Below are 144,179 nucleotides of genomic sequence, written 5' to 3' on the forward strand. Positions count from 1 at the left end.
ACAAGGACAATGCAGGGAATCCAGAGTATTTCATATGGACGCAAATTGTGTGTTAATTCGTCAATGTCAGGGAGCGAGGGATGCAGTAAAGGAGGAATAATGCATCGGAAAAGAGATACTCGGAACCCCTAAGAAACTCCTATCGTTTCCGTAGAAACGTATCTCGATTTAGAAGGAAAATGCAGGGAATACAGAGTATTTCATATGGACGCCAATTGTGTGTTAATTCGTCAATGTGAGGAAGCGAGGGATGCAGTAAAGGAGGAATAATGCATCGGAAAAGAGATACGCGGAACCCCAAAGAAAATCCTATCGTTTCCGTAAAATCGTATCTCGATTTAGGACAATGCAGGGAATCCAGAGTATTTCATATGGACGCAAATTGTGTGTTAATTCGTCAATGTGAGGGAGCGAGGGATGCAGTAAAGGAGGAATAATGCATCGGAAATGAGATACTCGACTGCCAAAAGAAAATCCTATCGTTTCCGTAGAAACGTATCTCGATTTACAAGGACAATGCAGGGAATCCAAAGTATTTCATATGGACGCAAATTGTGTGTTAATTCGTCAATGTGAGGGAGCGAGGGATGCAGTAAAGGAGGAATAATGCATCGGAAAAGAGATACTCGGAACCCCAAAGAAAATCCTATCGTTTCCGTAGAAACGAATCCCGATTTAGAAGGACAATGCAGGGAATCCAGAGTATTTCATATGGACGCAAATTGTGTGTTAATTCGTGAATGTGAGGGAAGGAGGGATGCAGTAGAGGAGGAATAATGAATCGGAAAAGAGATACTCGGAACCCCAAAGAAAATACAATCGTTTCCGTAGAAACGTATCTCGATTTAGAAGGACAATGCAGGGAATCCAGAGTATTTCATATGGACGCAAATTGTGTGTTAATTCGTCAATGTGAGTTAGCGAGGGATGCAGTAAAGGAGGAATAATGCATCGGAAAAGAGATACTCGACTGCCAAAAGAAAATCCTATCGTTTCCGTAGAAACGTATCTCGTTTTAGAAAGATAATGCAGGGAACCCAGAGTATTTCATATGGACGCAAATTGTGTGTTAATTCGGCAATGTGAGGGAGCAACGGATGCAGTAAAGGAGGAATAATGCATCGGAAAAGAGATACTCGGAACCCCAAAGAAAATCCTATCGTTTCCGTGGAAACGTATCTCGATTTAGAAGGACAATGCAAGGAATCCTGAGTATTTCATATGGACGCAAATTGTGTGTTGATTCGTCAATGTGAGTGAGCGAGGGATGCAGTGAAGGAGGAATAATGCATCGGAAAAGAGATACTCGGAACCCCAAAGAAAATCCTATCGTTTCCGTAGAAACGTATCTCGATTTAGAAAGACAATGCAGGGAATCCAGAGTATTTCATATGCACGCAAATTGTGTGTTAATTCGTCAATGTGAGGAAGCGAGGGATGCAGTAAAGGAGGAATAATGCATCAGATAAGAGATACGCAGAACCCCAAAGAAAATCCTATCGTTTCCGTAGAAACGTATCTCGATTTAGAAGGACAATGCAGGGAATACAGAGCATTTCATATGGACGCAAATTGTGTGTTAATTCCTCAATGTGAGGGAGTGAGGGATGCAGTAAAGGAGGAATAATGCATCGGAAAAGAGATACTCGGAGCCTCAAAGAAAGTCCTATCGTTTCCGTAGAAACGTATCTCGATTTAGAAGGACAATGCAGGGAATCCAGAGTATTTCATATGGACGCAAATTGTGTGTTAATTCGTCAATGTGAGGGAGCGAGGGATGCAGTAAAGGAGGAATAATGCATCGGAAAAGAGATACTCGGAACCCCAAAGAAAATCCTATCGTTTCCGTAGAAACGTATCTCGATTTACAAGGACAATGCAGGGAATCCAGAGTATTTCATATGGACGCAAATTGTGTGTTAATTCGTCAATGTCAGGGAGCGAGGGATGCAGTAAAGGAGGAATAATGCATCGGAAAAGAGATACTCGGAACCCCTAAGAATATCCTATCGTTTCCGTAGAAACGTATCTCGATTTAGAAGGAAAATGCAGGGAATCCTGAGTATTTCATATGGACGCAAATTGTGTGTTAATTCGCCAATGTGAGGAAGCGAGGGATGCAGTAAAGGAGGAATAATGCATCGGAAAAGAGATACGCGGAACCCCAAAGAAAATCCTATCGTTTCCGTAGAAACGTATCTCGATTTACAAGGACAATGCAGGGAATCCAGAGTATTTCATATGGACGCAAATTGTGTGTTAATTCGTCAATGTGAGGGAGCGAGGGATGCAGTAAAGGAGGAATAATGCGTCGGATAAGAGATACTCGACTCCCAAAAGAAAATCCTATCGTTTCCGTAGAAACGTATCTCGTTTTAGAAACATAATGCAGGGAACCCAGAGTATTTCATATGGACGAAATTTGTGTGTTAATTCGGCAATGTGAGGGAGCGAGGGATGCAGTAAAGGAGGAATAATGCGTCGGAAAAGACATACTCGGAACCAAAAGAAAATCCTATCGTTTCCGTAGAAACGAGTCCCGATTTAGAAGGACAATGCAGGGAATCCAGAGTATTTCATATGGACGCAAATTGGGTGTTAATTCGTCAATGTGAGGGAACGAGGGATGGAGTAAAGGAGGAATAATGCATCGGAAAAGAGATACTCGGAACCCGAAAGAAAATCCTATCGTTTCCGTAGAAACGTATCTCGATTTAGAACGACAATGCAGGGAATCCAGAGTATTTCATATGGACGCAAATTGTGTGTTAAATCGTCAATGTGAGTTAGCGAGGGATGCAGTAAAGGAGGAATAATGCATCGGAAAAGAGATACTCCACTCCCAAAAGAAAATCCTATCGTTTCCGTAGAAACGTATCTCGTTTTAGAAAGATAATGCAGGGAACCCAGAGTATTTCATATGGACGCAAATTGTGTGTTAATTCGGCAATGTGAGGGAGCGACGGATGCAGTAAAGGAGGAATAATGCATCGGAAAAGAGATACTCGGAACCCCAAAGAAAATCCTATCGTTTCCGTAGAAACGTATCTCGATTTGGAAGGACAATGCAAGGAATCCAGAGTATTTCATATGGACGCAAATTGTGTGTTAATTCGTCAATGTGAGTGAGCGAGGGATGCAGTGAAGGAGGAATAATGCATCGGAAAAGAGATACTCGGAACCCCTAAGAAAATCCTATCGTTTCCATAGAAACGTATCTCGATTTAGAAGGACAATGCAGGGAATCCAGAGTATTTCATATGGACGCAAATTGTGTGTTAATTCGTCAATGTGAGGAAGCGAGGGATGCAGTAAAGGAGGAATAATGGATCGGAAAAGAGATACGCGGAACCCCAAAGAAAATCCTATCGTTTCCGTAGAAACGTATCTCGATTTAGAAGGACAATGCAGGGAATCCAGAGTATTTCATATGGACGCAAATTGTGTGTTAATTCGTCAATGTGAGTGAGCGAGGGATGCAGTGAAGGAGGAATAATGCATCGGAAAAGAGATACTCGGAACCCCAAAGAAAATCCTATCGTTTCCGTAGAAACGTATCTCGATTTAGAAGGACAATGCAGGGAATCCAGAGTATTTCATATGGACGCAAATTGTGTGTTAATTCGTCAATGTGAGGGAGCGAGGGATGCAGTAAAGGAGGAATAATGCATCGGAAAAGAGATACTCGACTCCCAAAAGAAAATCCTATCGTTTCCGTAGAAACGTAGCTCGATTTAGAAATATAATGCAGGGAACCCAGAGTATTTCATATGGACGCAATTTGTGTGTTAATTCGGCAATGTGAGGGAGCGAGGGATGCAGTAAAGGAGGAATAATGCATCGGAAAAGAGATACTCGGAACGCCAAAGAAAATTCTGTCGTTTCCGTAGAAACGAATCCCGATTTAGAAGGACAATGCAGGGAATCCAGAGTATTTCATATGGACGCAAATTGTGTGTTAATTCGTTAATGTGAGGGAGCGAGGGATGCAGTAAAGGAGGAATAATGCATCGGAAAAGAGATACTCGGAACCCCAAAGAAAATCCTATCGTTTCCGTAGAAACGTATCTCGATTTAGAAGGACAATGCAGGGAATCCAGAGTATTTCATATGGACGCTAATTGTGTGTTAATTTGTCAATGTGAGGGAGCGAGGAATGCAGTGAAGGAGGAATAATGCATCGGAAAAGAGATACTCGGAACCCCAAAGTAAATCCTATCGTTTCCGTAGAAACGTATCTCGATTTAGAAGGACAATGCAGGGAATCCAGAGTATTTCATATGGACGCAAATTGTGTGTTAATTCGTCAATGTGAGGGAGCGAGGGATGCAGTAGAGGAGGAATAATGCATCGGAAAAGAGATACACGGAACCCCAAAGAAAGTCCTTTCGTTTCCGTAGAAACGTATCTCGATTTAGAAGGACAATGCAGGGAATCCAGAGTATATCATATGGACGCAAATTGTGTGTTAATTCGTCAATGTGAGGGAGCGAGGGATGCAGTAAAGGAGGAATAATGCATCGGAAAAGAGATACTAGAAACCCCAAAGAAAATCCTATCGGTTCCGTAGAAACGAATCTCGATTTACAAGGACAATGCAGGGAATCCAGAGTATTTCATATGGACGCAAATTGTGTGTTAATTCGTCAATGTGAGGGAGCGAGGGATGCAGTAAAGGAGGAATAATGCATCGGAAAAGAGATACTCGGAACCCCAAAGAAAATCCTATCGTTTCCGTAGAAACGAATCCCGATTTAGAAGGACAATGCAGGGAATCCAGAGTATTTCATATGGACGCAAATTGTGTGTTAATTCGTCAATGTGAGGGAACGAGGGATGCAGTAAAGGAGGAATAATGCATCGGAAAAGAGATACTCGGAACCCCAAAGAAAATCCTATCGTTTCCGTAGAAACGTATCTCGATTTAGAAGGACAATGCAGGGAATCCAGAGCATTTCATATGGACGCAAATTGTGTGTTAATTCGTCAATGTGAGGGAGCGAGGGATGCAGTAAAGGAGGAATAATGCATCGGAAAAGAGATACTCGGAACCCCAAAGAAAATCCTATCGTTTCCGTAGAAACGTATCTTGATTTAGAAAGACAATGCAGGGAATCCAGAGTATTTCATATGGACGCAAATTGTGTGTTAATTCTTCAATATGAGGGAGCGAGGGATGCAGTAAAGGAGGAATAATGCATCGGAAAAGAGATACTCGGAACCCCAAAGAAAATCCTATCGTTTCCGTGGAAACGTATCTCGATTTAGAAGGACAATGCAGGGAAACCTGAGTATTTCATATGGACGCAAATTGTGTGTTAATTCGTCAATGTGAGGGAGCGAGGGATGCAGTAAAGGAGGAATAATGCATCGGAAAAGAGATACTCAACTCCCAAAAGAAAATCCTATTTTTTCCGTAGAAACGTATCTCGATTTAGAAAGATAATGCAGGGAGCCCAGAGTATTTCATATGGACGCAATTAGTGTGTTAATTCGGCAATGTGAGGGGGCGAGGGATGCAGTAAAGGAGGAATAATGCATCGGAAAAGAAATACTCGGACCCCAAAGAAAATCCTATTGTTTCCGTAGAAACGTATCTCGATTAAGAAGGACAATGCAGGGAATCCAGAGTATTTCATATGGACGCAAATTGTGTGTTAATTCGTCAATGTGAGGAAGCGAGGGATGCAGTAAAGGAGGAATAATGCATCGGAAAAGAGATACTCGGAACCCCAATGAAAATCCTATCGTTTCCGTAGAAACGTATCTCGATTTAGAAGGACAATGCAGGGAATCCAGAGTATTTCATATGGACGCAAATTGTGTGTTAATTCGTCAATGTGAGGGAGCGAGGGATGCAGCAAAGGAGGAATAATGCATCGGAAAAGAGATACTCGGAACCCCAAAGAAAATCCTATCGTTTCCGTAGAAACGTATCTTGATTTAGAAGGACAATGCAGGGAATCCAGAGTATTTCATATGGACGCAAATTGTGTGTTAATTCGTCAATGTGAGGGAGCGAGGGATGCAGTAAAGGAGGAATAATGTGTCGGAAAAGAGATACTCGACTCCCAAAAGAAAATCCTATCGTTTCCGTAGAAACTTATCTCGATTTAGAAGGACAATGCAGGGAATCCAGAGTATTTCATATGGACGCAAATTGTGTTTTAATTCGTCAATGATAGGGAGCGAGGGATGTAGTAAAGGTGGAATAATGCATCGGAAAAGAGATACTCGACTCCCAAAAGAAAATCCTATCGTTTCCGTAGAAACGTATCTCGATTTAGAAGGACAATGCAGGGAATCCAGAGTATTTCATATGGACGCAAATTGTGTGTTAATTCGTCAATGTGAGGGAACGATGGATGCAGTAAAGGTGGAATAATGCATCGGAAAAGAGATACTCGGAACCCGAAAGAAAATCCTATCGTTTCCGTAGAAACGTATCTCGATTTAGAAGGACAATGCAGGGAATCCAGAGTATTTGATATGGACGCAAATTGTGTGTTAATTCGTCAATGTGAGTTAGCGAGGGATGCAGTAAAGGAGGAATAATGCATCGGAAAAGAGATACTCGACTCCCAAAAGAAAATCCTATCGTTTCCGTAGAAACGTATCTCGTTTTAGAAAGATAATGCAGGGAACCCAGAGTATTTCATATGGACGCAAATTGTGTGTTAATTCGTCAATGTGAGTGAGCGAGGGATGCAGTGAAGGAGGAATAATGCATCGGACAAGAGATACTCGGAACCCCAAAGAAAATCCTATCGTTTCCGTAGAAACGTATCTCGATTTAGAAGGACGATGCAGGTAATCCAGAGTATTTCATATGGACGCAAATTGTGTGTTAATTCGTCAATGTGAGGAAGCGAAGGATGCAGTAAAGGAGGAATAATGGATCGGAAAAGAGATACGCGGAACCCCAAAGAAAATCCTATCGTTTCCGTAGAAACATATCTCGATTTAGAAGGACAATGCAGGGAATCCAGAGTATTTCATATGGACGCAAATTGTGTGTTAATTCGCAATGTGAGGGAGCGAGGGATGCAGTAAAGAAGGAATAATGCATCGGAAAAGAGATACTCGGAACCCCAAAGAAAATTCCTATCGTTTCCGTAGAAACGTATCTCGATTTAGAAGGACAATGCAGGGAATCCAGAGTATTTCATATGGACGCAAATTGTGTGTTAATTCGTCAATGTGAGGGAGCGAGGGATGCAGTAAAGGAGGAATAATGCATCGGAAAAGAGATACTCGACTCCCAAAAGAAAATCCTATCGTTTCCGTAGAAACGTAGCTCGATTTAGAAATATAATGCAGGGAACCCAGAGTATTTCATATGGACGCAATTTGTGTGTTAATTCGGCAATGTGAGGGAGCGAGGGATGCAGTAAAGGAGGAATAATGCATCGGAAAAGAGATACTCGGAACCCCAAAGAAAATCCTGTCGTTTCCGTACAAACGAATCCCGATTTAGAAGGACAATGCAGGGAATCCAGAGTATTTCATATGGACGCAAATTGTGTGTTAATTCATTAATGTGAGGGAGCGAGGGATGCAGTAAAGGAGGAGTAATGCATCGGAAAAGAGATACTCGGAACCCCAAAGAAAATCCTATCGTTTCCGTAGAAACGTATCTCGATTTAGAAGGACAATGCAGGGAATCCAGAGTAATTCATATGGACGCTAATTGTGTGTTAATTCGTCAATGTGAGGGAGCGAGGAATGCAGTGAAGGAGGAATAATGCATCGGAAAAGAGATACTCGGAACCCCAAAGTAAATCCTATCGTTTCCGTAGAAACGTATCTCGATTTAGAAGGACAATGCAGGGAATCCAGAGTATTTCATATGGACGCAAATTGTGTGTTAATTCGTCAATTTGAGGGAGCGAGGGATGCAGTAAAGGAGGAATAATGCATCGGAAAAGAGATACACGGAACCCCAAAGAAAGTCCTATCGTTTCCGTAGAAACGTATCTCGATTTAGAAGGACAATGCAGGGAATCCAGAGTATATCATATGGACGCAAATTGTGTGTTAATTCGTCAATGTGAGGGAGCGAGGGATGCAGTAAAGGAGGAATAATGCATCGGAAAAGAGATACTCGGAACCCAAAAGAAAATCCTATCGTTTCCGTAGAAACGTATCTCGATTTACAAGGACAATGCAGGGAATCCAGAGTATTTCATATGGACGCAAATTGTGTGTTAATTCGTCAATGTCAGGGAGCGAGGGATGCAGTAAAGGAGGAATAATGCATCGGAAAAGAGATACTCGGAACCCCTAAGAAACTCCTATCGTTTCCGTAGAAACGTATCTCGATTTAGAAGGAAAATGCAGGGAATCCAGAGTATTTCATATGGACGCAAATTGTGTGTTAATTCGTCAATGTGAGGAAGCGAGGGATGCAGTAAAGGAGGAATAATGCATCGGAAAAGAGATACGCAGAACCCCAAAGAAAATCCTATCGTTTCCGTAGAAACGTATCTCGATTTAGAAGGACAATGCAGGGAATCCAGAGTATTTCATATGGACGCAAATTGTGTGTTAATTCGTCAATGTGAGGGAGCGAGGGATGCAGTAAAGGAGGAATAATGCATCGGAAAAGAGATACTCGACTCCCAAAAGAAAATCCTATCGTTTCCGTAGAAACGTATCTCGTTTTAGAAACATAATGCAGGGAACCCAGAGTATTTCATATGGACGAAATTTGTGTGTTAATTCGGCAATGTGAGGGTGCGAGGGATGCAGTAAAGGAGGAATAATGCATCGGAAAAGAGATACTCGGAACCCCAAAGAAAATCCTATCGTTGCCGTAGAAACGAATCCCGATTTAGAAGGACAATGCAGGGAATCCAGAGTATTTCATATGGACGCAAATTGTGTGTTAATTCGTCAATGTGAGGGAACGAGGGATGCAGTAAAGGAGGAATAATGCATCGGAAAAGAGATACTCGGAACCCCAAAGAAAATCCTATCGTTTCCGTAGAAACGTATCTCGATTTAGAAGGACAATGCAGGGAATCCAGAGCATTTCATATGGACGCAAATTGTGTGTTAATTCGTCAATGTGAGGGAGCGAGGGATGCAGTAAAGGAGGAATAATGCATCGGAAAAGAGATACTCGGAACCCCAAAGAAAATCCTATCGTTTCCGTAGAAACGTATCTTGATTTAGAAAGACAATGCAGGGAATCCAGAGTATTTCATATGGACGCAAATTGTGTGTTAATTCTTCAATATGAGGGAGCGAGGGATGCACTAAAGGAGGAATAATGCATCGGAAAAGAGATACTCGGAACCCCAAAGAAAATCCTATCGTTTCCGTGGAAACGTATCTCGATTTAGAAGGACAATGCAGGGAATCCTGAGTATTTCATATGGACGAAATTTGTGTGTTAATTCGGCAATGTGAGGGTGCGAGGGATGCAGTAAAGGAGGAATAATGCATCGGAAAAGAGATACTGGACTCCCAAAAGAAAATCCAGTCGTTTCCGTAGAAACGTATCTCGTTCTAGAAAGATAATGCAGGGAACCCAGAGTATTTCATATGGACGCAAATTGTGTGTTAATTCGGCAAGGTAAGGGAGCGACGGATGCAGTAAAGGAGGAATAATGCATCGGAAAAGAGATACTCGGAACCCCAAAGAAAATCCTATCGTTTCCGTAGAAACGTATCTCGATTTACAAGGACAATGCAGGGAATCCAGAGTATTTCATATGGACGCAAATTGTGTGTTGATTCGTCAATGTGAGTGAGCGAGGGATGCAGTGAAGGAGGAATAATGCATCGGAAAAGAGATACTCGGAACCCCAAAGAAAATCCTATCGTTCCCTCAGAAACATATCTCGATTTAGAAAGACAATGCAGGAAATCCAGAGTATTTCATATGGACGCAAATTGTGTGTTAATTCGTCAATGTGAGGAAGCGAGGGATGCAGTAAAGGAGGAATAATGCATCGGAAAAGAGATACTCGACTCCCAAAAGAAAATCCTATCGTTTCCGTAGAAACGTATCTCGTTCTAGAAAGATAATGCAGGGAACCCAGAGTATTTCATATGGACGCAAATTGTGTGTTAATTCGGCAATGTGAGGGAGCGACGGATGCAGTAAAGGAGGAATAATGCATCGGAAAAGAGATACTCGGAACCCCAAAGAAAATCCTATCGTTTCCGTAGAAACGTATCTCGATTTACAAGGACAATGCAGGGAATCCAGAGTATTTCATATGGACGCCAATTGTGTGTTAATTCGTCAATGTCAGGGAGCGAGGGATGCAGTAAAGGAGGAATAATGCATCGGAAAAGAGATACTCGGAACCCCTAAGAGACTCCTATCGTTTCCGTAGAAACGTATCTCGATTTAGAAGGAAAATGCAGGGAATCCAGAGTATTTCATATGGACGCAAATTGTGTGTTAATTCGTCAATGTGAGCAAGCGACGGATGCAGTAAAGGAGGAATAATGCATCGGAAAAGAGATACGCGGAACCCCAAAGAAAATCCTATCGTTTCCGTAGAAACGTATCTCGATTTAGAAGGACAATGCAGGGAATCCAGAGTATTTCATATGGATGCAAATTGTGTGTTAATTCGTCAATGTGAGGGAGCGAGGGATGCAGTAAAGGAGGAATAATGCATCGGAAAAGAGATACTCGACTCCCAAAAGAAAATCCTATCGTTTCCGTAGAAACGTATCTCGTTTTAGAAAGATAATGCAGGGAACCCAGAGTATTTCATATGGACGCAAATTGTGTGTTGATTCGTCAATGTGAGTGAGCGAGGGATGCAGTGAAGGAGGAATAATGCATCGGAAAAGAGATACACGGAACCCCAAAGAAAATCCTATCGTTTCCGTAGAAACGTATCTTGATTTAGAAGGACAATGCAGGGAATCCAGAGTATTTCATATGGACGCAAATTGTGTGTTAATTCGTCAATGTGAGGGAGCGAGGGATGCAGTAAAGGAGGAATAATGCATCGGAAAAGAGATACTCGGAACCCCAAAGAAAATCCTATCGTTTCCGTAGAAACGTATCTCGATTTAGAAGGACAATGCAGGGAATCCAGAGTATTTCATATGGACGCAAATTGTGTGTTAATTCGTCAATGTGAGGGAGCGAGGGATGCAGTAAAGGAGGAATAATGCATCCGAAAAGAAATACTCAACTCCCAAAAGAAAATCCTATTTTTTCCGTAGAAACGTATCTCAATTTAGAAAGATAATGCAGGGAGCCCAGAGTATTTCATATGGACGCAATTAGTGTGTTAATTCGGCAATGTGAGGGAGCGAGGGACGCAGTAAAGGAGGAATAATGCATCGGAAACGAGATACTCGGAACCCCAAAGAATATCCTATCGTTTCCGTAGAAACGTATCTCGATTTAGAAGGACAATGCAGGGAATCCAGAGTATTTCATATGGACGCAAATTGTTTGTTAATTCGTCAATGTGAGTTAGCGAGGGATGCAGTAAAGGAGGAATAATGCATCGGAAAAGAGATACTCGACTCCCAAAAGAAAATCCTATCATTTCCGTAGAAACGTATCTCCTTTTAGAAAGATAATGCAGGGAACCCAGAGTATTTCATATGGACGCAAATTGTGTGTTAATTCGGCAATGTGAGGGAGCGACGGATGCAGTAAAGGAGGAATAATGCATCGGAAAAGAGATACTCGGAACCCCAAAGAAAATCCTATCGTTTCCGTAGAAACGTATCTCGATTTAGAAGGACAATGCAAGGAATCCAGAGTATTTCATATGGACGCAAATTGTGTGTTGATTCGTCAATGTGAGTGAGCGAGGGATGCAGTGAAGGAGGAATAATGCATCGGAAAAGAGATACTCGGAACCCCAAAGAAAATCCTATCGTTTCCGTAGAAACGTATCTCGATTTAGAAAGACAATGCAGGGAATCCAGAGTATTTCATATGGACGCAAATTGTGTGTTAATTCGTCAATGTGAGGAAGCGAGGGATGCAGTAAAGGAAGAATAATGCATCGGAAAAGAGATACGCGGAACCCCAAAGTAAATCCTATCGTTTCCGTAGAAACGTGTCTCGATTTAGAAGGACAATGCAGGGATTCCAGAGCATTTCATATGGACGCAAATTGTGTGTTAATTCGTCAATGTGAGTTAACGAGGGATGCAGTAAAGGAGGAATAATGCATCGGAAAAGAGATACTCGGAACCCCAAAGAAAATCCTATCGTTTCCGTAGAAACGTATCTTGATTTAGAAGGACAATGCAGGGAATCCAGAGTATTTCATATGGACGCAAATTGTGTGTTAATTCGTCAATGTGAGGGAGCGAGGGATGCAGTAAAGGAGGAATAATGCATCGGAAAAGAGATACTCGGAACCCCAAAGAAAATCCTATCGTTTCCGTAGAAACGTATCTCGATTTAGAAGGACAATGCAGGGAATCCAGAGTATTTCATATGGACGCAAATTGTGTGTTAATTCGTCAATGTGAGGGAGCGAGGGATGCAGTAAAGGAGGAATAATGCATCGGAAAAGAGATACTCAACTCCCAAAAGAAAATCCTATTTTTTCCGTAGAAACGTATCTCGATTTAGAAGGACAATGCAGGGAATCCAGAGTATTTCATATGGACGCAAATTGTGTGTTAAATCGGCAATGTGAGGGAGCGACGGATGCAGTAAAGGAGGAATAATGCATCGGAAAAGAGATACTCGGAACCCCAAAGAAAATCCTATCGTTGCCGTAGAAACGTATCTCGATTTAGAAGGACAATGCAGGGAATCCAGAGTATTTCATATGGACGCAAATTTTGTGTTAATTCGTCAATGTGAGGGAGCGAGGGATGCAGTAAAGGAGGAATAATGCATCGGAAAAGAGATACTCAACTCCCAAAAGAAAATCCTATCTTTTCCGTAGAAACGTATCTCGATTTAGAAGGACAATGCAGGGAATCCAGAGTATATCATATGGACGCAAATTGTGTGTTAATTCGTCAATGTGAGGGAGCGAGGGATGCAGTAAAGGAGGAATAATGCATCGGAAAAGAGATACTCGGAACCCCAAAGAAAATCCTATCGTTTCCGTAGAAACGTATCTCGATTTACATGGACAATGCAGGGAATCCAGAGTATTTCATATGGACGCAAATTATGTGTTAATTCGTCAATGTCAGGGAGCGAGGGATGCAGTAAAGGAGGAATAATGCATCGGAAAAGAGATACTCGGAACCCCTAAGAAACTCCTATCGTTTCCGTAGAAACGTATCTCGATTTAGAAGGAAAATGCAGGGAATCCAGAGTATTTCATATGGACGCAAATTGTGTGTTAATTCGTCAATGTGAGGAAGCGAGGGATGCAGTAAAGGAGGAATAATGCATCGGAAAAGAGATACGCAGACCCCAAAGAAAATCCTATCGTTTCCGTAGAAACGTATCTCGATTTAGAAGGACAATGCAGGGAATCCAGAGTATTTCATATGGACGCAAATTGTGTGTTGATTCGTCAATGTGAGTGAGCGAGGGATGCAGTGAAGGAGGAATAATGCATCGGAAAAGAGATACTCGGAACCCCAAAGAAAATCCTATCGTTTCCGTAGAAACGTATCTCGATTTAGAAAGACAATGCAGGAAATCCAAAGTATTTCATATGGACGCAAATTGTGTGTTAATTCGTCAATGTGAGGAAGCGACGGATGCAGTAAAGGAGGAATAATGCATCGGAAAAGAGATACGCGGAACCCCAAAGAAAATCCTATCGTTTCCGTAGAAACGTATCTCGATTTAGAAGGACAATGCAGGGAATCCAGAGCATTTCATATGGACGCAAATTGTGTGTTAATTCGTCAATGTGAGGGAGCGAGGGATGCAGTAAAGGAGGAATAATGCATCGGAAAAGTGATACACGGAACCCCAAAGAAAATCCTATCGTTTCCGTAGAAACGTATCTTGATTTAGAAGGACAATGCAGGGAATCCAGAGTATTTCATATGGACGCAAATTGTGTGTTAATTCGTCAATGTGAGGGAGCGAGGGATGCAGTAAAGGAGGAATAATGCATCGGAAAAGAGATACTCGGAACCCCAAAGAAAATCCTATCGTTTCCGTAGAAACGTATCTCGATTTAGAAGGACAATGCAGGGAAACCAGAGTATTTCATATGGACGCAAATTGTGTGTTAATTCGTCAATGTGAGGGAGCGAGGGATGCAGTAAAGGAGGAATAATGCATCGGAAAAGAAATACTCACCTCCCAAAAGAAAATCCTATTTTTTCCGTAGAAACGTATCTCGATTTAGAAAGATAATGCAGGGAGCCCAGAGTATTTCATATGGACGCAATTAGTGTGTTAATTCGGCAATGTTAGGGAGCGAGGGATGCAGTAAAGGAGGAATAATGCATCGGAAAAGAGATACTCGGAACCCCAAAGAAAATCCTATCGTTTCCGTAGAAACGTATCTCGATTTAGAAGGACAATGCAGGGAATCCAGAGTATTTCATATGGACGCAAATTGTGTGTTAATTCGTCAATGTGAGTTAGCGAGGGATGCAGTAAAGGAGGAATAATGCATCGGAAAAGAGATACTCGACTCCCAAAAGAAAATCCTATCATTTCCGTAGAAACGTATCTCCTTTTAGAAAGATAATGCAGGGAACCCAGAGTATTTCATATGGACGCAAATTGTGTGTTAATTCGGCAATGTGAGGGAGCGACGGATGCAGTAAAGGAGGAATAATGCATCGGAAAAGAGATACTCGGAACCCCAAAGAAAATCCTATCGTTTCCGTAGAAACGTATCTCGATTTAGAAGGACAATGCAAGGAATCCAGAGTATTTCATATGGACGCAAATTGTGTGTTGATTCGTCAATGTGAGTGAGCGAGGGATGCAGTGAAGGAGGAATAATGCATCGGAAAAGAGATACTCGGAACCCCAAAGAAAATCCTATCGTTTCCGTAGAAACGTATCTCGATTTAGAAAGACAATGCAGGGAATCCAGAGTATTTCATATGGACGCAAATTGTGTGTTAATTCGTCAATGTGAGGAAGCGAGGGATGCAGTAAAAGAGGAATAATGCATCGGAAAAGAGATACGCGGAGCCCCAAAGTAAATCCTATCGTTTCCGTAGAAACGTGTCTCGATTTAGAAGGACAATGCAGGGAATACAGAGCATTTCATATGGACGCAAATTGTGTGTTAATTCGTCAATGTGAGGGAGCGAGGGATGCAGTAAAGGAGGAATAATGCATCGGAAAAGAGATACTCGGAACCCCAAAGAAAATCCTATCGTTTCCGTAGAAACGTATCTTGATTTAGAAGGACAATGCAGGGAGTCCAGAGTATTTCATTTGGACGCAAATTGTGTGTTAATTCGTCAATGTGAGGGAGCGAGGGATGCAGTAAAGGAGGAATAATGCATCGGAAAAGAGATACTCGGAACCCCAAAGAAAATCCTATCGTTTCCGTAGAAACGTATCTCGATTTAGAAAGACAATGCAGGAAATCCAGAGTATTTCATATGGACGCAAATTGTGTGTTAATTCGTCAATGTGAGTTAGCGAGGGATGCAGTAAAGGAGGAATAACGCATCGGAAAAGAGATACTCGACTCCCAAAAGAAAATCCTATCATTTCCGTAGAAACGTATCTCCTTTTAGAAAGATAATGCAGGGAACCCAGAGTATTTCATATGGACGCAAATTGTGTGTTAATTCGGCAATGTGAGGGAGCGAGGGATGCAGTAAAGGAGGAATAATGCATCGGAAAAGAGATACTCGGAACCCCAAAGAAAATCCTATCGTTTCCGTAGAAACGTATCTTGATTTAGAAGGACAATGCAGGGAATTCAGAGTATTTCATATGGACGCAAATTGTGTGTTAATTCGTCAATGTGAGGGAGCGAGGGATGCAGTAAAGGAGGAATAATGCATCGGAAAAGAGATACTCGGAACCCCAAAGAAAATCCTATCGTTTCCGTAGAAACGTATCTTGATTTAGAAGGACAATGCAGGGAATCCAGAGTATTTCATATGGACGCAAATTGTGTGTTAATTCGTCAATGTGAGGGAGCGAGGGATGCAGTAAAGGAGGAATAATGCATCGGAAAAGAGATACTCGGAACCCCAAAGAAAATCCCATCGTTTCCGTAGAAACGTTTCTCGATTTAGAAGGACAATGCAGGGAATCCAGAGTATTTCATATGGACGCAAATTGTGTGTTAATTCGTCAATGTGAGGGAGCGAGGGATGCAGTAAAGGAGGAATAATGCATCGGAAAAGAAATACTCAACTCCCAAAAGAAAATCCTATTTTTTCCGTAGAAACGTATCTCGATTTAGAAAGATAATGCAGGGAGCCCAGTGTATTTCATATGGACGCAATTAGTGTGTTAATTCGGCAATGTGAGGGAGCGAGGGATGCAGTAAAGGAGGAATAATGCATCGGAAAAGAGATACTCGGAACCCCAAAGAAAATCCTATCGTTTCCGTAGAAACGTATCTCGATTTAGAAGGACAATGCAGGGAATCCAGAGTATTTCATATGGACGCAAATTGTGTGTTAATTCGTCAATGTGAGTTAGCGAGGGATGCAGTAAAGGAGGAATAATAAATCGGAAAAGAGATACGCGGAACCCCAAAGTAAATCCTATCGTTTCCGTAGAAACGTGTCTCGATTTAGAAGGACAATGCAGGGAATCCAGAGCATTTCATATGGACGCAAATTGTGTGTTAATTCGTCAATGTGAGGGAGCGAGGGATGCAGTAAAGGAGGAATAATGCATCGGAAAAGAGATACTCGGAACCCCAAAGAAAATCCTATCGTTTCCGTAGAAACGTATCTTGATTTAGAAGGACAATGCAGGGAATCCAGAGTATTTCATATGGACGCAAATTGTGTGTTAATTCGTCAATGTGAGGGAGCGAGGGATGCTGTAAAGGAGGAATAATGTATCGGAAAAGAGGTACTCGGAACCCCAAAGAAAATCCTATCGTTTCCGTAGAAACGTATCTCGATTTAGAAGGACAATGCAGGGAATCCAGAGTATTTCATATGGTCGCAAATTGTGTGTTAATTCGTCAATGTGGGGGAGCGAGGGATGCAGTAAAGGAGGAATAATGCATCGGAAAAGAGATACTCATCTCCCAAAAGAAAATCCCATTTTTTCCGTAGAAACGTATCTCGATTTAGAAGGACAATGCAGGGAATCCAGAGTATTTCATATGGACGCAAATTGTGTGTTAATTCGTCAATGTGAGGGAGCGAGGGATGCAGTAAAGGAGGAATAATGCATCGGAAAAGAGATACTCAACTCCCAAAAGAAAATCCTATTTTTTCCGTAGAAACGTATCTCGATTTAGAAAGATAATGCAGGGAGCCCAGAGTATATCATATGTACGCAATTAGTGTGTTAATTCGGCAATGTGGGGGAGCGAGGGATGCAGTAAAGGAGGAATAATGCATCGGAAAAGAGATACTCGGAACCCCAAAGAAAATCCTATCGTTTCCGTAGAAACGTATCTCGATTCAGAAGGACAAAGCAGGGAATCCAGAGTATTTCATATGGACGCAAATTGTGTGTTAATTCGTCAATGTGAGTTAGCGAGGGATGCAGTAAAGGAGGAATAATGCATCGGAAAAGAGATACTCGACTCCCAAAAGAAAATCCTATCGTTTCCGTAGAAACGTATCTACTTTTAGAAAGATAATGCAGGGAACCCAGAGTATTTCATATGGACGCAAATTGTGTGTTAATTCGGCAATGTGAGGGAGCGAGGGATGCAGTAAAGGAGGAATAATGCATCGGAAAAGAGATACTCGGAACCCCAAAGAAAATCCTATCGTTTCCGTAGAAACGTATCTCGATTTAGAAGGACAATGCAAGGAATCCAGAGTATTTCATATGGACGCAAATTGTGTGTTGATTCGTCAATGTGAGTGAGCGAGGGATGCAGTGAAGGAGGAATAATGCATCGGAAAAGAGATACTCGGAACCCCAAAGAAAATCCTATCGTTTCCGTAGAAACGTATCTCGATTTAGAAAGACAATGCAGGAAATCCAGAGTATTTCATATGGACGCAAATTGTGTGTTAATTCGTCAATGTGAGGAAGCGAGGGATGCAGTAAAGGAGGAATAATGCATCGGAAAAGAGATACGCGGAACCCCAAAGAAAATCCTATCGTTTCCGTAGAAACGTATCTCGATTTAGAAGGACAATGCAGGGAATCCAGAGCATTTCATATGGACGCAAATTGTGTGTTAATTCGTCAATGTGAGGGAGCGAGGGATGCAGTAAAGGAGGAAAAATGCATCGGAAAAGAGATACTCGGAACCCCAAAGAAAATCCTATCGTTCCCGTAGAAACGTATCTTGATTTAGAAGGACAATGCAGGGAATCTAGAGTATTTCATATGGACGCAAATTGTGTGTTAATTCGTCAATGTGAGGGAGCGAGGGATGCAGTAAAGGAGGAATAATGCATCGGAAAAGAGATACTCGGAACCCCAAAGAAAATCCTATCGTTTCCGTAGAAACGTGTCTCGATTTAGAAGGACAATGCAGGGAATCCAGAGTATTTCATATGGACGCAAATTGTGTGTTAATTCGTCAATGTGAGGGAGCGAGGGATGCAGTAAAGGAGGAATAATGCATCGGAAAAGAAATACTCAACTCCCAAAAGAAAATCCTATTTTTTCCGTAGAAACGTATCTCGATTTAGAAAGATAATGCAGGGAGCAAAGAGTATTTCATATGGACGCAATTAGTGTGTTAATTCGGCAATGTGAGGGAGCGAGGGATGCAGTAAAGGAGGAATAATGCATCGGAAAAGAGATACTCGGAACCCCAAAGAGAATCCTATCGTTTCCGTAGAAACGTATCTCGATTTAGAAGGACAATGCAGGGAATCCAGAGTATTTCATATGGACGCAAATTGTGTGTTAATTCGTCAATGTGAGTTAGCGAGGGATGCAGTAAAGGAGGAATAATGCATCGGAAAAGAGATACTCGACTCCCAAAAGAAAATCCTATCATTTCCGTAGAAACGTATCTCCTTTTAGAAAGATAATGCAGGGAACCCAGAGTATTTCATATGGACGCAAATTGTGTGTTAATTCGGCAATGTGAGGGAGCGACGGATGCAGTAAAGGAGGAATAATGCATCGGAAAAGAGATACTCGGAACCCCCAAAGAAAATCCTTTCGTATCCGTAGAAACGTATCTCGATTTAGAAGGACAATGCAAGGAATCCAGAGTATTTCATATGGACGCAAATTGTGTGTTGATTCGTCAATGTGAGTGAGCGAGGGATGCAGTGAAGGAGGAATAATGCATCGGAAAAGAGATACTCGGAACCCCAAAGAAAATCCTATCGTTTCCGTAGAAACGTATCTCGATTTAGAAAGACAATGCAGGGAATCCAGAGTATTTCATATGGACGCAAATCGTGTGTTAATTCGTCAATGTGAGGAAGCGAGGGATGCAGTAAAGGAGGAATAATTCATCGGAAAAGAGATACTCGGAACCCCAAAGAAAATCCTATCGTTTCCGTAGAAACGTATCTCGATTTAGAAGGACAATGCAGGGAATCCAGAGTATTTCATATGGACGCAAATTGTGTGTTAATTCGTCAATGTGAGTTAGCGAGGGATGCAGTAAAGGAGGAATAATGCATCGGAAAAGAGATACTCGACTCCCAAAAGAAAATCCTATCATTTCCGTAGAAACGTATCTCGTTTTAGAAAGATAATGCAGGGAACCCAGAGTATTTCATATGGACGCAAATTGTGTGTTAATTCGGCAATGTGAGGGAGCGACGGATGCAGTAAAGGAGGAATAATGCATCGGAAAAGAGATACTCGGAACCCCAAAGAAAATCCTATCGTATCCGTAGAAACGTATCTCGATTTAGAAGGACAATGCAAGGAATCCAGAGTATTTCATATGGACGCAAATTGTGTGTTGATTCGTCAATGTGAGTGAGCGAGGGATGCAGTGAAGGAGGAATAATGCATCGGAAAAGAGATACTCGGAACCCCAAAGAAAATCCTATCGTTTCCGTAGAAACGTATCTCGATTGAGAAAGACAATGCAGGGAATCCAGAGTATTTCATATGGACGCAAATTGTGTGTTAATTCGTCAATGTGAGGAAGCGAGGGATGCAGTAAAGGAGGAATAATGCATCGGAAAAGAGATACGCGGAACCCCAAAGAAAATCCTATCGTTTCCGTAGAAACGTATCTCGATTTAGAAGGACAATGCAGGGAATCCAGAGCATTTCATATGGACGCAAATTGTGTGTTAATTCGTCAATGTGAGGGAGCGAGGGATGCAGTAATGGAGGAATAATGCATCGGAAAAGAGATACTCGGAACCCCAAAGAAAATCCTATCGTTTCCGTAGAAACGTATCTTGATTTAGAAGGACAATGCAGGGAATCCAGAGTATTTCATATGGACGCAAATTGTGTGTTAATTCGTCAATGTGAGGGAGCGAGGGATGCAGTAAAGGAGGAATAATGCATCGGAAAAGAGATACTCGGAACCCCAAAGAAAATCCTATCGTTTCCGTAGAAACGTATCTCGATTTAGAAGGACAATGCAGGGAATCCAGAGTATTACATATGGACGCAAATTGTGTGTTAATTCGTCAATGTGAGGGAGCGAGGGATGCAGTAAAGGAGGAATAATGCATCGGAAAAGAGATACTCAACTCCCAAAAGAAAATCCTATTTTTTCCGTAGAAACGTATCTCGATTTAGAAGGACAATGCAGGGAATCCAGAGTATTTCATATGGACGCAAATTGTGTGTTAATTCGTCAATGTGAGGGAGCGAGGGATGCAGTAAAGGAGGAATAATGCATCGGAAAAGAGATACTCAACTCCCAAAAGAAAATCCTATTTTTTCCGTAGAAACGTATCTCGATTTGGAAAGATAATGCAGGGAGCCCAGAGTATTTCATATGGACGCAATTAGTGTGTTAATTCGGCAATGTGAGGGAGCGAGGGATGCAGTAAAGGAGGAATAATGCATCGGAAAAGAGATACTCGGAACCCCAAAGAAAATCCTATCGTTTCCGTAGAAACGTATCTCGATTTAGAAGGACAATGCAGGGAATCCAGAGTATTTCATATGGACGCAAATTGTGTGTTAATTCGTCAATGTGAGTTAGCGAGGGATGCAGTAAAGGAGGAATAATGCATCGGAAAAGAGATACTCGACTCCCAAAAGAAAATCCTATCATTTCCGTAGAAACGTATCTCCTTTTAGAAAGATAATGCAGGGAACCCAGAGTATTTCATATGGACGCAAATTGTGTGTTAATTCGTCAATGTGAGGGAGCGACGGATGCAGTAAAGGAGGGATAATGCATCGGAAAAGAGATACTCGGAACCCCAAAGAAAATCCTATCGTTTCCGTAGAAACGTATCTCGATTTAGAAGGACAATGCAAGGAATCCAGAGTATTTCATATGGACGCAAATTGTGTGTTGATTCGTCAATGTGAGTGAGCGAGGGATGCAGTGAAGGAGGAATAATGCATCGGAAAAGAGATACTCGGAACCCCAAAGAAAATCCTATCGTTTCCGTAGAAACGTATCTCGATTTAGAAAGACAATGCAGGGAATCCAGAGTATTTCATATGGACGCAAATTGTGTGTTAATTCGTCAATGTGAGGAAGCGAGGGATGCAGTAAAGGAGGAATAATGCATCGGAAAAGAGATACGCGGAACCCCAAAGAAAATCCTATCGTTTCCGTAGAAACGTATCTCGATTTAGAAGGACAATGCAGGGAATCCAGAGCATTTCATATGGACGCAAATTGTGTGTTAATTCGTCAATGTGAGGAAGCGAGGGATGCAGTAAAGGAGGAATAATGCATCGGAAAAGAGATACGCGGAACCCCAAAGAAAATCCTATCGTTTCCGTAGAAACGTATCTCGATTTAGAAGGACAATGCAGGGAATCCAGAGCATTTCATATGGACGCAAATTGTGTGTTAATTCGTCAATGTGAGGGAGCGAGGGATGCAGTAAAGGAGGAATAATGCATCGGAAAAGAGATACTCGGAACCCCAAAGAAAATCCTATCGTTCCCGTAGAAACGTATCTTGATTTAGAAGGACAATGCAGGGAATCTAGAGTATTTCATATGGACGCAAATTGTGTGTTAATTCGTCAATGTGAGGGAGCGAGGGATGCAGTAAAGGAGGAATAATGCATCGGAAAAGAGATACTCGGAACCCCAAAGAAAATCCTATCGTTTCCGTAGAAACGTGTCTCGATTTAGAAGGACAATGCAGGGAATCCAGAGTATTTCATATGGACGCAAATTGTGTGTTAATTCGTCAATGTGAGGGAGCGAGGGATGCAGTAAAGGAGGAATAATGCATCGGAAAAGAAATACTCAACTCCCAAAAGAAAATCCTATTTTTTCCGTAGAAACGTATCTCGATTTAGAAAGATAATGCAGGGAGCCCAGAGTATTTCATATGGACGCAATTAGTGTGTTAATTCGGCAATGTGAGGGAGCGAGGGATGCAGTAAAGGAGGAATAATGCATCGGAAAAGAGATACTCGGAACCCCAAAGAGAATCCTATCGTTTCCGTAGAAACGTATCTCGATTTAGAAGGACAATGCAGGGAATCCAGAGTATTTCATATGGACGCAAATTGTGTGTTAATTCGTCAATGTGAGTTAGCGAGGGATGCAGTAAAGGAGGAATAATGCATCGGAAAAGAGATACTCGACTCCCAAAAGAAAATCCTATCATTTCCGTAGAAACGTATCTCCTTTTAGAAAGATAATGCAGGGAACCCAGAGTATTTCATATGGACGCAAATTGTGTGTTAATTCGGCAATGTGAGGGAGCGACGGATGCAGTAAAGGAGGAATAATGCATCGGAAAAGAGATACTCGGAACCCCCAAAGAAAATCCTTTCGTATCCGTAGAAACGTATCTCGATTTAGAAGGACAATGCAAGGAATCCAGAGTATTTCATATGGACGCAAATTGTGTGTTGATTCGTCAATGTGAGTGAGCGAGGGATGCAGTGAAGGAGGAATAATGCATCGGAAAAGAGATACTCGGAACCCCAAAGAAAATCCTATCGTTTCCGTAGAAACGTATCTCGATTTAGAAAGACAATGCAGGGAATCCAGAGTATTTCATATGGACGCAAATCGTGTGTTAATTCGTCAATGTGAGGAAGCGAGGGATGCAGTAAAGGAGGAATAATTCATCGGAAAAGAGATACTCGGAACCCCAAAGAAAATCCTATCGTTTCCGTAGAAACGTATCTCGATTTAGAAGGACAATGCAGGGAATCCAGAGTATTTCATATGGACGCAAATTGTGTGTTAATTCGTCAATGTGAGTTAGCGAGGGATGCAGTAAAGGAGGAATAATGCATCGGAAAAGAGATACTCGACTCCCAAAAGAAAATCCTATCATTTCCGTAGAAACGTATCTCGTTTTAGAAAGATAATGCAGGGAACCCAGAGTATTTCATATGGACGCAAATTGTGTGTTAATTCGGCAATGTGAGGGAGCGACGGATGCAGTAAAGGAGGAATAATGCATCGGAAAAGAGATACTCGGAACCCCAAAGAAAATCCTATCGTATCCGTAGAAACGTATCTCGATTTAGAAGGACAATGCAAGGAATCCAGAGTATTTCATATGGACGCAAATTGTGTGTTGATTCGTCAATGTGAGTGAGCGAGGGATGCAGTGAAGGAGGAATAATGCATCGGAAAAGAGATACTCGGAACCCCAAAGAAAATCCTATCGTTTCCGTAGAAACGTATCTCGATTGAGAAAGACAATGCAGGGAATCCAGAGTATTTCATATGGACGCAAATTGTGTGTTAATTCGTCAATGTGAGGAAGCGAGGGATGCAGTAAAGGAGGAATAATGCATCGGAAAAGAGATACGCGGAACCCCAAAGAAAATGCTATCGTTTCCGTAGAAACGTATCTCGATTTAGAAGGACAATGCAGGGAATCCAGAGCATTTCATATGGACGCAAATTGTGTGTTAATTCGTCAATGTGAGGGAGCGAGGGATGCAGTAAAGGAGGAATAATGCATCGGAAAAGAGATACTCGGAACCCCAAAGAAAATCCTATCGTTTCCGTAGAAACGTATCTTGATTTAGAAGGACAATGCAGGGAATCCAGAGTATTTCATATGGACGCAAATTGTGTGTTAATTCGTCAATGTGAGGGAGCGAGGGATGCAGTAAAGGAGGAATAATGCATCGGAAAAGAGATACTCGGAACCCCAAAGAAAATCCTATCGTTTCCGTAGAAACGTATCTCGATTTAGAAGGACAATGCAGGGAATCCAGAGTATTACATATGGACGCAAATTGTGTGTTAATTCGTCAATGTGAGGAAGCGAGGGATGCAGTAAAGGAGGAATAATGCATCGGAAAAGAGATACTCAACTCCCAAAAGAAAATCCTATTTTTTCCGTAGAAACGTATCTCGATTTAGAAGGACAATGCAGGGAATCCAGAGTATTTCATATGGACGCAAATTGTGTGTTAATTCGTCAATGTGAGGGAGCGAGGGATGCAGTAAAGGAGGAATAATGCATCGGAAAAGAGATACTCAACTCCCAAAAGAAAATCCTATTTTTTCCGTAGAAACGTATCTCGATTTGGAAAGATAATGCAGGGAGCCCAGAGTATTTCATATGGACGCAATTAGTGTGTTAATTCGGCAATGTGAGGGAGCGAGGGATGCAGTAAAGGAGGAATAATGCATCGGAAAAGAGATACTCGGAACCCCAAAGAAAATCCTATCGTTTCCGTAGAAACGTATCTCGATTTAGAAGGACAATGCAGGGAATCCAGAGTATTTCATATGGACGCAAATTGTGTGTTAATTCGTCAATGTGAGTTAGCGAGGGATGCAGTAAAGGAGGAATAATGCATCGGAAAAGAGATACTCGACTCCCAAAAGAAAATCCTATCATTTCCGTAGAAACGTATCTCCTTTTAGAAAGATAATGCAGGGAACCCAGAGTATTTCATATGGACGCAAATTGTGTGTTAATTCGTCAATGTGAGGGAGCGACGGATGCAGTAAAGGAGGGATAATGCATCGGAAAAGAGATACTCGGAACCCCAAAGAAAATCCTATCGTTTCCGTAGAAACGTATCTCGATTTAGAAGGACAATGCAAGGAATCCAGAGTATTTCATATGGACGCAAATTGTGTGTTGATTCGTCAATGTGAGTGAGCGAGGGATGCAGTGAAGGAGGAATAATGCATCGGAAAAGAGATACTCGGAACCCCAAAGAAAATCCTATCGTTTCCGTAGAAACGTATCTCGATTTAGAAAGACAATGCAGGGAATCCAGAGTATTTCATATGGACGCAAATTGTGTGTTAATTCGTCAATGTGAGGAAGCGAGGGATGCAGTAAAGGAGGAATAATGCATCGGAAAAGAGATACGCGGAACCCCAAAGAAAATCCTATCGTTTCCGTAGAAACGTATCTCGATTTAGAAGGACAATGCAGGGAATCCAGAGCATTTCATATGGACGCAAATTGTGTGTTAATTCGTCAATGTGAGGGAGCGAGGGATGCAGTAAAGGAGGAATAATGCATCGGAAAAGAGATACTCGGAACCCCAAAGAAAATCCTATCGTTTCCGTAGAAACGTATCTTGATTTAGAAGGACAATGCAGGGAATCCAGAGTATTTCATATGGACGCAAATTGTGTGTTAATTCGTCAATGTGAGGGAGCGAGGGATGCAGTAAAGGATGAATAATGCATCGGAAAAGAGATACTCGGAACCCCAAAGAAAATCCTATCATTTCCGTAGAAACGTATCTCGATTTAGAAAGACAATGCAGGGAATCCACAGTATTTCATATGGACGCAAATTTTGTGTTAATTCGTCAATGTGAGGAAGCGAGGGATGCAGTAAAGGAGGAATAATGCATCGGAAAAGAGATACGCGGAACCCCAAAGAAAATCCTATCGTTTCCGTAGAAACGTATCTCGATTTAGAAGGACAATGCAGGGAATCCAAAGCATTTCATATGGACGCAAATTGTGTGTTAATTCGTCAATGTGAGGGAGCGAGGGATGCAGTAAAGGAGGAATAATGCATCGGAAAAGAGAAACTCGGAACCCCAAAGAAAATCCTATCGTTTCCGTAGAAACGTATCTTGATTTAGAAGGACAATGCAGGGAATCCAGAGTATTTCATATGGACGCAAATTGTGTGTTAATTCGTCAATGTGAGGGAGCGAGGGATGCAGTAAAGGAGGAATAATGCATCGGAAAAGGGATACTCGGAACCCCAAAGAAAATCCTATCGTTTCCGTAGAAACGTATCTCGATTTAGAAGGACAATGCAGGGAATCCAGAGTATTACATATGGACGCAAATTGAGTGTTAATTCGTCAATGTGAGGGAGCGAGGGATGCAGTAAAGGAGGAATAATGCATCGGAAAAGAGATACTCAACTCCCAAAAGAAAATCCTATTTTTTCCGTAGAAACGTATCTCGATTTAGAAAGATAATGCAGGGAGCCCAGAGTATTTCATATGGACGCAATTAGTATGTTAATTCGGCAATGTGAGGGAGCGAGGGATGCAGTAAAGGAGGAATAATGCATCGGAAAAGAGATACTCGGAACCCCAAAGAAAATCCTATCGTTTCCGTAGAAACGTATCTCGATTTGGAAGGACAATGCAGGGAATCCAGAGTATTTCATATGGACGCAAATTGTGTGTTAATTCGTCAATGTGAGTTAGCGAGGGATGCAGTAAAGGAGGAATAATGCATCGGAAAAGAGATACTCGACTCCCAAAAGAAAATCCTATCGTTTCCGTAGAAACGTATCTCCTTTTAGAAAGATAATGCAGGGAACCCAGAGTATTTCATATGGACGCAAATTGTGTGTTAATTCGTCAATGTGAGGGAGCGACGGATGCAGTAAAGGAGGAATAATGCATCGGAAAAGAGATACTCGGAACCCCAAAGAAAATCCTATCGTTTCCGTAGAAACGTATCTCGATTTAGAAGGACAATGCAGGGAATCCAGAGTATTTCATATGGACGCAAATTGTGTGTTGATTCGTCAATGTGAGTGAGCGAGGGATGCAGTGAAGGAGGAATAATGCATCGGAAAAGAGATACTCGGAACCCCAAAGAAAATCCTATCGTTTCCGTAGAAACGTATCTCGATTTAGAAAGACAATGCAGGGAATCCAGAGTATTTCATATGGACGCAAATTGTGTGTTAATTCGTCAATGTGAGGAAGCGAGGGATGCAGTAAAGGAGGAATAATGCATCGGAAAAGAGATACGCGGAACCCCAAAGAAAATTCTATCGTTTCCGTAGAAACGTTTCTCGATTTAGAAGGACAATGCAGGGAATCCAGAGTATTTCATATGGACGCAAATTGTGTGTTAATTCGTCAATGTGAGGGAGCGAGGGATGCAGTAAAGGAGGAATAATGCATCGGAAAAGAGATACTCGGAACCCCAAAGAAAATCCTATCGTTTCCGTAGAAACGTATCTCGATTTAGAAGGACAATGCAGGGAATCCAGAGTATTACATATGGACGCAAATTGTGTGTTAATTCGTCAATGTGAGTTAGCGAGGGATGCAGTAAAGGAGGAATAATGCATCGGAAAAGAGATACTCAACTCCCAAAAGAAAATCCTATTTTTTCCGTAGAAACGTATCTCGATTTAGAAGGACAATGCAGGGAATCCAGAGTATTTCATATGGACGCAAATTGTGTGTTAATTCGTCAATGTGAGGGAGCGAGGGATGCAGTAAAGGAGGAATAATGCATCGGAAAAGAGATACTCAACTCCCAAAAGAAAATCCTATTTTTTCCGTAGAAACGTATCTCGATTTGGAAAGATAATGCAGGGAGCCCAGAGTATTTCATATGGACGCAATTAGTGTGTTAATTCGGCAATGTGAGGGAGCGAGGGATGCAGTAAAGGAGGAATAATGCATCGGAAAAGAGATACTCGGAACCCCAAAGAATATCCTATCGTTTCCGTAGAAACGTATCTCGATTTAGATGGACAATGCAGGGAATCCAGAGTATTTCATATGGACGCAAATTGTGTGTTAATTCGTCAATGTGAGTTAGCGAGGGATGCAGTAAAGGAGGAATAATGCATCGGAAAAGAGATACTCGACTCCCAAAAGAAAATCCTATCATTTCCGTAGAAACGTATCTCCTTTTAGAAAGATAATGCAGGGAACCCAGAGTATTTCATATGGACGCAAATTGTGTGTTAATTCGTCAATGTGAGGGAGCGACGGATGCAGTAAAGGAGGGATAATGCATCGGAAAAGAGATACTCGGAACCCCAAAGAAAATCCTATCGTTTCCGTAGAAACGTATCTCGATTTAGAAGGACAATGCAAGGAATCCAGAGTATTTCATATGGACGCAAATTGTGTGTTGATTCGTCAATGTGAGTGAGCGAGGGATGCAGTGAAGGAGGAATAATGCATCGGAAAAGAGATACTGGGAACCCCAAAGAAAATCCTATCGTTTCCGTAGAAACGTATCTCTATTTAGAAAGACAATGCAGGGAATCCAGAGTATTTCATATGGACGCAAATTGTGTGTTAATTCGTCAATGTGAGGAAGCGAGGGATGCAGTAAAGGAGGAATAATGCATCGGAAAAGAGATACTCGGAACCCCAAAGAAAATCCTATCATTTCCGTAGAAACGTATCTCGATTTAGAAAGACAATGCAGGGAATCCACAGTATTTCATATGGACGCAAATTGTGTGTTAATTCGTCAATGTGAGGAAGCGAGGGATGCAGTAAAGGAGGAATAATGCATCGGAAAAGAGATACGCGGAACCCCAAAGAAAATCCTATCGTTTCCGTAGAAACGTATCTCGATTTAGAAGGACAATGCAGGGAATCCAGAGCATTTCATATGGACGCAAATTGTGTGTTAATTCGTCAATGTGAGGGAGCGAGGGATGCAGTAAAGGAGGAATAATGCATCGGAAAAGAGAAACTCGGAACCCCAAAGAAAATCCTATCGTTTCCGTAGAAACGTATCTTGATTTAGAAGGACAATGCAGGGAATCCAGAGTATTTCATATGGACGCAAATTGTGTGTTAATTCGTCAATGTGAGGGAGCGAGGGATGCAGTAAAGGAGGAATAATGCATCGGAAAAGGGATACTCGGAACCCCAAAGAAAATCCTATCGTTTCCGTAGAAACGTATCTCGATTTAGAAGGACAATGCAGGGAATCCAGAGTATTACATATGGACGCAAATTGAGTGTTAATTCGTCAATGTGAGGGAGCGAGGGATGCAGTAAAGGAGGAATAATGCATCGGAAAAGAGATACTCAATTCCCAAAAGAAAATCCTATTTTTTCCGTAGAAACGTATCTCGATTTAGAAAGATAATGCAGGGAGCCCAGAGTATTTAATATGGACGCAATTAGTATGTTAATTCGGCAATGTGAGGGAGCGAGGGATGCAGTAAAGGAGGAATAATGCATCGGAAAAGAGATACTCGGAACCCCAAAGAAAATCCTATCGTTTCCGTAGAAACGTATCTCGATTTGGAAGGACAATGCAGGGAATCCAGAGTATTTCATATGGACGCAAATTGTGTGTTAATTCGTCAATGTGAGTTGGCGAGGGATGCAGTAAAGGAGGAATAATGCATCTGAAAAGAGATACTCGACTCCCAAAAGAAAATCCTATCGTTTCCGTAGAAACGTATCTCCTTTTAGAAAGATAATGCAGGGAACCCAGAGTATTTCATATGGACGCAAATTGTGTGTTAATTCGGCAATGTGAGGGAGCGACGGATGCAGTAAAGGAGGAATAATGCATCGGAAAAGAGATACTCGGAACCCCAAAGAAAATCCTATCGTTTCCGTAGAAACGTATCTCGATTTAGAAGGACAATGCAGGGAATCCAGAGTATTTCATATGGACGCAAATTGTGTGTTGATTCGTCAATGTGAGTGAGCGAGGGATGCAGTGAAGGAGGAATAATGCATCGGAAAAGAGATACTCGGAACCCCAAAGAAAATCCTATCGTTTCCGTAGAAACGTATCTCGATTTAGAAAGACAATGCAGGGAATCCAGAGTATTTCATATGGACGCAAATTGTGTGTTAATTCGTCAATGTGAGGAAGCGAGGGATGCAGTAAAGGAGGAATAATGCATCGGAAAAGAGATACGCGGAACCCCAAAGAAAATTCTATCGTTTCCGTAGAAACGTTTCTCGATTTAGAAGGACAATGCAGGGAATCCAGAGTATTTCATATGGACGCAAATTGTGTGTTAATTCGTCAATGTGAGGGAGCGAGGGATGCAGTAAAGGAGGAATAATGCATCGGAAAAGAGATACTCAACTCCCAAAAGAAAATCCTATTTTTTCCGTAGAAACGTATCTCGATTTAGAAAGATAATGCAGGGAGCCCAGAGTATTTCATATGGACGCAATTAGTGTGTTAATTCGGCAATGTGAGGGAGCGAGGGATGCAGTAAAGGAGGAATAATGCATCGGAAAAGAGATACTCGGAACCCCAAAGAAAATCCTATCGTTTCCGTAGAAACGTATCTCGATTTAGAAGGACAATGCAGGGAATCCAGAGTATTTCATATGGACGCAAATTGTGTGCTAATTCGTCAATGTGAGTTAGCGAGGGATGCAGTAAAGGAGGAATAATGCATCGGAAAAGAGATACTCGACTCCCAAAAGAAAATCCTATCGTTTCCGTAGAAACGTATCTCGTTTTAGAAAGATAATGCAGGGAACCCAGAGTATTTCATATGGACGCAAATTGTGTGTTAATTCGGCAATGTGAGGGAGCGACGGATGCAGTAAAGGAGGAATAATGCATCGGAAAAGAGATACTCGGAACCCCAAAGAAAATCCTATCGTTTCCGTAGAAACGTATCTCGATTTAGAAGGACAATGCAAGGAATCCAGAGTATTTCATATGGACGCAAATTGTGTGTTGATTAGTCAATGTGAGTGAGCGAGGGATGCAGTGAAGGAGGAATAATGCATCGGAAAAGAGATACTCGGAACCCCAAAGAAAATCCTATCGTTTCCGTAGAAACGTATCTCGATTTAGAAAGACAATGCAGGGAATCCAGAGTATTTCATATGGACGCAAATTGTGTGTTAATTCGTCAATGTGAGGAAGCGAGGGACGCAGTAAAGGAGGAATAATGCATCGGAAAAGAGATACGCGGAACCCCAAAGAAAATCCTATCGTTTCCGTAGAAACGTATCTCGATTTAGAAGGACAATGCAAGGAATCCAGAGCATTTCATATGGACGCAAATTGTGTGTTAATTCGTCAATGTGAGGGAGCGAGGGATGCAGTAAAGGAGGAATAATGCATCGGAAAAGAGATACTCGGAACCCCAAAGAAAATCCTATCGTTTCCGTAGAAACGTATCTTGATTTAGAAGGACAATGCAGGGAATCCAGAGTATTTCATATGGACGCAAAATTTGTGTTAATTCGTCAATGTGAGGGAGCGAGGGATGCAGTAAAGGAGGAATAATGCATCGGAAAAGAGATACTCGGAACCCCAAAGAAAATCCTATCGTTTCCGTAGAAACGTATCTCGATTTGGAAGGACAATGCAGGGAATCCAGAGTATTTCATATGGACGCAAATTGTGTGTTAATTCGTCAATGTGAGTTAGCGAGGGATGCAGTAAAGGAGGAATAATGCATCTGAAAAGAGATACTCGACTCCCAAAAGAAAATCCTATCGTTTCCGTAGAAACGTATCTCCTTTTAGAAAGATAATGCAGGGAACCCAGAGTATTTCATATGGACGCAAATTGTGTGTTAATTCGGCAATGTGAGGGAGCGACGGATGCAGTAAAGGAGGAATAATGCATCGGAAAAGAGATACTCGGAACCCCAAAGAAAATCCTATCGTTTCCGTAGAAACGTATCTCGATTTAGAAGGACAATGCAGGGAATCCAGAGTATTTCATATGGACGCAAATTGTGTGTTGATTCGTCAATGTGAGTGAGCGAGGGATGCAGTGAAGGAGGAATAATGCATCGGAAAAGAGATACTCGGAACCCCAAAGAAAATCCTATCGTTTCCGTAGAAACGTATCTCGATTTAGAAAGACAATGCAGGGAATCCAGAGTATTTCATATGGACGCAAATTGTGTGTTAATTCGTCAATGTGAGGAAGCGAGGGATGCAGTAAAGGAGGAATAATGCATCGGAAAAGAGATACGCGGAACCCCAAAGAAAATTCTATCGTTTCCGTAGAAACGTTTCTCGATTTAGAAGGACAATGCAGGGAATCCAGAGTATTTCATATGGACGCAAATTGTGTGTTAATTCGTCAATGTGAGGGAGCGAGGGATGCAGTAAAGGAGGAATAATGCATCGGAAAAGAGATACTCAACTCCCAAAAGAAAATCCTATTTTTTCCGTAGAAACGTATCTCGATTTAGAAAGATAATGCAGGGAGCCCAGAGTATTTCATATGGACGCAATTAGTGTGTTAATTCGGCAATGTGAGGGAGCGAGGGATGCAGTAAAGGAGGAATAATGCATCGGAAAAGAGATACTCGGAACCCCAAAGAAAATCCTATCGTTTCCGTAGAAACGTATCTCGATTTAGAAGGACAATGCAGGGAATCCAGAGTATTTCATATGGACGCAAATTGTGTGCTAATTCGTCAATGTGAGTTAGCGAGGGATGCAGTAAAGGAGGAATAATGCATCGGAAAAGAGATACTCGACTCCCAAAAGAAAATCCTATCGTTTCCGTAGAAACGTATCTCGTTTTAGAAAGATAATGCAGGGAACCCAGAGTATTTCATATGGACGCAAATTGTGTGTTAATTCGGCAATGTGAGGGAGCGAGGGATGCAGTAAAGGAGGAATAATGCATCGGAAAAGAGATACTCGGAACCCCAAAGAAAATCCTATCGTTTCCGTAGAAACGTATCTCGATTTAGAAAGACAATGCAGGGAATCCAGAGTATTTCATATGGACGCAAATTGTGTGTTAATTCGTCAATGTGAGGAAGCGAGGGACGCAGTAAAGGAGGAATAATGCATCGGAAAAGAGATACGCGGAACCCCAAAGAAAATCCTATCGTTTCCGTAGAAACGTATCTCGATTTAGAAGGACAATGCAAGGAATCCAGAGCATTTCATATGGACGCAAATTGTGTGTTAATTCGTCAATGTGAGGGAGCGAGGGATGCAGTAAAGGAGGAATAATGCATCGGAAAAGAGATACTCGGAACCCCAAAGAAAATCCTATCGTTTCCGTAGAAACGTATCTTGATTTAGAAGGACAATGCAGGGAATCCAGAGTATTTCATATGGACGCAAAATTTGTGTTAATTCGTCAATGTGAGGGAGCGAGGGATGCAGTAAAGGAGGAATAATGCATCGGAAAAGAGATACTCGGAACCCCAAAGAAAATCCTATCGTTTCCGTAGAAACGTATCTCGATTTAGAAGGACAATGCAGGGAATCCAGAGTATATCATATGGACGCAAATTGTGTGTTAATTCGTCAATGTGAGTGAGCGAGGGATGCAGTAAAGGAATAATAATGCATCGGAAAAGAGATACTCGGAACCCCAAAGAAAATCCTATCGTTTCCGTAGAAACGTATCTCGATTTACAAGGACAATGCAGGGAATCCAGAGTATTTCATATGGACGCAAATTGTGTGTTAATTCGTCAATGTCAGGGAGCGAGGGATGCAGTAAAGGAGGTATAATGCATCGGAAAAGAGATACTCGGAACCCCTAAGAAACTCCTATCGTTTCCGTAGAAACGTATCTCGATTTAGAAGGAAAATGCATGGAATCCAGAGTATTTCATATGGACGCAAATTGTGTGTTAATTCGTCAATGTGAGGAAGCGAGGGATGCAGTAAAGGAGGAATAATGCATCGGAAAAGAGAAACGCAGAACCCCAAAGAAAATCCTATCGTTTCCGTAGAAACGTATCTCGATTTAGAAGGACAATGCAGGGAATCTAGAGTATTTCATATGGACGCAAATTGTGTGTTAATTCGTCAATGTGAGGGAGCGAGGGATGCAGTAAAGGAGGAATAATGCATCGGAAAAGAGATACTCGACTCCCAAAAGAAAATCCTATCGTTTCCGTAGAAACGTATCTCGGTTTAGAAACATAATGCAGGGAACCCAGAGTATTTCATATGGACGAAATTTGTGTGTTAATTCGGCAATGTGAGGGAGCGAGGGATGCAGTAAAGGAGGAATAATGCATCGGAAAAGAGATACTCGGAACCCCAAAGAAAATCCTATGGTTTCCGTAGAAACGTATCTCGATTTAGAAGGACCATGCAGGGAATCCAGAGTATTTCATATGGACGCAAATTTTGTGTTAATTCGTCAATGTGAGGGAGCGAGGGATGCAGTAAAGGAGGAATAATGCATCGGAAAAGAGATACTCAACTCCCAAAAGAAAATCCTATTTTTTCCGTAGAAACGTATCTCGATTTAGAAAGATAATGCAGGGAGCCCAGAGTATTTCATATGGACGCAATTAGTGTGTTAATTCGGCAATGTGAGGGAGCGAGGGATGCAGTAAAGGAGGAATAATGCATCGGAAAAGAGATACTCGGAACCCCAAAGAAAATCCTATCGTTTCCGTAGAAACGTATCTCGATTTAGAAGGACAATGCAGGGAATCCAGAGTATTTCATATGGACGCAAATTGTGTGTTAATTCGTCAATGTGAGGAAGCGAGGGATGCAGTAAAGAAGGAATAATGCATCGGAAAAGAGATACTCGGAACCCCAAAGAAAATCCTATCGTTTCCGTAGAAACGTATCTTGATTTAGAAGGACAATGCAGGGAATCCAGAGTATTTCATATGGACGCAAATTGTGTGTTAATTCGTCAATGTGAGGGAGCGAGGGATGCAGTAAAGGAGGAATAATGCGTCGGAAAAGAGATACTCGACTCCCAAAAGAAATTCCTATCGTTTCCGTAGAAACGTATCTCGTTTTAGAAACATAATGCAGGGAACCCAGAGTACTTCATAGGGACGAAATTTGTGTGTTAATTCGGCAATGTGAGGGAGCGAGGGATGCAGTAAAGGAGGAATAATGCATCGGAAAAGAGATACTCGGAACCAAAAGAAAATCCTATCGTTTCCGTAGAAACGAATCCCGATTTAGAAGGACAATGCAGGGAATCCAGAGTATTTCATATGGACGCAAATTATGTGTTAATTCGTCAATGTGAGGGAACGAGGGATGCAGTAAAGGAGGAATAATGCATCGGAAAAGAGATACTCGGAACCCGAAAGAAAATCCTATCGTTTCCGTAGAAACGTATCTCGATTTAGAAAGACAATGCAGGGAATCCAGAGTATTTCATATGGACGCAAATTGTGTGTTAATTCGTCAATGTGAGTTAGCGAGGGATGCAGTAAAGGAGGAATAATGCATCGGAAAAGAGATACACGACTCTTAAAAGAAAATCCTTTCGTTTCCGTAGAAACGTATCTCGTTTTAGAAAGATAATGCAGGGAACCCAGAGTATTTCATATGGACGCAAATTGTGTGTTAATTCGGCAATGTGAGGGAGCGACGGATGCAGTAAAGGAGGAATAATGCATCGGAAAAGAGATACTCGGAACCCCAAAGAAAATCCTATCGTTTCCGTAGAAACGTATCTCGATTTACAAGGACAATGCAGGGAATCCAGAGTATTTCATATGGACGCAAATTGTGTGTTAATTCGTCATTGTCAGGGAGCGAGGGATGCAGTAAAGGAGGAATAATGCATCGGAAAAGAGATACTCGGAACCCCTAAGAAACTCCTATCGTTTCCGTAGAAACGTATCTCGATTTAGAAGGAAAATGCAGGGAATCCAGAGTATTTCATATGGACGCAAATTGTGTGTTAATTCGTCAATGTGAGGAAGCGACGGATGCAATAAAGTAGGAATAATGCATCGGAAAAGAGATACGCGGAACCCCAAAGAAAATCCTATCGTTTCCGTAGAAACGTATCTCGATTTAGAAGGACAATGCAGGGAATCCAGAGTATTTCATATGGACGCAAATTGTGTGTTAATTCGTCAATGTGAGGGAGCGAGGGATGCAGTAAAGGAGGAATAATGCATTGGAAAAGAGATACTCGACTCCCAAAAGAAAATCCTATCGTTTCCGTAGAAACGTATCTCGTTTTAGAAAGATAATGCAGGGAACCCAGAGTATTTCATATGGACGCAAATTGTGTGTTAATTCGGCAATGTGAGGGAGCGACGGATGCAGTAAAGGAGGAATAATGCATCGGAAAAGAGATACTCGGAACCCCAAAGAAAATCCTATCGTTTCCGTAGAAACGTATCTCGATTTAGAAGGACAATGCAAGGAATCCAGAGTATTTCATATGGACGCAAATTGTGTGTTGATTCGTCAATGTGAGTGAGCGAGGGATGCAGTGAAGGAGGAATAATGCATCGGAAAAGAGATACTCGGAACCCCAAAGAAAATCCTATCGTTTCCGTAGAAACGTATCTCGATTTAGAAAGACAATGCAGGAAATCCAGAGTATTTCATATGGACGCAAATTGTGTGTTAATTCGTCAATGTGAGGAAGCGAGGGATGCAGTAAAGGAGGAATAATGCATCGGAAAAGAGATACGCGGAACCCCAAAGAAAATCCTATCGTTTCCGTAGAAACGTATCTCGATTTAGAAGGACAATGCAGGGAATCCAGAGCATTTCATATCGACGCAAATTGTGTGTTAATTCGTCAATGTGAGGGAGCGAGGGATGCAGTAAAGGAGGAATAATGCATCGGAAAAGAGATACTCGGAACCCCAAAGAAAATCCTATCGTTTCCGTAGAAACGTATCTTGATTTAGAAGGACAATGCAGGGAATCCAGAGTATTTCATATGGACGCAAATTGTGTGTTAATTCGTCAATGTGAGGGAGCGAGAGATGCAGTAAAGGAGGAATAATGCGTCGGAAAAGAGATACTCGACTCCCAAAAGAAAATCCTATCGTTTCCGTAGAAACGTATCTCGTTTTAGAAACATAATGCAGGGAACCCAGAGTACTTAATAGGGACGAAATTTGTGTGTTAATTCGGCAATGTGAGGGAGCGAGGGATGCAGTAAAGGAGGAATAATGCATCGGAAAAGAGATACTCGGAACCAAAAGAAAATCCTATCGTTTCCGTAGAAACGAATCCCGATTTAGAAGGACAATGCAGGGAATCCAGAGTATTTCATATGGACGCAAATTGTGTGTTAATTCGTCAATGTGAGGGAACGAGGGATGCAGTAAAGGAGGAATAATGCATCGGAAAAGAGATACGCGGAACACCAAAGAAAATCCTATCGTTTCCGTAGAAACGTATCTCGATTTAGAAGGACAATGCAGGGAATCCAGAGCATTTCATATCGACGCAAATTGTGTGTTAATTCGTCAATGTGAGGGAGCGAGGGATGCAGTAAAGGAGGAATAATGCATCGGAAAAGAGATACTCGGAACCCCAAAGAAAATCCTATCGTTTCCGTAGAAACGTATCTCGATTTAGAAGGACAATGCAAAGAATCCAGAGTATTTCATATGGACGCAAATTGTGTGTTGATTCGTCAATGTGAGTGAGCGAGGGATGCAGTGAAGGAGGAATAATGCATCGGAAAAGAGATACTCGGAACCCCAAAGAAAATCCTATCGTTTCCGTAGAAACGTATCTCGATTTAGAAAGACAATGCAGGAAATCCAGAGTATTTCATATGGACGCAAATTGTGTGTTAATTCGTCAATGTGAGGAAGCGAGGGATGCAGTAAAGGAGGAATAATGCATCGGAAAAGAGATACGCGGAACCCCAAAGAAAATCCTATCGTTTCCGTAGAAACGTATCTCGATTTAGAAGGACAATGCAGGGAATCCAGAGCATTTCATATCGACGCAAATTGTGTGTTAATTCGTCAATGTGAGGGAGCGAGGGATGCAGTAAAGGAGGAATAATGCATCGGAAAAGAGATACTCGGAACCCCAAAGAAAATCCTATCGTTTCCGTAGAAACGAATCTCGATTTAGAAAGACAATGCAGGGAATCCAGAGTATTTCATATGGACGCAAATTGTGTGTTAATTCGTCAATGTGAGTTAGCGAGGGATGCAGTAAAGGAGGAATAATGCATCGGAACAGAGATACTCGACTCTTAAAAGAAAATCCTTTCGTTTCCGTAGAAACGTATCTCGTTTTAGAAAGATAATGCAGGGAACCCAGAGTATTTCATATGGACGCAAATTGTGTGTTAATTCGGCAATGTGAGGGAGCGACGGATGCAGTAAAGGAGGAATAATGCATCGGAAAAGAGATACTCGGAACCCCAAAGAAAATCCTATCGTTTCCGTAGAAACGTATCTCGATTTAGAAGGACAATGCAAGGAATCCAGAGTATTTCATATGGACGCAAATTGTGTGTTGATTCGTCAATGTGAGTGAGCGAGGGATGCAGTGAAGGAGGAATAATGCATCGGAAAAGAGATACTCGGAACCCCAAAGAAAATCCTATCGTTTCCGTAGAAACGTATCTCGATTTAGAAAGACAATGCAGGAAATCCAGAGTATTTCATATGGACGCAAATTGTGTGTTAATTCGTCAATGTGAGGAAGCGAGGGATGCAGTAAAGGAGGAATAATGCATCGGAAAAGAGATACGCGGAACCCCAAAGAAAATCCTATCGTTTCCGTAGAAACGTATCTCGATTTAGAAGGACAATTCAGGGAATCCAGAGCATTTCATATCGACGCAAATTGTGTGTTAATTCGTCAATGTGAGGGAGCGAGGGATGCAGTAAAGGAGGAATAATGCATCGGAAAAGAGATACTCGGAACCCCAAAGAAAATCCTATCGTTTCCGTAGAAACGTATCTTGATTTAGAAGGACAATGCAGGGAATCCAGAGTATTTCATATGGACGCAAATTGTGTGTTAATTCGTCAATGTGAGGGAGCGAGAGATGCAGTAAAGGAGGAATAATGCGTCGGAAAAGAGATACTCGACTCCCAAAAGAAAATCCTATCGTTTCCGTAGAAACGTATCTCGTTTTAGAAACATAATGCAGGGAACCCAGAGTACTTCATAGGGACGAAATTTGTGTGTTAATTCGGCAATGTGAGGGAGCGAGGGATGCAGTAAAGGAGGAATAATGCATCGGAAAAGAGATACTCGGAACCAAAAGAAAATCCTATCGTTTCCGTAGAAACGAATCCCGATTTAGAAGGACAATGCAGGGAATCCAGAGTATTTCATATGGACGCAAATTGTGTGTTAATTCGTCAATGTGAGGGAACGAGGGATGCAGTAAAGGAGGAATAATGCATCGGAAAAGAGATACGCGGAACACCAAAGAAAATCCTATCGTTTCCGTAGAAACGTATCTCGATTTAGAAGGACAATGCAGGGAATCCAGAGCATTTCATATCGACGCAAATTGTGTGTTAATTCGTCAATGTGAGGGAGCGAGGGATGCAGTAAAGGAGGAATAATGCATCGGAAAAGAGATACTCGGAACCCCAAAGAAAATCCTATCGTTTCCGTAGAAACGTATCTCGATTTAGAAGGACAATGCAAAGAATCCAGAATATTTCATATGGACGCAAATTGTGTGTTGATTCGTCAATGTGAGTGAGCGAGGGATGCAGTGAAGGAGGAATAATGCATCGGAAAAGAGATACTCGGAACCCCAAAGAAAATCCTATCGTTTCCGTAGAAACGTATCTCGATTTAGAAACACAATGCAGGAAATCCAGAGTATTTCATATGGACGCAAATTGTGTGTTAATTCGTCAATGTGAGGAAGCGAGGGATGCAGTAAAGGAGGAATAATGCATCGGAAAAGAGATACGCGGAACCCCAAAGAAAATCCTATCGTTTCCGTAGAAACGTATCTCGATTTAGAAGGACAATGCAGGGAATCCAGAGCATTTCATATCGACGCAAATTGTGTGTTAATTCGTCAATGTGAGGGAGCGAGGGATGCAGTAAAGGAGGAATAATGCATCGGAAAAGAGATACTCGGAACCCCAAAGAAAATCCTATCGTTTCCGTAGAAACGAATCTCGATTTAGAAAGACAATGCAGGGAATCCAGAGTATTTCATATGGACGCAAATTGTGTGTTAATTCGTCAATGTGAGTTAGCGAGGGATGCAGTAAAGGAGGAATAATGCATCGGAACAGAGATACTCGACTCTTAAAAGAAAATCCTTTCGTTTCCGTAGAAACGTATCTCGTTTTAGAAAGATAATGCAGGGAACCCAGAGTATTTCATATGGACGCAAATTGTGTGTTAATTCGGCAATGTGAGGGAGCGACGGATGCAGTAAAGGAGGAATAATGCATCGGAAAAGAGATACTCGGAACCCCAAAGAAAATCCTATCGTTTCCGTAGAAACGTATCTCGATTTACAAGGACAATGCAGGGAATCCAGAGTATTTCATATGGACGCAAATTGTGTGTTAATTAGTCATTGTCAGGGAGCGAGGGATGCAGTAAAGGAGGAATAATGCATCGGAAAAGAGATACTCGGAACCCCAAAGAAAATCCTATCGTTTCCGTAGAAACGTATCTCGATTTAGAAAGACAATGCAGGAAATCCAGAGTATTTCATATGGACGCAAATTGTGTGTTGATTCGTCAATGTGAGTGAGCGAGGGATGCAGTGAAGGAGGAATAATGCATCGGAAAAGAGATACTCGGAACCCCAAAGAAAATCCTATCGTTTCCGTAGAAACGTATCTTGATTTAGAAGGACAATGCAGGAAATCCAGAGTATTTCATATGGACGCAAATTGTGTGTTAATTCGTCAATGTGAGGGAGCGAGGGATGCAGTACAGGAGGAATAATGCGTCGGAAAAGAGATACTCGACTCCCAAAAGAAAATCCTATCGTTTCCGTAGAAACGTATCTCGTTTTAGAAACATAATGCAGGGAACCCAGAGTACTTCATAGGGACGAAATTTGTGTGTTAATTCGGCAATGTGAGGGAGCGAGGGATGCAGTAAAGGAGGAATAATGCATCGGAAAAGAGATACTCGGAACCAAAAGAAAATCCTATCGTTTCCGTAGAAACGAATCCCGATTTAGAAGGACAATGCAGGGAATCCAGAGTATTTCATATGGACGCAAATTATGTGTTAATTCGTCAACGTGAGGGAACGAGGGATGCAGTAAAGGAGGAATAATGCATCGGAAAAGAGATACTCGGAACCCGAAAGAAAATCCCATCGTTTCCGTAGAAACGTATCTCGATTTAGAAAGACAATGCAGGGAATCCAGAGTATTTCATATGGACGCAAATTGTGTGTTAATTCGTCATTGTCAGGGAGCGAGGGATGAAGTAAAGGAGGAATAATGCATAGGAAAAGAGATACTCGGAACCCCTAAGAAACTCCTATCGTTACCGTAGAAACGTATCTCGATTTAGAAGGAAAATGCAGGGAATCCAGAGTATTTCATATGGACGCAAATTGTGTGTTAATTCGTCAATGTGAGGAAGCGACGGATGCAATAAAGTAGGAATAATGCATCGGAAAAGAGATACGCGGAACCCCAAAGAAAATCCTATCGTTTCCGTAGAAACGTATCTCGATTTAGAAGGACAATGCAGGGAATCCAGAGTATTTCATATGGACGCAAATTGTGTGTTAATTCGTCAATGTGAGGGAGCGAGGGATGCAGTAAAGGAGGAATAATGCATTGGAAAAGAGATACTCGACTCCCAAAAGAAAATCCTATCGTTTCCGTAGAAACGTATCTCGTTTTAGAAAGATAATGCAGGGAACCCAGAGTATTTCATATGGACGCAAATTGTGTGTTAATTCGGCAATGTGAGGGAGCGACGGATGCAGTAAAGGAGGAATAATGCATCGGAAAAGAGATACTCGGAACCCCAAAGAAAATCCTATCGTTTCCGTAGAAACGTATCTCGATTTAGAAGGACAATGCAAGGAATCCAGAGTATTTCATATGGACGCAAATTGTGTGTTGATTCGTCAATGTGAGTGAGCGAGGGATGCAGTGAAGGAGGAATAATGCATCGGAAAAGAGATACTCGGAACCCCAAAGAAAATCCTATCGTTTCCGTAGAAACGTATCTCGATTTAGAAAGACAATGCAGGAAATCCAGAGTATTTCATATGGACGCAAATTGTGTGTTAATTCGTCAATGTGAGGAAGCGAGGGATGCAGTAAAGGAGGAATAATGCATCGGAAAAGAGATACGCGGAACCCCAAAGAAAATCCTATCGTTTCCGTAGAAACGTATCTCGATTTAGAAGGACAATGCAGGGAATCCAGAGCATTTCATATCGACGCAAATTGTGTGTTAATTCGTCAATGTGAGGGAGCGAGGGATGCAGTAAAGGAGGAATAATGCATCGGAAAAGAGATACTCGGAACCCCAAAGAAAATCCTATCGTTTCCGTAGAAACGTATCTTGATTTACAAGGACAATGCAGGGAATCCAGAGTATTTCATATGGACGCAAATTGTGTGTTAATTCGTCAATGTGAGGGAGCGAGAGATGCAGTAAAGGAGGAATAATGCGTCGGAAAAGAGATACTCGACTCCCAAAAGAAAATCCTATCGTTTCCGTAGAAACGTATCTCGTTTTAGAAACATAATGCAGGGAACCCAGAGTACTTCATAGGGACGAAATTTGTGTGTTAATTCGGCAATGTGAGGGAGCGAGGGATGCAGTAAAGGAGGAATAATGCATCGGAAAAGAGATACTCGGAACCAAAAGAAAATCCTATCGTTTCCGTAGAAACGAATCCCGATTTAGAAGGACAATGCAGGGAATCCAGAGTATTTCATATGGACGCAAATTGTGTGTTAATTCGTCAATGTGAGGGAACAAGGGATGCAGTAAAGGAGGAATAATGCATCGGAAAAGAGATACACGGAACACCAAAGAAAATCCTATCGTTTCCGTAGAAACGTATCTCGATTTAGAAGGACAATGCAGGGAATCCAGAGCATTTCATATCGACGCAAATTGTGTGTTAATTCGTCAATGTGAGGGAGCGAGGGATGCAGTAAAGGAGGAATAATGCATCGGAAAAGAGATACTCGGAACCCCAAAGAAAATCCTATCGTTTCCGTAGAAACGTATCTCGATTTAGAAGGACAATGCAAAGAATCCAGAGTATTTCATATGGACGCAAATTGTGTGTTGATTCGTCAATGTGAGTGAGCGAGGGATGCAGTGAAGGAGGAATAATGCATCGGAAAAGAGATACTCGGAACCCCAAAGAAAATCCTATCGTTTCCGTAGAAACGTATCTCGATTTAGAAAGACAATGCAGGAAATCCAGAGTATTTCATATGGACGCAAATTGTGTGTTAATTCGTCAATGTGAGGAAGCGAGGGATGCAGTAAAGGAGGAATAATGCATCGGAAAAGAGATACGCGGAACCCCAAAGAAAATCCTATCGTTTCCGTAGAAACGTATCTCGATTTAGAAGGACAATGCAGGGAATCCAGAGCATTTCATATCGACGCAAATTGTGTGTTAATTCGTCAATGTGAGGGAGCGAGGGATGCAGTAAAGGAGGAATAATGCATCGGAAAAGAGATACTCGGAACCCCAAAGAAAATCCTATCGTTTCTGTAGAAACGAATCTCGATTTAGAAAGACAATGCAGGGAATCCAGAGTATTTCATATGGACGCAAATTGTGTGTTAATTCGTCAATGTGAGTTAGCGAGGGATGCAGTAAAGGAGGAATAATGCATCGGAACAGAGATACTCGACTCTTAAAAGAAAATCCTTTCGTTTCCGTAGAAACGTATCTCGTTTTAGAAAGATAATGCAGGGAACCCAGAGTATTTCATATGGACGCAAATTGTGTGTTAATTCGGCAATGTGAGGGAGCGAGGGATGGAGTAAAGGAGGAATAATGCATCGGAAAAGAGATACTCGGAACCCCAAAGAAAATCCTATCGTTTCCGTAGAAACGTATCTCGATTTACAAGGACAATGCAGGGAATCCAGAGTATTTCATATGGACGCAAATTGTGTGTTAATTCGTCATTGTCAGGGAGCGAGGGATGCAGTAAAGGAGGAATAATGCATCGGAAAAGAGATACTCGGAACCCCTAAGAAACTCCTATCGTTTCCGTAGAAACGTATCTCGATTTAGAAGGAAAATGCAGGGAATCCAGAGTATTTCATATGGACGCAAATTGTGTGTTAATTCGTCATTGTGAGGAAGCGACGGATGCAATAAAGTAGGAATAATGCATCGGAAAAGAGATACGCGGAACCCCAATGAAAATCCTATCGTTTCCGTAGAAACGTATCTCGATTTAGAAGGACAATGCAGGGAATCCAGAGTATTTCATATGGACGCAAATTGTGTGTTAATTCGTCAATGTGAGGGAGCGAGGGATGCAGTAAAGGAGGAATAATGCATCGGAAAAGAGATACTCGACTCCCAAAAGAAAATCCTATCGTTTCCGTAGAAACGTATCTCGTTTTAGAAAGATAATGCAGGGAATCCAGAGTATTTCATATGGACGCAAATTGTGTGTTAATTCGGCAATGTGAGGGAGCGACGGATGCAGTAAAGGAGGAATAATGCATCGGAAAAGAGATACTCGGAACCCCAAAGAAAATCCTATCGTTTCCGTAGAAACGTATCTCGATTTAGAAGGACAATGCAAGGAATCCAGAGTATTTCATATGGACGCAAATTGTGTGTTGATTCGTCAATGTGAGTGAGCGAGGGATGCAGTGAAGGGGGAATAATGCATCGGAAAAGAGATACTCGGAACCCCAAAGAAAATCCTATCGTTTCCGTAGAAACGTATCTCGATTTAGAAAGACAATGCAGGAAATCCAGAGTATTTCATATGGACGCAAATTGTGTGTTAATTCGTCAATGTGAGGAAGCGAGGGATGCAGTAAAGGAGGAATAATGCATCGGAAAAGAGATACGCGGAACCCCAAAGAAAATCCTATCGTTTCCGTAGAAACGTATCTCGATTTAGAAGGACAATGCAGGGAATCCAGAGCATTTCATATCGACGCAAATTGTGTGTTAATTCGTCAATGTCAGGGAGCGAGGGATGCAGTAAAGGAGGAATAATGCATCGGAAAAGAGATACTCGGAACCCCAAAGAAAATCCTATCGTTTCCGTAGAAACGTATCTTGATTTAGAAGGACAATGCAGGGAATCCAGAGTATTTCATATGGACGCAAATTGTGTGTTAATTCGTCAATGTGAGGGAGCGAGGGATGCAGTAAAGGAGGAATAATGCATCGGAAAAGAGATCCTCGGAACCCCAAAGAAAATCCTATCGTTTCCGTAGAAACGTATCTCGATTTAAAAGGACAATGCAGGGAATCCAGAGTATTTCATATGGACGCAAATTGTGTGTTAATTCGTCAATGTGAGGGAGCGAGGGATGCAGTAAAGGAGGAATAATGCATCGGAAAAGAAATACTCAACTCCCAAAAGAAAATCCTATTTTTTCCGTAGAAACGTATCTCGATTTAGAAAGATAATGCAGGGAGCCCAGAGTATTTCATATGGACGCAATTAGTGTGTTAATTCGGCAATGTGAGGGAGCGAGTGATGCAGTAAAGGAGGAATAATGCATCGGAAAAGAGATACTCGGAACCCCAAAGAAAATCCTATCGTTTCCGTAGAAACGTATCTCGATTTAGAAGGACAATGCAGGGAATCCAGAGTATTTCATATGGACGCAAATTGTGTGTTAATTCGTCAATGTGAGTTAACGAGGGATGCAGTAAAGGAGGAATAATGCATCGGAAAAGAGATACTCGACTCCCAAAAGAAAATCCTATCGTTTCCGTAGAAACGTATCTCCTTTTAGAAAGATAATGCAGGGAACCCAGAGTATTTCATATGGACGCAAATTGTGTGTTAATTCGGCAATGTGAGGGAGCGACGGATGCAGTAAAGGAGGAATAATGCATCGGAAAAGAGAAACTCGGAACCCCAAAGAAAATCCTATCGTTTCCGTAGAAACGTATCTCGATTTAGAAGGACAATGCAGGGAATCCAGAGTATTTCATATGGACGCAAATTGTGTGTTGATTCGTCAATGTGAGTGAGCGAGGGATGCAGTGAAGGAGGAATAATGCATCGGAAAAGAGATACTCGGAACCCCAAAGAAAATCCTATCGTTTCCGTAGAAACGTATCTCGATTTAGAAAGACAATGCAGGGAATCCAGAGTATTTCATATGGACGCAAATTGTGTGTTAATTCGTCAATGTGAGGAAGCGAGGGATGCAGTAAAGGAGGAATAATGCATCGGAAAAGAGATACGCGGAACCCCAAAGAAAATCCTATCGTTTCCGTAGAAACGTATCTCGATTTAGAAGGACAATGCAGGGAATCCAGAGCATTTCATATGGACGCAAATTGTGTGTTAATTCGTCAATGTGAGGGAGCGAGGGATGCAGTAAAGGAGGAATAATGCATCGGAAAAGAGATACTCGGAACCCCAAAGAAAATCCTATCGTTTCCGTAGAAACGTATCTTGAATAGAAGGACAATGCAGGGAATCCAGAGTATTTCATATGGACGCAAATTGTGTGTTAATTCGTCAATGTGAGGGAGCGAGGGATGCAGTAAAGGAGGAATAATGCATCGGAAAAGAGATACTCGGAACCCCAAAGAAAATCCTATCGTTTCCGTAGAAACGTAGCTCGATTTAGAAGGACAATGCAGGGAATCCAGAGTATTTCATATGGACGCAAATTGTGTGTTAATTCGTCAATGTGAGGGAGCGAGGGATGCAGTAAAGGAGGAATAATGCATCGGAAAAGAGATACTCAACTCCCAAAAGAAAATCCTATTTTTTCGTAGAAACGTATCTCGATTTAGAAGGACGATGCAGGGAATCCAGAGTATTTCATATGGACGCAAATTGTGTGTTAATTCGTCAATGTGAGGGAGCGAGGGATGCAGTAAAGGAGGAATAATGCATCGGAAAAGAGATACTCAACTCCCAAAAGAAAATCCTATTTTTTTCCGTAGAAACGTATCTCGATTTAGAAAGATAATGCAGGGAGCCCAGAGTATCTCATATGGACGCAATTAGTGTGTTAATTCGGCAATGTGAGGGAGCGAGGGATGCAGTAAAGGAGGAATAATGCATCGGAAAAGAGATACTCGGAACCCCAAAGAAAATCCTATCGTTTCCGTAGAAACGTATCTCGATTTAGAATGACAATGGAGGGAATCCAGAGTATTTCATATGGACGCAAATTGTGTGTTAATTCGTCAATGTGAGTTAGCGAGGGATGCAGTAAAGGAGGAATAATGCATCGGAAAAGAGATACTCGACTCCCAAAAGAAAATCCTATCGTTTCCGTAGAAACGTATCTCGTTTTAGAAAGATAATGCAGGGAACCCAGAGTATTTCATATGGACGCAAATTGTGTGTTAATTCGGCAATGTGAGGGAGCGACGGATGCAGTAAAGGAGGAATAATGCATCGGAAAAGAGATACTCGGAACCCCAAAGAAAATCCTATCGTTTCCGTAGAAACGTATCTCGATTTAGAAAGACAATGCAGGGAATCCAGAGTATTTCATATGGACGCAAATTGTGTGTTAATTCGTCAATGTGAGGAAGCGAGGGTTGCAGTAAAGGAGGAATAATGCATCGGAAAAGAGATACGCGGAACCCCAAAGAAAATCCTATCGTTTCCGTAGAAACGTATCTCGATTTAGAAGGACAATGCAGGGAATCCAGAGCATTTCATATGGACGCAAATTGTGTGTTAATTCGTCAATGTGAGGGAGCGAGGGATGCAGTAAAGGAGGAATAATGCATCGGAAAAGAGATACTCGGAACCCCAAAGAAAATCCTATCGATTCCGTAGAAACGTATCTTGATTTAGAAGGACAATGCAGGGAATCCAGAGTATTTCATATGGACGCAAATTGTGCGTTAATTCGTCAATGTGAGGGAGCGAGGGATGCAGTAAAGGAGGAATAATGCATCGGAAAAGAGATACTCGGAACCCCAAAGAAAATCCTATCGTTTCCGTAGAAACGTATCTCGATTTAGAAGGACAATGCAGGGAATCCAGAGTATTTCATATGGACGCAAATTGTGTGTTAATTCGTCAATGTGAGGGAGCGAGGGATGCAGTAAAGGAGGAATAACGCATCGGAAAAGAGATACTCAACTCCCAAAAGAAAATCCTATTTTTTCCGTAGAAACGTATCTCGATTTAGAAAGATAATGCAGGGAGCCCAGACTATTTCATATGGACGCAATTAGTGTGTTAATTCGGCAATGTGAGGGAGCGAGGGCTGCAGTAAAGGAGGAATAATGCATCGGAAAAGAGATACTCGGAACCACAAAGAAAATCCTATCGTTTCCGTAGAAACGTATCTCGATTTAGAAGGACAATGCTGGGAATCCAGAGTATTTCATATGGACGCAAATTGTGTGTTAATTCGTCAATGTGAGGAAGCGTGGGATGCAGTACAGGAGGAATAATGCATCGGAAAAGAGATACTCGGAACCCCAAAGAAAATCCTATCGTTTCCGTAGAAACGTATCTCGATTTAGAAGGACAATGCAGGGAATCCAGAGTATTTCATATGGACGCAAATTGTGTGTTAATTCGTCAATGTGAGGGAGCGAGGGAAGCAGTAAAGGAGGAATAATGTATCGGAAAAGAGATACTCGGAACCCCAAACAAAATCCTATCGTTTCCGTAGAAACGTATCTTGATTTAGAAGGACAATGCAGGGAATCCAGTGTATTTCATATGGACGCAAATTGTGTGTTAATTCGTCAATGTGAGGGAGCGAGGGATGCAGTAAAAGAGGAATAATGCATCGGAAAAGAGATACTCGGAACCCCAAAGAAAATCCTATCGTTTCCGTAGAAACGTATCTTGATTTAGAAGGACAATGCAGGGAATCCAGAGTATTTCATATGGACGCAAATTGTGTGTTAATTCGTCAATGTGAGGGAGCGAGGGATGCAGTAAAGGAGGAATAATGCATCGGAAAAGAGATACTCGGAACCCCAAAGAAAATCCTATCGTTTCCGTAGAAACGTATCTCGATTTAGAAGGACAATGCAGGGAATCCAGAGTATTTCATATGGACGCAAATTGTGTGTTAATTCGTCAATGTGAGGGAGCGAGGGATGCAGTAAAGGAGGAATAATGCATCGGAAAAGAGATACTCAACTCCCAAAAGAAAATCCTATTTTTTCCGTAGAAACGTATCTCGATTTAGAAGGACGATGCAGGGAATCCAGAGTATTTCATATGGACGCAAATTGTGTGTTAATTCGTCAATGTGAGGGAGCGAGGGATGCAGTAAAGGAGGAATAATGCATCGGAAAAGAGATCCTCGGAACCCCAAAGAAAATCCTATCGTTTCCGTAGAAACGTATCTCGATTTAAAAGGACAATGCAGGGAATCCAGAGTATTTCATATGGACGCAAATTGTGTGTTAATTTGTCAATGTGAGGGAGCGAGGGATGCAGTAAAGGAGGAATAATGCATCGGAAAAGAAATACTCAACTCCCAAAAGAAAATCCTATCGTTTCCGTAGAAACGTATCTCGTTTTAGTAAGATAATGCAGGGAACCCAGAGTATTTCATATGGACGCAAATTGTGTGTTAATTCATCAATGTGAGGGAGCGAGGGATGCAGTAAAGGAGGAATAATGCATCGGAAAAGAGATACTCGGAACCCCATAGAAAATCCTATCGTTTCCGTAGAAACGTATCTCGATTTAGAAGGACAATGCAAGGAATCCAGAGTATTTCATATGGACGCAAATTGTGTGTTGATTCGTCAATGTGAGTGAGCGAGGGATGCAGTGAAGGAGGAATAATGCATCGGAAAAGAGATACTCGGAACCCCAAAGAAAATCCTATCGTTTCCATAGAAACGTATCTCGATTTAGAAAGACAATGCAGGGAATCCAGAGTATTTCATATGGACGCAAATTGTGTGTTAATTCGTCAATGTGAGGAAGCGAGGGATGCAGTAAAGGAGGAATAATGCATCGGAAAAGAGATACGCGGAACCCCAAAGAAAATCCTATCGTTTCCGTAGAAACGTATCTCGATTTAGAAGGACAATGCAGGGAATCCAGAGCATTTCATATGGACGCAAATTGTGTGTTAATTCGTCAATGTGAGGGAGCGAGGGATGCAGTAAAGGAGGAATAATGCATCGGAAAAGAGATACTCGGAACCCCAAAGAAAATCCTATCGTTTCCGTAGAAACGTATCTTGATTTAGAAGGACAATGCAGGGAATCCAGAGTATTTCATATGGACGCAAATTGTGTGTTAATTCGTCAATGTGAGGGAGCGAGGGATGCAGTAAAGGAGGAATAATGCATCGGAAAAGAGATACTCAACTCCCAAAAGAAAATCCTATTTTTTCCGTAGAAACGTATCTCGATTTAGAAAGATAATGCAGGGAGCCCAGACTATTTCATATGGACGCAATTAGTGTGTTAATTCGGCAATGTGAGGGAGCGAGGGCTGCAGTAAAGGAGGAATAATGCATCGGAAAAGAGATACTCGGAACCACAAAGAAAATCCTATCGTTTCCGTAGAAAGGTATCTCGATTTAGAAGGACAATGCAGGGAATCCAGAGTATTTCATATGGACGCAAATTGTGTGTTAATTCGTCAATGTGAGGAAGCGAGGGATGCAGTACAGGAGGAATAATGCATCGGAAAAGAGATACTCGGAACCCCAAAGAAAATCCTATCGTTTCCGTAGAAACGTATCTCGATTTAGAAGGACAATGCAGGGAATCCAGTGTATTTCATATGGACGCAAATTGTGTGTTAATTCGTCAATGTGAGGGAGCGAGGGAAGCAGTAAAGGAGGAATAATGCATCGGAAAAGAGATACTCGGAACCCCAAAGAAAATCCTATCGTTTCCGTAGAAACGTATCTTGATTTAGAAGGACAATGCAGGGAATCCAGAGTATTTCATATGGACGCAAATTGTGTGTTAATTCGTCAATGTGAGGGAGCGAGGGATGCAGTAAAGGAGGAATAATGCGTCGGAAAAGAGATACTCGACTCCCAAAAGAAAATCCTTTCGTTTCCGTAGAAACGTATCTCGTTTTAGAAACATAATGCAGGGAACCCAGAGTATTTCATATGGACGAAATTTGTGTGTTAATTCGGCAATGTGGGGGAGCGAGGCATGCAGTAAAGGAGGAATAATGCATTGGAAAAGAGATACTCGGAACCAAAAGAAAATCCTATCGTTTCCGTAGAAACGAATCCCGATTTAGAAGGACAATGCAGGGAATCCAGAGTATTTCATATGGACGCAAATTGTGTGTTAATTCGTCAATGTGAGGGAACGAGGTATGCAGTAAAGGAGGAATAATGCATCGGAAAAGAGATACTCGGAACCCCAAAGAAAATCCTATCGTTTCCGTAGAAACGTATCTCGATTTGGAAGGACAATGCAAGGAATCCAGAGTATTTCATATGGACGCAAATTGTGTGTTAATTCGTCAATGTGAGTGAGCGAGGGATGCAGTGAAGGAGGAATAATGCATCGGAAAAGAGATACTCGGAACCCCAAAGAAAATCCTATCGTTTCCGTAGAAACGTATCTCGATTTAGAAGGACAATGCAGGGAATCCAGAGTATTTCATATGGACACAAATTGTGTGTTAATTCGTCAATGTGAGGAAGCGAGGGATGCAGTAAAGGAGGAATAATGGATCGGAAAAGAGATACGCGGAACCCCAAAGAAAATCCTATCGTTTCCGTAGAAACGTATCTCGATTTAGAAGGACAATGCAGGGAATCCAGAGTATTTCATATGGACGCAAATTGTTTGTTAATTCGTCAATGTGAGGGAGCGAGGGATGCAGTAAAGAAGGAATAATGCATCGGAAAAGAGATACTCGGAACCCCAAAGAAAATTCCTATCGTTTCCGTAGAAACGTATCTCGATTTAGAAGAACAATGCAGGGAATCCAGAGTATTTCATATGGACGCAAATTGTGTGTTAATTCGTCAATGTGAGGGAGCGAGGGATGCAGTAAAGGAGGAATAATGCATCGGAAAAGAGATCCTCGACTCCCAAAGGAAAATCCTATCGTTTCCGTAGAAACGTAGCTCAATTTAGAAAGATAATGCAGGGAACCCAGAGTATTTCATATGGACGCAATTTGTGTGTCAATTCGGCAATGTGAGGGAGCGAGGGATGCAGTAAAGGAGGAATAATGCATCGGAAAAGAGATACTCGGAACCCCAAAGAAAATCCTGTCGTTTCCGTAGAAACGAATCCAGATTTAGAAGGACAATGCAGGGAATCCAGAGTATTTCATATGGACGCAAATTGTGTGTTAATTCGTTAATGTGAGGGAGCGAGGGATGCAGTAAAGGAGGAATAATGCATCGGAAAAGAGATACTCGGAACCCCAAAGAAAATCCTATCGTTTCCGTAGAAACGTATCTCGATTTAGAAAGACAATGCAGGGAATCCAGAGTATTTCATATGGACGCAAATTGTGTGTTAATTCGTCAATGTGAGGGAGCGAGGGATACAGTCAAGGAGGAATAATGCATCGGAAAAGAGATACTCGGAACCCCAAAGTAAATCCTATCGTTTCCGTAGAAACGTATCTCGATTTAGAAGGACAATGCAGGGAATCCAGAGTAATTCATATGGACGCAAATTGTGTGTTAATTCGTCAATGTGAGGGAGCGAGGGATGCAGTAAAGGAGGAATAATGCATCGGAAAAGAGATACACGGAACCCCAAAGAAAGTCCTATCGTTTCCGTAGAAACGTATCTCGATTTAGAAGGACAATGCAGGGAATCCAGAGTATATCATATGGACGCAAATTGTGTGTTAATTCGTCAATGTGAGGGAGCGAGGGATGCAGTAAAGGAGGAATAATGCATCGGAAAAGAGATACTCGGAACCCCAAAGAAAATCCTATCGTTTCCGTAGAAAAGTATCTCGATTTAGAAGGCCAATGCAGGGAATCCAGAGTATTTCATATGGACGCAAATTGTGTGATAATTCGTCAATGTCAGGGAGCGAGGGATGCAGTAAAGGAGGAATAATGCATCGGAAAAGAGATACTCGGAACCCCTAAGAAACTCCTATCGTTTCCGTAGAAACGTATCTCGATTTAGAAGGAAAATGCAGGGAATCCAGAGTATTTCATATGGACGCAAATTGTGTGTTAATTCGTCAATATGAGGAAGCGAGGGATGCAGTAAAGGAGGAATAATGCATCGGAAAAGAGATACGCGGAACCCCAAAGAAAATCCTATCGTTTCCGTAGAAACGTATCTCGATTTAGAAGGACAATGCAGGGAATCCAGAGTATTTCATATGGACGCAAATTGTGTGTTAATTCGTCAATGTGAGTTAGCGAGGGATGGAGTAAAGGAGGAATAATGCATCGGAAAAGAGATACTCGACTCCCAAAAGAAAATCCTATCGTTTCCGTAGAAACGTATCTCGTTTTAGAAAGATAATGCAGGGAACCCAGAGTATTTCATATGGACGCAAATTGTGTGTTAATTCGGCAATGTGAGGGAGCGACGGATGCAGTAAAGGAGGAATAATGCATCGGAAAAGAGATACTCGGAACCCCAAAGAAAATCCTATCGTTTCCATAGAAACGTATCTCGATTTAGAAGGACAATGCAAGGAATCCAGAGTATTTCATATGGACGCAAATTGTGTGTTGATTCGTCAATGTGAGTGAGCGAGTGATGCAGTGAAGGAGGAATAATGCATCGGAAAAGAGATACTCGGAACCCCAAAGAAAATCCTATCGTTTCCGTAGAAACGTATCTCGATTTAGAAAGACAATGCAGGGAATCCAGAGTATTTCATATGGACGCAAATTGTGTGTTAATTCGTCAATGTGAGGAAGCGAGGGATGCAGTAAAGGAGGAATAATGCATCGGAAAAGAGATACGCGGAACCCCAAAGAAAATCCTTTCGTTTCCGTAGAAACGTATCTCGATTTAGAAGGACAATGCAGGGAATCCAGAGCATTTCATATGGACGCAAATTGTGTGTTAATTCGACAATGTGAGGGAGCGAGGGATGCAGTAAAGGAGGAATAATGCATCGGAAAAGAGATACTCTGAACCCCAAAGAAAATCCTATCGTTTCCGTAGAAACGTATCTTGATTTAGAAGGACAATGCATGGAATCCAGAGTATTTCATATGGACGCAAATTGTGTGTTAATTCGTCAATGTGAGGGAGCGAGGGATGCAGTAAAGGAGGAATAAAGCATCGGAAAAGAGATACTCGGAACCCCAAAGAAAATCCTATCGTTCCCGTAGAAACGTATCTCGATTTAGAAGGACAATACAGGGAATCCAGAGTATTTCATATGGACGCAAATTGTGTGTTAATTCGTCAATGTGAGGGAGCGAGGGATGCAGAAAAGGAGGAATAATGCATCGGAAAAGAGATACTCAACTCCCAAAAGAAAATCCTATTTTTTCCGTAGAAACGTATCTCGATTTAAAAAGATAATGCAGGGAACCCAGAGTATTTCATATGGACGCCATTAGTGTGTTAATTCGGCAATGTGAGGGAGCGAGGGATGCAGTAAAGGAGGAATAATCCATCGGAAAAGAGATACTCGGAACCCCAAAGAAAATCCTATCGTTTCCGTAGAAACGTATCTCAATTTAGAAGGACAATGCAGGGAATCCAGAGTATTTCATATGGACGCAAATTCTGTGTTAATTCGTCAATGTGAGGGAGCGAGGGATGCAGTAAAGGAGGAATAATGCATCGGAAAAGAGATACTCGGAACCCCAAAGAAAATCCTATCGTTTCCGTAGAAACGTATCTTGATTTAGAAGGACAATGCAGGGAACCCAGAGTATTTCATATGGACGCAAATTGTGTGTTAATTCGGTAATGTGAGGTAACGAGGGATGCAGTAAAGGAGCAATGATGCATCGGAAAAGAGATACTCGACTCCCAAAAGAAAATCATATCGTTTCCGTAGAAACGTATCTCGTTTTAGAAAGATATTGCAGGGAACGCACAGTATTTCATATGGACGCAAATTGTGTGTTAATTCGGCAATGTGAGCGAGCGAGGGATGCAGTAAAGGAGGAATAATGCATCGGAAAAGAGATACTCGGAACCCCAAAGAAAATCCTATCGTTTCTGTAGAAACGTATCTCGATTTAGAAGGACAATGCAAGGAATCCAGAGTATTTCATATGGACGCAAATTGTGTGTTAATTCGTCAATGTGAGTGAGCGAGGGATGCAGTAAAGGAGGAATAATGCATCGGAAAAGAGATACTCAACTCCCAAAAGAAAATCCTATTTTTTCCGTAGAAACGTATCTCGATTTAGAAAGATAATGCAGGGAACCCAGAGTATTTCATATGGACGCCATTAGTGTGTTAATTCGGCAATGTGAGGGAGCGAGGGATGCAGTAAAGGAGGAATAATGCATCGGAAAAGAGATACTCGGAACCCCAAAGAAAATCCTATCGTTTCCGTAGAAACGTATCTCGATTTAGAAGGACAATGCAGGGAATCCAGAGTATTTCATATGGACGCAAATTGTGTGTTAATTCGTCAATGTGAGGAAGCGAGGGATGCAGTAAAGGAGGAATAATGCATCGGAAAAGAGATACTCGGAACCCCAAAGAAAATCCTATCGTTTCCGTAGAAACGTATCTCAATGTAGAAGGACAATGCAGGGAATCCAGAGTATTTCATATGGACGCAAATTGTGTGTTAATTCGTCAATGTGAGGGAGCGAGGGATGCAGTAAAGGAGGAATAATGCATCGGAAAAGAGATACTCGGAACCCCAAAGAAAATCCTATCGTTTCCGTAGAAACGTATCTTGATTTAGAAGGACAATGCAGGGAATCCAGAGTATTTCATATGGACGCAAATTGTGTGTTAATTCGGTAATGTGAGGTAACGAGGGATGCAGTAAAGGAGCAATAATGCATCGGAAAAGAGATACTCGACTCCCAAAAGAAAATCATATCGTTTCCGTAGAAACGTATCTCGTTTTAGAAAGATATTGCAGGGAACCCACAGTATTTCATATGGACGCAAATTGTGTGTTAATTCGTCAATGTGAGTGAGCGAGGGATGCAGTAAAGGAGGAATAATGCATCGGAAAAGAGATACTCGGAAACCCAAAGAAAATCCTATCGTTTCCGTAGAAACGTATCTCGATTTAGAAGGACAATGCAAGGAATCCAGAGTATTTCATATGGACGCAAATTGTGTGTTAATTCGTCAATGTGAGTGAGCGAGGGATGCAGTAAAGGAGGAATAATGCATCGGACAAGAGATACTCGGAAACCCAAAGAAAATCCTATCGTTTCCGTAGAAACGTATCTCGATTTAGAAGGACAATGCAGGGAATCCAGAGTATTTCATATGGACGCAAATTGTGTATTAATTGGTCAATGTGAGGGAGCGAGGGATGCAGTAAAGGAGGAATAATGCATCGGAAAAGAGATACTCGGAACCCCAAAGAAAATCCTATCGTTTCCGTAGACACGTATCTCGATTTAGAAGGACAATGCAGGGAATCCAGAGTATTTCATATGGACGCAAATTGTGTGTTAATTCGTCAATGTGAGGAAGCGAGGGATGCAGTAAAGGAGGAATAATGCATCGGAAAAGAGATACTCGGAACCCCAAAGAAAATCCTATCGTTTCCGTAGAAACGTATCTCGATTTAGAAGGACAATGCAGGGAATCCAGAGTATTTCATATGGACGCAATTTGTGTGTTAATTCGTCAATGTGAGGGAGCGAGGGATGCAGTAAAGGAGGAATAATGCATCGGAAAAGAGATACTCGACTCCCAAAAGATAATCCTATCGTTTCCGTAGAAACGTATATCGATTTTGAAAGATAGTGCAGGGAACCCAGAGTATTTCATATGGACGCAATTTGTGTGTTAATTCGGCAATGTGAGGGAACGAGGGATGCAGTAAAGGAGGAATAATGCATCGGAAAAGAGATACTCGGAACCCCAAAGAAAATCCTGTCGTTTCCGTAGAAACGAATCCCGATTTGGAAGGACAATGCAGGGAATACTGAGTATTTCATATGGACGCAAATTGTGTGTTAATTCGTCAATGTGAGGGAGCGAGGGATGCAGTAAAGGAGGAATAATGCATCGGAAAAGAGATACTCGGAACCCCAAAGAAAATCCTATCGTTTCCGTAGAAACGTATCTCGATTTAGGAGGACAATGCAGGGAATCCAGAGTATTTCATATGGACGCAAATTGTGTGTTAATTCGTCATTGTGAGGGAGCGAGGGATGCTGTAAAGGAGGAATAATGCATCGGAAAAGAGATACTCGGAACCCCAAAGAAAATAATATCGTTTCCGTAGAAACGTATCTCGATTTAGAAGGACAATGCAGGGAATCCAGAGTATATCATATGGACGCAAATTGTGTGTTAATTCGTTAATGTGAGGGAGCGAGGGATGCAGTAAAGGAGGAATAAGGCATCGGAAAAGAGATACTCGGAACATCAATGAAATTCCTATCGTTTCCGTAGAAACGTATCTCGATTTACAAGGAGAATGCAGGGAATCCAGAGTATTTCATATGGACGCAAATTGTGTGTTAATTCGTCAATGTCAGGGAGCGAGGGATGCAGTAAAGGAGGAATAATGCATCGGAAAAGTGATACTCGGAACCCCAAAGGAAATCCTATCGTTTCCATAGAAACGTATCTCGATTTAGAAGGACAATGCAGGGAATCCAGAGTATTTCATATGGACGCAAATTGTGTGTTAATTCGTCAATGTGAGGGAGCGAGGGATGCAGTAAAGGAGGAATAATGCATCGGAAAAGAGATACTCGGAACCCCAAAGAAAATCCTATCGTTTCCGTAGAAACGTATCTCGATTTAGAAAGATAATGCTGGGAACCCAGAGTATTTCATGTGGACGCAATTTGTGTGTTAATTCGGCAATGTGAGGGAGCTAGGGATGCAGTAAAGGAGGAATAATGCATCGGAAAAGAGATACTCGGAACCCCAAAGAAAATCCTGTCGTTTCCGTAGAAACGAATCCCGATTTAGAAGGCCAATGCAGGGAATCCAGAGTATTTCATATGGACGCAAATTGTGTGTTAATTCGTCAATGTGAGGGAGCGAGGGATGCAGTAAAGGAGGAATAATGCATCGGAAAAGAGATACTCGGAACCCCAAAGAATATCCTATCGTTTCCGTAGAAACGTATCTCGATTTAGAAGAACAATCCAGGGAATCCTGAGTATTTCATATGGACGCTAATTGTGTGTCAATTCGTCAATGTGAGGCAGCGAGGGATGCAGTAAAGGAGGAATAATGAATCGGATAAGAGATACTTGGAACCCCAAAGAAAATCCTATCGTTTCCGTAGAAACGTATCTCGATTTAGGAGGACAATGCAGGGAATCCAGAGTATTTCATATGGACGCAAATTGTGTGTTAGTTCGTCAATGTGAGGGAGCGAGGGATGCAGTAAAGGAGGAATAATGCATCGGAAAAGAGATACTCGGTACCCCAAAGAAAATCCTATCGTTTCCGTAGAAACGTATCTCGATTTAGAAGGACAATGCAGGGAATCCAGAGTATATCATATGGACGCAAATTGTGTGTTAATTCGTCAATGTGAGGGAGCGAGGGATGCAGTAAAGGAGGACTATGCATCGGAAAAGAGATACTCGGAACCCCAAACAATATCCTATCGTTTCCGTAGAAACGCATCTCGATTTCCAAGGACAATGCAGGGAATCCAGAGTATTTCATATTGACGCAAATTGTGTGTTAATTCGTCAATGTGACGGAGCGAGGGATGCAGTAAAGGAGGAATAATGCATCGGAAAAGAGATACTCGGAACCCCAAGGAAAATCCTACCGTTTCCGTAGAAACATATCTCGATTTAGATGGACAATGGAGGGGGATCCAGAGTATTTCATATAGACGCAAATTGTGTGTTAATTCTTCAATGTAAGGGAGCAGGGGATGCAGTATAGGAGGAATAATGCATCGGAAAAGAGATATTCGGAGCCCCTAAGAAAATCCTCTCGTTTCCGTAGAAACGTAACTCGATGTAGAAGGACAATGCAGGGAATCCAGAGTATTTCATATGGACACAAATTGTGTGTTAATTCGTCAATGTGAGGGAGCGAGGGATGCAGTAAAGGAGGAATAATGCATCGGAAAAGAGATACTCGGAACCCCAAAGAAAATCCTATCGTTTCCATAGAAACGTATCTCGATTTAGAAGGACAATGCAGGGAATCCAGAGTATTTCATATGGACGCAAATTGTGTGTTAATTCGTCAATGTGAGGAAGCGAGGGATGCAGTAAAGGAGGAATAATGCATCGGATAAGAGATACTCGGAACCCCAAAGAAAATCCTATCGTTTCCGTAGAAACGTATCTCGATTTAGGAGGACAATGCAGGGAATCCAGAGTATTTCATATGGACGCAAATTGTGTGTTAGTTCGTCAATGTGAGGGAGCGAGGGATGCAGTAAAGGAGGAATAATGCATCGGAAAAGAGATACTCGGTACCCCAAAGAAAATCCTATCGTTTCCGTAGAAACGTATCTCGATTTAGAAGGACAATGCAGGGAATCCAGAGTATATCATATGGACGCAAATTGTGTGTTAATTCGTCAGTGTGGAGGAGCGAGGGATGCAGTAAAGGAGGACTATGCATCGGAAAAGAGATACTCGGAACCCCAAACAAAATCCTATCGTTTCCGTAGAAACGTATCTCGATTTACAAGGACAATGCAGGGAATCCAGAGTATTTCATATTGACGCAAATTGTGTGTTAATTCGTCAATGTGACGGAGCGAGGGATGCAGTAAAGGAGGAATAATGCATCGGAAAAGAGATACTCGGAACCCCAAGGAAAATCCTACCATTTCCGTAGAAACATATCTCGATTTAGAAGGACAATGGAGGGGGATCCAGAGTATTTCATATAGACGCAAATTGTGTGTTAATTCTTCAATGTAAGGGAGCGGGGGATGCAGTATAGGAGGAATAATGCATCGGAAAAGAGATATTCGGAACCCCTAAGAAAATCCTCTCGTTTCCGTAGAAACGTAACTCGATGTAGAAGGACAATGCAGGGAATCCAGAGTATTTCATATGGACACAAATTGTGTGTTAATTCGTCAATGTGAGGGAGCGAGGGATGCAGTAAAGGAGGAATAATGCATCGGAAAAGAGATACTCGGAACCCCAAAGAAAATCCTATCGTTTCCATAGAAACGTATCTCGATTTAGAAGGACAATGCAGGGAATCCAGAGTATTTCATATGGACGCAAATTGTGTGTTAATTCGGTAATGTGAGGTAACGAGGGATGCAGTAAAGGAGCAATAATGCATCGGAAAAGAGATACTCGACTCCCAAAAGAAAATCATATCGTTTCCGTAGAAACGTATCTCGTTTTAGAAAGATATTGCAGGGAACCCACAGTATTTCATATGGACGCAAATTGTGTGTTAATTCGTCAATGTGAGTGAGCGAGGGATGCAGTAAAGGAGGAATAATGCATCGGAAAAGAGATACTCGGAAACCCAAAGAAAATCCTATCGTTTCCGTAGAAACGTATCTCGATTTAGAAGGACAATGCAAGGAATCCAGAGTATTTCATATGGACGCAAATTGTGTGTTAATTCGTCAATGTGAGTGAGCGAGGGATGCAGTAAAGGAGGAATAATGCATCGGACAAGAGATACTCGGAAACCCAAAGAAAATCCTATCGTTTCCGTAGAAACGTATCTCGATTTAGAAGGACAATGCAGGGAATCCAGAGTATTTCATATGGACGCAAATTGTGTATTAATTGGTCAATGTGAGGGAGCGAGGGATGCAGTAAAGGAGGAATAATGCATCGGAAAAGAGATACTCGGAACCCCAAAGAAAATCCTATCGTTTCCGTAGACACGTATCTCGATTTAGAAGGACAATGCAGGGAATCCAGAGTATTTCATATGGACGCAAATTGTGTGTTAATTCGTCAATGTGAGGAAGCGAGGGATGCAGTAAAGGAGGAATAATGCATCGGAAAAGAGATACTCGGAACCCCAAAGAAAATCCTATCGTTTCCGTAGAAACGTATCTCGATTTAGAAGGACAATGCAGGGAATCCAGAGTATTTCATATGGACGCAATTTGTGTGTTAATTCGTCAATGTGAGGGAGCGAGGGATGCAGTAAAGGAGGAATAATGCATCGGAAAAGAGATACTCGACTCCCAAAAGATAATCCTATCGTTTCCGTAGAAACGTATATCGATTTTGAAAGATAGTGCAGGGAACCCAGAGTATTTCATATGGACGCAATTTGTGTGTTAATTCGGCAATGTGAGGGAACGAGGGATGCAGTAAAGGAGGAATAATGCATCGGAAAAGAGATACTCGGAACCCCAAAGAAAATCCTGTCGTTTCCGTAGAAACGAATCCCGATTTGGAAGGACAATGCAGGGAATACTGAGTATTTCATATGGACGCAAATTGTGTGTTAATTCGTCAATGTGAGGGAGCGAGGGATGCAGTAAAGGAGGAATAATGCATCGGAAAAGAGATACTCGGAACCCCAAAGAAAATCCTATCGTTTCCGTAGAAACGTATCTCGATTTAGGAGGACAATGCAGGGAATCCAGAGTATTTCATATGGACGCAAATTGTGTGTTAATTCGTCATTGTGAGGGAGCGAGGGATGCTGTAAAGGAGGAATAATGCATCGGAAAAGAGATACTCGGAACCCCAAAGAAAATAATATCGTTTCCGTAGAAACGTATCTCGATTTAGAAGGACAATGCAGGGAATCCAGAGTATATCATATGGACGCAAATTGTGTGTTAATTCGTTAATGTGAGGGAGCGAGGGATGCAGTAAAGGAGGAATAAGGCATCGGAAAAGAGATACTCGGAACATCAATGAAATTCCTATCGTTTCCGTAGAAACGTATCTCGATTTACAAGGAGAATGCAGGGAATCCAGAGTATTTCATATGGACGCAAATTGTGTGTTAATTCGTCAATGTCAGGGAGCGAGGGATGCAGTAAAGGAGGAATAATGCATCGGAAAAGTGATACTCGGAACCCCAAAGGAAATCCTATCGTTTCCATAGAAACGTATCTCGATTTAGAAGGACAATGCAGGGAATCCAGAGTATTTCATATGGACGCAAATTGTGTGTTAATTCGTCAATGTGAGGGAGCGAGGGATGCAGTAAAGGAGGAATAATGCATCGGAAAAGAGATACTCGGAACCCCAAAGAAAATCCTATCGTTTCCGTAGAAACGTATCTCGATTTAGAAAGATAATGCTGGGAACCCAGAGTATTTCATGTGGACGCAATTTGTGTGTTAATTCGGCAATGTGAGGGAGCTAGGGATGCAGTAAAGGAGGAATAATGCATCGGAAAAGAGATACTCGGAACCCCAAAGAAAATCCTGTCGTTTCCGTAGAAACGAATCCCGATTTAGAAGGCCAATGCAGGGAATCCAGAGTATTTCATATGGACGCAAATTGTGTGTTAATTCGTCAATGTGAGGGAGCGAGGGATGCAGTAAAGGAGGAATAATGCATCGGAAAAGAGATACTCGGAACCCCAAAGAATATCCTATCGTTTCCGTAGAAACGTATCTCGATTTAGAAGAACAATCCAGGGAATCCTGAGTATTTCATATGGACGCTAATTGTGTGTCAATTCGTCAATGTGAGGCAGCGAGGGATGCAGTAAAGGAGGAATAATGAATCGGATAAGAGATACTTGGAACCCCAAAGAAAATCCTATCGTTTCCGTAGAAACGTATCTCGATTTAGGAGGACAATGCAGGGAATCCAGAGTATTTCATATGGACGCAAATTGTGTGTTAGTTCGTCAATGTGAGGGAGCGAGGGATGCAGTAAAGGAGGAATAATGCATCGGAAAAGAGATACTCGGTACCCCAAAGAAAATCCTATCGTTTCCGTAGAAACGTATCTCGATTTAGAAGGACAATGCAGGGAATCCAGAGTATATCATATGGACGCAAATTGTGTGTTAATTCGTCAATGTGAGGGAGCGAGGGATGCAGTAAAGGAGGACTATGCATCGGAAAAGAGATACTCGGAACCCCAAACAATATCCTATCGTTTCCGTAGAAACGCATCTCGATTTCCAAGGACAATGCAGGGAATCCAGAGTATTTCATATTGACGCAAATTGTGTGTTAATTCGTCAATGTGACGGAGCGAGGGATGCAGTAAAGGAGGAATAATGCATCGGAAAAGAGATACTCGGAACCCCAAGGAAAATCCTACCGTTTCCGTAGAAACATATCTCGATTTAGATGGACAATGGAGGGGGATCCAGAGTATTTCATATAGACGCAAATTGTGTGTTAATTCTTCAATGTAAGGGAGCAGGGGATGCAGTATAGGAGGAATAATGCATCGGAAAAGAGATATTCGGAGCCCCTAAGAAAATCCTCTCGTTTCCGTAGAAACGTAACTCGATGTAGAAGGACAATGCAGGGAATCCAGAGTATTTCATATGGACACAAATTGTGTGTTAATTCGTCAATGTGAGGGAGCGAGGGATGCAGTAAAGGAGGAATAATGCATCGGAAAAGAGATACTCGGAACCCCAAAGAAAATCCTATCGTTTCCATAGAAACGTATCTCGATTTAGAAGGACAATGCAGGGAATCCAGAGTATTTCATATGGACGCAAATTGTGTGTTAATTCGTCAATGTGAGGAAGCGAGGGATGCAGTAAAGGAGGAATAATGCATCGGATAAGAGATACTCGGAACCCCAAAGAAAATCCTATCGTTTCCGTAGAAACGTATCTCGATTTAGGAGGACAATGCAGGGAATCCAGAGTATTTCATATGGACGCAAATTGTGTGTTAGTTCGTCAATGTGAGGGAGCGAGGGATGCAGTAAAGGAGGAATAATGCATCGGAAAAGAGATACTCGGTACCCCAAAGAAAATCCTATCGTTTCCGTAGAAACGTATCTCGATTTAGAAGGACAATGCAGGGAATCCAGAGTATATCATATGGACGCAAATTGTGTGTTAATTCGTCAATGTGGAGGAGCGAGGGATGCAGTAAAGGAGGACTATGCATCGGAAAAGAGATACTCGGAACCCCAAACAAAATCCTATCGTTTCCGTAGAAACGTATCTCGATTTACAAGGACAATGCAGGGAATCCAGAGTATTTCATATTGACGCAAATTGTGTGTTAATTCGTCAATGTGACGGAGCGAGGGATGCAGTAAAGGAGGAATAATGCATCGGAAAAGAGATACTCGGAACCCCAAGGAAAATCCTACCATTTCCGTAGAAACATATCTCGATTTAGAAGGACAATGGAGGGGGATCCAGAGTATTTCATATAGACGCAAATTGTGTGTTAATTCTTCAATGTAAGGGAGCGGGGGATGCAGTATAGGAGGAATAATGCATCGGAAAAGAGATATTCGGAACCCCTAAGAAAATCCTCTCGTTTCCGTAGAAACGTAACTCGATGTAGAAGGACAATGCAGGGAATCCAGAGTATTTCATATGGACACAAATTGTGTGTTAATTCGTCAATGTGAGGGAGCGAGGGATGCAGTAAAGGAGGAATAATGCATCGGAAAAGAGATACTCGGAACCCCAAAGAAAATCCTATCGTTTCCATAGAAACGTATCTCGATTTAGAAGGACAATGCAGGGAATCCAGAGTATTTCATATGGACGCAAATTGTGTGTTAATTCGTCAATGTGAGGAAGCGAGGGATGCAGTAAAGGAGGAATAATGCATCGGAAAAGAGATACTCGGAACCCCAAAGAAAATCCTATCGTTTCCGTAGAAACGTATCCCGATTTAGAAGGACAATACAGGGAATCCAGAGTATTTCATATGGACGCAAATTGTGTGTTAATTCGTCAATGTGAGGGAGCAAGGGATGCAGTAAAGGAGGAATAATGCATCGGAAAAGAGATACTCAACTCCCAAAAGAAAATCCAATTTTTTCCGTAGAAACGTATCTCGATTTAGAAAGATAATGCAGGGAACCCAGAGTATTTCATATGGACGCCATTAGTGTGTTAATTCGGCAATGTGAGGGAGCGAGGGATGCAGTAAAGGAGGAATAATGCATCGGAAAAGAGATACTCGGAACCCCAAAGAAAATCCTATCGTTTCCGTAGAAACGTATCTCGATTTAGAAGGACAATGCAGGGAGTCCAGAGTATTTCATATGGACGCAAATTGTGTGTTAATTCGTCAATGTGAGGAAGCGAGGGATGCAGTAAAGGAGGAATAATGCATCGGAAAAGAGATACTCGGAACCCCAAAGAAAATCCTATCGTTTCCGTAGAAACGTATCTTGATTTAGAAGGACAATGCAGGGAATCCAGAGTATTTCATATGGACGCAAATTGTGTGTTAATTCGGTAATGTGAGGTAACGAGGGATGCAGTAAAGGAGCAATAATGCATCGGAAAAGAGATACTCGACTCCCAAAAGAAAATCATATCGTTTCCGTAGAAACGTATCTCGTTTTAGAAAGATATTGCAGGGAACCCACAGTATTTCATATGGACGCAAATTGTGTGTTAATTCGGCAATGTGAGCGAGCGAGGGATGCAGTAAAGGAGGAATAATGCATCGGAAAAGAGATACTCGGAACCCCAAAGAAAATCCTATCGTTTCCGTAGAAACGTATCTCGATTTAGAAGGACAATGCAAGGAATCCAGAGTATTTCATATGGACGCAAATTGTGTGTTAATTCGTCAATGTGAGTGAGCGAGGGATGCAGTAAAGGAGGAATAATGCATCGGAAAAGAGATACTCAACTCCCAAAAGAAAATCCTTTTTTTTCCGTAGAAACGTATCTCGATTTAGAAAGATAATGCAGGGAACCCAGAGTATTTCATATGGACGCCATTAGTGTGTTAATTCGGCAATGTGAGGGAGCGAGGGATGCAGTAAAGGAGGAATAATGCATCGGAAAAGAGATACTCGGAACCCCAAAGAAAATCCTATCGTTTCCGTAGAAACGTATCTCGATTTAGAAGGACAATGCAGGGAATCCAGAGTATTTCATATGGACGCAAATTGTGTGTTAATTCGTCAATGTGAGGAGGCGAGGGATGCAGTAAAGGAGGAATAATGCATCGGAAAAGAGATACTCGGAACCCCAAAGAAAATCCTATCGTTTCCGTAGAAACGTATCTCAATTTAGAAGGACAATGCAGGGAATCCAGAGTATTTCATATGGACGCAAATTGTGTGTTAATTCGTCAATGTGAGGGAGCGAGGGATGCAGTAAAGGAGGAATAATGCATCGGAAAAGAGATACTCGGAACCCCAAAGAAAATCCTATCGTTTCCGTAGAAACGTATCTTGATTTAGAAGGACAATGCAGGGAATCCAGAGTATTTCATATGGACGCAAATTGTGTGTTAATTCGGTAATGTGAGGTAACGAGGGATGCAGTAAAGGAGCAATAATGCATCGGAAAAGAGATACTCGACTCCCAAAAGAAATCATATCGTTTCCGTAGAAACGTATCTCGTTTTAGAAAGATATTGCAGGGAACCCACAGTATTTCATATGGACGCAAATTGTGTATTAATTGGTCAATGTGAGGGAGCGAGGGATGCAGTAAAGGAGGAATAATGCATCGGAAAAGAGATACTCGGAACCCCAAAGAAAATCCTATCGTTTCCGTAGACACGTATCTCGATTTAGAAGGACAATGCAGGGAATCCAGAGTATTTCATATGGACGCAAATTGTGTGTTAATTCGTCAATGTGAGGAAGCGAGGGATGCAGTAAAGGAGGAATAATGCATCGGAAAAGAGATACTCGGAACCCCAAAGAAAATCCTATCGTTTCCGTAGAAACGTATCTCGATTTAGAAGGACAATGCAGGGAATCCAGAGTATTTCATATGGACGCAAATTGTGTGTTAATTCGTCAATGTGAGGAAGCGAGGGATGCAGTAAAGGAGGAATAATGCATCGGAAAAGAGATACTCGGAACCCCAAAGAAAATCCTATCGTTTCCGTAGAAACGTATCTTGATTTAGAAGGACAATGCAGGGAATCCAGAGTATTTCATATGGACGCAAATTGTGTGTTAATTCGTCAATGTGAGGGAGCGAGGCATGCAGTAAAGGAGGAATAATGCATCGGAAAAGAGATACTCGGAACCCCAAAGAAAATCCTATCATTTCCGTAGAAACGTATCTCGATTTAGAAGGACAATGCAGGGAATCCAGAGTATTTCATGTGGACGCAATTTGTGTGTTAATTCGTCAATGTGAGGGAGCGAGGGATGCAGTAAAGGAGGAATAATGCATCGGAAAAGAGATACTCGACTCCCAAAAGAAAATCCTATCGTTTCCGTAGAAACGTATATCGATTTTGAAAGATAATGCAGGGAACCCAGAGTATTTCATATGGACGCAATTTGTGTGTTAATTCGGCAATGTGAGGGAGCGAGGGATGCAGTAAAGGAGGAATAATGCATCGGAAAAGAGATACTCGGAACCCCAAAGAAAATCCTGTCGTTTCCGTAGAAACGAATCCCGATTTGGAAGGACAATGCAGGGAATACAGAGTATTTCATATGGACGCAAATTGTGTGTTAATTCGTCAATGTGAGGGAGCGAGGGATGCAGTAAAGGAGGAATAATGCATCGGAAAAGAGATACTCGGAACCCCAAAGAAAATCCTATCGTTTCCGTAGAAACGTATCTCGATTTAGGAGGACAATGCAGGGAATCCAGAGTATTTCATATGGACGCAAATTGTGTGTTAATTCGTCAATGTGAGGGAGCGAGGGATGCAGTAAAGGAGGAATAATGCATCGGAAAAGAGATACTCGGAACCCCAAAGAAAATAATATCGTTTCCGTAGAAACGTATCTTGATTTAGAAGGACAATGCAGGGAATCCAGAGTATTTCATATGGACGCAAATTGTGTGTTAATTCGGTAATGTGAGGTAACGAGGGATGCAGTAAAGGAGCAATAATGCATCGGAAAAGAGATACTCGACTCCCAAAAGAAAATCATATCGTTTCCGTAGAAACGTATCTCGTTTTAGAAAGATATTGCAGGGAACCCACAGTATTTCATATGGACGCAAATTGTGTATTAATTCGGCAATGTGAGCGAGCGAGGGATGCAGTAAAGGAGGAATAATGCATCGGAAAAGAGATACTCGGAACCCCAAAGAAAATCCTATCGTTTCCGTAGAAACGTATCTCGATTTAGAAGGACAATGCAAGGAATCCAGAGTATTTCATATGGACGCAAATTGTGTGTTAATTCGTCAATGTGAGTGAGCGAGGGATGCAGTAAAGGAGGAATAATGCATCGGAACAGAGATACTCAACTCCCAAAAGAAAATCCTATTTTTTCCGTAGAAACGTATCTCGATTTAGAAAGATAATGCAGGGAACCCAGAGTATTTCATATGGACGCCATTAGTGTGTTAATTCGGCAATGTGAGGGAGCGAGGGATGCAATAAAGGAGGAATAATGCATCGGAAAAGAGATACTCGGAACCCCAAAGAAAATCCTATCGTTTCCGTAGAAACGTATCTCGATTTAGAGGGACAATGCAGGGAATCCAGAGTATTTCATATGGACGCAAATTGTGTGTTAATTCGTCAATGTGAGGAAGCGAGGGATGCAGTAAAGGAGGAATAATGCATCGGAAAAGAGATACTCGGAACCCCAAAGAAAATCCTATCGTTTCCGTAGAAACGTATCTCAATTTAGAAGGACAATGCAGGGAATCCAGAGTATTTCATATGGACGCAAATTGTGTGTTAATTCGTCAATGTTAGGGAGCGAGGGATGCAGTAAAGGAGGAATAATGCATCGGAAAAGAGATACTCGGAACCCCAAAGAAAATCCTATCGTTTCCGTAGAAACGTATCTTGATTTAGAAGGACAATGCAGGGAATCCAGAGTATTTCATATGGACGCAAATTGTGTGTTAATTCGGTAATGTGAGGTAACGAGGGATGCAGTAAAGGAGCAATAATGCATCGGAAAAGAGATACTCGACTCCCAAAAGAAATCATATCGTTTCCGTAGAAACGTATCTCGTTTTAGAAAGATATTGCAGGGAACCCACAGTATTTCATATGGACGCAAATTGTGTATTAATTGGTCAATGTGAGGGAGCGAGGGATGCAGTAAAGGAGGAATAATGCATCGGAAAAGAGATACTCGGAACCCCAAAGAAAATCCAATCGTTTCCGTAGAAACGTATCTCGATTTAGGAGGACAATGCAGGGAATCCAGAGTATTTCATATGGACGCAATTTGTGTGTTAATTCGTCAATGTGAGGGAGCGAGGGATGCAGTAAAGGAGGAATAATGCATCGGAAAAGAGATACTCGACTCCCAAAAGAAAATCCTATCGTTTCCGTAGAAACGTATATCGATTTTGAAAGATAATGCAGGGAACCCAGAGTATTTCATATGGACGCAATTTGTGTGTTAATTCGGCAATGTGAGGGAGCGAGGGATGCAGTAAAGGAGGAATAATGCATCGGAAAAGAGATACTCGGAACCCCAAAGAAAATCCTGTCGTTTCCGTAGAAACGAATCCCGATTTGGAAGGACAATGCAGGGAATACAGAGTATTTCATATGGACGCAAATTGTGTGTTAATTCGTCAATGTGAGGGAGCGAGGGATGCAGTAAAGGAGGAATAATGCATCGGAAAAGAGATACTCGGAACCCCAAAGAAAATCCTATCGTTTCCGTAGAAACGTATCTCGATTTAGGAGGACAATGCAGGGAATCCAGAGTATTTCATATGGACGCAAATTGTGTGTTAATTCGTCAATGTGAGGGAGCGAGGGATGCAGTAAAGGAGGAATAATGCATCGGAAAAGAGATACTCGGAACCCCAAAGAAAATAATATCGTTTCCGTAGAAACGTATCTCGATTTAGAAGGACAATGCAGGGAATCCAGAGTATATCATATGGACGCAAATTGTGTGTTAATTCGTCAATGTGAGGGAGCGAGGGATGCAGTAAAGGAGGAATAAGGCATCGTAAAAGAGATACTCGGAACCCCAAAGAAATTCCTATCGTTTCCGTAGAAACGTATCTCGATTTACAAGGAGAATGCAGGGAATCCAGAGTATTTCATATGGACGCAAATTGTGTGTTAATTCGTCAATGTCAGGGAGCGAGGGATGCAGTAAAAGAGGAATAATGCATCGGAAAAGAGATACTCGGAACCCCAAAGGAAATCCTATCGTTTCCATAGAAACGTATCTCGATTTAGAAGGACAATGCAGGGAATCCAGAGTATTTCATATGGACGCAAATTGTGTGTTAATTCGTCAATGTGAGGGAGCGAGGGATGCAGTAAAGGAGGAATAATGCATCGGAAAAGAGATACTCGGAACCCCAAAGAAAATCCTATCGTTTCCGTTGAAACGTATCTTGATTTAGAAGGACAGTGCAGGGAATCCAGAGTATTTCATATGGACGCAAATTGTGTGTTAATTCGTCAATATGAGGGAGCGAGGGATGCAGTAAAGGAGGAATAATGCATGGGAAAAGAGATACTGGAGTCCCAAAAGAAAATCCTATTGTTTCCGTAGAAACGTATGTCGATTTAGAAAGATAATGCTGGGAACCCAGAGTATTTCATGTGGACGCAATTTGTGTGTTAATTCGGCAATGTGAGGGAGCTAGGGATGCAGTAAAGGAGGAATAATGCATCGGAAAAGAGATACTCGGAACCCCAAAGAAAATCCTGTCGTTTCCGTAGAAACGAATCCCGATTTAGAAGGCCAATGCAGGGAATCCAGAGTATTTCATATGGACGCAAATTGTGTGTTAATTCGTCAATGTGAGGGAGCGAGGGATGCAGTACAGGAGGAATAATGCATCGGAAAAGAGATACTCGGAACCCCAAAGAAAATCCTATCGTTTCCGTAGAAACGTATCTCGATTTAGAAGAACAATCCAGGGAATCCTGAGTAATTCATATGGACGCTAATTGTGTGTCAATTCGTCAATGTGAGGGAGCGAGGGATGCTGTAAAGGAGGAATAATGGATCGGATAAGAGATACTCGGAACCCCAAAGGAAATCCTATCGTTTCCGTAGAAACGTATCTCGATTTAGGAGGACAATGCAGGGAATCCAGAGTATTTCATATGGACGCAAATTGTGTGTTAGTTCGTCAATGTGAGGGAGCGAGGGATGCAGTAAAGGAGGAATAATGCATCGGAAAAGAGATACTCGGTACCCCAAAGAAAATCCTATCGTTTCCGTAGAAACGTATCTCGATTTAGAAGGACAATGCAGGGAATCCAGAGTATATCATATGGACGCAAATTGTGTGTTAATTCGTCAATGTGAGGGAGCGAGGGATGCAGTAAAGGAGGACTATGCATCGGAAAAGAGATACTCGGAACCCCAAACAAAATTCTATCGTTTCCGTAGAAACGTATCTCGATTTACAAGGACAATGCAGGGAATCCAGAGTATTTCATATTGACGCAAATTGTGTGTTAATTCGTCAATGTGACGGAGCGAGGGATGCAGTAAAGGAGGAATAATGCATCGGAAAAGAGATACTCGGAACCCCAAGGAAAATCCTACCGTTTCCGTAGAAACATATCTCGATTTAGAAGGACAATGGAGGGAGATCCAGAGTATTTCATATAGACGCAAATTGTGTGTTAATTCTTCAATGTAAGGAAGCGGGGGATGCAGTATAGGAGGAATAATGCATCGGAAAAGAGATATTCGGAACCCCTAAGAAAATCCTCTAGATTCCGTAGAAACGTAACTCGATGTAGAAGGACAGTGCAGGGAATCCAGAGTATTTCATATGGACACAAATTGTGTGTTAATTCGTCAATGTGAGGGAGCGAGGGATGCAGTTAAGGAGGAATAATGCATCGGAAAAGAGATACTCGGAACCCCAAAGAAAATCCTATCGTTTCCATAGAAACGTATCTCGATTTAGAAGGACAATGCAGGGAATCCAGAGTATTTCATATGGACGCAAATTGTGTGTTAATTCGTCAACGTGAGGGAGCGAGGGATGCAGTAAAGGAGGAATAATGCATCGGAAAAGAGATACACGGAACCCCAAAGATAATCCTATCGTTTCCGTAGAAACGAATCCCGATTTAGAAGGACAATGCAGGGAATCCTGAGAATTTCATATGGACGCAAATTGTGTGTAAATTGGTCAATGTGAGGGCGCGAGGGATGCAGTAAAGGAGGAATAATGTATCGGAAAAGAGATACTTGGAACCCCAAAGAAAATCCTATCGTTTCCGTAGAAACGTATCTCGTTTTAGAAACGTTATGCAGGGAACCCAGAGTATTTCATATGGACGAAATTTGTGTGTTAATTCGGCAATGTGAGGTAGCGAGGGATGCAGTAAAGGAGGAATAATGCATCGGAAAAGAGATACTCGGAACCAAAAGAAAATCCTATCGTTTCCGTAGAAACGAATCCCGATTTAGAAGGACAATGCAGGGAACCCAGAGTATTTCATATGGACGCAATTTGTGTGTTAATTCGTCAATGTGAGGGAGCGAGGGATGCAGTAAAGGAGGAATAATGCATCGGAAAATTGATACTCGGAACCCCAAAGAAAATCCTATCGTTTCCATAGAAAGGTATCTCGATTTTGAAGGACAATGCAGGGAATCCAGAGTATTTCATATGGACGCAAATTGTGTGTTAATTCGTCAATGTGAGGGAGCGAGGAATGCAGTAAAGGAGGAATAATGCATCGGAAAAGAGATACTCGGAACCCCAAAGAAAATCCTATCTTATCCGTAGAAACGTATCTCGATTTAGAAGGACAATGCAGGGAATCCAGAGTATTTCATATGGAGGCAAATTGTGTGTTAATTCACCAATGTGAGGGAGCGAGGGATGCAGTAAAGGAGGAATAATGCATCGGAAAAGAGATACTCGGAACCAGAAAGAAAATCCTATCGTTTCCATAGAAACGTATCTCGATTTAGAAGGACAATGCAGGGAATCCAGAGTATTTCATATGGACGCAAATTGTGTGTTAATTCGTCAATGTGAGGGAGCGAGGGATGCAGTAAAGGAGGAATAATGCATCGGAAAAGAGATACTCGGAACCCCAAAGAAAATCCTATCGTTTCCGTGGAAACGAATCCCGATTTAGAAGGACAATGCAGGGAATCCAGAGAATTTCATATGGACGCAAATTGTGTGTTAATTCGTCAATGTGAGGGAGCGAGGGATGCAGTGAAGGAGGAATAATGCATCGGAAAAGAGATACTCGGAGACCCAAAGAAAATCCTATCGTTTCCGTAGAAACGTATCTCGATTTAGAAGGACGAGGCAGGGAATCCAGAGTATTTCATATGGACGCAAATTGTGTGTTAATTCGTCAATGTGAGGGAGCGAGGGATGCAGTTAAGGAGGAATAATGCATCGGAAAAGAGATACTCGGAACCCCAAAGAAAATCCTATCGTTTCCGTAGAAACGTATCTCGATTTACAAGGACAATGCAGGGAATCCAGAGTATTTCATGTGGACGCAAATTGTGTGTTAATTCGTCAATGTGAGGGAGCGAGGGATGCAGTAAAGGAGGAATAATGCATCGGAAAAGAGATACTCGGAACCCCAAAGAATATCCTATTGTTTCCATAGAAACGTATCTCGATTTAGAAGGACAATGCAGGGAATCCAGAGTATTTCATATGGACGCAAATTGTGTGTTAATTCGTCAATGTGAGGGAGCGAGGGATGCAGTAAAGTAGGAATAATGCATCGGAAAAGAGATACTCGGAACCCCAAAGAAAATCCTATCGTTTCCGTAGAAACGAATCCCGATTTAGAAGGACAATGCAAGGAATCCAGAGAATTTCATATGGACTCAAATTGTGTGTTAATTTGTCAATGTGAGGGAGCGAGGTATGCAGTAAAGGAGGAATAATGCATCAGAAAAGAGATACGCGGAACCCCAAAGAAAATCCTATCGTTTCCGTTGAAACATATCTCGATTTAGAAGGAAAATGCAGGGAATCCAGAGTATTTCATATGGACGCAAATTGTGTGTTAATTGGTCAATGTGAGGGAGCGAGGGATGCAGTAAAGGAGGAATAATGTATCGGAAAAGAGATACTTGGAACCCCGTAGAAAATCCTATCGTTTCCGTAGAAACGTATCTCGATTTAGAAGGACAATGCAGGGAATCCAGAGTATTTCATATGGACGCAAATTGTGTGTTAATACGTCAATGTGATGGAGCGAGGGATGCAGTCAAGGAGGAATAATGCATCGGAAAAGAGATACTCGGAACCCCACAGAAAATCCTATCGTTTGCGTAGAAACGTATCTCGATTTAGAAGGAAAATGCAGGGAATCCAGAGTATTTCATATGGACGCATTTGTGTGTTAATTCGTCAATGTGAGGGAGCGAGGGATGCAGTAAAGGAGGAATAACGCATCGGAAAAGAGATACTCGGAACCCCAAAGAAAATCCTATAGTTTCCGTAGAAACGAATCCCGATTTAGAAGGACAATGCAGGGAACCCAGAGTATTTCATATGGACGTAATTTGTGTGTTAATTCGTCAATGTGAGGGAGCGAGGGATGCAGTAAAGGAGGAATAATGCATCGGAAAAGAGATACTCGGAACCCCAAAGAAAATCCTATCGTTTCCATAGAAACGTATGTCGATTTAGAAGGACAATGCAGGGAATCCAGAGTATTTCATATGGACGCAAATTGTGTGTTAATTCGTCAATGTGAGGGAGCGAGGGATGCAGTAAAGGAGGAATAATGCATCGGAAAAGAGATACTTGGAACCCCAAAGAAAATCCTATCGTTTCCGTAGATACGTATCTCGATTTAGGAGGACAATGCAGGGAATCCAGAGTATTTCATATGGACGCAAATTGTGTGTTAATTCGTCAATGTGAGGGAGCGAGGGATACAGTAAAGGAGGAATAATGCATTCGAAAGGAGATACTCGGAACCCCAAAGAAAATCCTCTCGTTTCCGTAGAAACGTATCTCGATTTAGAAGGACAATGCAGGGATTCCAGAGTATTTCATATGGAAGCAAATTGTGTGTTAATTCGTCAATGTGAGGGAGCGAGGGATGCAGTGAAGGAGGAATAATGCATCGGAAAAGAGATACTCGGAACCCCAAAGAAAATCCTATCGTTTCCGTAGAAACGTATCTTGATTTAGAAGGACAATGCAGGGAATCCAGTGTATTTCATATGGACGCAAATTGTGTGTTAATTCGTCAATGTGAGGGAGCGAGGGATGCAGTAAAGGAGGAATAATGCATCGGAAAAGAGATACGCGGAACCCCAAAGAAAATCCTATCGTTTCCGTAGAAACGTATCTCGATTTAGAAGGACAATGCAGGGAATCCAGAGTATTTCATATGGACGCAAATTGTGTGTTAATTCGTCAATGTGAGGGAGCGAGGGATGCAGTAAAGGAGGAATAATGCATCGGAAAAGAGATACTCGGTACCCCAAAGAAAATCCTATCGTTTCCGTAGAAACGAATCCCGATTTAGAAGGACAATGCAGGGAATCCAGAGAATTTCATATGGACGCAAATTGTGTGTTAATTCGTCAATGTGAGGGAGCGAGGTTTGCAGTGAAGGAGGAATAATGCATCGGAAAAGAGATACTCGGAGACCCAAAGAAAATCCTATCGTTTCCGTAGAAACGTATCTCGATTTAGAAGGACAAGGCAGGGAATCCAGAGTATTTCATATGGACGCAAATTGTGTGTTAATTCGTCAATGTGAGGGAGCGAGGGATGCAGTTAAGGACGAATAATGCATCGGAAAAGAGATACTCGGAACCCCAAAGAAAATCCTATCGTTTCCGTAGAAACGTATCTCGATTTACAAGGACAATGCAGGGAATCCAGAGTATTTCATATGGACGCAAATTGTGTGTTAATTCGTCAATGTGAGGGAGCGAGGGGTGCAGTAAAGGAGGAATAATGCATCGGAAAAGAGATACTCGGAACCCCAAAGAATATCCTATCGTTTCCATAGAAACGTATCTCGATTTAGAAGGACAATGCAGGGAATCCAGAGTATTTCATATGGACGCAAATTGTGTGTTAATTCGTCAATGTGAGGGAGCGAGGGATGCAGTAAAGTAGGAATAATGCATCGGAAAAGAGATACTCGGAACCCCAAAGAAAATCCTATCGTTTCCGTAGAAACGAATCCCGATTTAGAAGGACAATGCAGGGAATCCAGAGAATTTCATATGGACTCAAATTGTGTGTTAATTTGTCAATGTGAGGGAGCGAGGTATGCAGTAAAGGAGGAATAATGCATCAGAAAAGAGATACGCGGAACCCCAAAGAAAATCCTATCGTTTCCGTTGAAACATATCTCGATTTAGAAGGACAATGCAGGGAATCCAGAGTATTTCATATGGACGCAAATTGTGTGTTAATTGGTCAATGTGAGGGAGCGAGGGATGCAGTAAAGGAGGAATAATGTATCGGAAAAGAGATACTTGGAACCCCGAAGAAAATCCTATCGTTTCCGTAGGAACGTATCTCGATTTAGAAGGACAATGCAGGGAATCCAGAGTATTACATATGGACGCAAATTGTGTGTTAATACGTCAATGTGAGGGAGCGAGGGATGCAGTCAAGGAGGAATAATGCATCGGAAAAGAGATACTCGGAACCCCACAGAAAATCCTATCGTTTGCGTAGAAACGTATCTCGATTTAGAAGGACAATGCAGGGAATCCAGAGTATTTCATATGGACGCAATTTGTGTGTTAATTCGTCAATGTGAGGGAGCGAGGGATGCAGTAAAGGAGGAATAATGCATCGGAAAAGAGATACTCGGAACCCCAAAGAAAATCCTATAGTTTCCGTAGAAACGAATCCCGATTTAGAAGGACAATGCAGGGAACCCAGAGTATTTCATATGGACGTAATTTGTGTGTTAATTCGTCAATGTGAGGGAGCGAGGGATGCAGTAAAGGAGGAATAATGCATCGGAAAAGAGATACTCGGAACCCCAAAGAAAATCCTATCGTTTCCATAGAAACGTATGTCGATTTAGAAGGACAATGCAGGGAATCCAGAGTATTTCATATGGACGCAAATTGTGTGTTAATTCGTCAATGTGAGGGAGCGAGGGATGCAGTAAAGGAGGAATAATGCATCGGAAAAGAGATACTCGGAACCTCAAAGAAAATCCTATCGTTTCCGTAGATATGTATCTCGATTTAGGACGACAATGCAGGGAATCCAGAGTATTTCATATGGACGCAAATTGTGTGTTAATTCGTCAATGTGAGGGAGCGAGGGATGCAGTAAAGGAGGAATAATGCATTCGAAAGGAGATACTCGGAACCCCAAAGAAAATCCTCTCGTTTCCGTAGAAACGTATCTCGATTTAGAAGGACAATGCAGGGAATCCAGAGTATTTCATATGGAAGCAAATTGTGTGTTAATTCGTCAATGTGAGGGAGCGAGGGATGCAGTGAAGGAGGAATAATGCATCGGAAAAGAGATACTCGGAACCCCAAAGAAAATCCTATCGTTTCCGTAGAAACGTATCTTGATTTAGAAGGACAATGCAGGGAATCCAGTGTATTTCATATGGACGCAAATTGTGTGTTAATTCGTCAATGTGAGGGAGCGAGGGATGCAGTAAAGGAGGAATAATGCATCGGAAAAGAGATACGCGGAACCCCAAAGAAAATCCTATCGTTTCCGTAGAAACGTATCTCGATTTAGAAGGACAATGCAGGGAATCCAGAGTATTTCATATGGACGCAAATTGTGTGTTAATTCGTCAATGTGAGGGAGCGAGGGATGCAGTAAAGGAGGAATAATGCATCGGAAAAGAGATACTCGGAACCCCAAAGAAAATCCTATCGTTTCCGTAGAAACGAATCCCGATTTAGAAGGACAATGCAGGGAATCCAGAGAATTTCATATGGACGCAAATTGTGTGTGAATTCGTCAATGTGAGGGAGCGAGGGATGCAGTGAAGGAGGAATAATGCATCGGAAAAGAGATACTCGGAGACCCAAAGAAAATCCTATCGTTTCCGTAGAAACGTATCTCGATTTAGAAGGACAAGGCAGGGACTCCAGAGTATTTCATATGGACGCAAATTGTGTGTTAATTCGTCAATGTGAGGGAGCGAGGGATGCAGTTAAGGAGGAATAATGCATCGGAAAAGAGATACTCGGAACCCCAAAGAAAATCCTATCGTTTCCGTAGAAACGTATCTCGATTTACAAGGACAATGCAGGGAATCCAGAGTATTTCATATGGACGCAAATTGTGTGTTAATTCGTCAATGTGAGGGAGCGAGGGATGCAGTAAAGGAGGAATAATGCATCGGAAAAGAGATACTCGGAACCCCAAAGAATATCCTATCGTTTCCATAGAAACGTATCTCGATTTAGAAGGACAATGTAGGGAATCCAGAGTATTTCATATGGACGCAAATTGTGTGTTAATTCGTCAATGTGAGGGAGCGAGGGATGCAGTAAAGTAGGAATAATGCATCGGAAAAGAGATACTCGGAACCCCAAAGAAAATCCTATCGTTTCCGTAGAAACGAATCCCGATTTAGAAGGACAATGCAGGGAATCCAGAGAATTTCATATGGACTCAAATTGTGTGTTAATTTGTCAATGTGAGGGAGCGAGGTACGCAGTAAAGGAGGAATAATGCATCAGAAAAGAGATACGCGGAACCCCAAAGAAAATCCTATCGTTTCCGTTGAAACATATCTCGATTTAGAAGGACAATGCAGGGAATCCAGAGTATTTCATATGGACGCAAATTGTGTGTTAATTGGTCAATGTGAGGGAGCGAGGGATGCAGTAAAGGAGGAATAATGTATCGGAAAAGAGATACTTGGAACCCCGAAGAAAATCCTATCGTTTCCGTAGAAACGTATCTCGATTTAGAAGGACAATGCAGGGAATCCAGAGTATTTCATATGGACGCAAATTGAGTGTTAATACGTCAATGTGAGGGAGCGAGGGATGCAGTCAAGGAGGAATAATGCATCGGAAAAGAGATACTCGGAACTCCACAGAAAATCCTATCGTTTGCGTAGAAACGTATCTCGATTTAGAAGGACAATGCAGGGAATCCAGAGTATTTCATATGGACGCAATTTGTGTGTTAATTCGTCAATGTGAGGGAGCGAGGGATGCAGTAAAGGAGGAATAATGCATCGGAAAAGAGATACTCGGAACCCCAAAGAAAATCCTATAGTTTCCGTAGAAACGAATCCCGATTTAGAAGGACAATGCAGGGAACCCAGAGTATTTCATATGGACGCAAATTGTGTGTTAATTCGTCAATGTGAGGTAGCGAAGGCTGCAGTAAAGGAGGAATAATGCATCGGAAAAGAGATACTCGGAACCCCAAAGAAAATCCTATCGTTTCCGTAGATACGTATCTCGATTTAGGAGGACAATGCAGGGAATCCAGAGTATTTCATATGGACGCAAATTGTGTGTTAATTCGTCAATGTGAGGGAGCGAGGGATGCAGTAAAGGAGGAATAATGCATTCGAAAGGAGATACTCGGAACCCCAAAGAAAATCCTCTCGTTTCCGTAGAAACGTATCTCGATTTAGAAGGACAATGCAGGGAATCCAGAGTATTTCATATGGAAGCAAATTGTGTGTTAATTCGTCAATGTGAGGGAGCGAGGGATGCAGTGAAGGAGGAATAATGCATCGGAAAAGAGATACTCGGAACCCCAAAGAAAATCCTATCGTTTCCGTAGAAACGTATCTTGATTTAGAAGGACAATGCAGGGAATCCAGTGTATTTCATATGGACGCAAATTGTGTGTTAATTCGTCAATGTGAGGGAGCGAGGGATGCAGTAAAGGAGGAATAATGCATCGGAAAAGAGATACGCGGAACCCCAAAGAAAATCCTATCTTTTCCGTAGAAACGTATCTCGATTTAGAAGGACAATGCAGGGAATCCAGAGTATTTCATATGGACGCAAATTGTGTGTTAATTCGTCAATGTGAGGGAGCGAGGGAAGCAGTAAAGGAGGAATAATGCATCGGAAAAGAGATACTCGGAACCCCAAAGAAAATCCTATCGTTTCCGTAGAAACGTATCTCGATTTAGATGGACAATGCAGGGAAGCCAGAGTATTAATTATGGACGCAAATTGTGTGTTAATTCGTCAATGTGAGGGAGCGAGGCATGCAGTAAAGGAGGAATAATGCATCGGAAAAGAGATACTCGGAACCCCAAAGCAAATCCTATCGTTTCCGTAGAAACGTATCTCGATTTAGAAGGACAGTGCCGGGAATCCAGAGTAATCATATGGACGCAAATTGTGTGTTAATTCGTCAATGTGAGGGAGCGAGGGATGCAGTAAAGGAGGAATAATGCATCGGATATGCGATACACGGATCCCCAAAGAAAATCCCATCGTTTCCGTAGAAACGTATCTCGATTTAGAAGGACAATGCAGGGAATCCAGAGTATTTCATATGGACGCAAATTGTGTGTTAATTCGTTAATGTGAGGGAGCGAGAAATGCAGTAAAGGAGGAATAATGCATCGGAAAAGAGATACTCGGAACCCCAAAGAAAATCCTATCGTTTCCGTAGAAACGTATCTCGATTTAGGAGGACAATGCAGGGAATCCAGAGTATTTCATATGGACGCAAATTGTGTGTTAATTCGTCAATGTGAGGGAGCGAGGGATGCAGTAAAGGAGGAATAATGCATTCGAAAGGAGATACTCGGAACCCCAAAGAAAATCCTCTCGTTTCCGTAGAAACGTATCTCCATTTAGAAGGACAATGCAGGGAATCCAGAGTATTTCATATGGAAGCAAATTGTGTGTAAATTCGTCAATGTGAGGGAGCGAGGGATGCAGTGAAGGAGGAATAATACATCGGAAAAGAGATACTCGGAACCCCAAAGAAAATCCTATCGTTTCCGTAGAAACGTATCTTGATTTAGAAGGACAATGCAGGGAATCCAGAGTATTTCATATGGACGCAAATTGTGTGTTAATTCGTCAATGTGAGGGAGCGAGGGATGCAGTAAAGGAGGAATAATGCATCGGAAAAGAGATACTCGAACCCCAAAGAAAATCCTATCGTTTCCGTTGAAACATACCTCGATTTAGAAGGAAAATGCAGGGAATCCAGAGTATTTCATATGGACGCAAATTGTGTGTTAATTGGTCAATGTGAGGGAGCGAGGGATGCAGTAAAGGAGGAATAATGTATCGGAAAAGAGATACGCGGAACCCCAAAGAAAATCCTATCGTTTCCGTAGAAACGTATCTCGATTTAGAAGGACAATGCAGGGAATCCAGAGTATTTCATATGGACGCAAATTGTGTGTTAATTCGTCAATGTGAGGGAGCGAGGGAAGCAGTAATGGAGGAATAATGCATCGGAAAAGAGATACTCGGAACCCCAAAGAAAATCCTATCGTTTCCGTAGAAACGTATCTCGATTTAGATGGACAATGCAGGGAAGCCAGAGTATTAATTATGGACGCAAATTGTGTGTTAATTCGTCAATGTGAGGGAGCGAGGGATGCAGTAAAGGAGGAATAATGCATCGGAAAAGAGATACTCGGAACCCCAAAGCAAATCCTATCGTTTCCGTAGAAACGTATCTCGATTTAGAAGGACAGTGCCGGGAATCCAGAGTATTCATATGGACGCAAATTGTGTGTTAATTCGTCAATGTGAGGGAGCGAGGGATGCAGTAAAGGAGGAATAATGCATCGGATAAGCGATACACGGATCCCCAAAGAAAATCCTATCGTTTCCGTAGAAACGTATCTCGATTTAGAAGGACAATGCAGGGAATCCAGAGTATTTCATATGGACGCAAATTGTGTGTTAATTCGTTAATGTGAGGGAGCGAGAAATGCAGTAAAGGAGGAATAATGCATCGGAAAAGAGATACTCGGAACCCCAAAGAAAATCCTATCGTTTCCGTAGAAACGTATCTCGATTTAGGAGGACAATGCAGGGAATCCAGAGTATTTCATATGGACGCAAATTGTGTGTTAATTCGTCAATGTGAGGGAGCGAGGGATGCAGTAAAGGAGGAATAATGCATTCGAAAGGAGATACTCGGAACCCCAAAGAAAATCCTCTCGTTTCCGTAGAAACGTATCTCGATTTAGAAGGAAAATGCAGGGAATCCAGAGTATTTCATATGGAAGCGAATTGTGTGTAAATTCGTCAATGTGAGGGAGCGAGGGATGCAGTGAAGGAGGAATAATGCATCGGAAAAGAGATACTCGGAACCCCAAAGAAAATCCTATCATTTCCGTAGAAACGTATCTCGATTTAGAAGGACAATGCAGGGAATCCATAGTATTAATTATGGACGCAAATTGTGTGTTAATTCGTCAATGTGAGGTAGCGAGGGATGCAGTAAAGGGGGAATAATGCATCGGAAAAGAGATACTCGGAACCCCAAAGAAAATCGTATCGTTTCCGTAGAAACGTATCTCGATTTAGAAAGATAATGCAGGGAACCCAGAGTATTTCATATGGACGCAAATTGTGTGTTATTTCAGCAATGTGAGGGAGCGAGGAATGCAGTAATGGAGGAATAATGCATCGGAAAAGAGATACTCGGAACCCCAAAGAAAATCCTATCGTTTCCGTAGAAACGTATCTCGATTTAGAAGTACAATGCAAGGAATCCAGAGTATATCATATGGACGCAAATTGTGTGTTAATTCGTCAATGTGAGGGAGCGAGGGATGCAGTAAAGGAGGAATAATGCATCGGAAAAGAGATACTCGAACCCCAAAGAAAATCCTATCGTTTCCGTTGAAACATACCTCGATTTAGAAGGAAAATGCAGGGAATCCAGAGTATTTCATATGGACGCAAATTGTGTGTTAATTGGTCAATGTGAGGGAGCGAGGGATGCAGTAAAGGAGGAATAATGCATCGGAAAAGAGATACTTGGAACCCCAAAGAAAATCCTATCGTTTCCGTAGAAATGTATCTCGATTTAGGAGAACAATGCAGGGAAACCAGAGTATTTCATATGGACGAAAATTGTGTGTTAATTCGTCAATGTGAGGGAGCGAGGGATGCAGTAAAGGAGGAATAATGCATCGGAAAAGAGATACTCGGAACCCCAAAGCAAATCCTATCGTTTCCACAGAAACGTATCTCGATTTAGGAGGACAATGCAGGGAAACCAGAGTATTTCATATGGACGCAAATTGTGTGTTAATTCGTCAATGTGAGGGAGCGAGGGATGCAGTAAAGGAGGAATAATGCATTCGAAAGGAGATACTCGGAACCCCAGAGAAAATCATCTCGTTTCCGTAGAAAGGTATCTCGATTTGGAAGGACAATGCAGGGAATCCGGAGTATTTCAAATGGAAGCAAATTGTGTGTTAATTCGTCAATGTGAGGGAGCGAGGGATGCAGTGAAGGAGGAATAATGCATCGGAAAAGAGATACTCGGAAACCCCAAAGAAAATCCTATCGTTTCCGTAGAAACGTATCTCGATTTAGAAGGACAATGCAGGGAATCCAGAGTATTTCATATGGACGCAAATTGTGTGTTAATTCGTCAATGTGAGGGAGCGAGGGATGCAGTAAAGGAGGAATAATGCATCGGAAAAGAGATACTCGGAACCCCAAAGAAAATCCTGTAGTTTCCGTAGAAACGTATCTCGATTTAGAAGGACAATGCAGGGAATCCAGAGTATTAATTATGGACGCAAATTGTGTGTTAATTCGTCAATGTGAGGGAGCGAGGGATGCAGTAAAGGGGGAATAAGGCATCGGAAAAGAGATACTCGGAACCCCAAAGAAAATCCTATCGATTCCGTAGAAACATATCTCGATTTAGAAGGACAATGCCGGGAATCCAGAGTATTCATATGGACGCAAATTGTGTGTTAATTCGTCAATGTGAGGGAGCGAGGGATGCAGTAAAGGAGGAATAATGCATCGCAAAAGAGATACTCGGAAACCCCCAAGAAAATCCTATAGTTTCCGTAGAAACGTATCTCGATTTAGAAGGACAATGCAGGGAATCCAGAGTATTTCATATTGACGCAAATTGTGTGTTAATTCGTCAATGTGAGGGAGCGAGGGATGCAGTAAAGGAGGAATAATGCATCGGAAAAGAGATACTCGGAACCCCAAAGAAAATCCTATCGTTTCCGTAGAAACGTATCTCGATTTAGAAGGACAATGCAGGGAATCCAGAGTATTTCATATGGACGCAAATTGTGTGTTAATTCGTCAATGTGAGGGGGCGAGGGATGCAGTAAAGGAGGAATAATGCATCGGAAAAGAGATACTCGGAACCCCAAAGAAAATCCTATCATTTCCGTAGAAACGTATCTCGATTTAGAAGGACAATGCAGGGAATCCATAGTATTAATTATGGACGCAAATTGTGTGTTAATTCGTCAATGTGAGGTAGCGAGGGATGCAGTAAAGGGGGAATAATGCATCGGAAAAGAGATACTCGGAACCCCAAAGAAAATCCTATCGTTTCCGTAGAAACGTATCTCGATTTAGAAGGACAATGCAGGGAATCCAGAGTATTAATTATGGACGCAAATTGTGTGTTAATTCGTCAATGTGAGGTAGCGAGGGATGCAGTAAAGGGGGAATAATGCATCGGAAAAGAGATACTCGACTCCCAAAAGAAAATCCTATCGTTTCCGTAGAAACGTATCTCGTTTTAGAAAGATAATGCAGGGAACCCAGAGTACTTCATGTGGACGCAAATTGTGTGTTATTTCGGCAATGTGAGGGAGCGAGGGATGCAGTAAAGGAGGAATAATGCATCGGGAAAGAGATACTCGACTCCCAAAACAAAATCCTATCGTTTCCGTAGAAACGTATCTCGTTTTAGAAAGATAATGCAGGGAACCCAGAGTATTTCATATGGACGCAATTTGTGTGTTAATTCGGCAATGTGAGTTAGCGAGGGTTGCAGTAAAGGAGGAATAATGCATCGGAAAAGAGATACTCGGAACCCCAAAGAAAATCCTATCGTTTCCGTAGAAACGTATCTCGATTTAGAAGGACAATGCAGGGAATCCAGAGTATTTCATATGGACGCAAATTGTGTGTTAATTCGTCAATGTGAGGGAGCGAGGGATGCAGTAAAGGGGGAATAATGCATCGGAAGAGAGATACTCGGAACCCCAAAGAAAATCCTATCGTTTCCGTAGAAACGTATCTTGATTTAGAAGGACAATGCAGGGAATCCAGAGTATTTCATATGGACGCAAATTGTGTGTTAATTAGTCAAAGTGAGGGAGCGAGTGATGCAGTAAAGGAGGAATAATGCATCGCAAAAGAGATACTCGGAACCCCAAAGAAAATCCTATCGTTTCCGTAGAAACGTATCTCGATTTAGAAGGACAATGCAGGGAATCCAGAGTATTTCATATGGACGCAAATTGTGTGTTAATTCGTCAATGTGAGGGAGCGAGGGATGCAGTAAAGGAGGAATAATGCATCGGAAAAGAGATACTCGGAACCCCAAGGAAAATCCTACCGTTTCCGTAGAAACGTATCACGATTTAGAAGGACAATGCAGGGAATCCAGAGTATTTCATATAGACGTAAATTGTGTGTTAATTCGTCAATGTGAGGGAGCGAGGGATGCAGTAAAGGAGGAATAATGCATCGGAAAAGAGATACTGGGAACCCCAAAGAAAATCCTATCGTTTCCGTAGAAACTTATCTCGATTTAGAAGGACAATGCTGGGAATCCAGAGTATTTCATATGGACGCAAATTGTGTTTTAATTCGTCAATGTGAGGGAGCGAGGGATGCAGTAAAGGAGGAATAATGCATCGGAAAAGAGATACTCGGAACCCCATAGAAAATCCTGTCGTTTCCGTAGAAACGAATCCCGATTTAGAAGGACAATGCAGGGAATTCAGAGTAATTCATATGGACGCAAATTGTGTGTTAATTCGTCAATGTGAGGGAGCGAGGGATGCAGTAAAGGAGGAATAATGCATCGGAAAAGAGATACTCGGAACCCCAAAGAAAATCCTATCGTTTCCGTAGAAACGTATCTCGATTTACAAGGACAATGCAGGGAATCCAGAGTATTTCATATGGACGCAAATTGTGTGTTAATTCGTCAATGTCAGGGAGCGGGGGATGCAGTAAAGGAGGAATAATGCGTCGTAAAAGAGATACTCGGAACCCCAAAGCAAATCCTATCGTTTCCGTAGAAACGTTCCTCGATTTAGAAGGACAATGCAGGGAATGCAGAGTATTTCATATGGACGCAAATTGTGTGTTAATTCGTCAATGTGAGGAAGCGAGGGATGCAGTAAAGGAGGAATAATGCATCGCAAAAGAGATACTCGGAACCCCAAAGAAAATCCTATCGTTTCCGTAGAAACGTATCCCGATTTAGAAGGACAATGCAGGGAATCCAGAGTATTTCATATGGACGCAAATTGTGTGTTAATTCGTCAATGTGAGGGAGCGAGGGATGCAGTAAAGGAGGAATAATGCATCGGGAAAGAGATACTCGACTCCCAAAACAAAATCCTATCGTTTCCGTAGAAACGTATCTCGTTTTAGAAGGATAATGCAGGGAACCCAGAGTATTTCACATGGACGCAATTTGTGTGTTAATTCGGCAATGTGAGGGAGCGAGGGATGCAGTAATGAAGGAATAATGCATCGGAAAAGAGATACTCGGAACCCCAAAGAAAATCCTATCGTTTCCGTAGAAACGTATCTCGATTTACAAGGACAATGAGGGGAATCCAGAGTATTTCATATGGACGCAAAATGTGTGTTAATTCGTCAATGTCAGGGAGCGAGGGATGCAGTAAAGGAGGAATAATGCATCGTAAAAGAGATACTCGGAACCCCAAAGAAAATCCTATCGTTTCCGTAGAAACGTTCCTCGATTTAGAAGGACAATGCAGGGAATCCAGAGTATTTCATATGGACGCAAATTGTGTGATAATTCGTCAATGTGAGGAAGCGCGGGATGCAGTAAAGGACGAATAATGCATCGGAAAAGAGACACGCGGAACCCCAAAGAAAATCCTATCGTTTCCGTAGAAACGTATCTCGATTTAGAAGTACAATGCAAGGAATCCAGAGTATATCATATGGACGCAAATTGTGTGTTAATTCGTCAATGTGAGGGAGCGAGGGATGCAGTAAAGGAGGAATAATGCATCGGAAAAGAGATACTCGAACCCCAAAGAAAATCCTATCGTTTCCGTTGAAACATACCTCGATTTAGAAGGAAAATGCAGGGAATCCAGAGTATTTCATATGGACGCAAATTGTGTGTTAATTGGTCAATGTGAGGGAGCGAGGGATGCAGTAAAGGAGGAATAATGCATCGGAAAAGAGATACTTGGAACCCCAAAGAAAATCCTATCGTTTCCGTAGAAATGTATCTCGATTTAGGAGAACAATGCAGGGAAACCAGAGTATTTCATATGGACGAAAATTGTGTGTTAATTCGTCAATGTGAGGGAGCGAGGGATGCAGTAAAGGAGGAATAATGCATCGGAAAAGAGATACTCGGAACCCCAAAGCAAATCCTATCGTTTCCACAGAAACGTATCTCGATTTAGGAGGACAATGCAGGGAAACCAGAGTATTTCATATGGACGCAAATTGTGTGTTAATTCGTCAATGTGAGGGAGCGAGGGATGCAGTAAAGGAGGAATAATGCATTCGAAAGGAGATACTCGGAACCCCAGAGAAAATCATCTCGTTTCCGTAGAAAGGTATCTCGATTTGGAAGGACAATGCAGGGAATCCGGAGTATTTCAAATGGAAGCAAATTGTGTGTTAATTCGTCAATGTGAGGGAGCGAGGGATGCAGTGAAGGAGGAATAATGCATCGGAAAAGAGATACTCGGAAACCCCAAAGAAAATCCTATCGTTTCCGTAGAAACGTATCTCGATTTAGAAGGACAATGCAGGGAATCCAGAGTATTTCATATGGACGCAAATTGTGTGTTAATTCGTCAATGTGAGGGAGCGAGGGATGCAGTAAAGGAGGAATAATGCATCGGAAAAGAGATACTCGGAACCCCAAAGAAAATCCTGTAGTTTCCGTAGAAACGTATCTCGATTTAGAAGGACAATGCAGGGAATCCAGAGTATTAATTATGGACGCAAATTGTGTGTTAATTCGTCAATGTGAGGGAGCGAGGGATGCAGTAAAGGGGGAATAAGGCATCGGAAAAGAGATACTCGGAACCCCAAAGAAAATCCTATCGATTCCGTAGAAACATATCTCGATTTAGAAGGACAATGCCGGGAATCCAGAGTATTCATATGGACGCAAATTGTGTGTTAATTCGTCAATGTGAGGGAGCGAGGGATGCAGTAAAGGAGGAATAATGCATCGCAAAAGAGATACTCGGAAACCCCCAAGAAAATCCTATAGTTTCCGTAGAAACGTATCTCGATTTAGAAGGACAATGCAGGGAATCCAGAGTATTTCATATTGACGCAAATTGTGTGTTAATTCGTCAATGTGAGGGAGCGAGGGATGCAGTAAAGGAGGAATAATGCATCGGAAAAGAGATACTCGGAACCCCAAAGAAAATCCTATCGTTTCCGTAGAAACGTATCTCGATTTAGAAGGACAATGCAGGGAATCCAGAGTATTTCATATGGACGCAAATTGTGTGTTAATTCGTCAATGTGAGGGGGCGAGGGATGCAGTAAAGGAGGAATAATGCATCGGAAAAGAGATACTCGGAACCCCAAAGAAAATCCTATCATTTCCGTAGAAACGTATCTCGATTTAGAAGGACAATGCAGGGAATCCATAGTATTAATTATGGACGCAAATTGTGTGTTAATTCGTCAATGTGAGGTAGCGAGGGATGCAGTAAAGGGGGAATAATGCATCGGAAAAGAGATACTCGGAACCCCAAAGAAAATCCTATCGTTTCCGTAGAAACGTATCTCGATTTAGAAGGACAATGCAGGGAATCCAGAGTATTAATTATGGACGCAAATTGTGTGTTAATTCGTCAATGTGAGGTAGCGAGGGATGCAGTAAAGGGGGAATAATGCATCGGAAAAGAGATACTCGACTCCCAAAAGAAAATCCTATCGTTTCCGTAGAAACGTATCTCGTTTTAGAAAGATAATGCAGGGAACCCAGAGTACTTCATGTGGACGCAAATTGTGTGTTATTTCGGCAATGTGAGGGAGCGAGGGATGCAGTAAAGGAGGAATAATGCATCGGGAAAGAGATACTCGACTCCCAAAACAAAATCCTATCGTTTCCGTAGAAACGTATCTCGTTTTAGAAAGATAATGCAGGGAACCCAGAGTATTTCATATGGACGCAATTTGTGTGTTAATTCGGCAATGTGAGTTAGCGAGGGTTGCAGTAAAGGAGGAATAATGCATCGGAAAAGAGATACTCGGAACCCCAAAGAAAATCCTATCGTTTCCGTAGAAACGTATCTCGATTTAGAAGGACAATGCAGGGAATCCAGAGTATTTCATATGGACGCAAATTGTGTGTTAATTCGTCAATGTGAGGGAGCGAGGGATGCAGTAAAGGGGGAATAATGCATCGGAAGAGAGATACTCGGAACCCCAAAGAAAATCCTATCGTTTCCGTAGAAACGTATCTTGATTTAGAAGGACAATGCAGGGAATCCAGAGTATTTCATATGGACGCAAATTGTGTGTTAATTAGTCAAAGTGAGGGAGCGAGTGATGCAGTAAAGGAGGAATAATGCATCGCAAAAGAGATACTCGGAACCCCAAAGAAAATCCTATCGTTTCCGTAGAAACGTATCTCGATTTAGAAGGACAATGCAGGGAATCCAGAGTATTTCATATGGACGCAAATTGTGTGTTAATTCGTCAATGTGAGGGAGCGAGGGATGCAGTAAAGGAGGAATAATGCATCGGAAAAGAGATACTCGGAACCCCAAGGAAAATCCTACCGTTTCCGTAGAAACGTATCACGATTTAGAAGGACAATGCAGGGAATCCAGAGTATTTCATATAGACGTAAATTGTGTGTTAATTCGTCAATGTGAGGGAGCGAGGGATGCAGTAAAGGAGGAATAATGCATCGGAAAAGAGATACTGGGAACCCCAAAGAAAATCCTATCGTTTCCGTAGAAACTTATCTCGATTTAGAAGGACAATGCTGGGAATCCAGAGTATTTCATATGGACGCAAATTGTGTTTTAATTCGTCAATGTGAGGGAGCGAGGGATGCAGTAAAGGAGGAATAATGCATCGGAAAAGAGATACTCGGAACCCCATAGAAAATCCTGTCGTTTCCGTAGAAACGAATCCCGATTTAGAAGGACAATGCAGGGAATTCAGAGTAATTCATATGGACGCAAATTGTGTGTTAATTCGTCAATGTGAGGGAGCGAGGGATGCAGTAAAGGAGGAATAATGCATCGGAAAAGAGATACTCGGAACCCCAAAGAAAATCCTATCGTTTCCGTAGAAACGTATCTCGATTTACAAGGACAATGCAGGGAATCCAGAGTATTTCATATGGACGCAAATTGTGTGTTAATTCGTCAATGTCAGGGAGCGGGGGATGCAGTAAAGGAGGAATAATGCGTCGTAAAAGAGATACTCGGAACCCCAAAGCAAATCCTATCGTTTCCGTAGAAACGTTCCTCGATTTAGAAGGACAATGCAGGGAATGCAGAGTATTTCATATGGACGCAAATTGTGTGTTAATTCGTCAATGTGAGGAAGCGAGGGATGCAGTAAAGGAGGAATAATGCATCGCAAAAGAGATACTCGGAACCCCAAAGAAAATCCTATCGTTTCCGTAGAAACGTATCCCGATTTAGAAGGACAATGCAGGGAATCCAGAGTATTTCATATGGACGCAAATTGTGTGTTAATTCGTCAATGTGAGGGAGCGAGGGATGCAGTAAAGGAGGAATAATGCATCGGGAAAGAGATACTCGACTCCCAAAACAAAATCCTATCGTTTCCGTAGAAACGTATCTCGTTTTAGAAGGATAATGCAGGGAACCCAGAGTATTTCACATGGACGCAATTTGTGTGTTAATTCGGCAATGTGAGGGAGCGAGGGATGCAGTAATGAAGGAATAATGCATCGGAAAAGAGATACTCGGAACCCCAAAGAAAATCCTATCGTTTCCGTAGAAACGTATCTCGATTTACAAGGACAATGAGGGGAATCCAGAGTATTTCATATGGACGCAAAATGTGTGTTAATTCGTCAATGTCAGGGAGCGAGGGATGCAGTAAAGGAGGAATAATGCATCGTAAAAGAGATACTCGGAACCCCAAAGAAAATCCTATCGTTTCCGTAGAAACGTTCCTCGATTTAGAAGGACAATGCAGGGAATCCAGAGTATTTCATATGGACGCAAATTGTGTGTTAATTCGTCAATGTGAGGAAGCGCGGGATGCAGTAAAGGACGAATAATGCATCGGAAAAGAGACACGCGGAACCCCGAAGAAAATCCTATCGTTTCCGTAGAAACGTATCTCGATTTAGAAGGACAATGCAGGGAATCCAGAGTATTTCATATGGACGCAAATTGTGTGTTAATTCGTCAATGTGAGGGAGCGAGGGATGCAGTAAAGGAGGAATAATGCATCGGAAAAGAGATACTCGGAACCCCAAAGAAAATCCTATCGTTTTCGTAGAAACGTATCTCGATTTAGGAGGACAATGCAGGGAATCCAGAGTATTTCATATGGACGCAAATTGTGTGTTAATTCGTCAATGTGAGGGAGCGAGGGATGCAGTAAAGGAGGAATAATGCATCGGAAAAGAGTTACTCGGAACCCCAAAGAAAATCCTATCGTTTCCGTAGAAACGTATCTCGATTTAGAAGGACAATGCAGGGAATCCAGAGTATTTCATATCGACGCAAATTGTGTGTTAATTCATCAATGTGAGGGAGCGAGGGATGCAGTAAAGGAGGAATAATGCATCGGAAAAGAGATTCTCGGAACCCCACAGAAAATCCAATCGTTTCCGTAGAAACGTATCTCGATTTAGAAGGACAATGCAGGGAATCCAGAGTATTTCATATGGACGCAAATTGTGTGTTAATTCGTTAATGTGAGGGACTGAGAAATGCAGTAAAGGAGGAATAATGCATCGGAAAAGAGATACTCGGAACCCCAAAGAAAATCCTATCGTTTCCGTAGAAACGTATCTCGATTTAGGAGGACAATGCAGGGAATCCAGAGTATTTCATATGGACGCAAATTGTGTGTTAATTCGTCAATGTGAGGGAGCGAGGGATGCAGTAAAGGAGGAATAATGCATTCGAAAGGAGATACTCGGAACCCCAAAGAAAATCCTCTCGTTTCCGTAGAAACGTATCTCGATTTAGAAGGACAATGCAGGGAATCCAGAGTATTTCATATGGAAGCAAATTGTGTGTAAATTCGTCAATGTGAGGGAGCGAGGGATGCAGTGAAGGAGGAATAATGCATCGGAAAAGAGATACTCGGAACCCCAAAGAAAATCCTATCGTTTCCGTAGAAACGTATCTCGATTTAGAAGGACAATGCCAGGAATCCAGAGTATTCATATGGACGCAAATTGTGTGTTAATTCGTCAATGTGAGGGAGCGAGGGATGCAGTAAAGGAGGAATAATGCATCGGATAAGCGATACACGGAACCCCAAATCAAATCCTATCGTTTCTGTTGAAACGTATCTCGATTTAGAAGGACAATGCAGGGAATCCAGAGTATTTCATATGGACGCAAATTGTGTGTTAATTCGTTAATGTGAGGGAGCGAGAAATGCAGTAAAGGAGGAATAATGCATCGGAAAAGAGATACTCGGAACCCCAAAGAAAATCCTTTCGTTTGCGTAGAAGCGTATCTCGATTTAGAAGGACAATGCAGGGAATCCAGAGTATATCATATGGACGCAAATTGTGTGTTAATTCGTCAATGTAAGGGTGCGAGGGATGCAGTAAAGGAGGAATAATGCATCGGAAAAGAGATACTCGACTCCCAAAAGAAAACCCTATCGTTTCCGTAGAAACGTATCTCGTTTTAGAAAGATAATGCAGGGAACCCAGAGTATTTCATATGGACGCAAATTGTGTGTTATTTCGGCAATGTGAGGGAGCGAGGAATGCAGTAATGGAGGAATAATGCATCGGAAAAGAGATACTCGGAACCCCAAAGAAAATCCTATCGTTTCCGTAGAAACGTATCTCGATTTAGAAGGACAATGCAAGGAATCCAGAGTATATCATATGGACGCAAATTGTGTGTTAATTCGTCAATGTGAGGGAGCGAGGGATGCAGTAAAGGACGAATAATGCATCGGAAAAGAGATACTCGAACCCCAAAGAAAATCCTATCGTTTCCGTTGAAACATACCTCGATTTAGAAGGAAAATGCAGGGAATCCAGAGTATTTCATATGGACGCAAATTGTGTGTTAATTGGTCAATGTGAGGGAGCGAGGGATGCAGTAAAGGAGGAATAATGTATCGGAAAAGAGATACTTGGAACCCCAAAGAAAATCCTATCGTTTCCGTAGAAATGTATCTCGATTTAGGAGAACAATGCAGGGAAACCAGAGTATTTCATATGGACGAAAATTGTGTGTTAATTCGTCAATGTGAGGGAGCGAGGGATGCAGTAAAGGAGGAATAATGCATCGGAAAAGAGATACTCGGAACCCCAAAGCAAATCCTATCGTTTCCACAGAAACGTATCTCGATTTAGGAGGACAATGCAGGGAAACCAGAGTATTTCATATGGACGCAAATTGTGTGTTAATTCGTCAATGTGAGGGAGCGAGGGATGCAGTAAAGGAGGAATAATGCATTCGAAAGGAGATACTCGGAACCCCAGAGAAAATCATCTCGTTTCCGTAGAAAGGTATCTCGATTTGGAAGGACAATGCAGGGAATCCGGAGTATTTCAAATGGAAGCAAATTGTGTGTTAATTCGTCAATGTGAGGGAGGGAGGGATGCAGTGAAGGAGGAATAATGCATCGGAAAAGAGATACTCGGAAACCCCAAAGAAAATCCTATCGTTTCCGTAGAAACGTATCTCGATTTAGAAGGACAATGCAGGGAATCCAGAGTATTTCATATGGACGCAAATTGTGTGTTAATTCGTCAATGTGAGGGAGCGAGGGATGCAGTAAAGGAGGAATAATGCATCGGAAAAGAGATACTCGGAACCCCAAAGAAAATCCTGTAGTTTCCGTAGAAACGTATCTCGATTTAGAAGGACAATGCAGGGAATCCAGAGTATTAATTATGGACGCAAATTGTGTGTTAATTCGTCAATGTGAGGGAGCGAGGGATGCAGTAAAGGGGGAATAAGGCATCGGAAAAGAGATACTCGGAACCCCAAAGAAAATCCTATCGATTCCGTAGAAACATATCTCGATTTAGAAGGACAATCCGGGAATCCAGAGTATTCATATGGACGCAAATTGTGTGTTAATTCGTCAATGTGAGGGAGCGAGGGATGCAGTAAAGGAGGAATAATGCATCGCAAAAGAGATACTCGGAAACCCCCAAGAAAATCCTATAGTTTCCGTAGAAACGTATCTCGATTTAGAAGGACAATGCAGGGAATCCAGAGTATTTCATATTGACGCAAATTGTGTGTTAATTCGTCAATGTGAGGGAGCGAGGGATGCAGTAAAGGAGGAATAATGCATCGGAAAAGAGATACTCGGAACCCCAAAGAAAATCCTATCGTTTCCGTAGAAACGTATCTCGATTTAGAAGGACAATGCAGGGAATCCAGAGTATTTCATATGGACGCAAATTGTGTGTTAATTCGTCAATGTGAGGGGGCGAGGGATGCAGTAAAGGAGGAATAATGCATCGGAAAAGAGATACTCGGAACCCCAAAGAAAATCCTATCGTTTCCGTAGAAACGTATCTCGATTTAGAAGGACAATGCAGGGAATCCAGAGTATTAATTATGGACGCAAATTGTGTGTTAATTCGTCAATGTGAGGTAGCGAGGGATGCAGTAAAGGGGGAATAATGCATCGGAAAAGAGATACTCGACTCCCAAAAGAAAATCCTATCGTTTCCGTAGAAACGTATCTCGTTTTAGAAAGATAATGCAGGGAACCCAGAGTACTTCATGTGGACGCAAATTGTGTGTTATTTCGGCAATGTGAGGGAGCGAGGGATGCAGTAAAGGAGGAATAATGCATCGGGAAAGAGATACTCGACTCCCAAAACAAAATCCTATCGTTTCCGTAGAAACGTATCTCGTTTTAGAAAGATAATGCAGGGAACCCAGAGTATTTCATATGGACGCAATTTGTGTGTTAATTCGGCAATGTGAGTTAGCGAGGGTTGCAGTAAAGGAGGAATAATGCATCGGAAAAGAGATACTCGGAACCCCAAAGAAAATCCTATCGTTTCCGTAGAAACGTATCTCGATTTAGAAGGACAATGCAGGGAATCCAGAGTATTTCATATGGACGCAAATTGTGTGTTAATTCGTCAATGTGAGGGAGCGAGGGATGCAGTAAAGGGGGAATAATGCATCGGAAGAGAGATACTCGGAACCCCAAAGAAAATCCTATCGTTTCCGTAGAAACGTATCTTGATTTAGAAGGACAATGCAGGGAATCCACAGTATTTCATATGGACGCAAATTGTGTGTTAATTAGTCAAAGTGAGGGAGCGAGTGATGCAGTAAAGGAGGAATAATGCATCGCAAAAGAGATACTCGGAACCCCAAAGAAAATCCTATCGTTTCCGTAGAAACGTATCTCGATTTAGAAGGAAAATGCAGGGAATCCTGAGTATTTCATATGGACGCAAATTGTGTGTTAATTCGTCAATGTGAGGGAGCGAGGGATGCAGTAAAGGAGGAATAATGCATCGGAAAAGAGATACTCGGAACCCCAAGGAAAATCCTACCGTTTCCGTAGAAACGTATCACGATTTAGAAGGACAATGCAGGGAATCCAGAGTATTTCATATAGACGTAAATTGTGTGTTAATTCGTCAATGTGAGGGAGCGAGGGATGCAGTAAAGGAGGAATAATGCATCGGAAAAGAGATACTGGGAACCCCAAAGAAAATCCTATCGTTTCCGTAGAAACTTATCTCGATTTAGAAGGACAATGCTGGGAATCCAGAGTATTTCATATGGACGCAAATTGTGTTTTAATTCGTCAATGTGAGGGAGCGAGGGATGCAGTAAAGGAGGAATAATGCATCGGAAAAGAGATACTCGGAACCCCAAAGAAAATCCTGTCGTTTCCGTAGAAACGAATCCCGATTTAGAAGGACAATGCAGGGAATTCAGAGTAATTCATATGGACGCAAATTGTGTGTTAATTCGTCAATGTGAGGGAGCGAGGGATGCAGTAAAGGAGGAATAATGCATCGGAAAAGAGATACTCGGAACCCCAAAGAAAATCCTATCGTTTCCGTAGAAACGTATCTCGATTTACAAGGACAATGCAGGGAATCCAGAGTATTTCATATGGACGCAAATTGTGTGTTAATTCGTCAATGTCAGGGAGCGAGGGATGCAGTAAAGGAGGAATAATGCGTCGTAAAAGAGATACTCGGAACCCCAAAGCAAATCCTATCGTTTCCGTAGAAACGTTCCTCGATTTAGAAGGACAATGCAGGGAATGCAGAGTATTTCATATGGACGCAAATTGTGTGTTAATTCGTCAATGTGAGGAAGCGAGGGATGCAGTAAAGGAGGAATAATGCATCGCAAAAGAGATACTCGGAACCCCAAAGAGAATCCTATCGTTTCCGTAGAAACGTATCCCGATTTAGAAGGACAATGCAGGGAATCCAGAGTATTTCATATGGACGCAAATTGTGTGTTAATTCGTCAATGTGAGGGAGCGAGGGATGCAGTAAAGGAGGAATAATGCATCGGGAAAGAGATACTCGACTCCCAAAACAAAATCCTATCGTTTCCGTAGAAACGTATCTCGTTTTAGAAGGATAATGCAGGGAACCCAGAGTATTTCATATGGACGCAATTTGTGTGTTAATTCGGCAATGTGAGGGAGCGAGGGATGCAGTAATGAAGGAATAATGCATCGGAAAAGAGATACTCGGAACCCCAAAGAAAATCCTATCGTTTCCGTAGAAACGTATCTCGATTTACAAGTACAATGAGGGGAATCCAGAGTATTTCATATGGACGCAAATTGTGTGTTAATTCGTCAATGTCAGGGAGCGAGGGATGCAGTAAAGGAGGAATAATGCATCGTAAAAGAGATACTCGGAACCCCAAAGAAAATCCTATCGTTTCCGTAGAAACGTTCCTCGATTTAGAAGGACAATGCAGGGAATCCAGAGTATTTCATATGGACGCAAATTGTGTGTTAATTCGTCAATGTGAGGAAGCGCGGGATGCAGTAAAGGACGAATAATGCATCGGAAAAGAGACACGCGGAACCCCAAAGAAAATCCTATCGTTTCCGTAGAAACGTATCTCGATTTAGAAGGACAATGCAGGGAATCCAGAGTATTTCATATGGACGCAAATTGTGTGTTAATTCGTCAATGTGAGGGAGCGAGGGATGCAGTAAAGGAGGAATAATGCATCGGAAAAGAGATACTCGGAACCCCAAAGAAAATCCTATCGTTTTCGTAGAAACGTATCTCGATTTAGGAGGACAATGCAGGGAATCCAGAGTATTTCATATGGACGCAAATTGTGTGTTAATTCGTCAATGTGAGGGAGCGAGGGATGCAGTAAAGGAGGAATAATGCATCGGAAAAGAGTTACTCGGAACCCCAAAGAAAATCCTATCGTTTCCGTAGAAACGTATCTCGATTTAGAAGGACAATGCAGGGAATCCAGAGTATTTCATATCGACGCAAATTGTGTGTTAATTCATCAATGTGAGGGAGCGAGGGATGCAGTAAAGGAGGAATAATGCATCGGAAAAGAGATTCTCGGAACCCCACAGAAAATCCAATCGTTTCCGTAGAAACGTATCTCGATTTAGAAGGACAATGCAGGGAATCCAGAGTATTTCATATGGACGCAAATTGTGCGTTAATTCGTCAATGTGAGGGAGCGAGGGATGCAGTAAAGTAGGAATAATGCATCGGAAAAGAGATACTCGGAACCCCAAAGAAAATCCTATCGTTTCCGTAGAAACGTATCTCGATTTACAAGGACAATGCAGGGAATCCAGAGTATTTCATATGGACGCAAATTGTGTGTTAATTCGTCAATGTGAGGGAGCGAGGGGTGCAGTAAAGGAGGAATAATGCATCGGAAAAGAGATACTCGGAACCCCAAAGAATATCCTATCGTTTCCATAGAAACGTATCTCGATTTAGAAGGACAATGCAGGGAATCCAGAGTATTTCATATGGACGGAAATTGTGTGTTAATTCGTCAATGTGAGGGAGCGAGGGATGCAGTAAAGTAGGAATAATGCATCGGAAAAGAGATACTCGGAACCCCAAAGAAAATCCTATCGTTTCCGTAGAAACGAATCCCGATTTAGAAGGACAATGCAGGGAATCCAGAGAATTTCATATGGACTCAAATTGTGTGTTAATTTGTCAATGTGAGGGAGCGAGGTATGCAGTAAAGGAGGAATAATGCATCAGAAAAGAGATACGCGGAACCCCAAAGAAAATCCTATCGTTTCCGTTGAAACATATCTCGATTTAGAAGGACAATGCAGGGAATCCAGAGTATTTCATATGGACGCAAATTGTGTGTTAATTGGTCAATGTGAGGGAGCGAGGGATGCAGTAAAGGAGGAATAATGTATCGGAAAAGAGATACTTGGAACCCCGAAGAAAATCCTATCGTTTCCGTAGAAACGTATCTCGATTTAGAAGGACAATGCAGGGAATCCAGAGTATTACATATGGACGCAAATTGTGTGTTAATACGTCAATGTGAGGGAGCGAGGGATGCAGTCAAGGAGGAATAATGCATCGGAAAAGAGATACTCGGAACCCCACAGAAAATCCTATCGTTTGCGTAGAAACGTATCTCGATTTAGAAGGACAATGCAGGGAATCCAGAGTATTTCATATGGACGCAATTTGTGTGTTAATTCGTCAATGTGAGGGAGCGAGGGATGCAGTAAAGGAGGAATAATGCATCGGAGAAGAGATACTCGGAACCCCAAAGAAAATCCTATCGTTTCCGTAGAAACGAATCCCGATTTAGAAGGACAATGCAGGGAACCCAGAGTATTTCATATGGACGTAATTTGTGTGTTAATTCGTCAATGTGAGGGAGCGAGGGATGCAGTAAAGGAGGAATAATGCATCGGAAAAGAGATACTCGGAACCCCAAAGAAAATCCTATCGTTTCCATAGAAACGTATGTCGATTTAGAAGGACAATGCAGGGAATCCAGAGTATTTCATATGGACGCAAATTGTGTGTTAATTCGTCAATGTGAGGGAGCGAGGGATGCAGTAAAGGAGGAATAATGCATCGGAAAAGAGATACTCGGAACCCCAAAGAAAATCCTATCGTTTCCGTAGATATGTATCTCGATTTAGGACGACAATGCAGGGAATCCAGAGTATTTCATATGGACGCAAATTGTGTGTTAATTCGTCAATGTGAGGGAGCGAGGGATGCAGTAAAGGAGGAATAATGCATTCGAAAGGAGATACTCGGAACCCCAAAGAAAATCCTCTCGTTTCCGTAGAAACGTATCTCGATTTAGAAGGACAATGCAGGGAATCCAGAGTATTTCATATGGAAGGAAATTGTGTGTTAATTCGTCAATGTGAGGGAGCGAGGGATGCAGTGAAGGAGGAATAATGCATCGGAAAAGAGATACTCGGAACCCCAAAGAAAGTCCTATCGTTTCCGTAGAAACGTATCTTGATTTAGAAGGACAATGCAGGGAATCCAGTGTATTTCATATGGACGCAAATTGTGTGTTAATTCGTCAATGTGAGGGAGCGAGGGATGCAGTAAAGGAGGAATAATGCATCGGAAAAGAGATACGCGGAACCCCAAAGAAAATCCTATCGTTTCCGTAGAAACGTATCTCGATTTAGAAGGACAATGCAGGGAATCCAGAGTATTTCATATGGACGCAAATTGTGTGTTAATTCGTCAATGTGAGGGAGCGAGGGATGCAGTAAAGGAGGAATAATGCATCGGAAAAGAGATACTCGGAACCCCAAAGAAAATCCTATCGTTTCCGTAGAAACGAATCCCGATTTAGAAGGACAATGCAGGGAATCCAGAGAATTTCATATGGACGCAAATTGTGTGTCAATTCGTCAATGTGAGGGAGCGAGGGATGCAGTGAAGGAGGAATAATGCATCGGAAAAGAGATACTCGGAGACCCAAAGAAAATCCTATCGTTTCCGTAGAAACGTATCTCGATTTAGAAGGACAAGGCAGGGACTCCAGAGTATTTCATATGGACGCAAATTGTGTGTTAATTCGTCAATGTGAGGGAGCGAGGGATGCAGTTAAGGAGGAATAATGCATCGGAAAAGAGATACTCGGAACCCCAAAGAAAATCCTATCGTTTCCGTAGAAACGTATCTCGATTTACAAGGACAATGCAGGGAATCCAGAGTATTTCATATGGACGCAAATTGTGTGTTAATTCGTCAATGTGAGGGAGCGAGGGATGCAGTAAAGGAGGAATAATGCATCGGAAAAGAGATACTCGGAACCCCAAAGAATATCCTATCGTTTCCATAGAAACGTATCTCGATTTAGAAGGACAATGCAGGGAATCCAGAGTATTTCATATGGACGCAAATTGTGTGTTAATTCGTCAATGTGAGGGAGCGAGGGATGCAGTAAAGTAGGAATAATGCATCGGAAAAGAGATACTCGGAACCCCAAAGAAAATCCTATCGTTTCCGTAGAAACGAATCCCGATTTAGAAGGACAATGCAGGGAATCCAGAGAATTTCATATGGACTCAAATTGTGTGTTAATTTGTCAATGTGAGGGAGCGAGGTACGCAGTAAAGGAGGAATAATGCATCAGAAAAGAGATACGCGGAACCCCAAAGAAAATCCTATCGTTTCCGTTGAAACATATCTCGATTTAGAAGGACAATGCAGGGAATCCAGAGTATTTCATATGGACGGAAATTGTGTGTTAATTCGTCAATGTGAGGGAGCGAGGGATGCAGTAAAGTAGGAATAATGCATCGGAAAAGAGATACTCGGAACCCCAAAGAAAATCCTATCGTTTCCGTAGAAACGAATCCCGATTTAGAAGGACAATGCAGGGAATCCAGAGAATTTCATATGGACTCAAATTGTGTGTTAATTTGTCAATGTGAGGGAGCGAGGTATGCAGTAAAGGAGGAATAATGCATCAGAAAAGAGATACGCGGAACCCCAAAGAAAATCCTATCGTTTCCGTTGAAACATATCTCGATTTAGAAGGACAATGCAGGGAATCCAGAGTATTTCATATGGACGCAAATTGTGTGTTAATTGGTCAATGTGAGGGAGCGAGGGATGCAGTAAAGGAGGAATAATGTATCGGAAAAGAGATACTTGGAACCCCGAAGAAAATCCTATCGTTTCCGTAGAAACGTATCTCGATTTAGAAGGACAATGCAGGGAATCCAGAGTATTACATATGGACGCAAATTGTGTGTTAATACGTCAATGTGAGGGAGCGAGGGATGCAGTCAAGGAGGAATAATGCATCGGAAAAGAGATACTCGGAACCCCACAGAAAATCCTATCGTTTGCGTAGAAACGTATCTCGATTTAGAAGGACAATGCAGGGAATCCAGAGTATTTCATATGGACGCAATTTGTGTGTTAATTCGTCAATGTGAGGGAGCGAGGGATGCAGTAAAGGAGGAATAATGCATCGGAAAAGAGATACTCGGAACCCCAAAGAAAATCCTATCGTTTCCGTAGAAACGAATCCCGATTTAGAAGGACAATGCAGGGAACCCAGAGTATTTCATATGGACGTAATTTGTGTGTTAATTCGTCAATGTGAGGGAGCGAGGGATGCAGTAAAGGAGGAATAATGCATCGGAAAAGAGATACTCGGAACCCCAAAGAAAATCCTATCGTTTCCATAGAAACGTATGTCGATTTAGAAGGACAATGCAGGGAATCCAGAGTATTTCATATGGACGCAAATTGTGTGTTAATTCGTCAATGTGAGGGAGCGAGGGATGCAGTAAAGGAGGAATAATGCATCGGAAAAGAGATACTCGGAACCCCAAAGAAAATCCTATCGTTTCCGTAGATATGTATCTCGATTTAGGACGACAATGCAGGGAATCCAGAGTATTTCATATGGACGCAAATTGTGTGTTAATTCGTCAATGTGAGGGAGCGAGGGATGCAGTAAAGGAGGAATAATGCATTCGAAAGGAGATACTCGGAACCCCAAAGAAAATCCTCTCGTTTCCGTAGAAACGTATCTCGATTTAGAAGGACAATGCAGGGAATCCAGAGTATTTCATATGGAAGGAAATTGTGTGTTAATTCGTCAATGTGAGGGAGCGAGGGATGCAGTGAAGGAGGAATAATGCATCGGAAAAGAGATACTCGGAACCCCAAAGAAAATCCTATCGTTTCCGTAGAAACGTATCTTGATTTAGAAGGACAATGCAGGGAATCCAGTGTATTTCATATGGACGCAAATTGTGTGTTAATTCGTCAATGTGAGGGAGCGAGGGATGCAGTAAAGGAGGAATAATGCATCGGAAAAGAGATACGCGGAACCCCAAAGAAAATCCTATCGTTTCCGTAGAAACGTATCTCGATTTAGAAGGACAATGCAGGGAATCCAGAGTATTTCATATGGACGCAAATTGTGTGTTAATTCGTCAATGTGAGGGAGCGAGGGATGCAGTAAAGGAGGAATAATGCATCGGAAAAGAGATACTCGGAACCCCAAAGAAAATCCTATCGTTTCCGTAGAAACGAATCCCGATTTAGAAGGACAATGCAGGGAATCCAGAGAATTTCATATGGACGCAAATTGTGTGTTAATTCGTCAATGTGAGGGAGCGAGGGATGCAGTGAAGGAGGAATAATGCATCGGAAAAGAGATACTCGGAGACCCAAAGAAAATCCTATCGTTTCCGTAGAAACGTATCTCGATTTAGAAGGACAATGCAGGGACTCCAGAGTATTTCATATGGACGCAAATTGTGTGTTAATTCGTCAATGTGAGGGAGCGAGGGATGCAGTTAAGGAGGAATAATGCATCGGAAAAGAGATACTCGGAACCCCAAAGAAAATCCTATCGTTTCCGTAGAAACGTATCTCGATTTACAAGGACAATGCAGGGAATCCAGAGTATTTCATATGGACGCAAATTGTGTGTTAATTCGTCAATGTGAGGGAGCGAGGGATGCAGTAAAGGAGGAATAATGCATCGGAAAAGAGATACTCGGAACCCCAAAGAATATCCTATCGTTTCCATAGAAACGTATCTCGATTTAGAAGGACAATGCAGGGAATCCAGAGTATTTCATATGGACGCAAATTGTGTGTTAATTCGTCAATGTGAGGGAGCGAGGGATGCAGTAAAGTAGGAATAATGCATCGGAAAAGAGATACTCGGAACCCCAAAGAAAATCCTATCGTTTCCGTAGAAACGAATCCCGATTTAGAAGGACAATGCAGGGAATCCAGAGAATTTCATATGGACTCAAATTGTGTGTTAATTTGTCAATGTGAGGGAGCGAGGTACGCAGTAAAGGAGGAATAATGCATCAGAAAAGAGATACGCGGAACCCCAAAGAAAATCCTATCGTTTCCGTTGAAACATATCTCGATTTAGAAGGACAATGCAGGGAATCCAGAGTATTTCATATGGACGCAAATTGTGTGTTAATTGGTCAATGTGAGGGAGCGAGGGATGCAGTAAAGGAGGAATAATGTATCGGAAAAGAGATACTTGGAACCCCGAAGAAAATCCTATCGTTTCCGTAGAAACGTATCTCGATTTAGAAGGACAATGCAGGGAATCCAGAGTATTTCATATGGACGCAAATTGAGTGTTAATACGTCAATGTGAGGGAGCGAGGGATGCAGTCAAGGAGGAATAATGCATCGGAAAAGAGATACTCGGAACTCCACAGAAAATCCTATCGTTTGCGTAGAAACGTATCTCGATTTAGAAGGACAATGCAGGGAATCCAGAGTATTTCATATGGACGCAATTTGTGTGTTAATTCGTCAATGTGAGGGAGCGAGGGATGCAGTAAAGGAGGAATAATGCATCGGAAAAGAGATACTCGGAACCCCAAAGAAAATCCTATAGTTTCCGTAGAAACGAATCCCGATTTAGAAGGACAATGCAGGGAACCCAGAGTATTTCATATGGACGTAATTTGTGTGTTAATTCGTCAATGTGAGGGAGCGAGGGATGCAGTAAAGGAGGAATAATGCATCGGAAAAGAGATACTCGGAACCCCAAATTAAATCCTATCGTTTCCATAGAAACGTATGTCGATTTAGAAGGACAATGCAGGGAATCCAGAGTATTTCATATGGACGCAAATTGTGTGTTAATTCGTCAATGTGAGGTAGCGAAGGCTGCAGTAAAGGAGGAATAATGCATCGGAAAAGAGATACTCGGAACCCCAAAGAAAATCCTATCGTTTCCGTAGATACGTATCTCGATTTAGGAGGACAATGCAGGGAATCCAGAGTATTTCATATGGACGCAAATTGTGTGTTAATTCGTCAATGTGAGGGAGCGAGGGATGCAGTAAAGGAGGAATAATGCATTCGAAAGGAGATACTCGGAACCCCAAAGAAAATCCTCTCGTTTCCGTAGAAACGTATCTCGATTTAGAAGGACAATGCAGGGAATACAGAGTATTTCATATGGAAGCAAATTGTGTGTTAATTCGTCAATGTGAGGGAGCGAGGGATGCAGTGAAGGAGGAATAATGCATCGGAAAAGAGATACTCGGAACCCCAAAGAAAATCCTATCGTTTCCGTAGAAACGTATCTTGATTTAGAAGGACAATGCAGGGAATCCAGTGTATTTCATATGGACGGAAATTGTGTGTTAATTCGTCAATGTGAGGGAGCGAGGGATGCAGTAAAGGAGGAATAATGCATCGGAAAAGAGATACGCGGAACCCCAAAGAAAATCCTATCTTATCCGTAGAAACGTATCTCGATTTAGAAGGACAATGCAGGGAATCCAGAGTATTTCATATGGACGCAAATTGTGTGTTAATTCGTCAATGTGAGGAAGCGCGGGATGCAGTAAAGGACGAATAATGCATCGGAAAAGAGACACGCGGAACCCCAAAGAAAATCCTATCGTTTCCGTAGAAACGTATCTCGATTTAGAAGGACAATGCAGGGAATCCAGAGTATTTCATATGGACGCAAATTGTGTGTTAATTCGTCAATGTGAGGGAGCGAGGGATGCAGTAAAGGAGGAATAATGCATCGGAAAAGAGATACTCGGAACCCCAAAGAAAATCCTATCGTTTTCGTAGAAACGTATCTCGATTTAGGAGGACAATGCAGGGAATCCAGAGTATTTCATATGGACGCAAATTGTGTGTTAATTCGTCAATGTGAGGGAGCGAGGGATGCAGTAAAGGAGGAATAATGCATCGGAAAAGAGTTACTCGGAACCCCAAAGAAAATCCTATCGTTTCCGTAGAAACGTATCTCGATTTAGAAGGACAATGCAGGGAATCCAGAGTATTTCATATCGACGCAAATTGTGTGTTAATTCATCAATGTGAGGGAGCGAGGGATGCAGTAAAGGAGGAATAATGCATCGGAAAAGAGATTCTCGGAACCCCACAGAAAATCCAATCGTTTCCGTAGAAACGTATCTCGATTTAGAAGGACAATGCAGGGAATCCAGAGTATTTCATATGGACGCAAATTGTGCGTTAATTCGTCAATGTGAGGGAGCGAGGGATGCAGTAAAGTAGGAATAATGCATCGGAAAAGAGATACTCGGAACCCCAAAGAAAATCCTATCGTTTCCGTAGAAACGTATCTCGATTTACAAGGACAATGCAGGGAATCCAGAGTATTTCATATGGACGCAAATTGTGTGTTAATTCGTCAATGTGAGGGAGCGAGGGGTGCAGTAAAGGAGGAATAATGCATCGGAAAAGAGATACTCGGAACCCCAAAGAATATCCTATCGTTTCCATAGAAACGTATCTCGATTTAGAAGGACAATGCAGGGAATCCAGAGTATTTCATATGGACGGAAATTGTGTGTTAATTCGTCAATGTGAGGGAGCGAGGGATGCAGTAAAGTAGGAATAATGCATCGGAAAAGAGATACTCGGAACCCCAAAGAAAATCCTATCGTTTCCGTAGAAACGAATCCCGATTTAGAAGGACAATGCAGGGAATCCAGAGAATTTCATATGGACTCAAATTGTGTGTTAATTTGTCAATGTGAGGGAGCGAGGTATGCAGTAAAGGAGGAATAATGCATCAGAAAAGAGATACGCGGAACCCCAAAGAAAATCCTATCGTTTCCGTTGAAACATATCTCGATTTAGAAGGACAATGCAGGGAATCCAGAGTATTTCATATGGACGCAAATTGTGTGTTAATTGGTCAATGTGAGGGAGCGAGGGATGCAGTAAAGGAGGAATAATGTATCGGAAAAGAGATACTTGGAACCCCGAAGAAAGTCCTATCGTTTCCGTAGAAACGTATCTCGATTTAGAAGGACAATGCAGGGAATCCAGAGTATTACATATGGACGCAAATTGTGTGTTAATACGTCAATGTGAGGGAGCGAGGGATGCAGTCAAGGAGGAATAATGCATCGGAAAAGAGATACTCGGAACCCCACAGAAAATCCTATCGTTTGCGTAGAAACGTATCTCGATTTAGAAGGACAATGCAGGGAATCCAGAGTATTTCATATGGACGCAATTTGTGTGTTAATTCGTCAATGTGAGGGAGCGAGGGATGCAGTAAAGGAGGAATAATGCATCGGAGAAGAGATACTCGGAACCCCAAAGAAAATCCTATCGTTTCCGTAGAAACGAATCCCGATTTAGAAGGACAATGCAGGGAACCCAGAGTATTTCATATGGACGTAATTTGTGTGTTAATTCGTCAATGTGAGGGAGCGAGGGATGCAGTAAAGGAGGAATAATGCATCGGAAAAGAGATACTCGGAACCCCAAAGAAAATCCTATCGTTTCCATAGAAACGTATGTCGATTTAGAAGGACAATGCAGGGAATCCAGAGTATTTCATATGGACGCAAATTGTGTGTTAATTCGTCAATGTGAGGGAGCGAGGGATGCAGTAAAGGAGGAATAATGCATCGGAAAAGAGATACTCGGAACCCCAAAGAAAATCCTATCGTTTCCGTAGATATGTATCTCGATTTAGGACGACAATGCAGGGAATCCAGAGTATTTCATATGGACGCAAATTGTGTGTTAATTCGTCAATGTGAGGGAGCGAGGGATGCAGTAAAGGAGGAATAATGCATTCGAAAGGAGATACTCGGAACCCCAAAGAAAATCCTCTCGTTTCCGTAGAAACGTATCTCGATTTAGAAGGACAATGCAGGGAATCCAGAGTATTTCATATGGAAGGAAATTGTGTGTTAATTCGTCAATGTGAGGGAGCGAGGGATGCAGTGAAGGAGGAATAATGCATCGGAAAAGAGATACTCGGAACCCCAAAGAAAGTCCTATCGTTTCCGTAGAAACGTATCTTGATTTAGAAGGACAATGCAGGGAATCCAGTGTATTTCATATGGACGCAAATTGTGTGTTAATTCGTCAATGTGAGGGAGCGAGGGATGCAGTAAAGGAGGAATAATGCATCGGAAAAGAGATACGCGGAACCCCAAAGAAAATCCTATCGTTTCCGTAGAAACGTATCTTGATTTAGAAGGACAATGCAGGGAATCCAGAGTATTTCATATGGACGCAAATTGTGTGTTAATTCGTCAATGTGAGGGAGCGAGGGATGCAGTAAAGGAGGAATAATGCATCGGAAAAGAGATACTCGGAACCCCAAAGAAAATCCTATCGTTTCCGTAGAAACGAATCCCGATTTAGAAGGACAATGCAGGGAATCCAGAGAATTTCATATGGACGCAAATTGTGTGTCAATTCGTCAATGTGAGGGAGCGAGGGATGCAGTGAAGGAGGAATAATGCATCGGAAAAGAGATACTCGGAGACCCAAAGAAAATCCTATCGTTTCCGTAGAAACGTATCTCGATTTAGAAGGACAAGGCAGGGACTCCAGAGTATTTCATATGGACGCAAATTGTGTGTTAATTCGTCAATGTGAGGGAGCGAGGGATGCAGTTAAGGAGGAATAATGCATCGGAAAAGAGATACTCGGAACCCCAAAGAAAATCCTATCGTTTCCGTAGAAACGTATCTCGATTTACAAGGACAATGCAGGGAATCCAGAGTATTTCATATGGACGCAAATTGTGTGTTAATTCGTCAATGTGAGGGAGCGAGGGATGCAGTAAAGGAGGAATAATGCATCGGAAAAGAGATACTCGGAACCCCAAAGAATATCCTATCGTTTCCATAGAAACGTATCTCGATTTAGAAGGACAATGCAGGGAATCCAGAGTATTTCATATGGACGCAAATTGTGTGTTAATTCGTCAATGTGAGGGAGCGAGGGATGCAGTAAAGTAGGAATAATGCATCGGAAAAGAGATACTCGGAACCCCAAAGAAAATCCTATCGTTTCCGTAGAAACGAATCCCGATTTAGAAGGACAATGCAGGGAATCCAGAGAATTTCATATGGACTCAAATTGTGTGTTAATTTGTCAATGTGAGGGAGCGAGGTACGCAGTAAAGGAGGAATAATGCATCAGAAAAGAGATACGCGGAACCCCAAAGAAAATCCTATCGTTTCCGTTGAAACATATCTCGATTTAGAAGGACAATGCAGGGAATCCAGAGTATTTCATATGGACGGAAATTGTGTGTTAATTCGTCAATGTGAGGGAGCGAGGGATGCAGTAAAGTAGGAATAATGCATCGGAAAAGAGATACTCGGAACCCCAAAGAAAATCCTATCGTTTCCGTAGAAACGAATCCCGATTTAGAAGGACAATGCAGGGAATCCAGAGAATTTCATATGGACTCAAATTGTGTGTTAATTTGTCAATGTGAGGGAGCGAGGTATGCAGTAAAGGAGGAATAATGCATCAGAAAAGAGATACGCGGAACCCCAAAGAAAATCCTATCGTTTCCGTTGAAACATATCTCGATTTAGAAGGACAATGCAGGGAATCCAGAGTATTTCATATGGACGCAAATTGTGTGTTAATTGGTCAATGTGAGGGAGCGAGGGATGCAGTAAAGGAGGAATAATGTATCGGAAAAGAGATACTTGGAACCCCGAAGAAAATCCTATCGTTTCCGTAGAAACGTATCTCGATTTAGAAGGACAATGCAGGGAATCCAGAGTATTACATATGGACGCAAATTGTGTGTTAATACGTCAATGTGAGGGAGCGAGGGATGCAGTCAAGGAGGAATAATGCATCGGAAAAGAGATACTCGGAACCCCACAGAAAATCCTATCGTTTGCGTAGAAACGTATCTCGATTTAGAAGGACAATGCAGGGAATCCAGAGTATTTCATATGGACGCAATTTGTGTGTTAATTCGTCAATGTGAGGGAGCGAGGGATGCAGTAAAGGAGGAATAATGCATCGGAAAAGAGATACTCGGAACCCCAAAGAAAATCCTATCGTTTCCGTAGAAACGAATCCCGATTTAGAAGGACAATGCAGGGAACCCAGAGTATTTCATATGGACGTAATTTGTGTGTTAATTCGTCAATGTGAGGGAGCGAGGGATGCAGTAAAGGAGGAATAATGCATCGGAAAAGAGATACTCGGAACCCCAAAGAAAATCCTATCGTTTCCATAGAAACGTATGTCGATTTAGAAGGACAATGCAGGGAATCCAGAGTATTTCATATGGACGCAAATTGTGTGTTAATTCGTCAATGTGAGGGAGCGAGGGATGCAGTAAAGGAGGAATAATGCATCGGAAAAGAGATACTCGGAACCCCAAAGAAAATCCTATCGTTTCCGTAGATATGTATCTCGATTTAGGACGACAATGCAGGGAATCCAGAGTATTTCATATGGACGCAAATTGTGTGTTAATTCGTCAATGTGAGGGAGCGAGGGATGCAGTAAAGGAGGAATAATGCATTCGAAAGGAGATACTCGGAACCCCAAAGAAAATCCTCTCGTTTCCGTAGAAACGTATCTCGATTTAGAAGGACAATGCAGGGAATCCAGAGTATTTCATATGGAAGGAAATTGTGTGTTAATTCGTCAATGTGAGGGAGCGAGGGATGCAGTGAAGGAGGAATAATGCATCGGAAAAGAGATACTCGGAACCCCAAAGAAAATCCTATCGTTTCCGTAGAAACGTATCTTGATTTAGAAGGACAATGCAGGGAATCCAGTGTATTTCATATGGACGCAAATTGTGTGTTAATTCGTCAATGTGAGGGAGCGAGGGATGCAGTAAAGGAGGAATAATGCATCGGAAAAGAGATACGCGGAACCCCAAAGAAAATCCTATCGTTTCCGTAGAAACGTATCTCGATTTAGAAGGACAATGCAGGGAATCCAGAGTATTTCATATGGACGCAAATTGTGTGTTAATTCGTCAATGTGAGGGAGCGAGGGATGCAGTAAAGGAGGAATAATGCATCGGAAAAGAGATACTCGGAACCCCAAAGAAAATCCTATCGTTTCCGTAGAAACGAATCCCGATTTAGAAGGACAATGCAGGGAATCCAGAGAATTTCATATGGACGCAAATTGTGTGTCAATTCGTCAATGTGAGGGAGCGAGGGATGCAGTGAAGGAGGAATAATGCATCGGAAAAGAGATACTCGGAGACCCAAAGAAAATCCTATCGTTTCCGTAGAAACGTATCTCGATTTAGAAGGACAATGCAGGGACTCCAGAGTATTTCATATGGACGCAAATTGTGTGTTAATTCGTCAATGTGAGGGAGCGAGGGATGCAGTTAAGGAGGAATAATGCATCGGAAAAGAGATACTCGGAACCCCAAAGAAAATCCTATCGTTTCCGTAGAAACGTATCTCGATTTACAAGGACAATGCAGGGAATCCAGAGTATTTCATATGGACGCAAATTGTGTGTTAATTCGTCAATGTGAGGGAGCGAGGGATGCAGTAAAGGAGGAATAATGCATCGGAAAAGAGATACTCGGAACCCCAAAGAATATCCTATCGTTTCCATAGAAACGTATCTCGATTTAGAAGGACAATGCAGGGAATCCAGAGTATTTCATATGGACGCAAATTGTGTGTTAATTCGTCAATGTGAGGGAGCGAGGGATGCAGTAAAGTAGGAATAATGCATCGGAAAAGAGATACTCGGAACCCCAAAGAAAATCCTATCGTTTCCGTAGAAACGAATCCCGATTTAGAAGGACAATGCAGGGAATCCAGAGAATTTCATATGGACTCAAATTGTGTGTTAATTTGTCAATGTGAGGGAGCGAGGTACGCAGTAAAGGAGGAATAATGCATCAGAAAAGAGATACGCGGAACCCCAAAGAAAATCCTATCGTTTCCGTTGAAACATATCTCGATTTAGAAGGACAATGCAGGGAATCCAGAGTATTTCATATGGACGCAAATTGTGTGTTAATTGGTCAATGTGAGGGAGCGAGGGATGCAGTAAAGGAGGAATAATGTATCGGAAAAGAGATACTTGGAACCCCGAAGAAAATCCTATCGTTTCCGTAGAAACGTATCTCGATTTAGAAGGACAATGCAGGGAATCCAGAGTATTTCATATGGACGCAAATTGAGTGTTAATACGTCAATGTGAGGGAGCGAGGGATGCAGTCAAGGAGGAATAATGCATCGGAAAAGAGATACTCGGAACTCCACAGAAAATCCTATCGTTTGCGTAGAAACGTATCTCGATTTAGGAGGACAATGCAGGGAATCCAGAGTATTTCATATGGACGCAAATTGTGTGTTAATTCGTCAATGTGAGGGAGCGAGGGATGCAGTAAAGGAGGAATAATGCATTCGAAAGGAGATACTCGGAACCCCAAAGAAAATCCTCTCGTTTCCGTAGAAACGTATCTCGATTTAGAAGGACAATGCAGGGAATACAGAGTATTTCATATGGAAGCAAATTGTGTGTTAATTCGTCAATGTGAGGGAGCGAGGGATGCAGTGAAGGAGGAATAATGCATCGGAAAAGAGATACTCGGAACCCCAAAGAAAATCCTATCGTTTCCGTAGAAACGTATCTTGATTTAGAAGGACAATGCAGGGAATCCAGTGTATTTCATATGGACGGAAATTGTGTGTTAATTCGTCAATGTGAGGGAGCGAGGGATGCAGTAAAGGAGGAATAATGCATCGGAAAAGAGATACGCGGAACCCCAAAGAAAATCCTATGTTTTCCGTAGAAACGTATCTCGATTTAGAAGGACAATGCAGGGAATCCAGAGTATTTCATATGGACGCAAATTGTGTGTTAATTCGTCAATGTGAGGAAGCGCGGGATGCAGTAAAGGACGAATAATGCATCGGAAAAGAGACACGCGGAACCCCAAAGAAAATCCTATCGTTTCCGTAGAAACGTATCTCGATTTAGAAGGACAATGCAGGGAATCCAGAGTATTTCATATGGACGCAAATTGTGTGTTAATTCGTCAATGTGAGGGAGCGAGGGATGCAGTAAAGGAGGAATAATGCATCGGAAAAGAGATACTCGGAACCCCAAAGAAAATCCTATCGTTTTCGTAGAAACGTATCTCGATTTAGGAGGACAATGCAGGGAATCCAGAGTATTTCATATGGACGCAAATTGTGTGTTAATTCGTCAATGTGAGGGAGCGAGGGATGCAGTAAAGGAGGAATAATGCATCGGAAAAGAGTTACTCGGAACCCCAAAGAAAATCCTATCGTTTCCGTAGAAACGTATCTCGATTTAGAAGGACAATGCAGGGAATCCAGAGTATTTCATATCGACGCAAATTGTGTGTTAATTCATCAATGTGAGGGAGCGAGGGATGCAGTAAAGGAGGAATAATGCATCGGAAAAGAGATTCTCGGAACCCCACAGAAAATCCAATCGTTTCCGTAGAAACGTATCTCGATTTAGAAGGACAATGCAGGGAATCCAGAGCATTTCATATGGACGCAAATTGTGCGTTAATTCGTCAATGTGAGGGAGCGAGGGATGCAGTAAAGGAGGAATAATGCATCGGAAAAGAGATACTCGGAACCCCAAAGAAAATCCTATCGTTTCCGTAGAAACGTATCTCGATTTACAAGGACAATGCAGGGAATCCAGAGTATTTCATATGGAAGCAAATTGTGTGTAAATTCGTCAATGTGAGGGAGCGAGGGATGCAGTGAAGGAGGAATAATACATCGGAAAAGAGATACTCGGAACCCCAAAGAAAATCCTATCGTTTCCGTAGAAACGTATCTTGATTTAGAAGGACAATGCAGGGAATCCAGAGTATTTCATATGGACGCAAATTGTGTGTTAATTCGTCAATGTGAGGGAGCGAGGGATGCAGTAAAGGAGGAATAATGCATCGGAAAAGAGATACTCGAACCCCAAAGAAAATCCTATCGTTTCCGTTGAAACATACCTCGATTTAGAAGGAAAATGCAGGGAATCCAGAGTATTTCATATGGACGCAAATTGTGTGTTAATTGGTCAATGTGAGGGAGCGAGGGATGCAGTAAAGGAGGAATAATGTATCGGAAAAGAGATACGCGGAACCCCAAAGAAAATCCTATCGTTTCCGTAGAAACGTATCTCGATTTAGAAGGACAATGCAGGGAATCCAGAGTATTTCATATGGACGCAAATTGTGTGTTAATTCGTCAATGTGAGGGAGCGAGGGAAGCAGTAATGGAGGAATAATGCATCGGAAAAGAGATACTCGGAACCCCAAAGAAAATCCTATCGTTTCCGTAGAAACGTATCTCGATTTAGATGGACAATGCAGGGAGGCCAGAGTATTAATTATGGACGCAAATTGTGTGTTAATTCGTCAATGTGAGGGAGCGAGGGATGCAGTAAAGGAGGAATAATGCATCGGAAAAGAGATACTCGGAACCCCAAAGCAAATCCTATCGTTTCCGTAGAAACGTATCTCGATTTAGAAGGACAGTGCCGGGAATCCAGAGTATTCATATGGACGCAAATTGTGTGTTAATTCGTCAATGTGAGGGAGCGAGGGATGCAGTAAAGGAGGAATAATGCATCGGATAAGCGATACACGGATCCCCAAAGAAAATCCTATCGTTTCCGTAGAAACGTATCTCGATTTAGAAGGACAATGCAGGGAATCCAGAGTATTTCATATGGACGCAAATTGTGTGTTAATTCGTTAATGTGAGGGAGCGAGAAATGCAGTAAAGGAGGAATAATGCATCGGAAAAGAGATACTCGGAACCCCAAAGAAAATCCTATCGTTTCCGTAGAAACGTATCTCGATTTAGGAGGACAATGCAGGGAATCCAGAGTATTTCATATGGACGCAAATTGTGTGTTAATTCGTCAATGTGAGGGAGCGAGGGATGCAGTAAAGGAGGAATAATGCATTCGAAAGGAGATACTCGGAACCCCAAAGAAAATCCTCTCGTTTCCGTAGAAACGTATCTCGATTTAGAAGGACAATGCAGGGAATCCAGAGTATTTCATATGGAAGCAAATTGTGTGTAAATTCGTCAATGTGAGGGAGCGAGGGATGCAGTGAAGGAGGAATAATGCATCGGAAAAGAGATACTCGGAAACCCAAAGAAAATCCTATCGTTTCCGTAGAAACGTATCTTGATTTAGAAGGACAATGCAGGGAATCCAGAGTATTTCATATGGCCGCAAATTGTGTGTTAATTCGTCAATGTGAGGGAGCGAGGGATGAAGTAAAGGAGGAATAATGCATCGGAAAAGAGATACTCGGAACCCCAAAGAAAATCCTATCGTTTCCGTAGAAACGTATCTCGATTTAGAAGGACAATGCAGGGAATCCAGAGTATTTCATATGGACGCAAATTGTGTGTTAATTCGTCAATGTGAGGGAACGAGGGAAGCAGTAAAGGAGGAATAATGCATCGGAAAAGAGATACTCGGAACCCCAAAGAAAATCCTATCGTTTCCGTAGAAACGTATCTCGATTTAGAAGGACAATGCAGGGAATCCAGAGTATTAATTATGGACGCAAATTGTTTGTTAATTCGTTAATGTGAGGGAGCGAGGGATGCAGTAAAGGGGGAATAATGCATCGGAAAAGAGATACTCGGAACCCCAAAGAAAATCCTATCGTTTCCGTAGAAACGTATCTCGATTTAGAAGGACAATGCCAGGAATCCAGAGTATTCATATGGACGCAAATTGTGTGTTAATTCGTCAATGTGAGGGAGCGAGGGATGCAGTAAAGGAGGAATAATGCATCGGATAAGCGATACACGGAACCCCATATCAAATCCTATCGTTTCTGTTGAAACGTATCTCGATTTAGAAGGACAATGCAGGGAATCCAGAGTATTTCATATGGACGCAAATTGTGTGTTAATTCGTTAATGTGAGGGAGCGAGAAATGCAGTAAAGGAGGAATAATGCATCGGAAAAGAGATACTCGGAACGCCAAAGAAAATCCTATCGTTTGCGTAGAAGCGTATCTCGATTTAGAAGGACAATGCAGGGAATCCAGAGTATATCATATGGACGCAAATTGTGTGTTAATTCGTCAATGTAAGGGTGCGAGGGATGCAGTAAAGGAGGAATAATGCATCGGAAAAGAGATACTCGACTCCCAAAAGAAAACCCTATCGTTTCCGTAGAAACGTATCTCGTTTTAGAAAGATAATGCAGGGAACCCAGAGTATTTCATATGGACGCAAATTGTGTGTTATTTCGGCAATGTGAGGGAGCGAGGAATGCAGTAATGGAGGAATAATGCATCGGAAAAGAGATACTCGGAACCCCAAAGAAAATCCTATCGTTTCCGTAGAAACGTATCTCGATTTAGAAGGACAATGCAAGGAATCCAGAGTATATCATATGGACGCAAATTGTGTGTTAATTCGTCAATGTGAGGGAGCGAGGGATGCAGTAAAGGAGGAATAATGCATCGGAAAAGAGATACTCGAACCCCAAAGAAAATCCTATCGTTTCCGTTGAAACATACCTCGATTTAGAAGGAAAATGCAGGGAATCCAGAGTATTTCATATGGACGCAAATTGTGTGTTAATTGGTCAATGTGAGGGAGCGAGGGATGCAGTAAAGGAGGAATAATGTATCGGAAAAGAGATACTTGGAACCCCAAAGAAAATCCTATCGTTTCCGTAGAAATGTATCTCGATTTAGGAGAACAATGCAGGGAAACCAGAGTATTTCATATGGACGAAAATTGTGTGTTAATTCGTCAATGTGAGGGAGCGAGGGATGCAGTAAAGGAGGAATAATGCATCGGAAAAGAGATACTCGGAACCCCAAAGCAAATCCTATCGTTTCCACAGAAACGTATCTCGATTTAGGAGGACAATGCAGGGAAACCAGAGTATTTCATATGGACGCAAATTGTGTGTTAATTCGTCAATGTGAGGGAGCGAGGGATGCAGTAAAGGAGGAATAATGCATTCGAAAGGAGATACTCGGAACCCCAGAGAAAATCATCTCGTTTCCGTAGAAAGGTATCTCGATTTGGAAGGACAATGCAGGGAATCCGGAGTATTTCAAATGGAAGCAAATTGTGTGTTAATTCGTCAATGTGAGGGAGCGAGGGATGCAGTGAAGGAGGAATAATGCATCGGAAAAGAGATACTCGGAAACCCCCAAGAAAATCCTATCGTTTCCGTAGAAACGTATCTCGATTTAGAAGGACAATGCAGGGAATCCAGAGTATTTCATATTGACGCAAATTGTGTGTTAATTCGTCAATGTGAGGGAGCGAGGGATGCAGTAAAGGAGGAATAATGCATCGGAAAAGAGATACTCGGAACCCCAAAGGAAATCCTATCGTTTCCGTAGAAACGTATCTCGATTTAGAAGGACAATGCAGGGAATCCAGAGTATTTCATATGGACGCAAATTGTGTGTTAATTCGTCAATGTGAGGGGGCGAGGGATGCAGTAAAGGAGGAATAATGCATCGGAAAAGAGATACTCGGAACCCCAAAGAAAATCCTATCATTTCCGTAGAAACGTATCTCGATTTAGAAGGACAATGCAGGGAATCCATAGTATTAATTATGGACGCAAATTGTGTGTTAATTCGTCAATGTGAGGTAGCGAGGGATGCAGTAAAGGGGGAATAATGCATCGGAAAAGAGATACTCGGAACCCCAAAGAAAATCCTATCGTTTCCGTAGAAACGTATCTTGATTTAGAAGGACAATGCAGGGAATCCAGAGTATTAATTATGGACGCAAATTGTGTGTTAATTCGTCAATGTGAGGTAGCGAGGGATGCAGTAAAGGGGGAATAATGCATCGGAAAAGAGATACTCGACTCCCAAAAGAAAATCCTATCGTTTCCGTAGAAACGTATCTCGTTTTAGAAAGATAATGCAGGGAACCCAGAGTACTTCATGTGGACGCAAATTGTGTGTTATTTCGGCAATGTGAGGGAGCGAGGGATGCAGTAAAGGAGGAATAATGCATCGGGAAAGAGATACTCGACTCCCAAAACAAAATCCTATCGTTTCCGTAGAAACGTATCTCGTTTTAGAAAGATAATGCAGGGAACCCAGAGTATTTCATATGGACGCAATTTGTGTGTTAATTCGGCAATGTGAGTTAGCGAGGGTTGCAGTAAAGGAGGAATAATGCATCGGAAAAGAGATACTCGGAACCCCAAAGAAAATCCTATCGTTTCCGTAGAAACGTATCTCGATTTAGAAGGACAATGCAGGGAATCCAGAGTATTTCATATGGACGCAAATTGTGTGTTAATTCGTCAATGTGAGGGAGCGAGGGATGCAGTAAAGGGGGAATAATGCATCGGAAGAGAGATACTCGGAACCCCAAAGAAAATCCTATCGTTTCCGTAGAAACGTATCTTGATTTAGAAGGACAATGCAGGGAATCCAGAGTATTTCATATGGACGCAAATTGTGTGTTAATTAGTCAAAGTGAGGGAGCGAGTGATGCAGTAAAGGAGGAATAATGCATCGCAAAAGAGATACTCGGAACCCCAAAGAAAATCCTATCGTTTCCGTAGAAACGTATCTCGATTTAGGAGGACAATGCAGGGAATCCAGAGTATTTCATATGGACGCAAATTGTGTGTTAATTCGTCAATGTGAGGGAGCGAGGGATGCAGTAAAGGAGGAATAATGCATCGGAAAAGAGATACTCGAACCCCAAAGAAAATCCTATCGTTTCTGTTGAAACATACCTCGATTTAGAAGGAAAATGCAGGGAATCCAGAGTATTTCATATGGACGCAAATTGTGTGTTAATTCGTCAATGTGAGGGAGCGAGGGATGCAGTAAAGGAGGAATAATGCATTCGAAAGGAGATACTCGGAACCCCAAAGAAAATCCTCTCGTTTCCGTAGAAACGTATCTCGATTTAGAAGGACAATGCAGGGAATCCAGAGTATTTCATATGGACGCAAATTGTGTGTAAATTCGTCAATGTGAGGGAGCGAGGGATGCAGTGAAGGAGGAATAATACATCGGAAAAGAGATACTCGGAACCCCAAAGAAAATCCTATCGTTTCCGTAGAAACGTATCTCGATTTAGGAGGACAATGCAGGGAATCCAGAGTATTTCATATGGACGCAAATTGTGTGTTAATTCGTCAATGTGAGGGAGCGAGGGATGCAGTAAAGGAGGAATAATGCATTCGAAAGGAGATACTCGGAACCCCAAAGAAAATCCTCTCGTTTCCGTAGAAACGTATCTCGATTTAGAAGGACAATGCAGGGAATCCAGAGTATTTCATATGGAAGCAAATTGTGTGTAAATTCGTCAATGTGAGGGAGCGAGGGATGCAGTGAAGGAGGAATAATACATCGGAAAAGAGATACTCGGAACCCCAAAGAAAATCCTATCGTTTCCGTAGAAACGTATCTTGATTTAGAAGGACAATGCAGGGAATCCAGAGTATTTCATATGGACGGAAATTGTGTGTTAATTCGTCAATGTGAGGGAGCGAGGGATGCAGTAAAGGAGGAATAATGCATCGGAAAAGAGATACTCGAACCCCAAAGAAAATCCTATCGTTTCCGTTGAAACATACCTCGATTTAGAAGGAAAATGCAGGGAATCCAGAGTATTTCATATGGACGCAAATTGTGTGTTAATTGGTCAATGTGAGGGAGCGAGGGATGCAGTAAAGGAGGAATAATGTATCGGAAAAGAGATACGCGGAACCCCAAAGAAAATCCTATCGTTTCCGTAGAAACGTATCTCGATTTAGAAGGACAATGCAGGGAATCCAGAGTATTTCATATGGACGCAAATTGTGTGTTAATTCGTCAATGTGAGGGAGCGAGGGAAGCAGTAATGGAGGAATAATGCATCGGAAAAGAGATACTCGGAACCCCAAAGAAAATCCTATCGTTTCCGTAGAAACGTATCTCGATTTAGATGGACAATGCAGGGAGGCCAGAGTATTAATTATGGACGCAAATTGTGTGTTAATTCGTCAATGTGAGGGAGCGAGGGATGCAGTAAAGGAGGAATAATGCATCGGAAAAGAGATACTCGGAACCCCAAAGCAAATCCTATCGTTTCCGTAGAAACGTATCTCGATTTAGAAGGACAGTGCCGGGAATCCAGAGTATTCATATGGACGCAAATTGTGTGTTAATTCGTCAATGTGAGGGAGCGAGGGATGCAGTAAAGGAGGAATAATGCATCGGATAAGCGATACACGGATCCCCAAAGAAAATCCTTTCGTTTCCGTAGAAACGTATCTCGATTTAGAAGGACAATGCAGGGAATCCAGAGTATTTCATATGGACGCAAATTGTGTGTTAATTCGTTAATGTGAGGGAGCGAGAAATGCAGTAAAGGAGGAATAATGCATCGGAAAAGAGATACTCGGAACCCCAAAGAAAATCCTATCGTTTCCGTAGAAACGTATCTCGATTTAGGAGGACAATGCAGGGAATCCAGAGTATTTCATATGGACGCAAATTGTGTGTTAATTCGTCAATGTGAGGGAGCGAGGGATGCAGTAAAGGAGGAATAATGCATTCGAAAGGAGATACTCGGAACCCCAAAGAAAATCCTCTCGTTTCCGTAGAAACGTATCTCGATTTAGAAGGACAATGCAGGGAATCCAGAGTATTTCATATGGAAGCAAATTGTGTGTAAATTCGTCAATGTGAGGGAGCGAGGGATGCAGTGAAGGAGGAATAATGCATCGGAAAAGAGATACTCGGAACCCCAAAGAAAATCCTATCGTTTCCGTAGAAACGTATCTTGATTTAGAAGGACAATGCAGGGAATCCAGAGTATTTCATATGGCCGCAAATTGTGTGTTAATTCGTGAATGTGAGGGAGCGAGGGATGAAGTAAAGGAGGAATAATGCATCGGAAAAGAGATACTCGGAACCCCAAAGAAAATCCTATCGTTTCCGTAGAAACGTATCTCGATTTAGAAGGACAATGCAGGGAATCCAGAGTATTAATTATGGACGCAAATTGTTTGTTAATTCGTCAATGTGAGGGAGCGAGGGATGCAGTAAAGGGGGAATAATGCATCGGAAAAGAGATACTCGGAACCCCAAAGAAAATCCTATCGTTTCCGTAGAAACGTATCTCGATTTAGAAGGACAATGCCAGGAATCCAGAGTATTCATATGGACGCAAATTGTGTGTTAATTCGTCAATGTGAGGGAGCGAGGGATGCAGTAAAGGAGGAATAATGCATCGGATAAGCGATACACGGAACCCCAAATCAAATCCAATCGTTTCTGTTGAAACGTATCTCGATTTAGAAGGACAATGCAGGGAATCCAGAGTATTTCATATGGACGCAAATTGTGTGTTAATTCGTTAATGTGAGGGAGCGAGAAATGCAGTAAAGGAGGAATAATGCATCGGAAAAGAGATACTCGGAACCCCAAAGAAAATCCTATCGTTTGCGTAGAAGCGTATCTCGATTTAGAAGGACAATGCAGGGAATCCAAGGTATATCATATGGACGCAAATTGTGTGTTAATTCGTCAATGTAAGGGTGCGAGGGATGCAGTAAAGGAGGAATAATGCATCGGAAAAGAGATACTCGACTCCCAAAAGAAAACCCTATCGTTTCCGTAGAAACGTATCTCGTTTTAGAAAGATAATGCAGGGAACCCAGAGTATTTCATATGGACGCAAATTGTGTGTTATTTCGGCAATGTGAGGGAGCGAGGAATGCAGTAATGGAGGAATAATGCATCGGAAAAGAGATACTCGGAACCCCAAAGAAAATCCTATCGTTTCCGTAGAAACGTATCTCGATTTAGAAGGACAATGCAAGGAATCCAGAGTATATCATATGGACGCAAATTGTGTGTTAATTCGTCAATGTGAGGGAGCGAGGGATGCAGTAAAGGAGGAATAATGCATCGGAAAAGAGATACTCGAACCCCAAAGAAAATCCTATCGTTTCCGTTGAAACATACCTCGATTTAGAAGGAAAATGCAGGGAATCCAGAGTATTTCATATGGACGCAAATTGTGTGTTAATTGGTCAATGTGAGGGAGCGAGGGATGCAGTAAAGGAGGAATAATGTATCGGAAAAGAGATACTTGGAACCCCAAAGAAAATCCTATCGTTTCCGTAGAAATGTATCTCGATTTAGGAGAACAATGCAGGGAAACCAGAGTATTTCATATGGACGAAAATTGTGTGTTAATTCGTCAATGTGAGGGAGCGAGGGATGCAGTAAAGGAGGAATAATGCATCGGAAAAGAGATACTCGGAACCCCAAAGCAAATCCTATCGTTTCCACAGAAACGTATCTCGATTTAGGAGGACAATGCAGGGAAACCAGAGTATTTCATATGGACGCAAATTGTGTGTTAATTCGTCAATGTGAGGGAGCGAGGGATGCAGTAAAGGAGGAATAATGCATTCGAAAGGAGATACTCGGAACCCCAGAGAAAATCATCTCGTTTCCGTAGAAAGGTATCTCGATTTGGAAGGACAATGCAGGGAATCCGGAGTATTTCAAATGGAAGCAAATTGTGTGTTAATTCGTCAATGTGAGGGAGCGAGGGATGCAGTGAAGGAGGAATAATGCATCGGAAAAGAGATACTCGGAAACCCCAAAGAAAATCCTATCGTTTCCGTAGAAACGTATCTCGATTTAGAAGGACAATGCAGGGAATCCAGAGTATTTCATATGGACGCAAATTGTGTGTTAATTCGTCAATGTGAGGGAGCGAGGGATGCAGTAAAGGAGGAATAATGCATCGGAAAAGAGATACTCGGAACCCCAAAGAAAATCCTGTAGTTTCCGTAGAAACGTATCTCGATTTAGAAGGACAATGCAGGGAATCCAGAGTATTAATTATGGACGCAAATTGTGTGTTAATTCGTCAATGTGAGGGAGCGAGGGATGCAGTAAAGGGGGAATAAGGCATCGGAAAAGAGATACTCGGAACCCCAAAGAAAATCCTATCGATTCCGTAGAAACATATCTCGATTTAGAAGGACAATGCCGGGAATCCAGAGTATTCATATGGACGCAAATTGTGTGTTAATTCGTCAATGTGAGGGAGCGAGGGATGCAGTAAAGGAGGAATAATGCATCGCAAAAGAGATACTCGGAAACCCCCAAGAAAATCCTATAGTTTCCGTAGAAACGTATCTCGATTTAGAAGGACAATGCAGGGAATCCAGAGTATTACATATTGACGCAAATTGTGTGTTAATTCGTCAATGTGAGGGAGCGAGGGATGCAGTAAAGGAGGAATAATGCATCGGAAAAGAGATACTCGGAACCCCAAAGAAAATCCTATCGTTTCCGTAGAAACGTATCTCGATTTAGAAGGACAATGCAGGGAATCCAGAGTATTTCATATGGACGCAAATTGTGTGTTAATTCGTCAATGTGAGGGGGCGAGGGATGCAGTAAAGGAGGAATAATGCATCGGAAAAGAGATACTCGGAACCCCAAAGAAAATCCTATCATTTCCGTAGAAACGTATCTCGATTTAGAAGGACAATGCAGGGAATCCATAGTATTAATTATGGACGCAAATTGTGTGTTAATTCGTCAATGTGAGGTAGCGAGGGATGCAGTAAAGGGGGAATAATGCATCGGAAAAGAGATACTCGGAACCCCAAAGAAAATCCTATCGTTTCCGTAGAAACGTATCTCGATTTAGAAGGACAATGCAGGGAATCCAGAGTATTAATTATGGACGCAAATTGTGTGTTAATTCGTCAATGTGAGGTAGCGAGGGATGCAGTAAAGGGGGAATAATGCATCGGAAAAGAGATACTCGACTCCCAAAAGAAAATCCTATCGTTTCCGTAGAAACGTATCTCGTTTTAGAAAGATAATGCAGGGAACCCAGAGTACTTCATGTGGACGCAAATTGTGTGTTATTTCGGCAATGTGAGGGAGCGAGGGATGCAGTAAAGGAGGAATAATGCATCGGGAAAGAGATACTCGACTCCCAAAACAAAATCCTATCGTTTCCGTAGAAACGTATCTCGTTTTAGAAAGATAATGCAGGGAACCCAGAGTATTTCATATGGACGCAATTTGTGTGTTAATTCGGCAATGTGAGTTAGCGAGGGTTGCAGTAAAGGAGGAATAATGCATCGGAAAAGAGATACTCGGAACCCCAAAGAAAATCCTATCGTTTCCGTAGAAACGTATCTCGATTTAGAAGGACAATGCAGGGAATCCAGAGTATTTCATATGGACGCAAATTGTGTGTTAATTCGTCAATGTGAGGGAGCGAGGGATGCAGTAAAGGGGGAATAATGCATCGGAAGAGAGATACTCGGAACCCCAAAGAAAATCCTATCGTTTCCGTAGAAACGTATCTTGATTTAGAAGGACAATGCAGGGAATCCAGAGTATTTCATATGGACGCAAATTGTGTGTTAATTAGTCAAAGTGAGGGAGCGAGTGATGCAGTAAAGGAGGAATAATGCATCGCAAAAGAGATACTCGGAACCCCAAAGAAAATCCTATCGTTTCCGTAGAAACGTATCTCGATTTAGAAGGAAAATGCAGGGAATCATGAGTATTTCATATGGACGCAAATTGTGTGTTAATTCGTCAATGTGAGGGAGCGAGGGATGCAGTAAAGGAGGAATAATGCATCGGAAAAGAGATACTCGGAACCCCAAGGAAAATCCTACCGTTTCCGTAGAAACGTATCACGATTTAGAAGGACAATGCAGGGAATCCAGAGTATTTCATATAGACGTAAATTGTGTGTTAATTCGTCAATGTCAGGGAGCGAGGGATGCAGTAAAGGAGGAATAATGCATCGGAAAAGAGATACTGGGAACCCCAAAGAAAATCCTATCGTTTCCGTAGAAACTTATCTCGATTTAGAAGGACAATGCTGGGAATCCAGAGTATTTCATATGGACGCAAATTGTGTTTTAATTCGTCAATGTGAGGGAGCGAGGGATGCAGTAAAGGAGGAATAATGCATCGGAAAAGAGATACTCGGAACCCCAAAGAAAATCCTGTCGTTTCCGTAGAAACGAATCCCGATTTAGAAGGACAATGCAGGGAATTCAGAGTAATTCATATGGACGCAAATTGTGTGTTAATTCGTCAATGTGAGGGAGCGAGGGATGCAGTAAAGGAGGAATAATGCATCGGAAAAGAGATACTCGGAACCCCAAAGAAAATCCTATCGTTTCCGTTGAAACGTATCTCGATTTAGAAGGACAATGCAGGGAATCCAGAGTATTTCATATGGACGCAAATTGTGTGTTAATTCGTCAATGTCAGGGAGCGAGGGATGCAGTAAAGGAGGAATAATGCGTCGTAAAAGAGATACTCGGAACCCCAAAGCAAATCCTATCGTTTCCGTAGAAACGTTCCTCGATTTAGAAGGACAATGCAGGGAATGCAGAGTATTTCATATGGACGCAAATTGTGTGTTAATTCGTCAATGTGAGGAAGCGAGGGATGCAGTAAAGGAGGAATAATGCATCGCAAAAGAGATACTCGGAACCCCAAAGAAAATCCTATCGTTTCCGTAGAAACGTATCCCGATTTAGAAGGACAATGCAGGGAATCCAGAGTATTTCATATGGACGCAAATTGTGTGTTAATTCGTCAATGTGAGGGAGCGAGGGATGCAGTAAAGGAGGAATAATGCATCGGGAAAGAGATACTCGACTCCCAAAACAAAATCCTATCGTTTCCGTAGAAACGTATCTTGATTTAGAAGGACAATGCAGGGAATTCAGAGTATTTCATATGGACGCAAATTGTGTGTTAATTCGTCAATGTGAGGGAGCGAGGGATGCAGTAAAGGAGGAATAATGCATCGGAAAAGAGATACTCGGAACCCCAAAGAAAATCCTATCGTTTCCGTAGAAACGTATCTTGATTTAGAAGGACAATGCAGGGAATCCAGAGTATTTCATATGGACGCAAATTGTGTGTTAATTCGTCAATGTCAGGGAGCGAGGGATGCAGTAAAGGAGGAATAATGCATCGTAAAAGAGATACTCGGAACCCCAAAGAAAATCCTATCGTTTCCGTAGAAACGTTCCTCGATTTAGAAGGACAATGCAGGGAATCCAGAGTATTTCATATGGACGCAAATTGTGTGTTAATTCGTCAATGTGAGGAAGCGCGGGATGCAGTAAAGGACGAATAATGCATCGGAAAAGAGACACGCGGAACCCCAAAGAAAATCCTATCGTTTCCGTAGAAACGTATCTCGATTTAGAAGGACAATGCAGGGAATCCAGAGTATTTCATATGGACGCAAATTGTGTGTTAATTCGTCAATGAGAGTTAGCGAGGGTTGCAGTAAAGGAGGAATAATGCATCGGGAAAGAGATACTCGACTCCCAAAACAAAATCCTATCGTTTCCGTAGAAACGTATCTCGTTTTAGAAAGATAATGCAGGGAACCCAGAGTATTTCATATGGACGCAATTTGTGTGTTAATTCGGCAATGTGAGGGAGCGAGGGATGCAGTAATGGAGGAATAATGCATCGGAAAAGAGATACTCGGAACCCCAAAGAAAATCCTATCGTTTCCGTAGAAACGTATCTCGATTTAGAAGGACAATGCAAGGAATCCAGAGTATTTCATATGGACGCAAATTGTGTGTTAATTCGTCAATGTGAGGGAGCGAGGGATGCAGTAAAGGAGGAATAATGCATCGGAAAAGAGATACTCGGAACCCCAAAGAAAATCCTATCGTTTCCGTTGAAACATATCTCGATTTAGAAGGACAATGCAGGGAATCCAGAGTATTTCATATGGACGCAAATTGTGTGTTAATTGGTCAATGTGAGGGAGCGAGGGACGCTGTAAAGGAGGAATAATGTATCGGAAAAGAGATACTTGGAACCCCAAAGAAAATCCTATCGTTTCCGTAGAAACATATCTCGATTTAGAAGGACAATGCAGGGAATCCAGAGTATTTCATATGGACGCAAATTGTGTGTTAATTCGTCAATGTGAGGGAGCGAGGGATGAAGTAAAGGAGGAATAATGCATCGGAAAAGAGATACTCGGAACCCCAAAGAAAATCCTATCGTTTCCGTAGAAACATATCTCGATTTAGAAGGACAATGCAGGGAATCCAGAGTATTTCATATGGACGCAAATTGTGTGTTAATTCGTCAATGTGAGGGAGCGAGGGATGCAGTAAAGGAGGAATATTGCATCGGAAAAGATATTCTCGGAACCCCACAGAAAATCCAATCGTTTCCGTAGAAACGTATCTCGATTTAGAAGGACAATGCAGGGAATCCAGAGTATTTCATATGGACGCAAATTGTGTGTTAATTCGTCAATGTGAGGGAGCGAGGGATGCAGTAAAGGAGGAATAATGCATCGGAAAAGATATTCTCGGAACCCCACAGAAAATCCAATCGTTTCCGTAGAAACGTATCTCGATTTAGAAGGACAATGCAGGGAATCCAGAGTATTTCATATGGACGCAAATTGTGTGTTAATTCGTCAATGTGAGGGAGCGAGGGATGCAGTAAAGGAGGATAAATGCATCGGAAAAGAGATTCTCGGAACCCCACAGAAAATCCAATCGTTTCCGTAGAAACGTATCTCGATTGAGAAGGACAATGCAGGGAATCCAGAGTATTTCATATGGACGCAAATTGTGTGTTAATTCGTCAATGTGAGGGAGCGAGGGATGCAGTAAAGGAGGAATAATGCATCGGAAAAGAGATACTCGGAACCCCAAAGAAAATCCTATCGTTTCCGTAGAAACGTATCTCGATTTAGAAGGACAATGCAGGGAATCCAGAGTATTTCATATGGACGCAAATTGTGTGTTAATTCGTCAATGTCAGGGAGCGAGGGATGCAGTAAAGGAGGAATAATGCATCGTAAAAGAGATACTCGGAACCCCAAAGCAAATCCTATCGTTTCCGTAGAAACGTTCCTCGATTTAGAAAGACAATGCAGGGAATGCAGAGTATTTCATATGGACGCAAATTGTGTGTTAATTCGTCAATGTGAGGAAGCGAGGGATGCAGTAAAGGAGGAATAATGCATCGGAAAAGAGATACGCGGAACCCCAAAGAAAATCATATCGTTTCCGTAGAAACGTATCTCGATTTAGAAGGACAATGCAGGGAATCCAGAGTATTTCATATGGACGCAAATTGTGTGTTAATTCGTCAATGTGAGGGAGCGAGGGATGCAGTAAAGGGGGAATAATGCATCGGAAGAGAGATACTCGGAACCCCAAAGAAAATCCTATCGTTTCCGTAGAAACGTATCTTGATTTAGAAGGACAATGCAGGGAATCCAGAGTATTTCATATGGACGCAAATTGTGTGTTAATTCGTCAATGTGAGGGAGCGAGGGATGCAGTAAAGGAGGAATAATGCATCGCAAAAGAGATACTCGGAACCCCAAAGAAAATCCTATCGTTTCCGTAGAAACGTATCCCGATTTAGAAGGACAATGCAGGGAATCCAGAGTATTCCATATGGACGCAAATTGTGTGTTAATTCGTCAATGTGAGGGAGCGAGGGATGCAGTAAAGGAGGAATAATGCATCGGGAAAGAGATACTCGACTCCCAAAACAAAATCCTATCGTTTCCGTAGAAACGTATCTCGTTTTAGAAGGATAATGCAGGGAACCCAGAGTATTTCATATGGACGCAATTTGTGTGTTAATTCGGCAATGTGAGGGAGCGAGGGATGCAGTAATGGAGGAATAATGCATCGGAAAAGAGATACTCGGAACCCCAAAGAAAATCCTATCGTTTCCGTAGAAACGTATCTCGATTTACAAGGACAATGAGGGGAATCCAGAGTATTTCATATGGACGCAAATTGTGTGTTAATTCGTCAATGTCAGGGAGCGAGGGATGCAGTAAAGGAGGAATAATGCATCGTAAAAGAGATACTCGGAACCCCAAAGCAAATCCTATCGTTTCCGTAGAAACGTTCCTCGATTTAGAAGGACAATGCAGGGAATCCAGAGTATTTAATATGGACGCAAATTGTGTGTTAATTCGTCAATGTGAGGAAGCGAGGGATGCAGTAAAGGAGGAATAATGCATCGGAAAAGAGATACGCGGAACCCCAAAGAAAATCCTATCGTTTCCGTAGAAACGTATCTCGATTTAGAAGGACAATGCAGGGAATCCAGAGTATTTCATATGGACGCAAATTGTGTGTTAATTCGTCAATGTGAGGGAGCGAGGCATGCAGTAAAGGAGGAATAATGCATCGGAAAAGAGATACTCGGAACCCCAAAGAAAATCCTATCGTTTCCGTAGAAACGTATCTCGATTTAGGAGGACAATGCAGGGAATCCAGAGTATTTCATATGGACGCAAATTGTGTGTTAATTCGTCAATGTGAGGGAGCGAGGGATGCAGTAAAGGAGGAATAATGCATCGGAAAAGAGATACTCGGAACCCCAAAGAAAATCCTATCGTTTCCGTAGAAACGTATCTCGATTTAGAAAGACAATGCAGGGAATCCAGAGTATTTCATATGGACGCAAATTGTGTGTTAATTCATCAATGTGAGGGAGCGAGGGATGCAGTAAAGGAGGAATAATGCATCGGAAAAGAGATTCTCGGAACCCCACAGAAAATCCAATCGTTTCCGTAGAAACGTATCTCGATTTAGAAGGACAATGCAGGGAATCCAGAGTATTTCATATGGACGCAAATTGTGTGTTAATTCGTCAATGAGAGTTAGCGAGGGTTGCAGTAAAGGAGGAATAATGCATCGGGAAAGAGATACTCGACTCCCAAAACAAAATCCTATCGTTTCTGTAGAAACGTATCTCGTTTTAGAAGGACAATGCAGGGAATCCAGAGTATTTCATATGGACGCAAATTGTGTGTTAATTGGTTAATGTGAGGGAGCGAGGGACGCTGTAAAGGAGGAATAATGTATCGGAAAAGAGATACTTGGAACCCCAAAGAAAATCCTATCGTTTCCGTAGAAACGTATCTCGATTTAGAAGGACAATGCAGGGAAACCAGAGTATTTCATATGGACGCAAATTGTGTGTTAATTCGTCAATGTGAGGGAGCGAGGGATGCAGTAAAGGAGGAATAATGCATCGGAAAAGAGATACTCGGAACCCCAAAGAAAATCCTATCGTTTCCGTAGAAACGTATCTCGATTTACAAGGACAATGCAGGGAATCCAGAGTATTTCATATGGACGCAAATTGTGTGTTAATTCGTCAATGTGAGGGAGCGAGGGATGCAGTAAAGGAGGAATAATGCATCGGAAAAGAGATACTCGGAACCCCAAAGAAAATCCTATCGTTTCCGTTGAAACATATCTCGATTTAGAAGGACAATGCAGGGAATCCAGAGTATATCATATGGACGCAAATTGTGTTTTAATTGGTCAATGTGAGGGAGCGAGGGACGCTGTAAAGGAGGAATAATGTATCGGAAAAGAGATACTTGGAACCCCAAAGAAAATCCTATCGTTTCCGTAGAAACGTATCTCGATTTAGAAGGACAATGCAGGGAATCCAGAGTATTTCATATGGACGCAAATTGTGTGTTAATTCGTCAATGTGAGGGAGCGAGGGATGCAGTAAAGGAGGAATAATGCATCGGAAAAGAGATACTCGGAGCCCCAAAGAAAATCCTATCGTTTCCGTAGAAACGTATCTCGATTTAGAAGGACAATGCAGGGAATCCAGAGTATTTCATATGGACGCAAATTGTGTGTTAATTCGTCAATTTGAGGGAGCGAGGGATGCAGTAAAGGAGGAATAATGCATCGGAAAAGAGATACTCGGAACCCCAAAGAAAGTCCTATCGTTTCCGTAGAAACGTATCTCGATTTAGGAGGACAATGCAGGGAATCCAGAGTATTTCATATGGACGCAAATTGTGTGTTAATTCGTCAATGTGAGGGAGCGAGGGATGCAGTAAAGGAGGAATAATGCATCGGAAAAGAGATACTCGGAACCCCAAAGAAAATCCTATCGTTTCCGTAGAAACGTATCTCGATTTAGAAGGACAATGCAGGGAATCCAGAGTATTTCATATGGACGCAAATTGTGTGTTAATTCGTCAATGTGAGGGAGCGAGGGATGCAGTAAAGGAGGAATAATGCATCGGAAAAGATATTCTCGGAACCCCACAGAAAATCCAATCGTTTCCGTAGAAACGTATCTCGATTTAGAAGGACAATGCAGGGAATCCAGAGTATTTCATATGGACGCAAATTGTGTGTTAATTCATCAATGTGAGGGAGCGAGGGATGCAGTAAAGGAGGAATAATGCATCGGAAAAGAGATTCTCGGAACCCCACAGAAAATCCAATCGTTTCTGTAGAAACGTATCTCGATTTAGAAGGACAATGCAGGGAATCCAGAGTATTTCATATGGACGCAAATTGTGTGTTAATTCGTCAATGTGAGTTAGCGAGGGTTGCAGTAAAGGAGGAATAATGCATCGGAAAAGAGATACTCGGAACCCCAAAGAAAATCCTATCGTTTCCGTTGAAACATATCTCGATTTAGAAGGACAATGCAGGGAATCCAGAGTATTTCATATGGACGCAAATTGTGTGTTAATTGGTCAATGTGAGGGAGCGAGGGATGCAGTAAAGGAGGAATAATGTATCGGAAAAGAGGTACTTGGAACCCCATAGAAAATCCTATCGTTTCCATAGAAACGTATCTCGATTTAGAAGGACAATGCAGGGAATCCAGAGTATTTCATATGGACGCAAATTGTGTGTTAATTCGTCAATGTGAGGGAGCGAGGGATGCAGTAAAGGAGGAATAATGCATCGGAAAAGAGATACTCGGAACCCCAAAGAAAATCCTATCGTTTCCGTAGAAACGTATATCGATTTAGAAGGACATTGCCGGGAATCCAGAGTATTCATATGGACGCAAATTGTGTGTTAATTCGTCAATGTGAGGGAGCGAGGGATGCAGTAAAGGAGGAATAATGCATCGGAAAAGCGATACACGGAACCCCAAAGAAAATCCTATCGTTTCCGTAGAAACGTATCTCGATTTAGAAGGACAATGCAGGGAATCCAGAGTATTTTATATGGACGCAAATTGTGTGTTAATTCGTCAATGTGAGGGAGCGAGGGATGCAGTAAGGGAGGAATAATGCATCGGAAAAGAGATACTCGACTCCCAAAAGAAAATCCTATCGTTTCCGTAGAAACGTATCTCGTTTTAGAAAGATAATGCAGGGAACCCAGAGTATTTCATATGGACGCAAATTGTGTGTTATTTCGGCAATGTGAGGGAGCGAGGGATGCAGTAATGGAGGAATAATGCATCGGAAAAGTGATACTCGGAACCCCAAAGAAAATCCTATCGTTTCCGTAGAAACGTATCTCGATTTAGAAGGACAATGCAAGGAATCCAGAGTATTTCATATGGACGCAAATTGTGTGTTAATTCGTCAATGTGAGGGAGCGAGGGATGCAGTAAAGGAGGAATAATGCATCGGAAAAGAGATACTCGGAACCCCAAAGAAAATCCTATCGTTTCCGTAGAAACGTATCTCGATTTAGAAGGACAATGCAGGGAATCCAGAGTATTTCATATGGACGCAAATTGTGTGTTAATTCGTCAATTTGAGGGAGCGAGGGATGCAGTAAAGGAGGAATAATGCATCGGAAAAGAGATACTCGGAACCCCAAAGAAAATCCTGTAGTTTCCGTAGAAACGTATCTCGATTTAGAAGGACAATGCAGGGAATGCAGAGTATTTCATATGGACGCAAATTGTGTGTTAATTCATCAATGTGAGGGAGCGAGGGATGCAGTAAAGGAGGAATAATGCATCGGAAAAGAGATACTCGGAACCCCAAAGAAAATCCTATCGTTTCCGTTAAACGTATCTCGATTTAGAAGGACAATGCAGGGAATTTAGAGTATTTCATATGGACGCAAATTGTGTGTTAATTCGTCAATGTGAGGGAGCAAGGGATGCAGTAAAGGAGGAATAATGCATCGGGAAAGAGATACTCGGAACCCCAAAGAAAATCCTATCGATTCCGTAGAAACGTATCTCGATTAAGAAGAACAATGCAGGGAATCCAGAGTATTTCATATGGACGCAAATTGTGTGTTAATTCGACAAAGTGAGGGAGCGAGGGATGCAGTAAAGGAGGAATAAAGCATCGGGAAAGAGATACTCGACTCCCAAAACAAAATCCTATCGTTTCCGTAGAAACGTATCTCGTTTTAGAAAGATAATGCAGGGAACCCAGAGTATTTCATATGGACGCAATTTGTGTGTTAATTCGGCAATGTGAGGGAGCGAGGGATGCAGTAATGGAGGAATAATGCATCGGAAAAGAGATACTCGGAACCCCAAAGAAAATCCTATCGTTTCCGTAGAAACGTATCTCGATTTAGAAGGACAATGCAAGGAATCCAGAGTATTTCATATGGACGCAAATTGTGTGTTAATTCGTCAATGTGAGGGAGCGAGGGATGCAGTAAAGGAGGAATAATGCATCGGAAAAGAGATACTAGGAACCCCAAAGAAAATCCTATCGTTTCCGTTGAAACATATCTCGATTTAGAAGGACAATGCAGGGAATCCAGAGTATTTCATATGGACGCAAATTGTGTGTTCATTGGTCAATGTGAGGGAGCGAGGGATGCAGTAAAGGAGGAATAAATTATCGGAAAAGAGATACTTGGAACCCCAAAGAAAATCCTATCGTTTCCGTAGAAACGTATCTCGATTTAGAAGGACAATGCAGGGAATCCAGAGTATTTCATATGGACGCAAATTGTGTGTTAATTCGTCAATGTGAGGGAGCGAGGGATGAAGTAAAGGAGGAATAATGCATCGGAAAAGAGATACTCGGAACCCCAAAGAAAATCCTACCGTTTCCGTAGAAACGTATCTCGATTTAGAAGGACAATGCAGGGAATCCAGAGTATTTCATATGGACGCAATTTGTGTGTTAATTCGTCAATGTGAGGGAGCGAGGGATGCAGTAAAGGAGGAATAATGCATCGGAAAAGAGAAACTCGGAACCCCAAAGAAAATCCTATCGTTTCCGTAGAAACGAATCCCGATTTAGTAGGACAATGCAGGGAACCCAGAGTATTTCATATGGACGCAATTTGTGTGTTAATTCGTCAATGTGAGGGAGCGAGGGATGCAGTAAAGGAGGAATAATGTATCGGAAAAGAGATACTCGGAACCCCAAAGAAAATCCTATCGTTTCCGTAGAAACGTATCTCGATTTAGAAGGACAATGCAGGGAATCCAGAGTATTAATTATGGACGCAAATTGTGTGTTAATTCGTCAATGTGAGGGAGCGAATGATGCAGTAAAGGGGGAATAATGCATCGGAAAAGAGATACTCGGAACCCCAAAGAAAATCCTATCGTTTTCGTAGAAACGTATCTCGATTTAGAAGGACAATGCCAGGAATCCAGAGTATTCATATGGACGCAAATTGTGTGTTAATTCGTCAATGTGAGGGAGCGAGGGATGCAGTAAAGGAGGAATAATGCATCGGATAAGCGATACACGGAACCGCAAAGAAAATCCTATCGTTTCCGTAGAAACATATCTCGATTTAGAAGGACAATGCAGGGAATCCAGAGTATTTCATATGGACGCAAATTGTGTGTTCATTCGTTGATGTGAGGGAGCTAGAAATGCAGTAAAGGAGGAATAATGCATTGGAAAAGAGATACTCGGAACCCCAAAGAATATCCTATCGTTTGCGTAGACACGTATCTCGATTTAGAAGGACAATTCAGGGAATCCAGAATATATCATATGGACGAAAATTGTGTGTTAATTCGTCAATGTGAGGGAGCGAGGGATGCAGTAAAGGAGGAATAATGCATCGGAAAAGAGATACTCGACTCCCAAAAGAAAATCCTATCGTTTCCGTAGAAACGTATCTCGTTTTAGTAAGATAATGCAGGGAACCCAGAGTATTTCATATGGACGCAAATTGTGTGTTAATTCGGCAATGTGAGGGAGCGAGGGATGCAGTAAAGGAGGAATAATGTATCGGAAAAGAGATACTCGGAACCCCAAAGAAAATACTATCGTTTCCGAAGAAACGTATCTCGATTTAGAAGGACAATGCAAGGAATCCAGAGTATCTCATATGGACGCAAATTGTGTGTTAATTCGTCAATGTGAGGGAGCGAGGGATGCAGTAAAGGAGGAATAATGCATCGGAAAAGAGATACTCGGAACCCCAAAGAAAATCCTATCGTTTCCGTAGAAACGTATCTCGATTTAGTAGGACAATGCAGGGAATCCAGAGTATTTCATATGGACGCAAATTGTGTGTTAATTCGTCAATGTGAGGAGGCGAGGGATGCAGTAAAGGTGGAATAATGCATCGGGATAGAGATACTCGGAACCCCAAAGAAAATCCTATCGTTTCCGTAGAAACGTATCTCGATTTAGAAGGACAATGCAGGGAATCCAGAGTATTTCATATGGACGCAAATTGTGTGTTAATTCGTCAATGTGAGGAAGCGAGGGATGCAGTAAAGGAGGAATAATGCATCGGAAAAGAGATACGCGGAACCCCAAAGAAAATCCTATCGTTTCCGTAGAAACGTATCTCGATTTAGAAGGACAATGCAGGGAAACCAGAGTATTTCATATGGACGCAAATTGTGTGTTAATTCGTCAATGTGAGGGAGCGAGGGATGCAGTAAAGGAGGAATAATGCATCGGAAAAGAGATACTCGGAACCCCAAAGAAAATCCTATCGTTTCCGTAGAAACGTATCTTGATTTAGAAGGACAATGCAGGAAATCCAGAATATTTCATATGGACGCAAATTGTGTGTTAATTTGTCAATGTGAGGGAGCGAGGGATGCAGTAAAGGAGGAATAATGCATCGGAAAAGAGATACTCGGAACCCCAAAGAAAATCCTATCGTTTCCGTAGAAACGTATCTCGATTTAGAAGGACAATGCAGGGAATCCAGAGTATTTCATATGGACGCAAATTGTGTGTTAATTCGTCAATGTGAGGGAGCGAGGGATGCAGTAAAGGAGGAATAATGCATCGGAAAAGAGATACTCTACTCCCAAAAGAAAATCCTATCTTTTCGTAGAAACGTATCTCGATTTAGAAAGATAATGCAGGGAACCCAGAGTATTTCATATGGACGCAATTTGTGTGTTAATTCGTCAATGTGAGGGAGCGAGGGATGCAGTAAAGGAGGAATAATGCATCGCAAAAGCGATACTCGGAACCCCTAAGAAAATCCTGTCGTTTCCGTAGAAACGAATCCCGATTTAGAAGGACAATGCAGGGAATCCAGAGTATTTCATATGGACGCAAATTGTGTGTTAATTCGTCAATGTGAGGGAGCGAGGGATGCAGTAAAGGAGGAATAATGCATCGGAAAAGAGATACTCGGAACCCCAAAGAAAATGCTATCGTTTCCGTAGAAACGTATCTCGATTTAGAAGGACAATGCAGGGAATCCAGAGTATTTCATATGGACGCAAATTGTGTGTTAATTCGTCAATGTGAGTTAGCGAGGGATGCAGTAAAGGAGGAATAATGCATCGGAAAAGAGATACTCGGAACCCCAAAGAAAATCCTATCGTTTCCGTAGAAACGTATCTCGATTTAGAAGGACAATGCAGGGAATCCTGAGTATTTCATATGGACGCAAATTGTGTGTTAATTCGCCAATGTGATGGAGCGAGGGATGAAGTTAAGGAGGAATAATGCATCGGAAAAGAGATACTCTGAACCCCAAAGAAAATCCTATCGTTTCCGTAGAAATGTATCTCGATTTAGGAGGACAATGCAGGGAATCGAGTGTATTTCATATGGACGCAAATTGTGTGTTAATTCGTCAATGTGAGAGAGCGAGGGATGCAGTAAAGGAGGAATAATGCATCGGAAAAGAGATACTCAGAACCCCAAAGAAAATCCTATCGTTTCCGTAGAAACGTATCTCGATTTTGAAGGACAATGCAGGGAATCCAGAGTATATCATATGGACGCAAATTGTGTGTTAATTCGTCAATGTGAGGGAGCGAGGGATGCAGTAAAGGAGGAATAATGCATCGGAAAAGAGACACTCGGAACCCCAAAGAAAATCCTATCGTTTCCGTAGAAACGTATCTCGATTTACAAGGACAATGCAGGGAATCCAGAGTATTTCATATAGACGCAAATTGTGTGTTAATTCGTCAATGTGCGGGAGCGAGGGATGCAGTAAAGGAGGAATAATGCATCGGAAAAGAGATACTCGGAACCCCAAAGAAAATCCTATCGTTTCCGTAGAAACGTATCTCGATTTAGAAGGACAATGCAGGGAATCCAGAGTATTTCATATGGACGCAAATTATGTGTTAATTCGTCAATGTGAGTTAGCGAGGGATGCAGTAAAGGAGGAATAATGCATCGGAAAAGAGATACTCGGAACCCCAAAGAAAATCCTATCATTTCCGTAGAAACGTATCTCGATTTAGAAGGACCATGCAGGGAATCCTGAGTATTTCATATGGACGCAAATTGTGTGTTAATTCGTCAATGTGATGGAGCGAGGGATGCAGTAAAGGAGGAATGATGCATCGGAAAAGAGATACTCTGAACCCCAAAGAAAATCCTATCGTTTCCGTAGAAACGTATCTCGATTTAGGAGGACAATGCAGGGAATCCAGAGTATTTCATATGGACGCAAATTGTGTGTTAATTCGTCAATGTGAGGGAGCGAGGGATGCAGTAAAGGAGGAATAATGCATCGGAAAAGAGACACTCGGAACCCCAAAGAAAATCCTATCGTTTCCGTAGAAACGTATCTCGATTTAGAAGGACAATGCAGGGAATCCAGAGTATATCATATGGACGCAAATTGTGTGTTAATTTATCAATGTGAGGGAGCGAGGGATGCAGTAAAGGAGGAATAATGCATCGGAAAAGAGATACTCGGAACCCCAAAGAAAATCCTATCGTTTCCGTAGAAATGTATCTCGATTTACAAGGACAATTGCAGGGAATCCAGAGTATTTCATATGGACGCAAATTGTGTGTTAATTCGTCAATGTGAGGGAGCGAGGGATGCAGTAAAGGAGGAATAATGCATCGGAAAAGAGATACTCGGAACCCCAAAGAAAATCTTATCGTTTCCGTAGAAACGTATCTCGATTTAGAAGGACAATGCAGGGAATCCAGAGTATTTCATATGGACGCAAATTGTGTGTTAATTCGTCAATGTGAGTTAGCGAGGGATGCAGTAAAGGAGGAATAATGCATCGGAAAAGAGATACTCGGAACCCCAAAGAAAATCCTATCGTTTCCGTTGAAACATATCTCGATTTTGAAGGACAATGCAGGGAATCCTGAGTATTTCATATGGACGCAAATTGTGTGTTAATTCGTCAATGTGATGGAGCGAGGGATGAAGTAAAGGAGGAATAATGCATCGGAAAAGAGACACTCGGAACCCCAAAGAAAATCCTATCGTTTCCGTAGAAACGTATCTCGATTCACAAAGACAATGCAGGGAATCCAGAGTATTTCATATGGACGCAAATTGTGTGTTAATTCGTCAATGTGCGGGAGCGAGGGATGCAGTAAAGGAGGAATAATGCATCGGAAAAGAGATACTCGGAACCCCAAAGAAAATCCTATCGTTTCCGTAGAAACGTATCTCGATTTAGAAGGACAATGCAGGGAATCCAGAGTATTTCATATGGACGCAAATTGTGTGTTAATTCGTCAATGTGAGTTAGCGAGGGATGCAGTAAAGGAGGATTAATGCATCGGAAAAGAGATACTCGGAACCCCAAAGAAAATCCTATCATTTCCGTAGAAACGTATCTCGATTTACAAGGACAATGCAGGGAATCCTGAGTATTTCATATGGACGCAAATTGTGTGTTAATTCGTCAATGTGATGGAGCGAAGGATGCAGTAAAGGAGGAATGATGCATCGGAAAAGAGATACTCGGAACCCCAAAGAAAATCCTATCGTTTCCGTAGATACGTATCTCGATTTAGGAGGACAATGCAGGGAATCCAGAGTATTTCATATGGACGCAAATTGTGTGTTAATTCGGCAATGTGAGGGAGCGAGGGATGCAGTAAAGGAGGAATAATGTATCGGAAAAGAGATACTCGGAACCCCAAAGAAAATACTATCGTTTCCGAAGAAACGTATCTCGATTTAGAAGGACAATGCAAGGAATCCAGAGTATCTCATATGGACGCAAATTGTGTGTTAATTCGTCAATGTGAGGGAGCGAGGGATGCAGTAAAGGAGGAATAATGCATCGGAAAAGAGATACTCGGAACCCCAAAGAAAATCCTATCGTTTCCGTAGAAACGTATCTCGATTTAGTAGGACAATGCAGGGAATCCAGAGTATTTCATATGGACGCAAATTGTGTGTTAATTCGTCAATGTGAGGAGGCGAGGGATGCAGTAAAGGTGGAATAATGCATCGGGATAGAGATACTCGGAACCCCAAAGAAAATCCTATCGTTTCCGTAGAAACGTATCTCGATTTAGAAGGACAATGCAGGGAATCCAGAGTATTTCATATGGACGCAAATTGTGTGTTAATTCGTCAATGTGAGGAAGCGAGGGATGCAGTAAAGGAGGAATAATGCATCGGAAAAGAGATACGCGGAACCCCAAAGAAAATCCTATCGTTTCCGTAGAAACGTATCTCGATTTAGAAGGACAATGCAGGGAAACCAGAGTATTTCATATGGACGCAAATTGTGTGTTAATTCGTCAATGTGAGGGAGCGAGGGATGCAGTAAAGGAGGAATAATGCATCGGAAAAGAGATACTCGGAACCCCAAAGAAAATCCTATCGTTTCCGTAGAAACGTATCTTGATTTAGAAGGACAATGCAGGAAATCCAGAATATTTCATATGGACGCAAATTGTGTGTTAATTTGTCAATGTGAGGGAGCGAGGGATGCAGTAAAGGAGGAATAATGCATCGGAAAAGAGATACTCGGAACCCCAAAGAAAATCCTATCGTTTCCGTAGAAACGTATCTCGATTTAGAAGGACAATGCAGGGAATCCAGAGTATTTCATATGGACGCAAATTGTGTGTTAATTCGTCAATGTGAGGGAGCGAGGGATGCAGTAAAGGAGGAATAATGCATCGGAAAAGAGATACTCTACTCCCAAAAGAAAATCCTATCTTTTCGTAGAAACGTATCTCGATTTAGAAAGATAATGCAGGGAACCCAGAGTATTTCATATGGACGCAATTTGTGTGTTAATTCGTCAATGTGAGGGAGCGAGGGATGCAGTAAAGGAGGAATAATGCATCGCAAAAGCGATACTCGGAACCCCTAAGAAAATCCTGTCGTTTCCGTAGAAACGAATCCCGATTTAGAAGGACAATGCAGGGAATCCAGAGTATTTCATATGGACGCAAATTGTGTGTTAATTCGTCAATGTGAGGGAGCGAGGGATGCAGTAAAGGAGGAATAATGCATCGGAAAAGAGATACTCGGAACCCCAAAGAAAATGCTATCGTTTCCGTAGAAACGTATCTCGATTTAGAAGGACAATGCAGGGAATCCAGAGTATTTCATATGGACGCAAATTGTGTGTTAATTCGTCAATGTGAGTTAGCGAGGGATGCAGTAAAGGAGGAATAATGCATCGGAAAAGAGATACTCGGAACCCCAAAGAAAATCCTATCGTTTCCGTAGAAACGTATCTCGATTTAGAAGGACAATGCAGGGAATCCTGAGTATTTCATATGGACGCAAATTGTGTGTTAATTCGCCAATGTGATGGAGCGAGGGATGAAGTTAAGGAGGAATAATGCATCGGAAAAGAGATACTCTGAACCCCAAAGAAAATCCTATCGTTTCCGTAGAAATGTATCTCGATTTAGGAGGACAATGCAGGGAATCGAGTGTATTTCATATGGACGCAAATTGTGTGTTAATTCGTCAATGTGAGAGAGCGAGGGATGCAGTAAAGGAGGAATAATGCATCGGAAAAGAGATACTCAGAACCCCAAAGAAAATCCTATCGTTTCCGTAGAAACGTATCTCGATTTAGAAGGACAATGCAGGGAATCCAGAGTATATCATATGGACGCAAATTGTGTGTTAATTCGTCAATGTGAGGGAGCGAGGGATGCAGTAAAGGAGGAATAATGCATCGGAAAAGAGACACTCGGAACCCCAAAGAAAATCCTATCGTTTCCGTAGAAACGTATCTCGATTTACAAGGACAATGCAGGGAATCCAGAGTATTTCATATAGACGCAAATTGTGTGTTAATTCGTCAATGTGCGGGAGCGAGGGATGCAGTAAAGGAGGAATAATGCATCGGAAAAGAGATACTCGGAACCCCAAAGAAAATCCTATCGTTTCCGTAGAAACGTATCTCGATTTAGAAGGACAATGCAGGGAATCCAGAGTATTTCATATGGACGCAAATTATGTGTTAATTCGTCAATGTGAGTTAGCGAGGGATGCAGTAAAGGAGGAATAATGCATCGGAAAAGAGATACTCGGAACCCCAAAGAAAATCCTATCATTTCCGTAGAAACGTATCTCGATTTAGAAGGACCATGCAGGGAATCCTGAGTATTTCATATGGACGCAAATTGTGTGTTAATTCGTCAATGTGATGGAGCGAGGGATGCAGTAAAGGAGGAATGATGCATCGGAAAAGAGATACTCTGAACCCCAAAGAAAATCCTATCGTTTCCGTAGAAACGTATCTCGATTTAGGAGGACAATGCAGGGAATCCAGAGTATTTCATATGGACGCAAATTGTGTGTTAATTCGTCAATGTGAGGGAGCGAGGGATGCAGTAAAGGAGGAATAATGCATCGGAAAAGAGACACTCGGAACCCCAAAGAAAATCCTATCGTTTCCGTAGAAACGTATCTCGATTTAGAAGGACAATGCAGGGAATCCAGAGTATATCATATGGACGCAAATTGTGTGTTAATTTATCAATGTGAGGGAGCGAGGGATGCAGTAAAGGAGGAATAATGCATCGGAAAAGAGATACTCGGAACCCCAAAGAAAATCCTATCGTTTCCGTAGAAATGTATCTCGATTTACAAGGACAATTGCAGGGAATCCAGAGTATTTCATATGGACGCAAATTGTGTGTTAATTCGTCAATGTGAGGGAGCGAGGGATGCAGTAAAGGAGGAATAATGCATCGGAAAAGAGATACTCGGAACCCCAAAGAAAATCTTATCGTTTCCGTAGAAACGTATCTCGATTTAGAAGGACAATGCAGGGAATCCAGAGTATTTCATATGGACGCAAATTGTGTGTTAATTCGTCAATGTGAGTTAGCGAGGGATGCAGTAAAGGAGGAATAATGCATCGGAAAAGAGATACTCGGAACCCCAAAGAAAATCCTATCGTTTCCGTTGAAACATATCTCGATTTTGAAGGACAATGCAGGGAATCCTGAGTATTTCATATGGACGCAAATTGTGTGTTAATTCGTCAATGTGATGGAGCGAGGGATGAAGTAAAGGAGGAATAATGCATCGGAAAAGAGACACTCGGAACCCCAAAGAAAATCCTATCGTTTCCGTAGAAACGTATCTCGATTCACAAAGACAATGCAGGGAATCCAGAGTATTTCATATGGACGCAAATTGTGTGTTAATTCGTCAATGTGCGGGAGCGAGGGATGCAGTAAAGGAGGAATAATGCATCGGAAAAGAGATACTCGGAACCCCAAAGAAAATCCTATCGTTTCCGTAGAAACGTATCTCGATTTAGAAGGACAATGCAGGGAATCCAGAGTATTTCATATGGACGCAAATTGTGTGTTAATTCGTCAATGTGAGTTAGCGAGGGATGCAGTAAAGGAGGATTAATGCATCGGAAAAGAGATACTCGGAACCCCAAAGAAAATCCTATCATTTCCGTAGAAACGTATCTCGATTTACAAGGACAATGCAGGGAATCCTGAGTATTTCATATGGACGCAAATTGTGTGTTAATTCGTCAATGTGATGGAGCGAAGGATGCAGTAAAGGAGGAATGATGCATCGGAAAAGAGATACTCGGAACCCCAAAGAAAATCCTATCGTTTCCGTAGATACGTATCTCGATTTAGGAGGACAATGCAGGGAATCCAGAGTATTTCATATGGACGCAAATTGTGTGTTAATTCGGCAATGTGAGGGAGCGAGGGATGCAGTAAAGGAGGAATAATGTATCGGAAAAGAGATACTCGGAACCCCAAAGAAAATACTATCGTTTCCGAAGAAACGTATCTCGATTTAGAAGGACAATGCAAGGAATCCAGAGTATCTCATATGGACGCAAATTGTGTGTTAATTCGTCAATGTGAGGGAGCGAGGGATGCAGTAAAGGAGGAATAATGCATCGGAAAAGAGATACTCGGAACCCCAAAGAAAATCCTATCGTTTCCGTAGAAACGTATCTCGATTTAGTAGGACAATGCAGGGAATCCAGAGTATTTCATATGGACGCAAATTGTGTGTTAATTCGTCAATGTGAGGAGGCGAGGGATGCAGTAAAGGTGGAATAATGCATCGGGATAGAGATACTCGGAACCCCAAAGAAAATCCTATCGTTTCCGTAGAAACGTATCTCGATTTAGAAGGACAATGCAGGGAATCCAGAGTATTTCATATGGACGCAAATTGTGTGTTAATTCGTCAATGTGAGGAAGCGAGGGATGCAGTAAAGGAGGAATAATGCATCGGAAAAGAGATACGCGGAACCCCAAAGAAAATCCTATCGTTTCCGTAGAAACGTATCTCGATTTAGAAGGACAATGCAGGGAAACCAGAGTATTTCATATGGACGCAAATTGTGTGTTAATTCGTCAATGTGAGGGAGCGAGGGATGCAGTAAAGGAGGAATAATGCATCGGAAAAGAGATACTCGGAACCCCAAAGAAAATCCTATCGTTTCCGTAGAAACGTATCTTGATTTAGAAGGACAATGCAGGAAATCCAGAATATTTCATATGGACGCAAATTGTGTGTTAATTTGTCAATGTGAGGGAGCGAGGGATGCAGTAAAGGAGGAATAATGCATCGGAAAAGAGATACTCGGAACCCCAAAGAAAATCCTATCGTTTCCGTAGAAACGTATCTCGATTTAGAAGGACAATGCAGGGAATCCAGAGTATTTCATATGGACGCAAATTGTGTGTTAATTCGTCAATGTGAGGGAGCGAGGGATGCAGTAAAGGAGGAATAATGCATCGGAAAAGAGATACTCTACTCCCAAAAGAAAATCCTATCTTTTCGTAGAAACGTATCTCGATTTAGAAAGATAATGCAGGGAACCCAGAGTATTTCATATGGACGCAATTTGTGTGTTAATTCGTCAATGTGAGGGAGCGAGGGATGCAGTAAAGGAGGAATAATGCATCGCAAAAGCGATACTCGGAACCCCTAAGAAAATCCTGTCGTTTCCGTAGAAACGAATCCCGATTTAGAAGGACAATGCAGGGAATCCAGAGTATTTCATATGGACGCAAATTGT

The sequence above is a fragment of the Schistocerca nitens genome, chromosome 2 (assembly GCF_023898315.1).
Source record: "Schistocerca nitens isolate TAMUIC-IGC-003100 chromosome 2, iqSchNite1.1, whole genome shotgun sequence".
NCBI classification, from domain to species: Eukaryota; Metazoa; Arthropoda; class Insecta; order Orthoptera; family Acrididae; genus Schistocerca; species Schistocerca nitens.